We start from the raw sequence: 144,179 nt of genomic DNA, 5'->3' as shown, positions 1-144,179 counted from the left end.
TTTTCTTATAGACTGCATATTTACCCACAAGTACCATAATTAACTTTCTTACCAGTATGTTTTACTTCTCAGATATTCTCTCTAGGATTGTTCTCCTTTCTAAAGTACATTCTTTAAGTTTTTCAAGTGAGATTCCATTGATGGTCACTCTCTATTTGTGTTTATTTGAGAATTACATAATTTATTGCTCATTTATGTAAAGATAGCTCTCTGCTGGTTGCACAATTCTAGATTAACAGTTACTTTCTTTCTTGGAGATGTATCTGTGAGATGTCCTCCTGCCTTCTGACTTCCTTATCACTGTGAAGTCAGGTGTCAGTCTAATTGTTATTTCTCTGTTCTCTTTTACCCTCCCAAGGCTAATTTTTAAAAATGTAATAAACTTTATTTTTAAAGAGGTTTTAGATTACATAAAAGTTACATCAAAAGTATAAGGTATTCCCATATAGTCCACTCCCTCCCTTTTCCAGATCTTCCCCTATTAATAACATCTTAAAATTGTGTGTGCATTTGTTAAAATTGATCAATAAATATTGAAGCCTGGCTACTAACCAAAGTCTATAGTTTGCATTATGGTTTATACTTAATTCCAGTGCCCTAAAAATGTCCTATATTCCACCTATTATTCCCTCCTCCTCCTCCCCTCGGAACCTCTAGTAACCACTATCTTTATATTAATGTTATATACTCTTGAATTACAACAATATTAATAAATTTACTTTGTCCATGGTTGCATTTCTGCCTTATGCTTGTTCATTCCTCAACCTAGAGGATTTGGGGAGGGTGATGCCCCCTCTGCCTCAGATCGAGATGGGACTTAGAGATTATGAAGCAGATGAAAGGAACATTTTTGCTTGCAGTTGTGGATAATTTTTGTGGGAAGAATGGGGGTCTTCCATCATCATCATTGTGTTTTTGTTCCTGAGTGAGTCTAATGAGCTGGAGAGTAGATGTTGGTCACAAATCTTCTGAGATTCGGAGCTCAACTGGCGCATGGACAGACCAAAAATTTCAGTCTCTGAGACATGTTTTAAATGGGTATAGTGCTTATTATAGATTCAAATAAAAGGGACAGAAGAACCATGTGTAGAGAAATTATAAATGAGTGTAACTCTGTTACATTGGGGAAATAGATTGTCATATATTCCAAGGTAAAGCCCACTGAGAGGGTGCTGATTTCAAGGGATTGTGTGCCTTGCCTGTAGTGTCTGGATGGTTCTAGAGCCTCAGAAACACCCCTATTCGAGATTCTGTTCACAGTGGCAGTTAGAGAAATCTGCCTATGTCATACACATATGTAACCTCTGGAATAAACTCCAGACTCATTTTGAAATCTCTTAGCCACAAAAACTCTTGTATTTGATGATTCTCCCCTTTGGTCAAGGTCTTTTTCCAAATGCATTGCTGTTTAGCACTTGGTATTAATCCCTTCATGCCAGGGAGGCTGATCCCCAAGAGTCATGTCCCATACCAGGGAGAAAGTAGTACATTTATTTATTGAGTTTGGCTTAGTGAGAGGCCACATTTGAGTAACAAGTAGGTTTTCAGGAGGAAATTCTTAGGCAATACTTACTATTAGGTTAAGTTTCAATTTGTAAGAATAAGGTTCATAGTTACATGCATTAACATTGAGAGCTTGACACATTGGTCTGTTTTCTTTCATTAGGCACTGCCTAGGTACTCAAGATATTCTTACCACTATATCTGAGACTATAGCAGGGAAAACCTGGACTTTTCTTGTTTGGAAGTTTTTTGATGACTCATTCAATCTCACTACTTATGATTGGTCTGTTGAGTTCTATATCTTCTTTCATCAATGTAGGTTGCTTGTGTGTATCTATATATTTGTCCATTTCATCTAAGGTATCCATCTTGTTGGTATAAAATTTTTCAAAGTATACTCTTAGAATACTCTATTTCTGTGGGACTAGTGGTGATATCCCCTCTCTCACTTTTAGTTTTATTTATTTGTTTCTTTTATGTTTTCTTTCTTTGTCAGTCTAGCTAAGGATTAATAAATTTTATTAATCTTTTCAAAGAAACAGGTTTTGGTTTTGTTCATTTTTTCTAGTGTTTTTTAAATTCTTAGTTTCATTTAGTTCTGCTTTAATTTTTTTTATTTCCCTCCTTCTGCTCACTTTGGGATCCATTGTTGTTTTCCTAGTTTTTCTGGGTGTACAGTTAGGTCTTTGATTTTAGCTCTTTCTTCTTTTTTTAATATAGCCATTTATGGCTATAAATATCCCTCTCAGCACTGCTTTAGCTGCATCCAATAAGTTTTGATATTTTGTTTTCTCATTTTCATTTGTTTTGAGGTAGTTACTGATTTCTTTTGCAATTTTTTCCTTGATCCACTGATTGTCAAAGAGTGTGTTGGTTAACTTCCATATATTTGTGCCTATTCTGGTTTTCTGCCCCTTATTAGTTTCCAGCTTCTTCCACTGTGGTCAGAGAAATTACTTTGTTTAATTTCTTACTTTCTAAATTTGTTGAGACTTATTATGTGACCCATTATGTGGTCTATCTTGGAGAATGTTCCATGTGCACTCAAGAAGAGTATATTTCCTGCTGTATTTGGGTGCGATGTTCTATATATGTCTATTAGGTCTAGTTCCTCTGACATATTATTCAAGATCTCTGTTTCTTTATTAATGCTCTGTCAAGATGTTCTTTCTAATGCTGATAATTGTTTAGTAGAGTCCCCCACTATGATTGTAAAGGCATCTATTTCTCCCCTTAATTTGGTCATTATTTGCTTCATGTACTTTGGGGCACTCTGGTTACATACATACATATTTATGATTATTCATTCTTCTTGATAGATTATCCTTTTTATTAATATATAGTGTTCTACTTTGTCTCTTACAATAGTTTTGCATTTAAAGTCTCTTCTGTCTGTTATTAGTATAGTTACTCCTGCCCTTTTGTGGTCATTGTTTGCATGTAAAATCATTTCCTAAGCTTTCACTTGTAACCTCCTTGCATCCCTGGGTCTAAGGTGAGTTTCTTGTAGACAGGATATAGATCAGTCATAGTTCTTTATTCATTCTGCCATTCTGTGTCTTTTGATTGGAGAGTTTAATCCATTAACATTCAATGTTACTACTGTCAGTGTAGGACTTATATTAACCATTTTTCTTTAGGTTTATATATGTCATATTTTGTTTTTATTTCTCTTTTTTTTCTTTTAGTTATTCTTACTAATACACTCCCTTTCCATACTCTCCTCCAACCCTCTCCTGTTTTTCATCTTTTAACCTGAAGAATTCCCTTTAGTATGTCTTGAAATGCAGGACTTTTGTTAGCAAACTGTCTCAATTTCTATTTCTATGAATATTTTGAACTCTCCCTCAAAATATATATATATATCCAGCAGTATGCTTTGCTGGATATAGAATTCTTGGCAGGCAGTTTTTTTTTTTTTTTCTTTTAGCACCTTAACTATGTCATACCACTGCCTTCTCACCTCCATGATTTCAGATGAAAAGTCAGCATTTAATCTTATTGAGCTTCCCTTATATTTGATGGATCTTCTCTTGCTGCTTTCAGAATTCTCTCTTTGTCTTGAGCTTTTGACAACCAGATAAGTATGTGTCTTAGGGCAAGCCTGTTAGGATTTATACTGTTTAGAATGTGCTGTCCTTCCTAGATATGTACACCTATGTACCTTATAAGAGTTGGGAAATTTTCTGCCATTATATCCTCCAACACTCTTTCTACCCCCTTTCTCTTCTCTTCTCCCTCTGGGATGCCTATATACGTATGTTTATACATTTCATGTTGTCAGCCAATTCCCTGAGTCCCTGCTGAATTTCTTCTACTTTTTTCCTATCTCTTCTATTATCTGTGTGATTTCAGATGTTCAATCTTCAATGTCACTAATTCTTTCCTCTGCCTGTTCTAATATGCTATTATGCACTTCCAGCATATTTTTAATTTCTTGCATTGTGTCTCTCATCACCTTCAGATCTGTTATCTTTTTATGTATTTTTATTATTTTTTCTGAATGTTCCTCCAGTGTCTTCTTAATATCCTTCATCTCTTCCTTCATTTCATTAAGTTGATTCCTAATATATTTTTGGATATCTTTGACTAGTTGTTCCATGTTCTACATCTCTTTCTGCTTTTTAGTTTAGACTGGGTCATGTCTTCCTGTTTCTGAGTATGGCTTGTAAGTTTTTTGTTGGTGTGTAGGCATCCGATTTTCTTCATGGGCTTATTCAGTTGGTTGGCTTCTCTTTCTAGTCTAGGGTTTTACTTCATTTGTGTGTGTGTTTTAAGGGTCCTTTTTGGGACTTGGTTCCACTTATTCTGTATCTTTATATTTGTCCATGTTCCCCCCTCCCAAAAAAATATTAAGTCCATAACAAAGGAAAGAAAGAATAAGAGGGAAAAAAGGGGAGGCGGGGAGGGACATGGAAAAGGTACTTTTAAAAGCCAGGAAAAAATTAGTAATAACAGTGAAAAATCATAAAAGAAGAAGAAGAAGAAAAAAGATTGAAGAAAAAAAAAACAGGAAAAATAAAATACCAGAAAGATGAGAAGAGAATGAGGACCAAACAAGAGAAGGGGGAATGAAAGAAAAGAAAGAAAAGAGGGATAAATGAAATAAAGAAAAGAAAGAAGAAAATAAGGAGAATAAAAAAGAAAAAGAAACAAAAGGGAAAAAAGCAGGCCTCCCTCTCAGGTCAATACATACTATCTCAGGCTCCCAGTGCTCACCAATCACATCACAGCCTGCCCTCCATAGGTAAGGTACCCAGATGTAGAGAAAAAAGAATAAAAAATAAACAAAAAATAATAACAAAAACTCAGTCTAAGTTCCCTTTCTCAAGGCTGCTTGTTCCACAGCCCCGTCGCCCCCCGCTTTCCCAAGAGTACCTGACAACCCTCTGGATCACTCTCTGGCTCCCCTCTCTTCTGGGCTGGTTGGGTACCTGAGAGCTTGCCAGCTGCCTCTCCCATATCCCCTCTCACACGGGCTGTTGGGTGCTGTCAATCCATATCCTCACTGACTCCATTCCTCTCTCTCAGGGCAGGTGGGAGTGACAAGTTGCCTAATCAGCTCCTTTCTCCCCTCTCCATAAAGCCACTTCAGTGCTGATTGGTATTTCTCCTTTTCCTGGAAACCAGCATCTTTCCTTTTCAGGGGAACCAGCCATGACTACTTTTAAGATCTTCTCTTAGTCTTTAATACTTTACCTTTTCTCCATGTTGTATCTGAGTGTACATTTATATTAACTCATAGATTTGGGAAACTTTTGTTTTCTAATGCTGAGGAATTATTTTAATCCATTTTGCAACATTCTCATGTATAAAATAGTACTATACTGCCTTTTCCAAATTCTCCTTATTCTCTTTCCTGGAACTCCTATTAAAAAAATATTATCCCTGCTTTTTCCATTCTCCAAGTATCTTAACATTTTCATGTCTTTGTTTCTCTTTGCTGAATTTTGTGTAACTCCTTCAAGCCTCTCTCCCAGTTCACTAATTCTCTTTTCACCTATGTCTATCCTATTTGTTACACAAATATACAGGGATTTTTGTGTGCATGCATGGTTTCTTTCTTTCCTATTCTTTTTTCTTTTTTAGTGTTTATAGTTTTACTTTCATGAGTTATATTTGATTCCTTTCAAATATTTGACTCATTTTTATTAAAATACTCTACACTCATATTTTTATTCCATATTTTATTCCTTTAAAATTCTTAAATATTCTTATGCCATGCATAATAATTCTAAATTATGAAGTCTGTAGCATTTAATTCCTCTGTTTGTATGTTACTCACTACTTTGGCTTAAATCCTCTAAAGATAATTGCCTATGGCACCATCAAGCTACAAATTTTACATTTAAAGTTTTCCAAACCACATAGTATAGTGTCAAATTCCAAATCTGCTAGAGATATGTTCTATAGTTATACATTCTCACTGAGACATTTTTCTTCCACCCCAGAGATAATGCCAACACACAATCCTCTTTGTGGCTTTCCTTTGCTAACAGACATATTTATTTTTTCCTTCAAATTATCATTTCATATGGATGTAGCTTTTTGAAGTTCTCAACTATTTATAGAATCTTTAGTTCTAACTTCTTATTATTTGAGGGTTGCAACCCTTAAAAGTCAAGTCTCTCAATACTTAGTCTTAGCAAATGCTCTCAAAGCAATCATTCAGCATTTATTTATCATTCTGGTTTACTCCTTCTGTATTTGTGGCCTCTGAAGGTTTCTTTGTGACATATGACAGAAAGCACAGGTGACTGCCAATGAACTTGACTATGGATTAAAAAAATTTGTTATTATTTTTAGCAAGTACATTTTCAGAAAATCTCACCTATCATATTACTGGATATACAGGTTTGTTTATTAATCAGAAGTGTTTGGAAATTTCTGCATGACATCCATTCTGTTATCCAAATAGAATAAGTTTCCAATTTTCACCTAGAAAGGTTAAGTGTGACATTTTAATAGTAAGTCTTATTCAGAATTCAGTTTAAATGTTACTTCCTCAACGAGACATCTTGGTCACTTTTATTATAAGTAGCTCCCCCACACACGTACATCATTGCAATCTATCAGCATTTCTTGTTTTCTCCAGATTTTAATATAATGAAATTATTCATTTGCTTAGTTATGTGTATCTGTCCATCCCTCTAGAGTGTAATAGTGCATAAGCTGTATAAAGTCACTGCTTTATTCACCACTGTTTCACTAATATTGTAGGAAGTTTTGATCCATAGCAAGAATTAAAATACTTGTATGTAAAAAATATATGAGTGGGTGAAAACATGATTTTTATTTTTATCTAGCTACTCAGTCTTTTTTGCAAGCTGTTTCTCCACATGTTTGTTGAACAAATGAATGTATAAAGGGAAGAAGAAAGACTGGATCAAAATCATGAAATATTAAGGCCCTGTTCTTAAACTTGACTCCTAGTTGTGATTTCCAAATGACACATCGTAAACTAACTTAAACAACAATAATCAAAGACTTTTCCTCTGAAACAAGCTAATAAGTTTTTTAAATCCTGTGACCAGCAACCAAAATAATATCCGTGCACCAAAAGCTATACCTCTAGCCAATGTTTTTCTCTAGATAATTAAATTAATAAATTCAAAGTGAGGACATAATGGTATACTTCTAGATAATGGATTTTTTTCTCTCTTTATTTTTTTTAATGTTACATTAAAAAATGTAAGAGGTCCCCTTATAGCCCCCACACCCTTCACCCCACTCCTCCCACATCACCAACCTCTTTCATCATTGTGGGACATTCATTTCATTTGGTGAATACATTTTGGAGCACTGTTGTACCACATGGATAATGGTTTACATTATAGTTTACATTCTCCCCCAGTCCACCCAGTGAGCCATGGCAGGAATGGCATCTGTCCCTGGCTACTGGCTCAATAAACAAAGTTAAACATGATCCATGTTTAACTTTATTTATTGAGCCAGTAGCCTCAGAACTCAATTTCCTTTTTTTTCTACTATAACCACTCAAAACATTGGATGGCTAATAATGGCAATGATGGCAGTAGCAATATGTTATTCTATTTAGTCTTTATAGCAGGTGCTTGGGATTGGTGCAGTTAGTGTCCACACATTATAGATGAGTAAACTGAGGCTTGAAGAAGTTTACTTAATTGTCCATGGTAATTGTAAGCAGTAGGGGTGAAATTGGATCAAAATCTTCTCCCTTTTGGACCATGACTCACTCAATATCTTGAAGCAGGAGAATCAACCAGGTAGTCCCAGATCCTCCACTTTGTTGCACTGTGTACTGCCAGTAGTTCAGAGATAACCTGTAGAGGAACAAGAGGTTGCCAAGTAGCAGACAGTACTCTAAATCCCCTGACATCCATAATCACACAAACTTCCACAAACTAAGGCAAGTGAAAGTAAAGGCTGTACCATTCCTCTTTCCTTTGTCTTTCTCTGGCCTTGTTATCCCTCCAACTCTCTTCAATGATGAAAGCAACTGTTAGCCTATTTCACAGAGTTAAATTCATAGTGAGGGTGGGGATAGAGAGGGGAGACAAAGTGCAATTCACTAAAGGTTCCATATCACATTTCTAGTCTGGAAAACTGAGTGAGTGAACTAGAAAGATCATTCTCTTTGTACCAAGAACTGCTCTGTGCTGAACATACATTGATCGTACTTAATCTGTTTATTAACGTAGGACGTATGAACCCCATTCACAGCTGGGAAATTGAAACCCAGAGCCATGGATAGCAGCTCTGCAATCATGTAATTGGCGATTTGGGATTTGACCCAAATTCTTGTTACCAGATGATACTGTTTGCACCATATTATGGATATCATCTAAAAGTAGAGAGAGGAAAACATGATGGAAGGTTTACTCACTCTTAGTATCCATGAGGGAAGTACAGAAAGCCTTGCCACAGCTTCCATGGTGCCTATCAACAGTGGGTCTACTCTAGCCCCAATGCTGTGCAAGATTCCAATGGGGATGAAGTCACCTTCTCATCTCCCATTTCATTTTGTCTCTACCTCAACGACATCACTGGGAATTGTTGGATAGTGGTTTTTGAGAAAAACTTACCTTTGTGCATCACTCTACACTTCACAAAGAACTTTGTCATCTGATCTAATTTATAAATATGCTTTATCTGTTCTACTACACAGTTACCTCCTGTCAGCTGCATCTGATTGAACTTTGTACCTCCTATATTGATCTTCACTGTCCCAAGACCTGACGAAGCAAAGGACACTGCAAACAACAGGTATCCAATATATCTGGAATCGTTTTTTTTCCTACTTTGTTTATGCTCCACAAACAGCAAGAAAATACATATTGATGCAATTTTACAAACTGCCTGCTCCAGCTGCAGTGATGATTCTGGACACAATGTTTTTTCCATCTAAATGTAAGCTTCATCTAGCCACACACAGTATCCCACCAACCTGTTCAAATCTCCTTGGAGAAAAGCAATTGCCCAAGTCCCAGCCAAACCAGTTTCAGTGTTTGAGGAGTGAATGGTGGATTTCCATTCTGTCCAGATTTTATCATAGGGTTGTCCTGACCCCTGAATCATGATGCAGCTGTGATCGGTGTAAGGCTTTCTGTGGACACTATATATTTTTGTCCTGGTGGTCCTGGCTGCAGTGCATTTAAGTTCCCTGGTGTCAAGGAGCTTAGGCCTTCCATCTAATTGACCATTCCAGGCTTAAGCATTGAGTTGGAAATTAATAACATTCAATGGACAAGCTTAGATGCAATTTTAAAAATCTAAGTCACATTTTATAAAATCCAATTTTAAAAGCTTCAGGTGTGTAATTTGTCTCCAGGCCTTTTCAGTTACCTTAATATAAAACCAAAGAAGGTTAAAAAAAGCAAGTCAGATGACAGAGTATAGAGCAAGTACAACGGAAGTTCATTGATAAAAAAGAGAATAACAAGGACTGGCAGATCTTGACCGATGAAGGGAAGGTGCAGCCAAAAGGGGCAGACTATTTTGAGTAAGGGCAACAAATAAATCTTTACCTTTCAACTCTCAGTGAATGAATAGTAGGCACTAAATGCTTACTACTTGAAACAATAAAAGAGAGTGAATGCCTATGTGAATGGATTCCTTCAAATATTTAAGAACCTACTATGTGCCAAGCACTATGCTAGACCCTGGAGTGTCAAAAATAAAAGAGAAATAATCATTACCCATGAAAGGCCCACACACAAGCAGGGGAGGCGGGCAGGTGAACAAGTAATTATTAGATAATATAATATAATAATGCCAAAACAGGGTACTGGGGAAACAAAAATAGAGAACAAGTGACTTTGGAAAGAAGTGGGGACTGTATCACCCACAAAGTGACACGTGAGCAGGAGCAAGGAGAATAGCCAGGATGAGGAATTTTAGGTAGAAAGAACATGAGAACTGGAGGCCAAAATCAGGATGTGTGCCGAGGAGAGGCAAGGGTATGTGTGTGGGGGTGATGATATAGATCTATTCCAATGTTTTTTCTCCAGATTCCTTGTTTTTCACTTGTTTCTGTTTATTTAGCTGATATTTATTTAATTGGAAATATAGTTTCCCAAAGATTATTCAACCAGAAAATTCATTCAACTCTATTAAACCAACCACACAAATTAATCTTATTGTTCTGCCAAAAGAAAAAAAATGGTTTTGCAGCTTCATCTGTGCATGGTTATTTTTTTTTATGAGTGTGTGTGTGTGCGTGCGTGTGTTTAAAGTACTGGGCAACCTACTTAGAAACACTATATATAATGAACTTTTAATTCTTCTCTTAATCAGTCTTCTCAGATGTGCTATTCTTATCTCTGAACCATCTTGCCTTTCACTTGATTCCCCAGTGTTCCTTGGGAAGATGTGTACTCAGGAGACCCAAGAATTAATGAGACATTCCTTAAGGACATTTGTGGGGCTTTTTTTTTTGGCTACACCATTTTCTCAGTTGATGGAAGCAAAAGCAAGACATATGTGCTGATCTTCAGGGAAATTCTGCAGGGCTTTTAACTGCTCAGGAAGCATTTCTGGAGCCAGGTATGTTCAATTTGTTGCAGGGCAATACGTTGGTTTCTGAGGGAGAGCGGGTGTCCGCAGAGAGGAATGTTTTGACAGACTATTTACTGTCACTTGGGCTATGCCTGCTGGCTGTCTGGGAGCAGCTGGTACAAAGGGCTCACTTATTTCCATCATCTCCATCCACATGGATAATTAGCGAGGCTGGCCCCAGACCAAGTGGCAGAAGCACAGAAGTCTGTGGTGCCTGCATCTTCACCTTACCATGTGCCTCCTCCATATTCTCCTGCCACCTCCAACCCTAGGCTCCAAGAAGTCAGGGGAGAAAGGAAATAAAGAGTTTGTGTGTACCAACCGCAGAGCTGGCCTTAAGGAGCACTCAGTCCCTGCCTGGGGATCCCAGCCTATCTTAGAGGGTTTGTTTGGTTTTGTTTGTTTTTTTTAATTAGAGAAGTTGTAGGCTTACATGAGCTTTTTATTTTAAATATTAGAACGCATGCCCTTATTCTGAGCAGAAATTAATTCATTCAGTTAATATGTATTGAGGCCTGCTGTGTTACAAGCATGGGGGCTACAGAGGCATTCGCGGTATTATTTCGCACAAGAGAAGAGCCCAGGCTCCTCCAGCGCTCCTCTCTCACACCATCAGTGCCCTCATGTTCCTGACAGTCGTAGCCATTGCCGTTTTTGTTCGCCCTTCCTTAGACATCCCTTAGTCATCGGCCTTGAGTGCCTTTCTTTCCTCTCCCAGGTTTCTCCTCTTAACTTCCCAGCTCTTCACACACAAGCGACCCTTCACCCTCTTGCCCTTCAGAGCAGCCAGCGTCACCCTCCCCCACCCCTAAGAGACAGGGATGACTTCATCTCTAGGTACCAGAGAACACCTTTCCCTCTACATTTTACTGCTGAATTTCCCAGTACTTCTTTCATGTTTGTTAATCCCCCTGGGAACACTTTGCCTCTACCACAGGACCACGTTGTGTTCTCCTTTTTCTATGAAAACCTGGCCCCATGCCTGGCTTCTCAGGAAGACTTGATTGACTGAATGGATGTCCTCCTCTCCTCGCGGATCAGGGGAAGATGGTTTGAGAAGCAGGGAAGGGAACCCCCACTAGGGTTCCTATACTAGGGTATAGGATTAAACAGTGCTATCCTCGCGTCCAGTGCACTGGCCTCTGCTACGAATGCCTGGGTGTCACGTGGTTTCTACTGCAGGGTCTTCCCACTTCATAGCCTCCTCCTTCTGATACCCATCCTCCCATCAACCATCCCTCAGTACGTCAGCACCTTCTGCTCTTCCCATCTTGACTTCCCTTTAAGTTTCGGGAACTAGGACCAGCTTTCCCCACCCTACACTGAGCTCACGAGGCTCTGCAAGGCTGCGGCCAAACCCATCTAAGCAACTCCTCCTCAGCCTCTTCATACTACTGCTTAGAAGCTGTGGGACCTGGGGCTTTCCATCCAGACTTCCACTTGGAAGACAATCACTGGAAGCATCCACTCTGGAACTTCCTCCAAACTGATCTGGGATTTGTGCAATGCAGGCCCCTTCTCAGCCTCTCCCAAGCAACTAAGCGGTCATCACTTGCACTCAGTTAGTCCCTGACCACCCTCCTCAGTGGTTCACAGGTGCTCTAAGTCCACTAGGCTTAGGATCTTCTATTTATATAATATATTATATTTAGTTACATTAATTAAATTATATTATATTGTAAAATTTTCACATCTCCTGCCACTTGCAAAAGTCTACTTACAAACTCAAAGCCTAACTGACTCCTTATTCTCTCTGATTGATCTCTATCATCCTGACCCTACTACCTATGGAACACTTATCCCAGTTGCTTCTAGAGTGAGTAAAAGTTGAAAAAACACATCGTTTAATATGAAAACAACATTTCCCTTACAAGAGGAAATGTCCAATAATTACTTGTTTTTCTTGAAAGGAATTCAGTGTTAATATGCCTCTTTGAAGTAATCCTGCCTCCTTATGTCCAGCATAGAAATGAGCTCCTGGAGGACACGTCCTTCTGTGCTAATTCACTATGCGTCATTGCCCATAGGCTTCTGGTCCATACCTGTGTCCTGCCCTACCCTGACATGTCAACCCCCTTTAGTTTTAGCAAGGACACCTTACCACTCTAGCAAAGGAAGAGTCACGCGTGGAGAAGAAACGGCTTTTATTTTTCTTCGCTGAGCCCCGTTCTCCCCATCTCCTCCCTCCCAGCGCCGTTGTACAGATTATATGCGACACTGTGTGTGAAAGTGTGCAGCAAGCTGCAACGTGCTGTACAAATGTTAGATCTGTAGCCTGTAGGTTTATAAAGCCTTCTGTTCTCAGCTTCCACTATTTACCAGGATCTTATGTTTATTCATTATTTTTTGCTGTGTATCTATTTTTCCTTTTAAAAAACAAACATGATATTTTAAAGCTGAAAGCCTAAACAAATCCACTTAAATTTGCATAGCTCCTAGGTTATTAGATGCTTGGTAAACATCCTAAGTCTTGTGTGTCAGTTTTCTATTTCATTCAATCAACCACTATTAAATACTTACTCCATGCCTGTATATAAACACACGTCTTTTCTCAGGAATGTGTAAGCATTTAACTAAGTCCAGACCACAGAGTATTTTGCTATAATGTGGAGCTGATATTGACGTGGGCCATAACTGATGTATACTCAGCATTTAGTGTTTACAAACCATGTTCTATGAAAATACTAAAAGTCAGAAAACCTAGACTGGAGCCTTAGCTCACCTCCCAGTCATTGTGTATCCCTGGGAAAGTTCTGTAAGTTTTTGAGCTTCAGATTCTTCATCTGGATGATGAAGATAGTAATATTAACTCTGTACAGTTGTGGTCAGGAATAAACAAAACCTTGTATGGAAAATACCTCATGAATCTTAAAATCTCCTTTCATATTTTAAAAGTGCTGATAGCCTATACCAATATCCTCTACTAGTTATCTTTTTCAAGCTTTATAGAACACTGTTGTCAGAACCGAATTAGTCTACAAGGTAATTTGCTGAGGCATGGTCACTCTTCGTTTTGTTGGTCCTCTGAGGAGCAGGCCCCTAAACAGAGTTCAACATGCAAAGCTTTGGGGAAATGTTTGTGTAAGAGAAAACAAGGAGGTTACCAGGGACGACAGGGAGAACCAACTGATTGCAGGGATGTCGGAGACCCCAAGTAAAGGTGAATGGGAGAGAAGGCTGGTGGAAGCATTCTGGAGTGCCAGGCAGGTTAAGGGAAGTCCAGCAAAGCCATTCATCAGACGAGTCCCAGCCTCCCAGGAATGATTCTACCTTAGTACCCTTGCCACACTCAGTGCTTGGTCCAGAGAAGCCTGCGGGAGGCGTGGACTTGGCACAAACCAGCAATAACCATCAAAGAGAGGCAGCTGAGGCCTTTGGTGATTTTAAACTCCTGTAGTGGGTGCTCTCGAGGCACATTCTCGTGGTCACTTCAGGTATTGCCTCCCAGTGTTCACAGGAAAACCCAGGCACTGCTTTGCTGTCTCTTTAGCAGCATCTGCTCTTATAGATCCATGTCAATTTTCACATAGTTATTTTCCTTTTCAAACAAGATTTCAATAGCCCAAAGTCTGACAAAACAGGAATCAGTCTGACAATGCTGGTACAGTGAGTCAATTCTGATTTTTGGTAATGGATTTGACCACATAATTTGGTGGCGTGGTCCAGTGGGTTCTGAGGTCTTAGAGCAGTCTAGCCACCACTTCATATGGAGAACAGTCACCCTGGATTTGGCCAGAACCAGCCCTGCCCGGCCTGGCTGCCTGACTTTGGTCAAGCCACTGAATTGTGTTCCTCTTTTATAAAATGTATGTAACAATACTGACCACAGGGAATCCTTCTGAGGACCAAATGCACTAAAACATGGTAGATAAGTAGGAAGGTATCTGGTTCAGATCACTATTTAATGTCTGGATTAATAAATAGCTTTTATTTTTAGTGCTATTATTAGCACTGTCTTATACAACCATCCGCTACATAATTATTAATTAATGGAAGCAATAGGTAGTATTAATAAAATTAATCTTTATATCTGTCATGGTGGTTAGGACATATAGGTACTCAAGAGATGCTAGCTCCCTTTTGTCCAGCCTCTCAAATTGCCTGAAAGTTTTTACTTCCCTCTGGCAGAATTATTTTTCTCTTGGTGCACTTTAAAATATTCTGTCTTTCTGTTGACTGTTTCCTCACATTGCTCCCTTTTGGGCAGCCATAGGCAGTACCATGTTGCTAGGGCCTCCAAACACTCATCAACATTCCTTTTCAGCATTTGTTGAAGGCCTAGATGGTGCCAAGCAGTTCTTGTCCTCAAGAAGCTCACTTGAAGGGGATGGGGTAGGGATGGGGTAGGAGTAGGTAGGTAGACAGACCTGAACATGGCCATGGCCTTCGCTTATGCCGTGGACAGTGGCGACCCTAGAACGTCATAGTCCACTTTGTTGGGGTGAGAGGGAATCTGTCAGGAAAAGCTCCTTTTCCTTTCCTCCCCCAACCTTTTTCATCATCAGGACCTGGCTTATTCCAGATCATGTTTGTTTACCCAAAAACTCTCAGGCACTGTACCAATTTTTATGCATCTGAGCTAATTTAAATCTCACCATAATTTTACAAGGTATGTATCTTCATTACACCGTTGAGGAGTCAGGGTCACGGAGAAGTTAATTGCCAAACTCACCCATCTACTCACTAGCACCAGGATTCGAATCCAGATGGTCTGACTCAACAGCCCATGGACATAGCTGCTCAGACACCCAGATAAACTGCTTCATAGAGGAGAAACTCGGTCTGCATGTTGAGTGATGAGGGATTCAGCAGGTGGACACATGAAGGGAGAACATGCCAGGCAGAAGGAGCAGAATGAACACGGCAGGCATGGCAGCATGAAACAGCCGTCTTAATCGTTATGTATTATGCATAATTCCTAGCACAGTGTTCTGCACACAGTGGGCTTGCAGCAAGAGTTCAGTGAAAGAAGGACAAAGTAAAGCTATGCATATTCTCCAGCCTCCGCTCCACCAATCTTCCCCGCCTCGTGTCTCTCAAGTTCCATATCAAGTCTCACCTTGACTAGGCAGCTTTCTCAGATATTCTCGCACACAGTGACTTCACTATGTGTCCAAAGACCTATAACAATGAATATTTGTAACTCTCAAGTAGCATTTAATCATTGGGCATCGAGTGTGTTTGATAACTTTTGTGCAGATAAGTCATTCTAATTCCCAAAGAACAGGGCCCACAAGAGGCATGAAGATGGAATGGAAGGAACTCCAGGTTGGGAGTAGACAAGCCTCTATCTGCCTACTGTCCACCTCTTCACGCCTGATGTATGCCTTGGGGGCAATGACTTACACTTTCTAAGTGTAGCAACTAAATAAGATGACATGCCTGAGACCATTCAGTCCGAGGCCTGGCCCATAGCCCTGCAAATCTATGTGAATCCATTCCCGCTCACATTTTTGCAGATGAGGCCCTTGGTAAATACACCGTAACAAACGTTTTAACACCTTGAGAATGGCATAAACACATCTGCTCTTCTCAGAGACCACCGAGTACCAAGTCAGGTCAGAGGGGCCTGAGGGTACTGTGCCTCAGGAACCCTCTCGCAGACATTGAGAGCCCAGCCAGGAGCTGTCCCGGGGTCAAGCAGCACCTCCCGGAGCCTCTGAGTGTAAGGGATAGGGAGAGGCTCTGTGCAGCTGCACACCGGGGTGAGCAGCAGTTTTGTGAAATGTAGACTGTTTCTTGTTTTGCCTCAATTATACTTCGAAATGCTATTTATGCATTTGGACTGGGTGTTCCCTCCCATGCTCATTTGTTCAACAAGTATTTTTTTGAGTACTAGGTCTGTACAAGATACTCTGAACACACTGGGGACACAAAATTAAAGAGGCAAGGGCTCTGAGCAGCAGTGGAAAAGCTTTGTTTCCAGAAATACACGGCCTGGGTTCTTACACCGACCAAGCCTTCCCCAGCCTGGCTGACCTGGGCAGTTTACTAAGCCCCTCTGAGGCCCAGTTTCTTCATCTGTAAAGGGGAAATTTTATAGTGTTTACCTAAAATGGGTTATTGTAAAGATTAAAAGGGATAATGCCAATAAAACATTTACTGCTACAACTTTTTCCATAATGAGCATTCGATAAATTCTAGATTACATACATGCTTATATATGCATGTGTGTATGTATGTTATGTAATCTGATTTTTTAAAGGTAATAATCATGCATTTGAAAAATAACTCTAGTTCATCCGGAAAAGATTACTGATGGTCTGGGAAGTGGAAGAGCGTCTTTTAGTCTGGCCCTTGAAGAAATTTGCAATTCATTCCCAGCTATCATTGTGCTAAGAACTCTGCCGTAATGAGAAGCATATAGGAGCCCAGAGGCAAGTGCTTGGTCAGAAGTGTGTGGGTGGAGGGTGGGCAGTGAATGGGAAGCACTTCACAAAGGCCACGGCATTTTACCTGAAAACGAAGGGCATTCATGGCAGAGAAACAGGAAGAGAAAATGAAGCACGAATTTGTAAAAGTTATGGCATGGCTGAGCTATTGCAAACAGTTCAAATGGTCGGAAAATTGCAAGCATCTAAATGTAAGAGCAAGGCAAATGGCTGGAAATGGCTCGAATGTCCTTTCTGAGCCAGTGAGAGAAAAGAATGCACGAACTATTAGTTGCAGCAAGACTGAGTAGACCTTTGGATGCCATAAGTACATGGTACAATAAGCAATCTTGTCCCATACCTCGTCTTCAAGATGGGAAACTGAGGTCCAGAAAGACTGGTTTGAGAGGTGGACTATTTCTGTTCTTTACTACCTCATTTTTAAAGAGAACATTCCAAACAGTGGCTTAAACCAATACAGTATATTACTTTCTACAATTTGGTTGGTTGTCGGTTCTTCTGCTTCTTGTTGGATTACATGGGACACTGGGTAAACAGAAGATCCAAATGGCCTCAGCCACCAGGTGGGAACTCAGCTGGGATATCAGTGACAGCCTCGGTTCTCCTCCTCGTGTGCCTTGGGCTTCCTCACAGCTTGGCAGTCTCAAGGTTGTTGAACTTCTTACTCAGAGGCTATCTTCCCTCAGAGCACCAAGGTATAAGCTGCCAGGCCTTCTTCAGATTTCATTCAACAACTGGCAGTAAGTTCCTCCAAATTCTGTTAGTTAAGGCAGGTCACAGTTAGAGCAGCCCATGGACAAAATAGCTGATGATTAAAATATCCCAGGTCCATGGGGGACTACACAAGAGCCTGTAGAGAAATGGTTTATTGGGAGCCATCAAAGTAACAACCTACCACATTGCATAATTTCTCAAAGCTCGAAATGAAGTAGCAAATGGCACTTCTGGGATTAGAACTCATATTCCTCCCTTTGCTCTTGAAAATGGCATGATGCCTCTGGGCACATAGTCTGACCTCCCCATCACCATAGGGCTGGAGCAAAAACAACTGCTACACAGCAGCTGCCAGAGAGGACTTATCCTACAGGACCAAGAATGCAGCCACAGTTGTCTACAGAAAACATCTCTCTGACCTTCGTGGTTGGATGAGGGCATGAAAAGCCCCTAGATAACTAAGAAAATTACCAGTGACACAGAATCCACTTTTGATGCCAACTGGCGAAAAAAATCATTAAAAACAGTTACCATCTCTGGCCAAAGTTTGAGAGCTATTCAATTCAGGACTAATGAACATGGCACTATTGATCTTCTAAGACCTTGCAGGACTGATCAGTATCATAGCCATAAATTATATTTATGAAGACATTCAAATAGCGCACAATGATTACTTTCTCTCTTGAAAGCAAAGAGTCACTGCATCGGCATCAGTTTTGCACAAGCTGATAGAACTACTTCTTCCACTATTATCTGACCAAGAGAGGAAGACAGATATTTGTCATCAAAAAAAGGCACAATCTCATTTTGTTGACTTGGTGGTTTCTGCTATCTCTGCCTTCTGACGTGCTCGTTCTCTTTAAAGAAGACAATATATGAAGTCATTCTTCATTTTGCCTCCATCATTTTTGTAGCATTTTTATTTAATTTGGTCACTTGGCAAGCCAAAAAGTATCCTTGCAAAGATATATTTGAGAACACAAAATGAGACCTTTAACTGAAGTAGTCACAAATTTGCGAAGAAATAAATGCTGGAAAATGCCTGTGGTAGAATAGAATATCCTAGAAAGCAGGTCATATTCCCATTTTTCCAAGTAGGGAAACTGAGGCTCCCACATGATAAGAAATTTGCTCAAGTTCATATCGAGAACATCTGTCTTACATTGCTTGGCACCTGGGGGTCCTGCCTCTAAAGCCAGATTTCCTTCCTTGGCCCAGTAATTTGTCGTCTTAAGAATTTGAAAGGTAAGATGGGTGGAGGGTGAGAAAAAGCAGGGACCTTGATGTCAGAAAGCAGGGTTTCTGTCTGAATTCTGACACTGAATCACTATGGGGACCTGAACAATCCATTTAGCTTCTCTGGGCCTCAGATTTCAATTATTTGTGAAATAATATTTAAATTAAATGAGTGTGAAGGTCCTGGTCAGAATAAAACTCCCCCTGCCTTTCCCTAACTAGGTTTGAGAAGGCCAGGGTCTATGGAGGCTATATAGAAGGTTACACTTTAGAAGAAATGAAAAAAAACAAAACAAAAAAACCATCAGCTCCAAAATTGCCATTTAGAGGAGACTCATCTGCCCCAAAGGAATGGTTTTGCTGTGGCGACAAAGGTCAGCAGCTGAGGGAGGCTAATGTAGGTTGTCCCTGGCTCATTGGCAACCACGAGGCTTGGTATGCATTTGGAAAGAACTAGACACTCCTCATCACCTCAAGAAAGGGATAACTCATTATAACTGCACTCTAAGGAACTGCAGTGACATTTATTCCACATTTGTGTACAAACAGATTACATTATTTAACTAAATCAGTTTGGGCAGCTGGAAGCTACCCGTGTACTCATGTATCCCTATGGAAGATTGAACAGTGATTAAAAGAGAATACCTCTTTAATTCCAGATGTCATACACATCCCACAGGGAGAAGGTTTTCTAAAACTCCACAATTATAGCTGTATGTTAACCAAGCATCTTTTTTAATGTCACAGTCAAATTTGAAGGTGGGGAGAAGGCACTACAAAAGCCAGAAGAGCCCATTTTTGTCGCCGTCTGGGACAAATCAGTTCTGGGGTTTTTCCACCTTCATTAGGAAACATGCTACTCTGTAGCCCCTCCCCGACATGGTTAAGATTATCGTAGCTGAGAACCAGAACCTTCCATTTGATGGTTTTGTTCCTTAATTTGACCATCTGGAATTCCAGGTAGCACATGGTTACAACATGTGAGCTTTCAAATGAGAATAGAGCCACACGGGATAACCTTCTGTTTGGAGCACATCCCAATTCTTCAAGCCTTAGATGCTTTGAGTTTTGTCTCTCTCTTATTTTTCCTCCATTTGGTCCCCAAAGAGATTGCTAAATGGATTATGTGTGAAGCATCCTTGTCCTATTGTATAGAGAACCCATTTCTGACAGATACAATCAAAATGCATTAGAATTGATGGACCTTAGCTTGAGAGCAACTTGAAAACAGACATGGAGAAACTTTTGTTAAATACCTGCTGTATGTCAGACATGATGTGAGGCATGTTACATAATCTCATCTAACTCTCAATAGCTAGCTGCAGAGGCTATTCTGTGAGTGTTACGAGGTACAGAGTCACACAGGGCCCACACTTAGCAAATCCCAGGACTTGGTTTAATATTCCGCCACCTCAAAACTCTTAATACTTTTCAAACAAGGGGCCACACATCTTCATTTTGCACCAGGGCCCACAAATTATGTGACCAGACCTAACTAGCTGGACAGGTATTACCATGCATGTGTGTTTAAGTGATTAAAAAAGAAGCAGCACGGCTGAACCTCAAACCCAAATCTTCCAGACTCCAAATCTTATACTCTTTCCTCTTTGCTCTTCTGAAAAAAAGGACTTGCAAAATGCATGGTTTTGTCTCAAAAAACCCACTAGATCTCTACCCCAAAGCACAGCACACGTTCACCTCATGCTGTGGAGTGTAAGGTGGAAAGTGATAAAATAATGAATATAAGCAAAAACAAATAAAACAATATTCAAGAAAATATTTCTGCAAGCTTCACATCCAGCATTTAGACTGCATAAGTCATATGACTATACATTAAAAACTGGCTAGTTATGCCTGAGCCTCAGTAAACCATAAGGCAAAGAAAGTAAATTTGTATTATTTCAAATCACGAAGTCATTTCTTTCAAACATTTAAGTGAGCTACTGTTATTTGTGTTACATTACATATTTCTCAAAGTGAAAAAGAAAACATTACAGGGGATAAATAAGTCATGCTTAAAGATTAACTATTAGACTTAAGTCCAGTTTTAAATATTCAGGTTTCTTTTTCTCTCTGAGAAATGTGTCATCCATTGAGATTTGACACACTTCAGGCTATGTTCAAGTCTTTAGTATTGAAACATAAATTTTGGAAAAATACAGAGGTTTTGAGCACTATGTATGTGGTAGGCACTACATGCACATAGTAAATACAGAGATTAATGTATTAATTTATTCACCAAGTATTTATTAAGTGCCAGGAAGGGCCAGACACTTTGCTAGGCATTAGGGAAGAGCAGCCAAGAACGAGATAGTTTGTCCTACTCTCCATACATTTATATTCTAGCAGAAAATACAGCTATTTGAAAAGAGTAAAAATAAAAAAATATGTGAGGTATGATATGAAAGTTAAAGGCAGGGGCTTTGGAGATGATATTTACGTGTGGAATTAGTCCGGGCGATAGGGGGTTTCCTTTGCAGAGGTCACGGCGAGTGGGAAGACAGACTCACAACTAATCGGTATCCAAAGTAACAAAGGAAGTGCTAAATAGGGAGCAAATGAGAGGTGGGAATCCAGAGAGAGGAGTGTTCAGCCCAGAGTAACTGGGTGAGAATCGGGGGCATCACTGTGTCCTAGAAGAAGTCAGGCTCAAAGTCTGGTAGATGGGAGCCCTGCCACCGTGGTGAGCCTGTTTCCTTCTCAATAAAATGTGGATTGTGGAGGAAGGCAGAATGATCTGCCTCATCTCTGAGTCTCCTCTTCACCCGGAGAGCATCATGATTCGGTGATTGTAGGAGGTGATGGGAAGCTTAAGTGCTGAATAAGGTTGAGAGGAGCTGAAACGATATGTCCGCTTAAGGGAAGAAAGTCAGAAACACTTTGGAGCTTGAGAAAGGCATGACCTCTTTCAAGAGTCACACTAACAATAATAGTAACAGCAATTTGCCAAAGAACAGCAAGCACTGAATTCAGTATTTTACATGCATTAGTTCTAAATTTCACCATGACGGCAATGTGGCTTAATCTGATAAAGCCTCCTTTCTGCCAATGAGTAGCCACGCAATGTCTTTCAGTAAGCTGCTTTTTCCTGGCTGCTTCCCCAGCTCTAATCTTCCTCCTCACTCACCAAGGCAGTTGCTGCAACCTTATCATTTTGGATAGCTCAGGGTCCAACCCATTTTCCATGTGGCAGCCAAAATGTCTTTCCTGGGACAAAGACCTAAGCTATTCCCCCTTTAGAATCAAAGGGGGCTGCCACAGCATCCAAGGAGCAGTTTGGACACTTTACCTGCACATTATCCACAACTGGGTGCCAAGCCACCTTCATGACAGGACCCAGAGTGGTGTATGCTGGAAAGGAGACAGGATTTTATATAGGTTCCAAGCTCAAATCCTGAGTCTTATACAGCCAAGCAGTCTTGGGCAAATTGTTTATGTGATTTAAGCTTCGGTTTCCTCGTCTTTAGGATGGGGGATTAAATGAGAGAATAAGAAAGGCAAAAGCTCAGCTCTAAGAATTTCGGCCCATGGTAGGGGAGAGGTAAAGAGGGGAAAAGAAGAAAGAGGGCACAATCCCTTGAAAATGACTGCAACGCCTTGGCAAGGCGGCCAGAGGCTGCATCTGCCAGGGTTGGCCCGGACGCCTGAATTAGCCAACTGCCCTGGGTAAAACTCTTCAGAGAAATCAGAAAAGCCGGGCCCTGCCTCGGGAAGGGTGGGCATCTGGCTGGGCCTCACCCAGGAGGTATCTTGAATTTTAGAGTTTTCTCATTCTGAACTGTAAATTCCGTAAGGGAAGTGAACAAATATTACTCAATCTTCTGAGCATCTCTTTCCTCAGCTATAAAATGGAAATAATGATAGTACTTTCCTTATTGTGTTGCTGTGAGATTAAAAGTATTAACCCACGCAGGTGCTTAGAAAGGGCCTGTGCGGCCCACGGGAAGAGGTCCACCAGTGTCCCTGGAGAACCACCGCTTATGCTGTTAACCGGACGCCATGCCCCATCCCACGTGGTTTCTCAGGCCTGGGGAAACGTGGTGGCAGGGTCCAGGGGCCCGGATTCCTGGGCTAGGGCAATAATAGTAAATCTCTTCATGAAACTGGACTTGGCTTTTCCTTTGTTTCTGTTTACTATTTCAAGAAAAAATGGCAATGTTTACACAACCAAAAAAAAAAAAAATAGAACTGTAACTAATGTTTCATAATTGACTAGACTTGCCTCATGGGCCGTGACAGTCCTATCTATCCCTTTTCTGACAGTTACGTTTATTTCTTCCAGCGGGCTGAGAACTTAATGAGGTGAGGTGACGTATACGGGTCCTAGGTAGTCAAAGAGTTACCATCCCTCCTCTTCGTACCTGGCACTATGCTTAAATGTTCAGCAAATCTCTTTTCACATGAAGGTCACACAGCCAAATTATAGTGCAAAGAGTAGTAGCCACTTAGAACAGGTTCCCAGTCCAGGTTCACTTCTTTTTTTTTTTTCATTAAAATTATTTATTTTTACAAATTACATTCAAAAAATACGAGGTCCCAATCAACCCCACCGCCCCCACCCCCCACTCCCCCACAGCAATACTCTCTCCCATCATCGTGACACATCCATTGCACCCAGTAAGTACATCTCTGAACATCACTGCACCCCGTAGTCAATGGTCCACATCATAGCCCACACTCTCCCACGTTCCATCCAGTGGGCCCTGGGGGGATCTACAATGTCCTGTAATTGTCCGTGAAGCACCACCCAGGACAACTCCACCTCCCGAAAACACCTCCACATCTCATCTCTTCCTCCCATTCCCCAAACCCAGCAGCCACCATGGCTACCCTTCCCACACCCATTCCACATTTTCTCTGTGGACATTGGATTGGTCCTCAGGGCAAGTTATTTAAACTCTCTGAACCTCAGTTTTCTTCATCTTTAAAATAAGAATACCTAATGTGTGACTGTGGACTAGAGTTGAGACAGCAGTGCATATCATGCACTGGGTACTGGATCTGGATGATGCTAAGCTCTCAATCAATGATAGGCGAAAAACTTTTACCGACTTTTAAAACTTTCTTTTGAGCCTAATACGGCCTCCAACCAAATTTACAACTCTTCATCCTTGGTGTTGGACCACTCCTTTGACCTGATTGGGCCTTTTGTTCTAGATCCTGGTGGAATTGCCTTTATCTTGCCAATATACAGAGTTCTTTTGATAGGATACACCATTCTCTTAACAGGTTTATTCCTGCATCCAGAGCTTCATTATAATTCAGTCCTCACTCCAGTTTGGTTCAGCACATGAAACAGCTCTACACTTTGTACATCAGCCCCTTTTTCTGCTATTAGTCTAAATGAGTTCCACTGTACTCGCTATTATCCTTGTTTCTTCCAGAAACTGCCTAATTGAACATTTCCTCAATATGTCACAAGTCTTTGACTTGACAAGGAAAAATGATCCAATTTTTTAATCACACCCAAGGTATTTTTCTTTCTTTAAAAAAATACAACCATACAAAAAGAAAAGCCACATTGCTGGTGTTGTTTTGTACTGTTCACCATCACAGGACAGAGGGCTTTCTGCGGGTGCAGGAATGCCGTGACCTGGTTATGCCCTGGATATAGATGACACTCTACTTAGTTCAGGTCAACAAGCATTTATTAAGCACCCATTTAGTTTCTAGACCTGGGGGAAAGAGATGATGATCAGTCCAGACCATGCTTTTCAAGGGCTTAAAGTCTCTTAGAGCTAAACGTAAAAGCAAATATCAAATTGCCACTAATAGCAGTCCTCTGCAGTAGACTATTCCAAATCTAAACTGTAGTGCTTCCAGGCCATAAAGGGCTGGAATCCATCCTGTGTTCTGCTCTGACTCCCACCTGTTATTTACTAACTAAACAGATATCAGGTGTACTCATAGCAATGAAACTACCAATGGAGTTGTTTTCATAGTATCAAAGATGATAATAGAGCTGAAAACAAATATCATGTACACATTTAGAGGTAACTAGTAGTGATTCAGGGTTACCCATATTTTTTTTCCTGAACATTCTGGGTCTTCAAGAAGCTAGAAAGGAAGACAAAATCTAGAATGCCAAAAAGCTAAAGGCCTATTTGCTAACAAGCTGTGTTCGGTCAACATCTACAGAAAGCTTTTTAGTCAGTAGGACTTACGATTGAGCTTCTTTTCCTCTTACATCCAATTGCCTATCTTGAGTAGAATATAACTCACTAAATTTGGTTTAAATAAACATAAACTATTGGTTGCTTTATGAAACTTTCTTCCATGGTTTCCTTTTGTGTTTTCTTCTAATAATAATAGTTTTTGAGCACTGTTTTAGTTGCTTCATATTTATCAAAATATTTAATTCTCCAATTCTACCTTTTTCTAGATGAGAAAAACCCACACACAGAAAAAGGTTAAATAACTTATCCCAGGTTGTATGCTATTATATGGTTTGAGAATCAAGCCCAGGCAGTCTATCTCCAAACATAACTTTCTGAACCGCTATGGTACTGGTGTTGGCATTTGTGTGCCCGTTGTAAACACACCCTCCTTTTCATGTCTAAACTTGACTTCCAGATAAAACTTTTAATGACTTAACAATTGTTGAAAGAGTGTAACATTCAAAGAGTGAAATTCCTGGGTTAAAATCCCAAGTCTCCATGCAAATGTCACCATCCCTTAACTTTCCTGAGCCTCAACTTCACCTCTTTCCTCAGCTCTCTTCTCTCCACCCCTCTTGGATCCACATCCTATAGAAAGATAAGATTCTTGAGTTGTTACATTCTCCCTATCGACCCTCAATCCCTTGAAAACTGCCTTATACCTCCACGGGATTGGCTTTGCTGCAGAAAATAGAAGAGCGTCTTGTTGCCAAAACCAGTGAACGCTGTGCAGTCCTCATGGTATCTGCAGCCCTGAAGTGCTGACATTCTTAAGGTCTTCCTTCTTGAAGTTTTCTCCTCCCTTCAATTCCATGACATCACTCTCCCAGTTTTCCTTCTAACTCTCTGGTTGATATTTCTTCAATTCCTTTGCATGTTCCTACTCCCTTTCTACTTCTCAAAGGTAGGTATCTTTCGTGACTTCATTCTCTACCCTCAATAACTACTATGTCTTCCTGGGTAATTTTATACATACTATAGTTTCATTACTATTTATAGTTAACTCCCAAATCTCTCACTTTAGTTTGGATTTCACTTCTTAATTCCAGGCATACTTTCCCACCTTTTCGCTTGACATCTCAAATTGGATGCTCAACCTCTTCCCACAAACTGAATTCATCATTTTCCTGTCCCATCAAACCTCGTCCTTCTCCTGTATTCCTTGTTGAATCTACACTGTTCCACAAGCCAGAAACCTGAACACAGTCCTAGAATTCTACCTTTTCCCAAATTTTCTGATCTACATACAGATAAATCCTCTTTCTTCTCTTCTTTTCACACCCACTACTCAGGCCTTCATTGTCCCTCATGTGGATCATTTCACTACTTTTTGGTTCCACATTATCCAGTTTCTCTAACACACTGTTAGCAGAATGGTATCTGTGATGCACACATCTAATCACATCATCACCTTGCTCAAAACACTTCAGTGGTAAGTTATTGTCTATTCATTTCTAAACTTCTTTGCAGATCACCATGGTCACTGACAATCTGGTATTTTTTTTTTTTAATTTTTTTATTTTTTATTGACTTTGTAATAATATTACATTAAAAATATATATGTGAGGTCCCATTCAACCCCACCCCCCCACCCCCCCCTCTCCCCCCCCCCCAACAACACTCGTTCCCATCATCATGACACATCCATTGGATTTGGTAAGTACATCTTTGGGCACCTCTGCACCTCATATACATTGGTTCACATCATGGCCCATACTCTCCTCTATTCCATCATGTAGGCCCTGTGAGGATTTACAATGTCCGGTGATTACCTCTGAAGCACCATCCAGGGCAGCTCCATGTCCCGAAGACGCCTCCACCTCTCATCTCTTCCTGCCTTTCCCCATACCCTTTGTCCATTATGACCACTTTTCCCAATCCAATGCCACCTCTTCTATGTGGACACTGGATTGGTTGTGTCCATTGCACCTTTATGTCAAGAGGAGGCTCAGATTCCACCTGGATGCTGGATGCAATCCTCCCATTTTCAGTTGTAATCACTCTAGGCTCCATGGTGTGGTGGTTGTCCTTCTTCACCTCCATCTTAGCTGAGTGTGGTAAGTCCAATAAATCAGATTGTAGGTGCTGGAGTCTGTTGAGGCTCAGGATCTGGCTATCACATTGTCAGTCCAGAGATTCAAATCCCCTAAATATATCTTAAACCCCAACATTAACTGCACCTCCAGCACATTAGCATGAAAGTCTTATGAAGGGAGATCCCATCTGAGTCCAGATTCATCACACATAAACACCATTTCCAAAGAGGGGCCATCTGCCCTGGTAGTTAACCCCATCGGCCATGACCATAACTCCCATGGGTCTCTTTAGCCCTCAAAGGAACCAATATCTGGGGGTTGTATCTGCTTTATCTGTCTCTCTGACTCTGCTCAGTTGTGCATGAGGGCAAACCTTCTGCCAGCCTCCAGACTCTTTTTTAGAAACTCGTAGCCATATAAACTCATTTCTCCTTTCCATTTCCCCCTTACTTTAGGTCAAACAGCATTTTAAAGTCATGGTATTTTATGTAGACATGGATATTCTGCTGATCCGCGACAATCTGGTATTTTTAAATAGAAATCTTATCCAGTATTAAGCAACATCACCTGTAAATAGCATATGAATAAAAATGAAGTCACTATGTACATTTCTTTATTTAATTTTGTCCTGGCTTTCTTCATCGTATCCCCACACATGAATACCAAGACTCAATAAAAATAGTAATTTTAATGTGTGGATAGCTTTGTAATTTCCATCCAATTTGACCTCAAAACTCTTTGGGGCTCTTCTGAGACTGAGAACATCCTTCTATTGTGGTCAGATGCTTGCTATGCTTTTCAAACTGATTGAAAGGATGTTCTTTACAAGATTCATCATAAATCCATGGCAAACAGTTCACTGATATGAATATCACTAATGATTATGACATAACCTATATTCCTGTTATTGATTTTTTAGGCTAAAACTAGTCCTGTTATGAATTTTAAAACAGAGTGAGATGTATATATGAAAACACTTCTCTGTCGATTTTCTTAGCATGGTTTAAGCATTCAGTTTGTTTAGACATCCAGTTCTGAATCACTCTTGTCAATTGAAGAGTTTGTTATTATGGTGCAATCTTAACAAATTTAATTAACTTACTTTTTTATTTTATTTTTTTAAAGTCTACTCTAATCCTTATTTTATTCCTCAATTTAGTGGTGATGCCCACTCCACCTCTAAATTGAGATAGGGCTTAGATCCCACGTAGCTGATGGATGTGATTCTCCTGCTTGCAGTTGTAGATTTTCTTGGTTCCTTGGTATGGTGGTTGACCATCCTCACCTCCTTGTTAGCTGGCCTGGGTAAATCCAATGGGTCAGAGTGTAGGTGATGCAACTCTGTTGAGGCTCAGAACCCATCTGGTACATGGACAGTCCAGAGATTCCAGTCTCCTGGACATATACCAACCCCAGTGCCAACTACAGGTTCAGTAAAAGTGACAGAAGAGGCATGTGTAGAGAAGTCACATCTGGGTCCAACTCCATCACAGAGAAGCACAAACTCCAAAGTAGAGCCGATTAGCAAGGCACTGAACTCTAGAGCCATCTGCCATGACTGCAGGACCTGGGTGTTTTCATAGCCCTCAGGAGCACCACTACCTAGGATTGTATCTACTTTGACTGTCTCAGATCTTACTGAGACATGTGTAAGCATGACCACTCTGATCACCTCCCGACTCATTTTGAAGTCTCTTAGCCATATAAATTCATTTGTCTTTACCATTTCCCTCTTTTATTCAAGGTATTTTTCTAGTTACATCATCAGCTGGTGCTTGGTAGTAATCCCTTGGCTCCAGGGAGGCTAATCCCCATGAGTCATGTCCCACACTGGGGGGAAGGTAATGCATTTCTACACCAAGTTTGGTTTAAAAAGTGGCCACATTTGAGCAATATGGATGCTCTCAGGAGGTAACTCTTAGGAATCCTGCAGTTCTAAGCCAAGTTGAAATTTCAGGCACACAGTTTCATAGGCATAGTCATCAGCATCAAGGGTCCATCATTGGACCATCCGTCTTCATTGGTCTTTGCCCTTGCATTTGGGCAATTGTTGCTGTTCTATTGGGGAATGTGACAGAGCTCCCCAGGATGGGAACTCAGCACTCCCTCAGTTGTCATGTGAAACTCTACCCACTATGTCAATACCCAATGAACATCCAAGCATATCTATATGCCCTATATGCATCCCCTGGAGAAGTCCCTCCCACCCATGCATCCCCCATCAATGACACCCCACACCAGTGCTCCCCCCACCTTAGTTGAACCTCTCTGTGGTCTAAAACGTCTTCAAAAATAAAGCCTAATATATTGTCAAATTCAATTAATAGGAAAATGAAATAGTAATGATAGGTATGAAGATTAGAACTAAAATACATAATAATTTAGAAAAAATAAAATAAAATAAAAAATAAATTGGAGTATTAAAAAATGAAGACTATAAAAAAATTTTTTTGGTATTTTGCCTTTCATCACTGATAGGTGTTGTCCTGTCTGTACAGGGGTAAGGCAATCTCTTCCATTTTTTCCTCAGTGTCTTACATCTTTTTTTTTTTATGTCTTCAAAAAAGTTTTAGGTCACAGTAAAGTCACATTTAGAATATAGGGGACTCCCATATACCCAACGTCCTCCCCCTTTCCCCTCTTCCCCAGCAATGATCTTTTTACATGTGGATGTTACATTTGCTACAACTGATGTACACATATTGAAACACAGCTATGTTTACATGGTTACATTATGGTTTACATTTTAGACCACACAATTTTATAAATTTTTGGTGAAATTTAACATAGCCTGTATTCATCATTACATGATCATACAGAAAGAACACCTCCATTGCCCCCAGTTACCCCTCTTTCATCTATTCTATTCCTCTCTCCACCTCCCCTCAGGGTCCACAGTGACATTCAAGCGTCACTGTTTGAAGGACAAGATTCATAGATACTTGCAAAAATGCTGAGGGCTTGACACACTAGTCCATCCTCCCTCATTGAGAGCCATCCATGTTCTCGAGAGACACCCTCCCCTCTGTTTGAGAGCATCGGGCCTCCCCAGGATGGGGGTACAACACCTTCCTGCTCATTGTATGGGTCTCCACCACTGTTATAACACACTATGACAAGATGAGCACTCACGGTGTTTGATGGGGGGCATCTGGCACAGGCTGCACCTTGGGCAGGCTTCTAGGGAGTGTGTGAGTGCTCAATTCAATTTATTTTAAATAAATTTCACTGAACTATTACATATGTATAGAAGAGTACACAATTCATAAGTGTACATCAAAACATTTTGTAATGAGCACCATCCGGATCAAAATAGAGAACATATAGCTCTTATAGGCACCTAGACTCTTCCCTGTTGCCTATGCCTGTCATTACCTCTCTGCCAAGGGTAACCGTTTTTCTGACTTCTACCACCATTAAGGAAATGTTTTCGTGGGGGTTTTTTAAAGATTTATTTTATGTATTTTTCTCCACCCACTTGTTTTTTGCACTTGCTGTGTCTGTTCATCTTCTGTGTTTCCTTAGGAGGCACCTGGAACTTACGTGGTGGAAGGGAAGTGCCTAATTGCTTGAGCCACCTCTGCTCCCAACTTTGCTGCATCCTTCATTATGTTTTCCTCATGTCTCTTGTTACATCATCTTGTTGCGTCAGCTCACCAGGCCCACCTGTTGCACCAGCCTTCTTTAGGAGGTACCAGGAATGAAAACCAGGATACCCCCCCCACTCGTGTGATAGGCAGGAGCCCAATCACTTGAGCCACATCCACTTCACAGGGAATTGTTTTTAACCACCCAAAACTTGACTAAGATTCCAAGATAAAGAGTAAGGGGGTTAGGATCAGGTAACCTTTAAGTCCTTTCTGATCTTGAGGTTCTTTTACAAATGGTTTTTCTGTAAGTCACCTCCATACAATCTTGGTGAAACCCTTTGAGTTTTCCTTTTCAAATATTATTTCGTTTCCTTTTAATCTCTGCCTTTCTTCTATGCTTTCCTGCCATTCTCCATTCCAAATATATTACCCCAAAAACTCCATATTACCGTTAATTTTGGGAAAAATGCAACAATGGCACATTGAAAACCCACTTAAAATTTTTAATAATAGGAGTAATGTAGCAGTATCACAAGAAGTTTGGATAGTAAAACCAAAAAATGCCGTCATAAACCAGCCATCCTGACAAAGTAGCAGAGTGACTTTACATCATATTTTCATACACATAATAAAATATATCGTTATTTACATGGAACACTCGTTTTTTTATTTCATATCATGAGCATTTTTCTATGTAATAATAGTCAATATAATAATTAGTGGCTGCAAGATTTTACAGTTAGTGGATATATCACCACTTATTTAAACAGGAATTTAGGTAGCCTCCAGTATTTCATTAGTATAAATAGAACTGTAGCGAACATCTTTTTGCATATATCTGCTCTGCATCTGGACTACTTATGTAGGACAGATTACCAAAAATGTAAGGGTAGAGATGCGGGGTAAATAAAGTAGAGGAGTGATGATTCTCCAAAAGCAGACATTTTTATTTCATGATCTTTTCTGACTTGGAAATCAGAAAGCAAAAAAGTCATTTCTGCCCGGCCTAGATCAATTAGTATGTGCTCAGGCATTTCAGTTAAGAACAGTCTCAGGGCTAAACCCTGGAACAAATGATCTATAACTCCCACTATATGCTCACCTGGTGATATCTTTCTCTCCCTGGTTTATAAAATAGCCAACCAGCTGATTTATGTTGATTATTACTGCAACTCGGGATTTTGGCAAAAATCCATGAGATAGTGTACAAGGCTTGAAAGGAACCCATTTAACTTGTCAAAAATGAGTCTAGGTATGAGGGCATAATAGTGGAAACAAAGAAGTCAGAACGATGTATGGGAAGAAGGGAGGGAGACAAGACACTTCTTCTGGGATTCTAGAACTTTAACGCTGGAACTGATTGCCCTGAGCTCTGAAACAAGGTTAGTTCTAACATTTCTCCCAGAATCTAAGCTAGTGAAAAATAAACAAAGTTTATTAGCTGATTAATTTAATATTATAAAATTAGGAATCAATTTTAATCTCGGTAGTCAGCCTTCACCCAATGAACTTAATAGAAGTAACTTATTTAGGGAAAAGAATTATTATAATGAGAATTTAGAGGGAATGTAATATTTACTGAAAATCTAAGAAACTACCTCTAAGTAGACTTTTATGGGTGAAATGTGTTACTTACCTTATAGACAATCTCTTTCCTTTTATAGTCCATTTCTAGAGGAAAATATGACTATTCCTGGGATGGGCCAATGGGGATGATCAGAGAAGGTCCATACAGAAGGTAACAGTTGAATGAAGTTTTGTAATATGAATAGAATTTCAACAATGAAGTGCAACATCAATTATCTAATTAACTAATTCCATAGTCACTAGATGTAGTAGCTTGCTAGACTGCTGGAAAGCAATTTACCACAATGGGGATTTATTATGCTGCAAGCTTAAAAGTTAGGAGGCATTCATTCCATCATAATATCTCAGAAAGCTTAAATCATTTCAGTAACAATATTAAGTACAAAGTCTCATCAAAATCAGTTGTACATGTGGTCTGTCCTGGGGCACAATTTCCTTCAGCTGTGGACCTGTGAAACTTAGAAAACATCATCTGCTTCCAATATACAAGGAGCAGTCACAGAATAAATGTTCCCATTGTCTTGGGAAAAATTTTAAGGAAAATAGGGATCACAGGTTCCAAATAGTTCTGAAACCCTGAAGGGCATACTCCATTAGACTTATAGGTCTGAGAGTCATCTATGGAATGATGTCTTATCCTTAGGGCTTGATGGAGCGCCAGGGCCTTCTTTTCCAAGGGATTTCCCAGCAGCCATGATCTTGGCTTCACCCTCATCAGGCACTAGGTGATGGCTAAACTCTAGGCCCCACCCTCTGAGAACAAGGGGTGACTGCCAAACTCTCCCCAATCTGTGGGGAAGAGGTTCCATCCTGTAAGAAAACTGAGGTGGAGGTCAGAATCTCCAAATCTCCAGGGCAGAGGCTTGATTCCCTCAGAACAGTGGGGTGGTGACCAGAATCTGCCCAATCTCTGGGGAATGTGCCCCACCTCTCTAAAGCTTGCAGTGACAGCACTCTTCCTGAACAAAGGGGAAGAAGGTAGGGCATACTCACCCTTTCCACAGACATAGGTGGGCTGTTCTCATGGCCCAAAAAGATATTAGTCCAGACCTCAGCTTCCATGATTCTGTCTGTGAAGACATTTTCCCTTCAATCTGTCCCTTTCTCTCCCCTGTAGACCAGGCAGGCAGTGATCCTGTTCATACAGATCTCAGAAAAAACTTGTTGGTTTTGAATGGAGCGCATAGGGATCCCAATCATCAGACAGTAAGACTGTCCACAGATCTTTCCTGGTAACTGTATTTCCAATTCTGACTTACACTGACCTGGCTGACTATTCCCATATTCACTATTACCTGGGGACTCATTTTCTGGAAGCTCAGAATTTTTCAAACCATCAGTTCCTGGTTTCTTTGTACCCAGTAGTTTAGTTCTCAGCTCATCCCTTTCCTTTTGCATTTTACTATAAGCTGCAAGGAGAAACCAGGTTGCACTTGTCACATTTATTTTAGAAATCTCCTCAGCTAAATATCTAAGTCACTTTCAAATTCTGTCCTCCATCTGACATAAAAAATGCAATTTCACCAAGTTCTCTGCAACTTTAAAACAAGGATCACCTTTTTTCCAGGTTGCAATGCCACATTCATCATTTCTGCTAAGGCCTCATCAGAAGTACTTTTAATATCCATATTTTTACCAACAGTCTCTTCAAAGCACTCTAGACCTTTTCTATTAAGCATCTCATAATTCTTCTAGAATCTACCCCTTATCCATTTTTTTAATTTCCACATTTTTGGTATTTGCAATCACAGAACTCCCACTCCTGATACTGAAATCCGCTTTGATTTTCTAGGCTTCCAGAATGCAAAATATAAAAATGAATTCACTTTTTACAATGTGAATTTCTTAGGTTGCAGGCTTACAGTTTCTAGGCTGAAAAAAATGTCCAAATTAAGGCACCATCAGGTGATGCTCTTTTCCCGAAGATCAGCTACCAGTGATCCTGGACTCCTCTGTCAAATGGGAAGAAATATGGTGGCATCTGTTGGTCTCCCACACTTCTCCCAAGTTTCATTATTTTTGGTTCTTGGTTCTGTGGCTTTTTCTCTCTCAGCTTCTGTGGGTTTCTCTCTGTGCATATCTCTCTGTATCCATCCTATTTATAAAGGACTCCAATAAGAAGATTAAGACACACTCTTGACCATGCCTTAATTGAAGTTATCTAATCAAAAGTCACACCCACAATAGGTTCACATGCACGGGAATGAATTAGCTCTAAGGACATGATTTTTCTGGTGTCCCTAAAAGTCAAAGCCTACAAAACTGTGTATCTCTAATAATCCAGCTAAACAGTTTGGAGTTTGGGAGAGGAGAAAATAAAGCATGAGTCCTCAAGAACATTGGTATATATTTATAGTTATAATATATGAGGGTATGTTGTAATAAGGAAAAGAATGTCAAAGAGATGGAAAGAAAATGAAGCACTGTGCTTGGAGTACCCCAAAAGTCTAGAAGAGCAGGGAAAGCTTCCTGGCAGAGGTCTCATTGGAGCTATGTCTTAACGATAAGTAGGCATAAGTCAGATGAATTTCAAAATCGGTAATGGGATGGAGACCAGTCCAAGCAGAAAAGGAGATGAGGAAGAGACTATCTGGTAAATCTGGAATATCAGTGGTAGGCATTGAGTTTGTTAGGCGAGACAGAGGAGCCAATAGGGACTAGAACATAAAGAGCTGTGAATCTTGGTCATTAGGTAATATAGGTGTGGAGTCACTGAGGGACCTTAAACAGGGGATCAACAATGTCACTGCTGAATGTTAGGTAAGTCATTGTTAGTACAGCATGGAGAATGTATCAGAGGTGGAGGGGAGGGCCAGTGTGAAGGCTACAGCAGGTCAGAGAAAGGGTAGTCAAACTTTCTTTGCAAAAAGCCAGATAGTAAATATTTTAGGGTTTGTGGGCCTCAGAGTCTCTGCCTCACAACTCAGTTCTTCCATTGTTAGCACAAAAACAGCCAGAGATGATACATAAATGAGTAAACATGTCTGTGTTCCAATAAAATTGTATTTATATACAGTGAAGTTGGTATTTCATGTAATTATCACATCATGAAATACTACTTTTTTAAAAGATTTATTTATTTATTTATTTATTTATTTATTCACTTCTCTCCCCACCCTCCCGCCCCAGTTGTGTGCTCTCTGTGTCCATTTGCTGTGTGTTCTTCTTTGTCTGCTTGCATTCTTGTCAGCGGCACCTGGAATCAGCGTCTCGTTTTTGCCGCATCATCTTGCCACATCACTTATCCCTGTGCACGGCGCCACTCCTGGGCAGGCTGCACCCCTTTCGCGCTGGGTGGCTCTCCTTACAGGGCACACCCCCTGTGCATGGGGCTCCCCTACGCGAGGGACACCCCTATGTGGCACGGCACTCCGTGTGCACATCAGCACTGCACATGGGCCAACTCATCACATGGGTCAGGAGGCCCTGGGTTTGAACCTTGGACCTCCCGTGTGGTAGGCGGATGTTCTATCCATTGGGCAAAATCCGCTTCCCAAGTACTACTTTTTGTTTGATTTTTCCAACCTTTTTATAGTATAAAAATCACCCTTAGCTCAGGAACCATATACAAACAAATAGGTTGGATTTGGCCTGGAGGCTCTAGTATCCTGACTCCTGGTTCACAAGAAAAGGATGGCACCCCCAGCTGGTATGTAAGAAGTAATCAACGTAGATGGATTTTAGAAGCTTATACTATAGGACATGGTGATTCATTGCCTTTTTTTAATTTTTTATTATAGTAACACTATGCAACTCAGATTTTCCCATTTTAACCACTTTCAAGTGTACAGTTCAGTGGTTTTAATTGCATTCGCAATACTGTGCTACCATCACCAACATCTAATTACGAAACTTTTTCATTACTTCAAACTTGGTACCCAACAAGTATCAACTTCCCATTCTGTTCAACCCCTCACCTCTGGTAAACTATAATCTACTGTCTGACTCTATAAATTTGCTTCTTCTAGAGATTTCATATATGCAAGATCATACAAGATTTGTCTTTTTGTGTCTGGTTTATTTCATTCATGATAGTGTTTTCACAATCCCTGTATGTTATAGCATGTATAAGAATGTCTTGCATTTATATGTCTGAATAATAATCTATTGCATATATATATATATAAATACATTTTGTTTATCCATTTATCTGTTGATGAATATGAGTTGCTTCTACCTTTTGGCTATTGTGAATAACGCTGCTGTGAACGTTTGTGTACTAGGATTGTTTGAGTCCCAGCTTTCACTTCTTTTGGGTACATAGTAAGAAGTGAAAAAATAGGACTGCTGGATCATATGATAATTTGATGTTCAACTTTGTGAGGAACTGCCAAACTGACTTCCACTGTGGTTGCTCCATTTTACAACCCCACCAATAATGTATAAGCATTCCAAATTCTCTGTATCCTTACCAACACTTATTTCCTCTTTTTGTTTTTTTAAAAGTCATCATCTTAGTACATGTGGAGTGGTAAGTCATTGTGGTTTTAATTTGCATTTCCCTGAGGACCAATGGTTTTGAGCATCTTTTCATGTGCTTATAATGGCAATTTCTATATCTTCTTCGGAAAATTCAAGTCCTTTGTCCATTTTTAAATTAGTTATTTTTTTGTTGTTGAGTTGCAACAGTTCTTTACAAATTCTTGATATGAAACCCTGATCAGATATATGGTAGAAATTTGTAGGTGACATGATCTTTTATATACTAAATCCCAAAGAATCCACAAGAAAACACAAGAACTAATAAATGAATTTAGCAAAGTTGCAGGTTTCCATGTTAACACACAAAAATCAGTTGTGCTTCTATACACCAGCAAAGGCATTCTGAAATGGAAATTTTAAAAAAGAATAATTCCGTTCTAAAAGAATCTAAAGAAAAAAATGCCTAGGAATAAAATTGATCAATTAGGTGGAGCACTTGTACAAGGAAAACCACAAAACACTCCTGAAAGAACGTAAAGAAGAATTTAATAAATAACAAGACATCCCAAGTTCATGGACAGGAAAACAATATTGTTAAGATGTCAACACTCCTCCAAGTGACTGACAGAGTCAAAGCAATCCTATCAAATTCCCAGCACTCTTATTTGTAAGGAAATGTAAAAACCAATCCTGAAAACATATAAAATCACAAAGGACCCCAAATAGACAAAACAATATTGCAAAAGAACAAATTTGGAGGTCTCGCACTTCCTGTTTCAAAACTTACTTCAAAGTATCAGTAATCAAAACAGTGTGGGCGGCAGACTTGGCCCAGTGGTTAGGGCGTCCGTCTACCACATGGGAGGTCCACAGTTCAAACCCCGGGCCTCCTTGATCCATGTGGAGCTGGCCCATGTGCAGTGCTGATGCACGCAAGGAGTGCCCTGGCACACAGGGGTGTCCCCGCACTGGGGAACCCCACACGCAAGGAGTGCACCCCATAAGGATAGCCTCCCAACACGAAAGGAAGTGCAGCTTGCCCAGGAATGGCGCGGCACACACGGAGAGCTGACACAGCAAGATGACACAACAAAAAGAAACACAGATTCCCATGCCGCTGACAACAACAGAAGTGGACAAAGAAGATGCAGCAAATAGACAACCAGTGGGGGGAAGGGGAGAGAAATAAATAAATAAAAATAAATCTTAAAAAAAAGTGTGAAACTGGCATAAAGATCAATGAAATAGAATTGAGAGTTCAAAATTAAATCCACACATCTGTGGTCAATTGATATTAAGAAGGGTGGCAAGTTTATTAATTGGGGGAAAGAATAGAGTCTTCAAAAAATGGTGCTAGGAAAACTGAATATCTACACACACAAGAATGAAGTTGGACCTCTACCTCACACCATATACAAAAATTAACTTAAATGGAGCAAGGGCCTAAACATAAGAGCTAAAACCATAAACCTCTTAGAAGAAAGAATAGGGGGAAACTTCATAACTTTGAATTTGGCAGTTATTTAAATGACACCGAAAACATGAACAGCAAAAGAAAAAATAGATCAATTGGATTTCATCAGAATTTAAAACTTTTGTACCTCAAAGGACATTACCAACAAAATCAAAAGATCCATTGTCTTTCGATGGTTAAGGAGGGCTGGTTCAAGGATGACTTTTAGTACCCTGCCTTGAGACACTGCGTTCAGTGCCCTCAACCATATAGAAGATACAGAAGGGGAAAGAGACCTGGGCAGTGGAGGATACTGAGGCTGACGAGTGCCTACTTTTCTCAGTGATTCAGTCTATAGGGATTCTGGTGCTTGCAATTCTCTAGAGGAAAGTATTTTGAACTTTGTGTAACCTAAGCACTTTCTTGCTCTTAGGAAGTACTTGCCTGCCATTTGGAGGCAAAGAAAATATTGTTGCTGTAGTAATTGGCTGAGAGAAATTAATGTTCATTACTAATATTACTCTTTTAAAATATGTCACCTCCTCTGACATTTTCAGAAAACCATCTCAAGCCAGCCCCAAATGCAAATGTGACCCATATGCCAATGCCATATATCTCTGTACACACTGCATTAAAAAGCTTTCTCAAGCTCGAATTTTTTTTATCATTCCTGCACAGAATAACTCTCATGAAATGATTAGGAGGTACACAAACTAATGATAAATGTTAGCTTTTTGAAATGGGTTTTGATGAAATTATCATAATCTGATTATGCCGCATCAAAAAACCTTTCCAAGCTGGGTTTTCCTTCATCTGATCCAATCTACAACTGTCTGTAGCCAAAACAGCCTCTGCATGAGGATTTATGATGATGATTTAGAACTGCCAACAGAGATACTTCTTCCTGAGCCGTAAATATTCATGAAGGAAAGCAGGTACACTGTATGCCTTCCTGCCTCCTGGGCAACTCCAACATTCCAGTCACTATAAAGGAGAAAATAGGGAATTTTCAAGTTGGGAAATAAATAACAATTGCTTTTCATTTATAGCAGGGTAGAGTTGTATAGTAGAGCTTAAGAGTTAATAAACCTGGATTCTAGGTCCAGTTCTTTCTTTTACCTAGTTCTGTATCTTGATAAATCTACTTAACTTTTCTGAGCAGATAAAGATAATACCAACATGGAAAGTACTAAGAAGAGTCCTCACCGTAGAGCAAAATCACCATAAAACCATACTTTAATACTTATTATTTTTGCATTATTAAAATGACAGGGTATGACTTCAGGTAAAATCAAGATAGATAATTTTGTTCTGGAGGTACTGGGGATTGACCCCAGGACCTCGTACATGGGAAGCAGGTGCTCAGTCACTTGAGCTACATCTGCTCCCCAAGATAGATCATTTATTTTTTAGGTATCGGGGGCTGGGGATTGAACCTGGGACCTCAAATGTAGGAAGCTGGCGCTCGACCACTGAGCCACATCATCCTCCCTGAGTGCGTGCTTTTATTTGTTTTATTTGTTGTTTGTTTTTGTTTTTTCAGGAGCCATCAGGAACCAAACCCAGGGCCCCCCATGTGGGAGACAGGCACCCAACCACTCGAGCCACATCCATTCCCAATAATATTTTAATATTAAATCTTAGAAAAATCACCAGAGGAAAAATGAATCAACAATTTTTGAGAATCAGCTATTCTTAAAACTGGATATTTTCTACATTATTTTATTTTATACTTCTGAAATGAATTAATAATTATCCATATTTGACAGAAGAAAACTTAAAATCTCTAAGGGATTAATATCTTAAATGTCACCGTACTTGTCAGTGTAGGTAGGCTCTGCTGCGATAATAAAAGAATCCTCCCTTACCTGAGAGTCAAGTAAAGGCTTTTTTATCATCACATAATTACCAAGAAGCGCAAGAGTATTTCAACTTTGGAGTGTGATAATATGTTCAATGACAGCCTTTGGTACACAGAGCAATTCTCTAGGGTAATTAGAGCCAAAAAGATTATCTCCATTTGAAGCTTGAGTAAATTGAGGAAAAATGTCACACAGCAAATTAGTATCCAAACCAGGACCAAGCTTCAGGGGTCCTGATCCTGGGACTGCATGAACCATTATTTTCTTAAGTGTTTTCATTGAGGGGGGAAAAATGTATAGAACCAAATATATATAGGAAACCAAAAAATATTTTTTTAAGAATAAATTGGTTTTTTCATTAAAGGACCTCCCAAAGGTCTAAAAGCACTAATGCACAATGAATCTTTAGGTAGAATAATACAGTATAATCCATTTCCAAACTTTTATGACCATAATACCCTCTTTTCTTGGAATGTCTCCAAAGACTCAGCACACCCTTAGGGAGATGTTGCCTCTTCATCATGCAGCCAACACTTAACAGAATACAAACTTCTCAACCTCCTGCATCTCCCCTCAAAATCTATAGACAAAGAGCTGTTTGCCTTCCACACATGCAAGGTTTCAAGTGTGGCATTGCCCTTCAGTATTCCCTGGGGAAGAAAGGATCAGCCAAGTAAGATATTCCTTCCCATTTCTCCTCCTCTCTCATCCACAATCACACACACAACAAACAGATCATGTTCATTTTCTAATCAGAATTCTACCCTAGGAGAATCATCACGCTGCTCTTACCACGTTTGTGAAATGCAGGCCTCTTTGTACAAAGATAAAGGAGGTTTCTATTCTCACCACAGATTGCCTGTCTTTTGAAATCCATTTTGTGGTCCACATTCAGTCCATTTCCAGCATATGAAAAGAACAGCACATGGTAATTAACAGCAGTCATCGTGCATGCAGCACTGTAATCATAATGGCCCGGATTACGGGCCCAATTTTCCCCACACGTTTATTTGCAGATGCATTCACTTTGATCCACACATCACACCGCAGTGTGAGTGTTTGATGCTGTTGTAATTTGCTGCCACATGTTTTACATTTCCAGGAGCTTCCTCCTCCTTTGTTGGCTCCAAAGAAAGTCCAATTCAGTGGGAACTAGTTGGGATGGGTTTTTCCCTTGCAATTCCATATGCCCAGTGCATCACTCACCTGACACAAATAGGTTCTCTCCATCCTAAAGCAGCATCATTAACCACAAAACCTTCCAGGATGGGATTTCAGTATTCTTTCAGTTATTGCGTGGATCTCCACCTACTGTGATAATGCCTCAAGAACACTGGAACATATTCATATATCTTGTAGGCATGCCACAGGTGAACCTCCTCCTATGCATCCCCCATCTCTGACCCCACACCAAAATAAATTTTAAAAATTGAAATAATAAAAAAAAATTTTAAATAAAAATTTTTAAAAAGTTGGCATTAGATTTTCATCACTGTAAGATATGTTGTCTTGTATGTAGTGACATTTTCTTCGATTTATACCCCCAGTGTCTTTTCTTTATTTTCATTTTATCTTCAAAGAAGATTTAGGTTACAGAAAAGTCATGTACAGAATATAGGGGATTCCCATATACCCAACATCCTCACCCTTTTCCCCTTTCCCCTATTAATAACATTTTACATGTGGATGATACATTTTTTACAATCGATGTACAAATTTTAAAGCATTGCTACTAGCCATGGTCAATGATTTACATTATGTTTTACATTTTGGACCGTATACTTTTATAAACTTTGATGAAATTTGACATGGCCCTTGTCCCTCATTGCAAGATCATGTAGAACACTTCCATTGCCCCCAGAATGCCCCATGTTCCATCTCTTCTATTCCTCCCTCCACCTCCCCTCAGCACCCATGGCAACCACCATCCTCCACTCCTTGAAGAGCAAGATTCATAGTTACTTGCAGAAACACTGAGGGCTTGACACACTGGCCTGCCCTCCCCTATTAGGCACTGCCTACGCTCTCCAGAGACTCCTGCCCCTCTGTCTGAGATCAAAGCAGAACTCCCCAGGGTGGGAGTCCAACACCTCCCTGTGTGGGTCTCCACCCACCGATGCAACACTATGACCAGACGAACACTACACACTCCCTTAAAGCTTGCCCCAGGTGTGCCCTGCCCCGCATGTCCCCTCATCCAACATCCTAAGCCAGTAGCCCTCCCCTGCCATGTTTGCCAAAAGAACATTCCCAAAGGTGTAGTCTCAACCACTTACCCTCACATCCCCAGAGTCCACCTGCTCCCTCTCCCGACCCTCCCCGTGATTCCATGGACAGTGCAACCCCCGCACACCCTCCCCCTCACAGACCAGTCCCACCCAGCCCAATAGCATCACTGCATCACTGCCACGCCCCTCCACTGTGCAACTCCACCTTTCCACCTTCTCATAGATTTTGCCCATATGCACGTTGGCTGAGAGGCTTTCTGTCATTTATGGACTCCCTGGGGCTGTGCTATGACATGTACTGTGCCATGAGCATCCGAATTCCCAGCCTCTCAGTCATGCTCTCTGTCTTCTTGGACAATCACTCTGCCTTTCAGGACTCAGTTTACTCACAAGTAATGGGTCCCTGAGGCACTGTCAGGCTTGGAGTTCTCTGGGTCAGCATTGGTTTATTTGCAATTGAATGTCTTGCGTATTTCCCCCAATGCATATTTAGTGACAAGGAAAAACACCAAGACAGAGAGAGGGTAGTTAAGGGAGGAATCAGAAACCACACAGAGAAAGGGGAGATAATTGTAGCAAAATCATGGATGAAATAATTACTATAATTGAGCAATAAATAACATTGTAATTTATCTAGACCTTTAATTAATTAGTCTGCAAGTCTGTGCTTCTGTGTTTGTTTACTCCAGTTCTAATCTTGAATATCCATGATAAGGAGGATCTAGGGAAACCAAGCTTGGACGGGAACAGCGGGGAAGCAGGGAGAGAGATGCTTCTTATTATCACCAAATTTCTAAACCTATTCCAAGTGTTAATTGAGTTCACCCATATGAAAAATTCAAAGTCAAATTCTCAGTGTACCTTACAGCTCTCAAACCACTGCCTTCTATGCAAAGAGACCCTTCTCACAGAGGCCATGTGTGAGCCTCCTTTATCCATCAGGTCACTTTCTCTCCTGCACTTTCGTACCTTTCCTTTCTGCCTGCTCACAGCAAGGCATAGTCCTTTGCTGCCTCGTGCACTGCACTGTGAGTTTGGGGACGGGTGTTGCCCGGTTCATCTTTTCAGATATTAAAAAAAGATGATAACTCCTACAGGAATGAATGAGTGAATGAATAATGGCCAGAGTGATATAACACAGGCAACATAAATCTCCTGTTTCAGTCATTCACTCCTGCCCTCATTGATGCCGCAGACATATTATAGGTGCCCTTTACAAGCCCAGCTCTGCTCACAGTAACATGAGAGCCCTTTGAGTGGAGCACGGTTTCTCAACACCAGCCTTATTTTTTTCTTTTTGAAAACGAAGCCTCATAAAAGCTCTTTTCCTCCTTTCTACCTCCAATGCCTGCACTGTCATGGTAGCCCCTGCTTTCCTACTCATCAACCCCCTACATCAGTTTCCATAAATAAAATTTACGCACTCCAGACATCATGTGAATTTAGCAATTTGATACCAGATTTGCAGGCGCCTAGTGTAGCGACCTCAGTCCGCCCCATGATGTGGAGCTCTCACCACCTCCCTGACTTCCCCATTCTCTCCCCCTTTGGCTTCTCCCCTTTCCAAAGGAGCAGATAATTTGTGCTCTTGTTTCATACAGAGTGGCTTCATCAACTTCTCTGAAACCTTGGGAACAGAAGATATCTATCTCCCCAGGACCCTCTACCATAAGCAGACTAATCAAAGCACAGCCCAACATAGTGGGTCTCTCTCTTGGAAAGAAATTTTGTCTGCTGCTGAGAGAATATAAGTTTTCTCTGTCTCATTTTACCTCTCTTCTCAAAGCCTTGGACAGGACCCGACCCAAAATAGATGTTTATAAAATGCCTGAATAAATTGATCTATGTGGCATCATATAAAAGTGATTATAAACTCAAAAGGACTCTCTAAGATTAGTAATCCTTATCAATTTTCCTATTTTTATGACAGCAATTAGTAACCAGTAGGATGCAAGCAGCCCTGCCTTGGGCATCCCTTTGTAACAAGAGGACAGTGGCCCAGAGGGGATATCTCTGATTCTTCTTGTGAGTCCCTGTCCTGCTAATGCAGGCAATTATGTACATGCTCTGACTTCAAAGTGGTCTATGGCAGGGAGGAAAAATGACCTGCTTGGGTCCCCATTGAGTGACAGTCTTAAAGGAAATGGAGCTCCTGGTTCAAGGAAGAAAAGCTATAACCAGATATGTTTCTTCCTTTGCCCTTTGTGAAGAGATGGGAGGATTAGGAAGACAAGCCAGTGAAGGGTAGGAGGCTGTGTGGTGCCACAGAGTGAGCGAAGATTCTGGGGTCAGACAGGAAGTCAAATCTGATTACCACGACCATGTGACTGGACAGGTCAACTCACCTTCCTGACCCAGGTTCATAATGAGTAAAATGATGATGAGATGATATTTTCTGGAGACAGAATCCTGGAAATCCAAAAGGTCTACTTTGCTCAGAGTCTTCGTTGAGATGACAAAATCCAGCAAAGAAACAATTATTAGTTAGACATTTGTGTCCAGCTCTGGAGAGCTAGACTGGATAATGCACATTACGTAGGAACACTTTGGGCCCTCTGGTGTGAGGCTTGGGTGAAAAATGGGAGGAAGCAGCCACAAGGGAGAACAGAAAGCAAAAATCTAAAGGTATGAGTTTCAGAAAGAGCGTGAATCCAAAGATATCCAATGCAAAAAGGGAAAAAATTCCCTCTGAGAGGTCTGAGCTAGTCCCTTTTCCTGGAAAACAAAGGGATCCACACTCACTACCCTATTATTCCACCAATAGAGAGACCTGGTGCACATGCGCTTGCTCTCACTCTTGCTCTTCCTCCCTCTCTCTCTCTCTTTCCCTCCTTCTCTCCCTCTCTCCCTCTCTCTTTCCCAGCCATGGCTGGAATTATAAATTACTTAGAGAGGGAACATGAATGGGTATTCCAGCCACTATCCACTATAAGATGCCACTAATTCCTTGTAGGAGTCTAATTTGTGGCTGCCATTGAATCAGGACATCATCTGTGGACCAATGGGGAAAGAGTCATGGTACAGTACTACTTCCTACAGCAGGACTTCTAGATACAGCATGTATTCATAGGTTATCTATGGTACAACTATCTAACACAGGGGAAAGAATGCACACTGAACCACTCTGCAGGCCATTCTACCATGTCCAGAAAATTGTTGAAAAAATATCTAACTGTAAGGTACCTGGAGCACCCTCAAGTTGTGTTACTCAGTGTCCCTTATTTCATAGGAAATAATGCCTAATGGTACCTACAGTGATGAAACAATATATCAGCCTTGCCCTGTCCCAGCTCATCCCAGTTCATCTGAGCAGTTCCAAGTTATGCTGCCAGAAACACTAGCTCTGTGGTTACAAGCTAAAGCCAAGCAGATCTGGACTTGAATCCTGGCCCAGCCATTTACTAAGTGGGTGACCTCGGTAAATTACTCAAATGTTCTGAATTTCCAATTACTCACCTGTAAAACAGTATTAAAAATAGTACCTACCTCAGAAGGGTTAGTGAGAGGATGACATGAGCTAATGCCTGCAAAGAACTTAGCACACTGATCTGTGCACAGCAAGTGCTCCATAAATGGCACTATTCCCAGTGGTTGTGGTGGGTGGGGGTAGCAGCAGTGTTCTGTTCATCACTGAAATAGTGGCTCTTTGTCTTCCCTTGAAGACTGCAGCCCCAAACACTTTCAGGACAATAAAAGTTGTCCTGTCTGACTGTTCAGTACCTTGGGAAGCCAGATTTTCCAAACAAGTCCAATGTGAGTCCAACCACTCAGTATCTTTATCCTTTCCTTCACTTCACTGTCAGACCTGCTGCCGAGTGTTTTCTTGTTGTTTTCCTGTTCTGTTTGGCCTCATACAGACCAAATCCTGCCCTGTGAATCTATATGGCTTGGTTTTAGCATAGGCTGCCCTTAACTGAGCATTCACATGTGCCAGGTCCTCTCCTTGAATAATTTCCTTTAATCCTCAGAGCAAACTTTCATTAACCTACCCATTTTAGAGAAGAGTATTCTGAGATATAGAGGTGGTAAAAATAACTTCCTAAGTCATTCTGCTAGCAAATAACTGAGCATATATATTCAGTAGTTTCCCAGTCCTTACTGACCAGCGCCCATTTGGCATTTCCGTTATCTTCTAGCTTTGGAAACGATGAAGATGACAATGATGGCAACAGTAATAATAACAACATTGCTTCTTTCTTATCCCCTAATTATGTCGATTTTGCCATTTTTCTGCTCCCCTCCCCCCAAAAAGGGATTTCCATAAAGCAGAACCTGTCATGCACAAAGAGAAACTAATTTTGATGACAAGAGGCTGACATGTATACCTTGGCCAGACAAAGGCAGGAAGGCAGCTTCAGAAAGCCTCCAAGTCACATCATGGCTTGCAGCCCCAGGAACATCTGGCCAGGACTTCTGCTCTGAGTCTCCTCCCACCTCTCATTGCTGAAATGGCTTGGTCCCTTTTAGTCTCACCCTTTTGGTGCCTGTTTTGCAGGGATGAAAACGTTTGCTTCTTCTGGTACTTTCTTATTTTTGCTCTCTAATATAAAATGTTCACATTCTACCTCTCTCCTCATTAACCCCCTTATTGTCCTGAAAGAATGTGTGACTACAGTCTTTATGTGAAGACAAACAATTATCATTCCAGAACCCCAGTGGTGATTGTTTGGGTCTAGACTCTCTCTATTCCCGCTCTCATTTGCACCAGGACTACTGCACACAGTACCCTTTATTAAGTACTTGCTGTGTGTGCCTTCTCCAATTACGATATGATTTTCACAGGCATCCACACGTCACACAGTCTACTGCTGAAGACAGGTTTTTAAATTCCAGCCTAAGGACATCATTTGAAAAGATCTCATCCTTTTCATTCACTACCTCAACCAAAGGGATCTAATTAAAACTTGTATTATATTCCTCACACATTCACTGATTGCTCTGTGCACCACAAACTGTGCTAGGCTCTGGAAATAAGTACACAAATAAGACATGATCCTGACCTCACGGAGGGGACATTCTAGAAAGCTACACAAGTTTAGAGATGAAATGGGCCTTAGAAATAATCTAAAACAAATTCTTTGGTTTTTAAAATTAGGAAGCAAAGCTGCTGAGAAGGAAATCAACTTGTCTCAGGCCACTTGTCTAATTTGATGGTAAAGCCAGGACCAGAAGCTGAGTTTAATATTTCTTTAAATTATTCCACACAGTCTCTAGAGATTTTTTAAAATATATTAATCCTCTCAGCTCTCTGTAATTTCTATTTTAGTGTATGTGTTGCCAAGTAAGCAATGAGCACATGGCCTTCTGCAGACCACACCCTCTGGGCACCATCTCTCTCCCTCCAGGTCAGGTGGGTTCTCTGTCTTGGGGCCCCAGGTCCCTTGGACTCCCCGTCATCACCCATCTAGGAACTATCATCTCCAACCTAGACTGTCAGGTTCCTGAAGACTAAGCCATGTCATCTTCTGGTCTCGTTTTCCAGCATTGAACTTGGCACAAAATAAGTACTTAGGTATTTTTTGCTGAATGAATGAATGAATGAACACATGAATGAATGAAGTCATACCAAGGCTGAAGCTCCTTCTTGGTTGCTATATTTAGCCCTGTTAATAAGACCCCCACTGATAGAGTGACAGCGAGTCTGGATAAGAAAGCTCATCATCTATAACATCTTCAGTTCCAATAAGTACTGTGCCAGCAGATTCAGGGTTGGAATTATTCTTTCCAGAGGGTGGGGGGAAGCAAGCTAAATTTAAAAATGTTATAACCACACCAGGAGGTTTAATTTTAACTCTCTATGTTTATTTATGCCTTGCACTTTCCGCAAATAAAATCGAGAGAAACCTCATGCCACAAGGGATTCCATTTTATTGTGTTCTTTTTTTCCGATGAGAAAGAAAAAAAATAAGGTGGAAACAAAGAGGCCAGATCTGAGCTTCTGAGATTGTGTTTCCAGCAACTTAACCAGCTATAATAAGACAATTTTTTAAAAGTATGTGTTTAGGGATCAGAAAACTTGGGTTCCATTTTTCACTCTGCCACCAACTTGCTGGATAATGAGCAGAGTTCTGAATTTCCTCTGTTAGGGCCTCAGTTTCCGATCTGCAAAGTGAGGGGTATGGACTAGATTAGAAAATTTCTAAACTCCCTGCCAGTCCTAAACCTCTAAGTGTCTTTGCTTCCCTCAGTGTCTTCTTGAGGCTGAAATGACTGGGTGGAGGCAACCCAGGAGCCAAGGCCAGCACCCAGGAATAGTGCTGCTCTCCTTTGTGCTTTGGCCGTTGTGAAGAGTCTAGAGGAAAAGTCTTTGTGGTTCCTTTGCTCTGGTAAAATGAGCAACTTGCTTTATTATGAATAAAAATAGATACCATTTATTGGAGCCTTCCTTCATAGTCAGGCACGGTGCTGCATTATTTCATTTAGTCTTCATAAACACCCCATGCAGTAAATACTCTTTCACCACTACACGGGGGAAGTTACCATAAGCAGAAATTGTTTTGGAGAAGTTAAATAACTTACCCAAGTCACAAAGCAAGGAAGTGGCAGAGCCAGGAATCTAGCTCGTGCCTCCCCAATGGCAGGACCTTGCTCTCGAGCCCGGGGATCTCTCGGCTGCTAAGTCTCCTGGTGCAGGGAACGCTTTCTGTGCATATCCCACCTAGGGCACCAGAAGCCACGGCATGCTCGTTTTAGCACCGCACCGTTGGGAACCAGGACGTGAAGGGCTTGCATGCCAGGTTGAGGAGTTGATTTTCTTCTGCCTTTACTGTGAACGTTGGTCTGCCCAACCTTCTTTCCAAAGCCACAGAACTCCCAGCCTCCCAGCCTCCCCCGCGCCACCCAGAGAAGGACTCTCCTTTCTCCTTGCATTTCCCCACCTCAGCCTGGGCTTCCCTTTTTATCCCCACTCCTTCAAGTCCTATCGAAGAAGCCCTCCAAGCCCTCCTTGGCTCTCTTCTCCCTGAGCTTGCCTCTGCATCACTGAGAAGGACTCACTTCTCTCCTGAGGTCCCCTAGAAAAAAGGAGAGAAAGCAGTTTGGGGGTAGGTAGAATGTTAGCCTCGATTACTGCCTGTTATGTGTCAGGTACTATGATGGGTGCCTGCCTATGCTAGCTTTAATTTTTTTTCAAACACCCTGAAAAGAAAAAGAATTATCCCTCTATATAGGCTATAAGGCTCTAGGAGATTGTGAAACTTGTCTTGGATAATAGAGTCCAACTGACCAGTGGGTTCAAGATTGAAACATAGTTTTTTTCACTCCAGAACTTGCATTTTTTACATTTTATCACTTTACCTCTACACATAAAATTACTTTCCACAAAAACGTTGTAAAGCAAATATTGTATCTCCCTTACTCAGACATGAAAATGTGGACCTAAGTGTTGAGAATCTTTCCCAAAGCACAACTAGTAGGGTCAAGCAAGTTAAATTAGAAAAAAGTTCTACTTCTCTGAGTATTTAGTAGAATCATAGCGTATACACTCACAGACATGTCCTAGTAACTCCACCTAGTCTGTCCACTTCTGTAGGTGTGCCTCATTTTTCTCACCTCATTTATACTAGCCTGAGACCTAATGAGTAAATATGAGGGTGAATTAAGAAATAAGGAATGGAATGCATCATCTACCACCTTATGTCTTTGACCTAATGAGTAAATATGAATTGGGTGAAATAAGAAATAAGGAGAGAAGCGGACTTGGCCCAGTGGTTAGGGCATCCACCTACCACATGGGAGGTCCACAGTTCAAACCCTGGGCCTCCTTGACCCGTGGGGAACTGACCCACTCACAGTGCTGATGAGCACAAGGAGTGCCCTGCCATTCAGGGGTGTTCCTCCCGTAGGGGAGCTCCATGCACAAGGAGTGCGCCCCGTAAGGAGAGCCGCCCAGTGTAAAAAAAGAAAGTGCAGCCTGCCCAGGAGTGGCACCACACACACAGAGAGCTGATGCAGCAAGATAACACAACAAAAAGAGACACAGATTCCAGTGCTGCTGACAAGAATAGAAGCAGACACAGAAGAATACACATTGAATAGACACAGAGAGCAGACAACTGGGGGACAGGGGGTGGGGATGAGGAGAGAAATAAAAATAAATAAATAAGGAATGGAATGCGTCATCTACCACCTTATGTCTTTGTGGCTTTTTACTTTTTATGCAGTTTTTTCAGCCATAGGTTATCCAGTCACCATTTCTGTGCCCCACTTTCCAGATCTGAAAAGTGGGAGCAATCCAGCTACCTCATCTATATCATTGTTGGGTTGTTTGTGCAGCAAAGTAAGTAAGTGCTGATCTGTAGTAAGGGCTCAGTAAACCAAAGTATGAGAATGTGAGGATGAGGATAATTAAACCCTCAGATTCCCAGTAGCTTAGACAGTCTGGAGAGCTCTTGGTCCCAATCTGGAGTGCAGGAAAGGATCAGAGAGGCTATGACTTGCCAAGGTCACTCTCTCTCTCTCTCTCTCTCTCTCTCTCTCTCTCTCTCTCTCTCTCTCTCTCTCTCTCTCTCTCTCTCTCTCTCTCTGACACACACACACACACACATGCACACACCCCTCTGGAAGAGTCACTGGTTCTTCCCCACTGTGCCTGCTGCCTGCAGCCCTCTGGGTGTGGTTATTTGCAGCCACAGGCTGAGGAATTGATGGTAGAAAACTGTTTATGTGAAAAAAGGCTTGCAGGTGTTTGAACAAACCTAAGAAGGCAAACCAGGCAGAACTTCACAAAGACACCTGTGAATGAGGGCTCAGCAGGGAAAGGGAGTAAAAACACCTGCAGTGACAGAACAAAAGAAGAAATAGGGAAAGGGCTAAATCCAGACTTCACCTGGAAAATGAGGGATGCTTCAGAATAGGCACGGAGGTCTCTGTAGGGGTAGATGACAGCTCAGTGTGGAGTTCAAGGAACTCGTTTCAACCTGTGGAATGCCTCCTCATGCCTCTACAATGGACGGAATGGAGAGTTGTGGGTGACATTTGTGGCAGGGGGTTGAAATCAGCATATGTGGTTGAAAGTGCTGCATCCCTGGTTGGTCCTGCAGTTGCACAAACCATGGGTCTTTGAGCAAGTGACAACCATCCTGAAAGTGGTGGACTCCATCAGCGTTTCCTGGGGAAGAGATGAGTGCCACTAGTGGTGTTAGAAGACCTTCACCCACTTTAAAGTCTCCTTTATTCCTTCTAATGCTATCAAGGGGAAAGCTCATTTTGGTGCTAGTATGTCATCAATACCTTTCTAGATTGTGGGTGCCCCTCCTGTTGTTTTATTATGTTTTAAATAAAGAGACACACAGACTTCAGGCTCAGAAACTTTAAGAGACAGAATCTGTTTAGTTGTTATTGTAATTTTTTTATATATTTAGGATGACTGCTTTTCTACTTATTGCAGTGATAAAGCATCTAGTTATGTAAAGATAGTCAGTTTAAAGGCATTATGAGCCAAATATTCCAGGCCATATTTGAATAAGTGAAGTTTGGAGAACCCCATGCCAGTTGTCTTCCAAGGCCTTGCTACTCAGGGTGTCACCTGCAGACTAGTAGTACCTGGAGGTTTGTTGGACCCACAGAATAGGCCCCACCCCAGACCTTCTGAATCAGAACCTGAATTTAACAAGATTCGCAGGTGATTCATACCTGCTCTGAGGTCCTTCTAGCTTTTTTCCCGAGCTTCTAGCTCTGCTTCTAATTGCTTCCTGAAATCATCCTATCACCGTGAAGATTCTAAGGGCGTCCTCTCCCCCAGGTTCTTTATTCTCCCTTAGTTTTGTTCTGTGTTGAGGGGAAATTTTGCAATAAAATAAAAGGTCTAGGGCAAGGGTTCTGGGTCTGGTAGACCTGACTCTAGCCCCTGGCTCTGCTACTTACCAGTCATATTACCTTGAGAAATGTACTTCCTCTGAGTTTCAGTCCCTTCATCTGTAAAATATAGATTTTACTTCTTCCTTTTTACTGTGATTGTGACACACACACTCTGTGATAGTGCTGGAACATAGCAGCTGATCCACGAATAGTAGTCACGGAGTCACTTTCCTTTTCTTCCCATCCATATGGGAAACTCCATGTCCCTTAGCATGGTGGGAAGGAACACATCTCCCCAATGCCAGCCATGTGCCTGGAATCTCTAATTTGGTTGTGAGAGCCAGACAATTCACTTGGCATTAAATCATAATGCTTTTGTGAGTGCGTGTCCCAATTAGCCAATCCGCTATCAAAAGTTCCTGGCAGATGAGGTGTTTCTGTCTTGCCTTCATCTGTTCAGGATGCTATTTCAGTGTAGAGCAATTCTTGGAGGAGTGGGAGCTTTGGATGAGCAGAGAAAAGGGCAGGAAGAACCACTGGTGGTATGCTACTTTTGGACATTTTAGCTGTGCATTTCTTATAATCGTGGAGAGAAATGCCATCTTGCGTTTTGTATAACTAACATAGGAACCCAGAGGGGACTGCATAGTCAAGCCTTTTTTCTTTATTGTCCCCAGCGTGAGGAAAGAGTAGTGAGGGAGAGGGGGACCTGGCAGTCGCAGAGCCAGAATTCCCATCCTGGCTACACCAGCTGTGAGTCTGTAGGCAAATGACTTAAGCTCTTTGCATCTCAAGTTCCTGAATAGGAAACCAGAGACATCATCCTGACTTCATGGGGGGTTGTGGGGACTAAAGTGAGACAAGGTATACAACTGTGGCTAGCACGGTGCCTGAAGCATTATGAAAACTGTCACAATCACTGTTTGCTCCTCTTTTCACTAGTCAAATTCGGCCCAGACAATGGACATGACTTTACACCCTGTTTCCCCTATTTTCCATTGTGTGACCTTGGTCATTTGTGTGACTTAACTTGTTTGTACCCCATTTCCCTCACTGTAATGAGGGCAGCAACCCCTTCTTGCCAGGTTCTTGTGAGGTTGCCAGGTTCTTGGGAGGTTTGGGGAAGAGCTAGCAAAGTACCTGGCCCATGTGTGGCACAGGACAGGTACTCAGGAGAGGACATTGAGTTCAAAACCTTACTTCCTCTATATGGCCTTTGATAATCCCTCTCACTTGCTGGAGCCTCCTCACCTTCCCAAACCTTTATATGCTGTGGTGCGGTGGTCAGGGAGCAAGCCTATCACCTCTTCTTTTTTTTTTTTTCAAGATTTATTTATTTATTTAATCCCCACCCCGGTTGTCTGTTCTCTGTGTCTATTTGCTGCGTCTTGTTTCTTTGTCCGCTTCTGTTGTCGTCAGCAGCACGGGAAGTGTGGGCGGCGCCATTCCTGAGCAGGCTGCACTTTCTTTCGCGCTGGACGGCTCTCCTTACGGGGCGCACTCCTTGTGTGTGGGGCTCCCCTACGCGGGGGGCACCCCTGTGTGGCAGGGTACTCCTTGCGAGCATCAGCACTGCGCATGGGCCACCTCCACACGGGTCAAGGAGGCCCGGGATTTGAACCGCGGACCTCCCATGTGGTAGACGGATGCCCTAACCACTGGGCCAAGTCCATTTCCCCACCTCTTCTTTTTCTACACTCCCTCCTTAGATGAGCTCACCAAATCCCATCTTTTAAATGTTGATGACTTCCAAATTTAAATCTCCAGCTTTGACCTTTCGCCTCAACTCTAAACTCATAATCCAATTGTTTGTGCAACATTTCCACTGGGCAACCATAAAATCATCTCAGCCTTAACATAGCCCAAATTGTTCTCTTGAGTTCCACTCCCATCACCACCGAATCTACTCAGTGCCACGTCTTCCTCTTCTTAGCTCAGGCCAAGATCACTGGAGTCCTGCTTGTCTCACCTCTCTCTTTCACACCCCACATCCAATCATGGGCAAGTTCTATCAGCTCGACCTGCAAAGTTTATACAGAAGCCTACCTCCTCTCACAGCCCTAGTTCAAACCAGAATCATCTGTTTCTGACCTTGGTCTTCTGAACTCTATCTCCAAACCTAGTCAAAGAATCAGAGTGATTCTTTACAAATGCAGCTCACATCTGGCCACTCTGCCACTCAAAACTTTCAACTTCGAGCCAACCCAGGATAAAACCCACAGACTTTAGCATGACCACAGGGTCCTACATGAGCCAGTCTCCCCGACCACTCACTGCCTACCTTGACAGCCCTACCATGCTCCGGCCATTGCTGTTTCTTGAACATGCAAGCTCCCTCTCACTCAGAGATTTTTATCTACCCCCAACTCTGCATAGGATGTTCTCCCAGTTTTCTGCAGAGCTTGCTCCCGTATGTCAATCCAATGTCTACTCAAATCAGCAATTAAGACTTTCCATGCCCACCTTCTATAAAATAGCACTACCCTCCACCTTCACCCTCCCCATACGCAGGAGTTACTCTCCATCCCATAGCATTTCCCTCCAGCTGACGTATTCTAGTCTCTCCATCATAAGCTCCGAGACAGAAGAGGCTTGGTATACAGCATTGAATTCCTAGTAGGCACTCAGTACTTATTTATTAAAATAATGAATAAACAGCTAATTCTCTCTGTTAGGCCCATTGCATGAACACACGTGGCACCTATTTCTCCTGATTCTACATTGGTTGCCTACTACGAGGCCAAAGAAAATATCCACAATTTACATTTGTATAGGATTCATAGTTTACATAGCCCTTTTTAACAGCTAGTACTCCTTCAAGCCTTATAACCACCAAGTGAGAGAAGGCATTATTCTACACCAAATTTAGCTGATGAGACTGAGGTCTGCAGAGGTTAGGTGAACAAAATATAATGAAAAACTTAGGTCATGACCTCAAGTCTTGTTACTCCTGATTTTTTTTTCATGAAACATAGGCGTCTTGCATTTGCTGATTTGCAACCCTGCTGAACTGCTTAATCTTGAGTAGCACTTTTCTTTTCTTGAAGAAAGGATCAATTCTATACATTTATTTTGTATCCTTGCTTAGCCTAACACAGAGTGAAATAATAGAAGCTCTTGAAATCATTGTTGATTGAAGACTAGTCCAATTACGAATTAAGATTAGTGTGAAATATCATAGCAAGCTGGGGGCAGGGGTAAGGAAGTAGACAGAAATAAAATATGGGATTAATTGGGAAAAGGGTCATTTATATTTGTTGGGCACCTACTATATGTTGGGCACTAAACCAAGCACTTTACATAAAATGTCTGATTTCAAAATTAAAACAATCCTCAAGTGTAGCTTTGTTAAAATCATGTTTTTAGATGAGCATAGGCTCAAAGTTAAGTAGCCTACCAAATATTACTTCCAGACCTGGAGCCTGGAAGTAAATGTCAGTAATAATTTCTTGAGGTCTCTTACAAGCCAGGCATTGAACGTGATACTTAGGCTGTGTTATCTCATTTAGCCATCACACAAATTGCAAAATAGGCTTTGTAAAATGTATACCTCATTTTACAGATCAGGACCCTGAAACACAGAGAGATCCAAAGCTTAGCCACACACAGGAAATGTCTGACTTGTGGTTCAAGCACAGGCCTGCTGGACTCCAAAGCTCATGCTCTTTTCTTTCTATCATGCTACTTCTCAATCTTTTATGAAGGACTCCAGTGGCAGGGGGCAGGGGGAAAGGGATATATGCCAGTCAGGAAAGTGCCCTGACTGGCATTTTCCTTTGTCCCTCATTTTAGGATTAGAACAAGTTCAGCGCATTGTATCAGGGAAGGGAAGATCTGGTCTAATTCAGTGTTCTGGTTTGTTCTTTCCTTTCCTATGAGTTAAGTCCTAAACAGGATCCTTACAGCTTTTTAATACGGTCACCCAGGAAAAACTATACCTTCATTGCTGTTGAAGGCTATCTGGAAAGTGCATTATGTCCTTCCTTGCTCTTGGTCATTCTTAACAGTGTCTGGGAAAGTTGAAACACAGCCTGGGTTCCTTATGGAGAGGTGGATGGATTAAGGCTACAGTTCACAGCTATGAATGACCCCTCCAGACTCTCATCAGTCCCTGGGAAAAACTAGAATTCCTTAAAGGGGTGGTTTCTGGAGACTCTTTATATGCAGCCTGTTTTAAATTCATGATGGAATAATTACCTTTAGAGACAAAACCAAAACGAACAAAACTATAGATACAGTATCAAGAAGAGTGAGGCATTTGAAAGTTTGCCTGATCTGCAAGCTTACAAGCTATCCTGCCACAGTTGCACAGGTGCTGGCAGAAGACATGAGTTTCCTGGATGAGAGACAAAGGACTGTATTACTACTCTCTGCACAGCAAACAGCATGAGCATCAGCAGAATTGCATCCCTTCCGCTTGCCCCCAACACTCACGGGGTGACATGAATGAACTCGGATGCCAGCACATGCAGTGGACTGCATTACAGGAGAAAAATATTTTGACTTTAGGGGACCCAAATATTTAATAATAAACAGTAAGCATCCCTGTCCTTTCTACAGAGAGAAAGTACTATCCGTGTTCCAAGGCTGTTTGCTATACCCATATCCTTAAAAAGTCCACAACAGTGCTTCTCGCATAAGAAATGCAGAGGCAAGAGACTTAAGGAGAATTGTTTCCCAACATATAACAGCAACTAAAATTTGTCATTATTGTTATGACTATTATTACTACAATTACTCATAAAATTTACTAATATTACTAAAAATATATATAACCTACATTGAGAGTCCTCAATGGCCCAGGCGATGTGCTCATTATATGTTCTACATTATCTTATTTGCTCTTCATGACCTGCAAGGCAGATATTATTCCTAAACTTAGACTCAAAGGGGTTAAGTAACTTCAGAGCTCATACAGCTAGTAAGTGACAAATTTAGAATTCAAATTTCTTATCACAAATCCAGTCCCTCTCTCTCATAGGATCCTAAATGTTTCTTCCATGGTACTTATCATGGATTGTCGCTATGTATTTATTTGTGTGTGTATTTGTTTAGTGTATCTCTCCCCCTTTGTAAGTTCTGAAACGTCAGGTCCATGTCCATTTTATTCACCACTGTGTACCCACCAATTAGTGAGTTCTTTTGTTGAATGAATGAAAATATCAGAACAGTTCTCAGATAAGACAAGAGATTCTAGAAACTCAATCTCAGAAATTAATTCCTTTCCTATTTCCTTGGTGAGATAGGATAGGAACCTGCATGTTAGAGAGAGGAGGTAGACAGCAGCTCCAGAGTCCTGTGTTCTGGGTGGGATAGCCACTGAGTGGCTCGATGACTTGCTGCAATCCACTGGAATTCTCAGGGCGCCATTTGTTAGCAGACTTGAGGCTCAAAATAATCATTCTTCTTAAAGCAGAATGATTTTGGGCCAGGGGGCATGAGTGTAGAATGTGGGGGGCAGGGTCTTCTGAGAGAAACCTCCAGACAAGAAATTCAGGGCTCAGTCTCATCCCTTAGTTCCAGCAGAGATCTTAATTGCTGAACAGGAAACTGAGGCAGTGTCTTAGTCATAGGAAGGACCAGCATTGCAGAAACTATAGGACTCAGACACTGGTCAGATGTCAACAGACACTGGTCAGATGTAGATAAAGGAAAGAGTCCTCTGATTGGAATGGGTGTGGATGCTAGGCAGGGTTAACTCTGCTGGCAAAATGTACTATGCCTTGTAAAATGACGAGGGCTGGGAATGCACAGCCTAAGAGTATATAGGTGAAAAGTGGAAACAATGGGCACATGTATTATTCACTTTCTTTAATATATTTCATGAACTTCATTTTGTGTGTATTGCATGTTTTTATTTTATTTTATTTTTAAAGATTCTAAGGTTACATAAATGTTACATAAAAAAAATATAGGGGATTCCCATATGCTCCTCTCCCCACACCTCTCACATTTACCCACATTATCAACATCCTTCATTAATGTGGTACATTCATTGCAATTGATGAACACATTTTGAAGCACTGCCACTAAGCATGAATTAAAGTTTATTACATTGTAGTTTATACTCTCTCCCACCCAATTCTGTAGGTTATGGCAAGATATATAATCGCCTGTATCTGTCATTGCAATGTCATTCAGAACAATTCCCAAGTCCCAAAAATGCCCCGTATTTACCTGTTTTTCCCTCTCCCTGCCCTCAGAATCTCCATTGGCCACTGCCTCCACATCATTGATATACTTTCTTCCATTGCTAGAATCACAACATGTCTATTAGAGAATATCAGTCAGTCTACTTTAGTCCACAGTTCATTCCCCAATCCTGAGGATACTGGGATGGTGATGGCATTCCTCCTAAAAGTGAAAGGGGGCTGTGATCCCATAGGGCCTATACATGGGCTCTCTTGCTTGCAGTTGTAGACTCTCTCAGTTCCTTGGTATGGTGGTTGTCCATCCTCACTTCCTTGTTAGTTGTCCTGGGTGAGACCAATGAACTGGAGAGTATGTGTTGCAATTCTGCTGAGGCTCAGGAGCCAGATGGTACATGGACAGCCCAGAGATTCAAGTCTCTTGGACATACACCTATCAACTCCAGCACCAACCACAGGTTCAAATAGAAGGGACAGAAGAGCCACGTGTAGGGAAACCACAACTGAGTCCAACTCTGTCACACTGGGAGCATAAATTCCAAAGTAGGGCCCACTGGCAGGGCATCAAACTCCTGAGCTGTCTGCCCTGACTACAGTGTCTGGATGTCTCCAGAGCCTTCAGGAGCCCCGCTATTTATAGCAGGATCTACTTTGGCACTTGCCTGTTTTAAATCATTCATTTATAAGAAAACATATACATACCCCTTTCAACAAAACACTGGTCAATAAAGTAGATGAATGTGTCCACCATCTCCCATGGGCCTCCAGATTTATGGAGTTAATGACATATAATCATAGCTAATACTGATTTAACATACTGAGTGCCAGCTAGTGTTCTAAGCACTTTGATTTTAACCGACTTAATTTCACAATAATTCCATGACATAGTTTTGCATTATTTCCTCATGTAACAGAAGAGGAAACTGGAGCAGAAAGAAGTTAATGAGGGTCACTTACCATGTCCTTACTGGTAGAACCAAGGTGCAAACACAGGTGGTCTGGGGGCAGGTGGCAGCTTTAACCACTGTGCTATAATGCCCCAGCAACGGCTGCAGGTGTGAAGATACAGTCCTAGGTTCAAAGGTCGCACAAGTGTGTCCTTTTAATATATTTTTTAAAAGATACTTAGATTACATAAATGTTACATTAAAAATGTAGGGGAGGGAAACAGACTTGGCCCAGTGGTTAGGGCGTCCGTCTACTACATGGGAGGTCCGCGTTTCAGGCCCCCCCGGGCCTCCTTGACCCATGTGGAGCTGGCCCATGTGCAGTGCTGATGCACACAAGGAGTGCCCTGCCACGCAGGGGTGTCCCCCGCGTAGGGGAGCCCCACGCGCAAGGAGTGCACCTGTAGGGAGAGCCGCCCAGCGCGAAAGAAAGAGCAGCCTGCCCAGGAATGGCGCCGCCCACACTTCCCGTGCGGCTGACCACAACAGAAGCGGACAAAGAAACAAGACGCAGCAAATAGACACAGAGAACAGACAACCGGGGGAGGGGGGAATTAAATAAATAAATAAATAAATCTTAAAAAAAAAAAAAAATGTAGGGGATTCCCATATGCCCCACTCCCTACCCCTCCCACACTTCCCACATTAACAACATCCTTCATTAGTGTGGTACATTTGTTACAACTGATGACACGTATTGGAGCATTGCCATTAAGTGTGGATTATAGTTTACCTTATAGTTTAACCTCTGTCCCACACACCTTTGTAAGTTTTGACAAGATACATAATGACCTGTATCTGTCGTTGCAACGTCATTCAGGACAATTCCAATGTCCCAAAAATGCATCCATATTACACCTCTTTTTCCCCCTCCCTCCCCTCAGAACCTCCTGGGGTCGCTGCCTCCGTATCAATGATAGAAGTTCTTCCATTGCTAGAACCGCAATAAGGTAGTGTCTGAAAGGCCCTTTCTGGGAGCCTTTGAGCACTCTGTAGGCTCAGCTTCAAGGCCTGCTCACTCCCCTGTCACACAATACGGTGAGAAATGGAGGAAGACAGGATGAGAATGAGAAAATTACAAAAAGATTGACAGACAATTAGCCGTTTAAAACAGTGCCAAAGGGTTGTTGCCAGTTTGGGTTGGATTGAGAAATGGCCCAGTGCAGGAGAGGGGAAGGTATTTGGAGTAAGCAGGAAGCTTGCGGGAGCAGCAGTACCTGTGGCCGGGTGAACGGGGCTCTCTTGACCAAGCTCTGCCTGGCCTGGAGCAGAAGGCTCTTTGGAGACCTGCCACAGGAGAAAATGCCGGACATCCCTGCATTCAGAGCAGGGCTCTGTCCCCAGGGTGCCCACCTGGGAGTTAGGCACTAGGACTGAAGCCCGGCCGGGGTGGCTGTGACTCTGGACTCAGGAGTTCCCTCCTAGGCAGGCGGCACTCAGAGAAACGCCAGGTGCCACCTCTCCACCGCCAGCCCCCCAGGGACGCGGCCCAGATCCACAGGGCCTCCGGAACGGATTGGGTGGGCCTGAGCCTACACTGTTTATTTCTGGAAAATTCAACAGAGAAGGCCAGAGACAGGCAGATAAATGCCAGATTGACCCCGCTAGCAGCCTGTCTGCTTCCGAGCCCTCCTCTCCCCCCCTCCCCATCCACCGTGATGCAGCCCCATCAGTTTCCTTGGAGACAGCAGCCCCAGCGTGGATTCACGAGCTCGGACAGGGCCTTGAGCGTCCGCATCCCGTTCCCAAGTACCCAACAGAAAACTTCCTGCGGGTCTATTTATCTTCCATTTCAGCCTGGTGGGACCAGGGTCTATAAATTGTAGTTGAAATTCAGGTCCATTTTCTAGGTCAGGGCTGCAGTGCATATCAATAGCAGAGCAGGGTAGCCGCGTGTTCTCTTCTGCCCAGAGCCCATTTGCCTACTGTAGTGAAACAGACATGCTCAGCGAGCAACCGGCCCCCACGGTGGAGGGGACACCGCCAACCTCTGCAGAGCACAGGAACTGCAGACAGAGCGGAGACAAATGAACTGTTTCTGAGCAGGCCCAGCGCTTCTCCCACAATAATGCAAGAAGCAGGCTCCCCAAAAGCGTTTGCAAGCAGAGTGGAAGCTGCATTTTGCTAACGGCAAATCTGGTGCTTATCCTCAGCTTGGCATTCTATTACCAGTGTGTTTAAAGATCTGGTGTGAGTATCGAGTATTCTGGGGCTCAGGGGCCCCCCACAAACACAGAGGCAGCACGGGGCAGCCAATTTCAGAAGGCTCTTGCCTTAGACCTGGTTTGAAATTCCAGATCTGTCCCCTTACTTTGGGACTTTAGGCAAATTGTTTAACCCTCTGTTTCCTCATGTGTAAAAGAGGCCAAGAAAACAGATTTTCTTATGTGGATAAAAGAAGATGAACCAAAGTGTCTGTACAAAGGAGATGCTCAATGATGTGGAGCTTGTTTAAAATTATAAATACATGAGAATGGCAACAAGGCTTAGGAGGCTAGCCTAGCATGGGGCTTAAAGGAGAAGTTTTGGAATCAGACCCAAGTGGATGGGAATCTTGCTTCTTCCATTTATTGTTCAGGTAACCTTAGGCTGTTATCCAACTTCCTTTGCCCGGGGAATAACAGTAGTGCCCAACTCTGAAGCTATTGAAAGGATGAAAGGGCACGATGCTTTCAAAGCACAAAGCATAGGATCTTCCACAAAGTAAGAACTTAATAACTGTGAGATATTTTACACCTCAACTTTGCATGACCAAAGATTTAAACTAGTTTAATGAGACATGATTTAATCAGGCTATCCCCATGTGTATGTAATGTATAGGTGCATATTTATTATTGGAGAAAAATATCATTAAAATAGTCTTCAGTTGCTTTGTTAATCCGGTTGAGTGGAACCTGGGTCTCGTGGCTTTTTATTGCAAGTGTGGGTGCTACATGCTGTGATGGATACAAATTAATAAGAAATGAGAGTAAAATTGATATACCAAGCACCGAGCTGAGGAGTCTCAAATGGATTATTTCATTTAATATTTTCATATAGTTTATATTAGTTATGTTAAGAAGAGCAATTCAAGCTCATTGTGGAAGCTTTTAAAACAGAAAAAAAAATTGCTAAAAAAACACACAAAAGTTAAACTGAACCATAACCACTATTAACTACTTGTGTATTTCCCTCCTTTCCTTTTTCTGGGCAAAGTTCCTGCTCTTTTTAAGCCTTAGTTCCCTCATTTGTAAGGTAAGAATAATACCCACCACCATCCTAGGGAAGGAATGGCATCCTTTAAGGAAAGGATCTAGCACAGTACCTGGAATTTGGTAGAGGCTAAGTAAATTGTTGTTCTCTTCAGATTCTATCACATGTGTGCAGTTTCAGGGAGTTTTTTTTTTAACTTTATTTTTAAAGAAGTTATATATTACAAGAAAAGTTACATCAAAAACAGGGGATTCCCATATACCCCACCCACTCTCCATGGTCTATAGTTTACAACATGGTTTACAGTTTGCACCACACTGTTTTATAGGCTTTGACAAAATGTGTAATGGACTGTATCCGTCATTACAGATGAGTGCCCACCTCCCACATGGGAGGTCCAGGGCTTAATTCCCGGTGATTCCTGAAAAAAGCAGAAACAAAGCAACAAGTAAACCAAACGATAGAACCAACTCAGGGAAGCCAATGTGGCTCAGTGAATGAGCACCGGCTTCCCACAAACAAGGTTCCGGGTTCAATCTCCAGCCCCCTGTACCTCAAAAAATATAGGGTACTCACATATATCACATATAGCCTCCCACCCCTTCTCACATTTTCCCCTATTAACAACATCTTACATGAGTATGATACATTTATTACAATCGATGAACAAATATTGACGCATTGCTACTAACCATGGTCAGTAGTTTACATTATGGTTTACACTTTATGCCTTACAATTTCATGGGTTTTGACAAAATGTACAGTGGGCTGTGTCCATCACTCCAAAATCATGCAATTATAGTGCCCTAAAAATGGCCTATTTTCTACCTCTTCCTCCCACCCTCTCCCCTAGGAGCCTACGGTAGCCATTAAGTTTCAGTTTTGCAACAATATTCGTAGTTCCATGCATTAATATTGAGGAATTGACATATTGGTCTGCTTTCTTTTATTGAGCACTGCCTATGTGCTCAAGAGATACTTGCCTCTCTATTTCAGACCATAGCAGGACTTCCCAGATAGGAATTCAATAATTTGTTTTTTTTATTTTGTCAGTCTCCACCCACTGAGATGACAAGATGAACACATTCATATTGCACAGAAGCATGTCCCAGGTGCACTCTTTCCTACACATCCCCCCCCATGACACCCTGCATCAATGACCCTCCCCTGCGACATTTGCCAAAAGAACATTCCTACGATTGTGGTTTCAATCACCAACCTGTTGCTACCACTAGCCTTCCCCACAGTTTCATGGATATTCCACATAACCCCTCCTCCCCCTGCTCACCCTCACATTCCAGCACCATCGACCCCACTCACATCCCTGCACCACCGTCACCCCCATCCACTGCCAAACCACCCCCTTCCACCTTATCATAGGTTCTGCCCAGATTGAGAATTGGCTCACCACACTCTACTCCATGGAGTTTTTTAAAACTAATATATGATTGAGGTGGTCTTTGAAAGGGGCACAAAGCCAAGGAATAGATTTAGAGCATCTCCATGAAGTGCCAATTGAAGATTTGGAAGGGGGGCAGGCTGTAAAAGGCATGATTTTCATATTAAGTCATGCAACCACTGAATGCAAAATCATTGCCAATTTTTAAAACAAAACAGGAGATGGCATAGAAACATTGCACTTGTGGTTGGTTAATTCAGACTAAGGCCCCAGCCTCTGGCATATTCATTTTTTTCCTTAGTCATTATGAGCCCTACCATTAAAAAAAACTCAAGAGGAACTTCTGGGGAATACAGAGGAATAGAAGGGCTTTAAACAGGAAATGAATGTGGTCATATTTCAGTCACTCTGTGGTCATATGCAAGATAGATTGGACGTATAACCAAAATGGAGAAAGCCAGTAGGAAGCAAGCACAGTGGACTGGAGCATAAGTGATGAGAGCAAGAACTTGGGAGAATGGCAGAGATTACAAAGAGGAGACAGATTTCGGTAGATGTAGAGGTTTAATGAAGCTGATATCATCATTGATCAGATATGAAGTGTGTATATGTGGTGAGGGAGATTCCGAGATGACCCCTAGATTCTCACTAGGCAAAATGAGTGGATGACAGGCCCAGACTTCTATCCACTTACAAAAATGGACTCAAAACTGATTGGGGAAGCAGATGTGGCTCAAGCAGTTGAGTGCCTGCTTCTCACATGGGAGTCCCAGATCCATATGATCATAGGCAATATATTGTAAAGATTTGCTTTGCAGTAAAACTCCTCAACTTCTTTGTCACCTGAATTAAAAAGAAACTTACCTATTTTTTAATATATATATATATATATTTGGAATATATATTCCAAATAAATTGATAACCCATCTCCATTTCTTGATATGCCTTCCTGTTTCCCTAGAAATGACGTTAAGAATTTTGCTCTCCTATATATGATAGCTATTAACAGTTTTCTGCTTTAATCACTGGCTTTAACGTAGGAGGGAAGTATGTGGCTTTGGGGAATCCTTACGTGAAGGCAGTGCAGATTCTCAGGGTTTCCGTGAAATTGATTGCTCTTGCTGAGGGAATGAATGTGGAAATACATTTTGGGACCAGAATCTACTGATATCAGGCCTCCTTTAATCTGATAATATCAAGCCAAAAATTAAACATTCATAGTATGGTAATTAAGAGCTGAATAATTTACTCTAACCCAATAGAGTAGATGTTAGTAGTGTGATAGCTTAGAATGAAACATGATAGAAGAAAAATAACAATGTTTGTTCATTAGCTATAAGCCTGGACTGTGCAGTGAAAATGGAACATACCTCCTCAGTTACTACTAGAGTTTGGAGAGAGAATATACTCCCAAAGCCACACTCAGCAGGGCAGATGCTGCAGAAGAAATTGATCTGGGACTAGAATCTAGTGTAGGGCTCCCCAATCTCCCTGTGATGAGGTGTGTGATGAGGGTCAACTCACACAACTAATTTTTGCCTTAGTTTACAAATCTGAAATTGAGCACTAATAATTCTTGCCCTGCTAATAGAATAATTCTATATTTAAAAGACAATTGTGTGGTATTACACTAGGCACAGAGTTGCCTTGCAAAAAGCCCAGTGTAGGATTTCACCAAGATATACACCAAAGTAACTAATCTGCAGTGGAATCCATCTGCCTTTTTGTAACACTTAGGTCTCTGGGATAAGAGAACTGTTAAAGGAACTGTTAAAGGAGGTATACTCAGAACTCTATCAAAAATCAGAAATGCACTTAGCAATCTCTGTCAATCACAGATACCCTCAGAGTTCCATCACAATCAAAGATATGTTCAGACTCCCATCATGAACACAGAGAGATCGTGGGTCAGCATAAACATAAAGACTTCCCACTACTCTGTGAGACTCCCAAGGTTGCTTGGGTGAGTATGGTCCATGTTCTCACGTACCATCCGCTTAGTAGCATGTCTTGCTTTGAAGCTCCCAAATTTATACCTCTTTCTAAGCCCAGCTTCTTTCCATCTTTTGAAAGTACCCAAGGCCCTTCTAAACCTCCATAACACCTTCTTATGAGTTATACTTCAATGAAACTTAGACAGATACAAGAGAAAAGCCCCAGCTCTGTGGATTGTGCTCTTCATGTCCCGTCATTGATGAGGATTTATATTACATCAATATATCATTTGTAAGAAGGAGGGTCAAATTGGATGTATCTCTGTTCCTATGTGAAGCTAGGATAATTATAGTGCCTTCCCAATGGGTTGCCATGGGGGTTAAATACAATTCTGTATGTACTGTGGTTGGTACTAATGTCTGGCAGAGTCAGTATCAACACATGGCCTTAATGGAGGTTGTTGCTTTAGTTTCCTGGGCTGCTCAAGCGAATACCATACAGTGGGTTGACTTAAACTATGAGGATTTATTGGCTTATGGTTTTGAGGCTAAAAGAAAGTCCTTATCAAGGCAATGCTTTCTTCCAGAAGACTGGTCTTCGGGGGCTAGCTGCCGGCAATCCTAGGCAGCTCGGTCTCGTGACAAAGCACTTGGCAGCCTCTTCTGGCCTCTCCCATCCCTTATGGGTTCCGTTGGTTTCAGCTTCTGAATGTTTGCTCTGTGGCTTTTTTCCATCTGTCTGAATTTCACTCTGCATTTAAAGGACTCCAATAATAGGATTGCGACCTATCCTGAACAGGAGAGTTACTCTTTAACAGAAGTAAACTTGTCAAAAGTCCTACATACAATGGGTCCACACCCAAAGGAATGGATTAGATTTTAAAACATATTTTTCTGAGATGCATAGAGCTTCAAACCACCACAGTTGTCAGTGTTCAAGACCGAGATTTGTAGGGGTGGGCAGATGAGTGAGGCTTAGCTCAGCCTCAAGAAGCCTAGACTACTGGGGCAGAGAAGCTCAGAAGTGACCAAAGTATAAGGAGGACGAAAAGAAACTACTTAAAGAAGCAGAGGAAAGATTTTCTCTGAAAATGTGTATGTTTCAGCAGTTAGAGGTGGAGAGTTGAGGGAAGGGAACAAATGAGCAGGGAACAAATGCATGGGTGGTGGTTTGGGAAAAGGTGGCTGAAGCATGAAGAAAATGGTGAAGGGAAGGCTAGATGGGCCTGATCACAGAATGCCTAAACACTAGGCTAAAAGTATTTGCAGTATTTGAATTCTGCCATAAAAGGGGTATCTGTTGCATATTATAGAGGAGGGGAAGCAAGTGTCCTAGGGAGGTTAATCTGGGTAAAAGTTTCCCTTTGAGATTCTTTGGGTTCATCTTCAAACACCTCTCTGAATATCTCCTCTAATAATCTGCCAGTTGCCCAGCTCGAATTCTCTTAGCCCAAATGATACACAGTACGGGTACAAAAAATATTTGTTGAATAAATAATTAAATAATCAGCATTAACTTTTCCTTCCATTATACCAGGAAGAAAGAATATATACATGAACTAAGTGGTTTATTTTTGCCTGCGAGATGGTTCTTGGTAAGGTCACCTACCTTCCCTGGGCCTCATTAGCTCTCAAAATGAGGAAATAAAGACAACTTGCCTCCTAGGGTTTTAGAACAAGGAAACTAATATTCTCTTTGCAAAATCTAAGGAAAAACACTAAAACCCAGTTCTCAGACTCCAAGGTCTAGATAGCCTAAAACCCTCACCTGGTTTTTGTGTGTGTGTGTACGTGTGTGCCTACTTTCTCGCTAAAAGATAGAAGGGAAAGATTCCCTGTTAACATGTTTCTTTAACAGAGACTATGCTTTAAAAGATTTTATTTATCAAATAACTTGCTTTTAGCAGTTACTAATTTGCTCATTTTTTATTAATCAAAGATATAATACAGCCAATTAGAACTTGTGATATGCCAGCAATGTTACCACTATTCATTTGATATAATTCCTGCCAAAAGCAAGGCAATTTGTAGTCTTAATTAATCTTAATGTGAATCAATATATTGTTTGTTAGTCTTTTTGGAATATAGAAAATAACTTTGATTTTCCATTACTATCTTTAAAGATTCTTTTATATCCAGGAATTCTAGGTTGATTGTCAAAGATGAAGGGCTCATCGATTCTATTTAAATACAATAAAAAGGAAAGAAGCAACCAATCCAGCATGACCAAACATAGTTGAATATGTTAGCAAAAAATTATATTTATTCATTCATTTATTTATTATTCAATAAATATGTATTAAATACCAACTCAGAACATGATACTCTTGACAAAAGACAGAGTCTTCATTGAGTTAATAGTCTGCTCATTTTTTAAAAATAAATAACTACTGTGCACCTACTCTATATCAGGTTCCATGCTAGACAATAGAACTCAGAGATAGAGGAGGAAATTTCAAGAAGTTCATGGTTTGGTTCCAAACCTCATTTTCACACAAACACCCCCAAAGAACATGGAGAACCCCATCACAATACAGGCTTCTTACAAGAGTAATTCTTGCTGTGGAAGTGGGGGAAAGGGACTCTCAGGGGGTTGAAGGAAGAGTGGCCCAGTTAGGTTGTGAAAGACCCTTGCCACTCCCTCCCCTAACACAGCTCCAGTGATTCTGACATACCCCAGCATACAGACAATCACCAGTCCTGTGGAAAAGATCAATTCAGGAGCCCTTTACACTGACAGGGAATGTCTGAAATTAATGGAGAGACTCTAAGGACAGGATCACTATTGCCCAAAAGAAAGGTGCTGTGGCTCTGGATTGTGAGAGTGGGAATGAGAAGGAAAGGAGGGAAGCGGCTGTGGCTCAATGGATTGGGACTCCATCTACCACGTGCAGGGCCTCTCTGTGAAGGCAGGCTTGCCTGCACTGTGGAAAGCCCGTGCCCACAGAAAGCTGTCTCAGCAAGATGATGCAACAAAGGGACACAAGCATACACAGAAGAATGCACAATGAATGGACACAGAGAGCAGACAGCAAGCAAGTGGCAAGGGGGGAGAAATAAATTTTAAAAAAATAATTTTTAAAAAAAGGAAAGGAAATATATGAAAGGTGTGACTGATGTTGAATAGAAAGACTGGGGACATGAATGGGGAGAAAAAAGAGGAGGCTTAGAGACTTGCTGACTGGGAGTTTTCTCAGGATTGGGAGCTTCCTTAATCAAGATCAGGATCAGGATGTGGAGCTTGGCAATAAGAAAGAGGATACGGTGATGAGTCAATATTCACAAACATTCTGTGATGAACTTATAACACTGAGCCTGGCCTTCAAATTCAGAATGAAATTGTAATTCTGACTCTGCTCTCTGGGAGTCCTTGAGCAAGGTACTCTGCCTCTGAGTTACCATTCTTTATATATAAATGGGGCTAGCAGAGCTGTAGTGTTATTGTGACACACAATTCCATACAGGAGCTGCTCAGTGAATATTTTTTCCTCCTCCTGTTATTGTCATCCTATTAATAGTTAAGCATGCTTGGAGATATAGCCAAGATGTACAGGCAGGTACTTCACTAATACCTCCTGAACCTCGGTAATTGCCAACCAAACCTTCAGAAAAGATCATAGCATTTTCACACCTTTCTCTACAGTCTCCATCCAGCTTCTTTCATGGGAATTTGATGACCTGTTGCCTGGCAGGGACTATGTTATAATATAACCCCAAAGCCATTTTTATTATTCCTTTCAGTGTTATTTATATACCTGCTAGAGACAAATGCACCTTATGAAGTCTACTAGGAAAGTATCTGAATTTTGGATGGAATATCCTTTAAGTTGCCTGCTATGCCCAAAAAGACTTTTGACTTCTCTGACTGAAGCCTTATTTATGTGGCTGTTGAATTAAAGAATTTCAAGCACCAAACATAATCCAGGTGGGCTGCAAAGAAAATGGAGAAAAGGGTCTTAAGAGAGTGTGTTGGTAGGTGACTATGTCTGAGGACTTGATGATGAATAAATGTTAAGACCTTTTGGCAATGAAATTCAGACGGTTATGGAAGGGAGTTGAAGTAAGGCAGATCTTCTCTTTTCTTCCACCAATCTTGTAACCTTTCTCTTGCTCCACATTAACTGGGATATTACCAATAGTAATTTTATGATCTTCCTATTAACGTCTTTCAGTTACAACATTTATGTTTTGGCTGGATAGTTTGAATACAGGGGTTGGTTGGTATTTATGAAGAAAAGTCCAGGAATTTGAAACTTGGGCTGGGGACTTGACTCTTCAACTTATTATTTGCTTGCCTTTGAGAACATCACAAAGTCATTAAGAGGAGTGGTGTACGTTTAGTCTTAGTTTTCATATCTGCAAAATAGTAATAATAACCAAGTCCATCTCCCTGAGAGGATTAGCTAAAGTAACAGATGCGGAAGTGCTTTGCCAATTGTAACAGGAAGTACAAATGTTTAGAATGATACTCCTAATTATCGCCACAGTGCTTTAAGCTTCAATCCCAGCTTTCCAAAATATTATAATAGAATACTCAGGAATCTGACAATTTGGTCCACATTTTCTAAGTTACAGGCATAAAATATTCATATTGATTTGCTATTTTATCTATAACTATGTCTTGGTGTTTTAGTTTGTTCAATGCTACCAGAAATGCATTGACTTTTACAATGGGAATGCATTAAGTTAAAAGCTTACAGTTCATAGGCCATGAAAATATCCAAATCAAGGCATCATCAGGAGATCCCTTCTCCCCAAGCTACAGCTAGAGGGTTGCAGGCACATGGCAGCATCCACTTGTCTCTCCCCTCTGCTTGGGGCCTCGTTGCTTTCAGCTTCTAGCTAAAGCTTCCTCCTCTCAGCTTCTGTGTTCCATTGACTTTGACTTCTGGTTCCCGGGGCCTTGTCTCTCAGTTTTGAGGTTCTTCTCTGTCTCTGGAGCTTTTTTATTCCTCCATTTATAAAGGACTCCAGAAAGAGGATTAAGACCCACGCTGGGTCATGTGATTTCTTCAAAGGCCCTTCACTGAAGAAATTTAATCAGAAGATCCCACCTGCAATAGGTCTACATGCACAGGAGTGGATTAGCTTTAAGAACAGGATTTTCTGGGGTCCACAAATGCTTCAAACTGCCACACTTGGTTTTCATTTTTAGTACTTCAAGGGGTGCTGTCTATCTAATTTTCTTAATCAAATCTGATCGTTTTAACTATTTTATCAGTCTTTTAAAGAATTAATTTTGCTATCATATTTTTTTCTTGTATATCTTTAACTTTATTTAATATTAGGTCTTATTTTTCTTACAGGAAGATTACACTGAAAGTATGGGGAATTCTCATATAAACCCCAACCACCATACATATAGTTTCCCCTATTACTAATCTATTACTATCAGTGTGATACACTTGTGACATTTAATGAACCAATATGGAAGCATTATAAATAACCAGTTCTATAGTTTACATTATGGTTTACACTGTGTGCTGTACAGATTTATAGATTTTGAAAAATGGTTCTTCTATTCCTTTTATCTGAACCTATCATTTTCAATATATCCATTAAATATATCTCTCAGAGACTTAAATCTTCAGACCGTTTATATGCCATTTGAGCCCTGAATCCCAGCAAAGTTATGGCCAACTCCTACTCTCCAGTTCCTCAAGCTTGCCCTGGACAGTCAACAAAATGATGATTATGGACAAGTCCCAGCCAAAAAACAAGGAGTAACTATAACTGCAGGTAAAACATTCCCTCCATCTGCCCCAAAATATCAATGCTTTTTTAATGCAGTGAGATTTGCTTTTATTTCATTCATGACAGGGTTCACTGTGTTATAGAGTCCCCTGCCTTATGTACATTCAGTGCTTCTCAACTTCATCACAGAATTGTGCAACTATCAGCAAGATCCATTTCAGACTATTTTCATTACTGCAAAAGGAAATTTCCCATATCCCCTTATAACCCCCCCATTATTGACCCTTAGCATTGATACAGCATCTTCTTTGCAATTGCTGTAAAAATATTACAATATTACTATAACTATAGTCTGTATGTTATATGTTATATTTTTCCAGTGAATCTCCGTATTCTTAACACTTTGTAATAGAGGAACAGACTTGTATTTCTACTATTAACCACAATCACCATCCACCACCCAAATCATTATGTTATACAGTCACTAGATTATCCTTTAGCTTTCTTTCAATTGATATTAACCTCCCTAAACTATCCCTTTTAGCCACAATCACATTTATGAATCAGCAGTGCTGATTATACTCAACTATAATGTATTACCATCAACTCTATAACCATTTCCCCACGTTTACAATCCCCCTTATAAACATTCTACATATATTCAGCCTCATCTCCCACTTCTAAACTTATATTCTATCTCCTAGTAACCTATACTCTATAGTTTAATTCTATGAGTTTACTCATCATATTTATTTCATATTAATGAGACCAGAAAATATTTGTTCTTTCGTGTCTAGCTTATTTCACTCAACGTAATGTCCTCAAGGTTCATCCATGCTGTCATATGCATCCCAACTTCATCTTCATTTCTTCTTAAACCTGAATGGTATTCCATCATATGTATATATCACATTTTGTTTATCTGTTCATCAGTTGTTGGACACATGGGTTGTTTCCATATTTTAGCAATTGTAAAGAGTGTTGCTATGAACGTCAGTGTGAAAACGTCTGTTTGCGTCCTTGCCTTCAGTTCTTCCGCATATATTCTCAACAGTGGGATTGCCAGGTCATATGGCATTTTTATATTTAGCTTCTTGAGGAACTACCAGACTGTCCTCCACAGAAGCTATACCATATTATATCTTTACCAATAGTGAAGGAATGTTCCCACTTTGCCACATTCTCTCCAGCACTTGTAATTTTCTGCCTTTTTAGTAATAGCCATTCTGTAAGGTATGAAATGATATCTAATTTCCCTAATAGCTAGTGATGTTGAGCATCTTTTCATGTGCTTTTTGGCCATTTGTGTTTCTTCCTTGGAAAAACGTCTTTTCAAGACTTGCCCATTTTTTAATTGGTTGCTTGTCTTTTTATCATTGAGTTGTGTGATCTTTTTATTTAACCCTTATGGAATATGGTGTTTCCAAAATATTTTCTTGCAATGAGTATGCTGTCTTTTTACTGTCTTAAAAAAATATTTGAAACACAAAAATATTTAATTTTGAGGGCGTCCCATGTATCTATTTTTATTTCATTCCTCACATTTGGGGTCTAATGTTTAAGAAACGACAAACTACTACACGATCTTGAAGATGTTTCCCTACATTTTCTTCCAGGAATTTTATAGTTCTAGCTTTTATACTTATGTCCATCATCAATTTTGAAGTAATTTTTATACAAGGTTTTATGTAGGGGGAAGCAGATGTGGCTCAAGTGATAGAGCATCCACCATATAGGCGGTCCAGGGTTCAATACCCAGGGCTTCCTGGCCCATATGGTGAGCTGGCCCATGCTCAGTGCTGCTGCATGCAAGGAGTGCTGTGCCACACAGGGTTGCCCCCTGCATGGGGTGTCTCATGCACAAGGAGTGTGCCCCGCAAGGAGAGCTGCTCCATGCGACAAAAGTGCAGCCCGCCCAGGAGTGGCACCACACACATGGAGAGCTGATGCAGCAAGATGACGCAACAAAAAGAGATACAGATTCCTGGTGCCACCTGATAAGAATGCAAGCAGACACAGAAGAATGCACAGCAAATGGACACAGAGAGCAGATAATGGTGGGGATGGGGGGAGGGGAGAGAAATAAATAAAATTAAATCTTAAAAAAAAAAGGCATAATGTAGGGGTCCCCCTTCTTTCTTTTAGGTACAGCTATCCAATTTCCCAGCACCATTTGTTAAATAAACTGTTGAGACCCAACTGAGTGGGTTTGATAGTCTTGTCAAAAATCACTTGACCATAGATGTGAGGGTCTATTCCTGAATTCTCTAATTAGTTCCATTGGTCAAAATGTCTATCTTTATGCCAGTACCATCTGTTTTTATCATTGTAGCTACATCATAAGCTTTAAAGTTGGGAAGTGAGAGTCTTCCAACTTCATGTTTTTAAGACATGTTTGGCTATTTGGGGCCCCTTACCCTTCCAAAGAAGTATAATAACTGGCTCTTCCATTTCTATGAAAAAGGCTGCTGGGATTTTTATTGGGATTGAATTGAATCTGTAAACTGGTTTAGATAGAATTTACATCTTAAGGATATTTAGTCTTCCAATCCATGAACACTGAATGTCTTTCCATTTATTTAGGTCTTCTTTATTTCTGTTAGCAATGTTTTATAGTTTTCTGAATACAGGTCCTTTATGTCCTTGGTTACTTTATTCCTAGATATTTGATTCTTTTAATAGCTATTGTAGATGGAATTTTTTTCTGACTTCCTCCTGAGATTGCTCATTGGTAGTGTATAAAAACGCTATTGATTTTTGTGTATTAATCTTGTATACTGTCACTTTGCTCTACTTGAACTTGGTTCAAGTAACTTTGCTGTGGATTTGGGGGGATTTTCTTGGTATAGGATCATATCATCAATGAATAGTGAAATTTTCAATACTTCCTTTCCTCTTTGGATGGCTTTTATTTCTTTTTCTTGCCTAATTGCTCTAGTCAGAACTTCTAACACAATACTGAACAACAGTGGGGAGAGTGGACATCTTTGTCCTGTCCCGATCTCAGCTTGAAAGCTTTCAGTTTTTCACCGTTGAGCAAAATGTTACCTGTGGGTTTTTAATATAGGCACTTTACCATGTTGAGAAGGTTTCTTTCTTTTCTTATTGTTTAGAGTGTTTTTTTTTTCAAGAAAAGATGCTGTATTTTGTCAAACACCTTTTCTGCATCAATTAAGATGATCATGTGATTTTTCTTCTATTTATTAATGTGATGTATCACACTAATTGATGTTCTTGTGTTGAACCCCCTTTGCATACCTGGGATAAAACTCACTTGAACATGGTGTATAATTCTTTTACTGTGCTTTTGGATTCTTGTTGCAAGTATTTCTTGAGGCTTTTTGCATCTATAGTCACTAGAGAAATTGGTCTATTATTTTCTTTTCCATAGTGTGTTTATCTGACTTTGGTATTTGGGTGATGCTTGGCTTCATGGAATGAGTTTGGTAATATTCTTTTTTATTCAATTTTTTGGAAGAGTTTAAGTTAGATCTTCTTTGAATGATTGGTAGAATGTACCTGTGAAGCCATCTGGTCCTGTGCTTTTCATTCTTGGGAGATTTTTGATGACTAATGAAATCTTATTACTTGTGATTGGTTTGTTGAGGTCTTCTATTTATTCTGGGGTCAGTATACATTGTTTGTATGTTTCTAGAAGTTTGTCCATTTCATCTATGTTATCTGTTTGTTGGCGTACAGTTCATAATATTCATAATATCTTCCAGTGATCCTCCTTATTTCTGTGAGGTCAGTGGTAATGTCATCGTTCTTTCTTTTTTTTTGAGATACCACAGCCAGGGACTGAACCCTAGACCTCATATGTGGGAAGCCGGTGCTCAACCTCTGAGACACATCAGCTCCCCTGAGTTAATTTTTTTTATTTGTTTGCTTGTTATTTTTTGTCTGTTTGTTTGTTTGTTTTTAGGAGGCACCAGGGACTGAACCTTGAAACTCCCATGTGGAAAGCAGGTGCTCAACTGCTTGAGCCACATCTGCTCCCTCATTTCTGATTTTATTTATTTGCATGCACTTTCTTTTTTTCTTTGTTAGTCTAGCTAAGGTTTTATCAATTTTGTTGATATTCTCAAAGAACCAACTTTTGATTTTGTTGATTCTCTCTTATTTTTTGTTGTTGCTGTTGTTATTCTAAGGGTATTTATATCTGCTCTGATCTCTGTTATTTCTTTCCTTGGACATGGTTTGGGATTACTTTGCAGTTTTTTTCCTAGTTCCTCCAGGTGTGCATTTAGGCCTTTGATATTGGGTCTTTCTTCTTTTTTTAATGTAAGTATTTGAAAGCTATAAATTTCCTCTCAGCACTGCCTTTGCATATCCTGCAGGTTTTGATATGTTAAGTTCTCATTTTTGAATTTTTGATCTTCTCAAAGAACCAATATTTGGTTTTAGTGAGATCTATTGTTTTTTGTTCTCAATTTCATGTATTTATGCTCTAATCTTTGTTATTTCTTTCTCTCTGCTTGCTTTGGGATTAGTTTGCTGTTCTTTTCTAGTTACTCTAAATATGCAGTTAGGTCATCAATTTTAGTTCCTTCTTTTTTAATGTAAGGACTGAGGGCTATAAATTTCCCTCTTAGTACTGCCTTTGCTGTATCCCATAGATTTTGATATATTGCTTTCTCATTTTCATTTGCCTTGACATATTTATTTATCTTGCTATTTCTTCTTTGACTCACTGATTATTTAAGAGAGTGTTGTTTAATCTCCATATATTTGTGAATTTTCCCTTTTTCTGCCTGCTATTGATTTCCAGCTACATTCCATTATGATCAGAGAAAGTGCTTTGCATAATTTCAATCTTTTTAAATTTATTGAGACTTCTCATATGACCCAACATATAGACTATGGAGAAGAATCTATGAGCATGTAAGAAGAATATATATCCTGATATTTTGGGGTATAATGCCTTATAAATATCAGTTAGATCCAGTTGGTTTATCTTATTATTCAATCTCTTTGTTTCCTTATTTATCCTCTGTCCAGATATTCTATCCAAAACTGAGAGTGATGTATTGAAATCTCCAACTACTGTTGTAGAGATGTCTATATCTCCTTTTGGTTTTGCCAGTGTGTGTCTCATGTATTTTGTGGCACCCATGTTAGTTGCATATATATTTATGATTGTTATTTCTTCTTGGGGAATTGTCCCTTTTATTAATATATAATGACCTTCTTCATCTCTATAAAAGTTTTGCATTTAAATATTATTTTGTCAAATATTAGTTGCTACTTCAGATCCTTTTGGTCACTGTTTGTGTGAAATATCTTTTTCTAACTTTTCACGTTCAACCTGATTGTGCCCTTGTATCTAAGGTCAGTCTCTTGTAGACAGCATATAGATTGCTCATATTTTTTTATTCATTCTTTCAGTCTATGTCTTTTGGGAAGTTCAATCCATTAATGTTCAATGTTATTTCTGTAAAGTCATCATTTACTTCATTCATTTTATCCCCTGGCTTTCCACTGTCACATCTTACTAGTTGTCATATCTTAATATTATCTGTCTTTTTATCCTTTTAGTTAACCTTACTAATAATCTTCATTTCTATACTCTTCTCCAAGTCACTTGCCCTTGTCTTATCTTTTCAGGCTGCAGAAATCCCTTTAGTATCTCTTGTAAATCTGGTCTTTTTATAACAAACTCTCTGAATTTTTGTCTGTGAAGACTTTAAACTCACCCTCATTTTTTAATTATATTTTTTATTTATTTTTTAAAATGCTTGGATTACATAAAATGCTACATAAAAAAATATAAGGGATTCCCCTATGCCCCACTCCCCATACCTCCCACTTTTCCCCACATTAACAACTTCTTTCATTAATGTGTCATGTTCATTGCAACTGATAAGCACATTTTGGAGCATTGCCACTAAGCATGGATTATAGTTTACATTGTAGTTTATACTCTCTCCAACTCAATTCTATAGGTTATGGCCGGATATATAATGGCCTGTATCTGTCATTGCAATGTCATTCAGGACAATTCCACATCCCAAAATGCCCCCATATTACACCTCTTTTTCCCTCTCCCTGACTTCAGCACCTCCAGTGGCCACTGTCTCCACATCAATGATATAATTTCTTCCATTGCTAGAATCACAATAGGTGTATAGTAGAGTATTAGTAAGTTCACTCTAGTCCATATTTCATTCCCCAATCCTGAGGATTCTGGGATGGTGATACCCACTCCACCTCTATTGGAGAGGGGACTTTGATCCTATATGGCTAATGGATGGGACTTTCCTGCTTGCAGCTGTAGACTCTCTCAGTTCCTTGGTGTGGTGGTTGTCCATCCTCATCTCCTTGCTAGTTGTCCTGGTTGAGCCCAGTGAACTGGAGAGTAGATGTTGCAGCTCCACTGAGGCTCAGGGCCCAGCTGACACATGGACAGCCCAGAGATTCAAGTCTCCTGGACATACACCTACCCATTCCAGCACCAACAATGGATTTGAATAAAAGGGACAGAATAGGCATATGTAGAGAAGTGACATCTGAGTACAACTCTGTCACACTCAATCACCCTCACTTTTGAAAGAGAATTTTTCCAGATAAAGAATTCTTGGCTGATAATTTTTTGTTTCAGAACCTTAAATATGTCATACCACTTCTTTTTTGCTTCCATGTTTTCTAATGAGAGTTCAACACTTAGGTCACAGAGCTTCCCTCATGTGTGACTCATTGCTTTTCTCTTGCTACTTGCAGAACCGTCTATCTCTGGTATTTGACATTCAGAATAGTAAGTGTCTCAGAGTAGGTCTATTCAGATTTTTTCTATTTGGGGTGTGTCATCCTTCTTGAATACTGATATTTATGTCTTTCATAAGGGTTGGGAAGTTTTCAGTCATTATTTCCTCAAATATTTTTTCTGTTCCTTTTCCTTCTGTTCTACTTCTGGTACACAGATAATGTGGATGCTTGTACGTTTTGCATTGTCATTCAATTCCCTGAGATCCTCTTCCACTTTTCCATTCTTATCTTATTCTGTTCTCCTGTCTTTTCAAGTTCAGGTGCTCATTCTTCCCATTCACTATCCTGGCCTCCACCAATTTAAATCTGCTGTCATATGCCTCTCATGTATTTTTAATTTCACCCATTTTGTCTTTCATTCCCATAAGCTCTGCTATTTTTCTTTACAGGTTTTCAAATTGTTCTTTATTCTCACCAGTGTCCTCTTAACATCCATTTTCTCTTTAGCCATATATTCCTTTAACTCCTTGAATTGATTTAGGAAATTTGTGAGATCATTGGTTAGTTGTCTTAAATTCTGGATCTCATCAGGATTTTATATTTATCCTTTGGTTCAGCCATATCTTCCTGTTTCTCAGCGGGGCTTGTAATTGTTTGCTGATTGTCTAGGCATCTGATTATTTTGGTGATTTTACTCTGATGGTCAACTTCTCTCCCTGGCCTAGTGGTTTTGTTTTATGGCTTTTTTTTTTATTTTGGGTCAACTTATTTTAAATTTTTAAGATTACTCATCTTAAGTTATCAAAAACAGGGCTAGGGACTCGCTAATGGAGCACAGACCAGATTCAAGAGAGCCTTGGCATGAGAGACTCTAAAAAGTTCTTTTACTTATTGCAGTTTCCAGGCCTTCCTGTAGATGGGGCTTTTTGGTGATGCTTTTCATAAAAGTGTCTCTTTCAACCTCCACTAACTGGTGATTATGGTCTGACCAGAACTGAGATTCAAAGCAGGCTCCTCTGACCAAACTCACCAAAGAGAAACCACTCTGCCCTCCACAGTACCCTACCTCCTTCCAGGAAGAAAAATATCCATTCTGTTCTCGATTGACCACAGTGAGTCACAGGTTTTACCCAGTCTGTTCACCTTGAGGGTGGGGAGTGGGTGCCATTCCCAGCCATGGAGCCTAGTAACTCATTGTTTTTCACTTCAACCTCTTCGTCTCTCTGTCCCTCTCCCTCCTGGACAACACATAGCACTCTCCTGGTCTGCAGACCCCCAAAGCAGCTCTCTCAGATGGGTTTTTGCCATTCCTCTACTGTTTTCTTAAAAGAGTTGAGCCTTGCCACTTACTCTGATACCATCTTCAAGATTTTATCTTAATAGTTCAGTACCAGGTCAAGCTTTGTAAATGTTTCATGGGTTTCTGAGAATATATGTTTGCTAATTTGCTAGATTTAAGAGTTTATATATGTGCCTTAGTTTTCCAAGGCTGCCATAATAAACAACATTGGATGGTTGGCTTAAATAAGTGAATTTACTGTCTGAGTTCTGGAAGCTAAAGTCCAACATTAAGCTATTGCCAGGCCATGCTTTCTCTTAGAATCTGTAGTATTCTGTAGCTGGCCTGATCTGGACTGATCTCTCTCTCCATCACATGGTGGTATCTATCTCCTTCTCTGGTATCCACTCTGATTTCTACTTTCTTGTCTAATTTCTTTTGCCTATAAAGACTTCAGCCATATTGGATTAAGACCCATTTTTATTCAGGTTGATCTCACCATAATGACAAACTTCTTCAAAGGTACTGTTTATAAATGAGTTCATATCCACATCTGATGCACCTTAATTAATAATATATTCAAAGATCCCATTTAAAATGGTTCAATCCCCAGGACTAGGCGTTAGGACTTAGATATGTCTTTCATGGAGGGGTATGGGTCAGCCACCAACAATACGTCTTTTAAATCAAGTTTTTTAATTGTTGTCTATGTCTTCTAAATTTTGCTATTTTGGGTAGGGTTTCTGGTTCTTCTATCAATAATTGACAGAGGTTTTATTTTTTATTCTTTCACTATGATGGTGGAATTGTCAATTTTTCAATATAGTGCCATGAAATTCCACCTTATATACTAAAAATTATTTATATATATAATGCATTTATTTCATGCATATAAGCTTAGGATTATTATATATTCCTGATGTATACAGTTGTATCATTATCTAATACTCTATTCTAAACAATATTTTCTCTCTTAAATTATATACCAATCTCATATATCTCAGATATACTTTCTATCCTTTTAATTTCAGCTTTTCTACATCCTAATGTTTTATGTTTGTTTCCTACAAACAACAGATATCTGAAAGTCTGATAACCACTATCTTTCACTTTGTACAGGTTCATTCGGGGTTGGACTTGTATTGCCACCTTAATTTGTTTTCTGTTTGCCCTGATTTCAAATCTCCTTTTTTATTTTTATTACTTTTTGCTTTCTTGATTTAAGGATTTTCTGCATTTGTTTATTTTCTTATTCCATCACCACCCCCACCCTTGTCCCTAATACTGGTTTAAAACATATATTTTCTTTATTCTTAAGTAGTTGCCGTTCACCATGCAAATTTAATGCAATGTAACATAAATACTTTAATATTAATGAGCAACACAAGAACTGCACACTTTTTAACTTTGATCACCTCTACGCAACTTACATGTTATTTCTACTATTTTGTTTTCGTCCTTTTTAAAACCCCTTAAATGGTATTTTACTATTATATTATGCAGGCAATATTTCTATTGATTTACCTATGTATTTCCCAATTTATTGCTCCCCACTCCTTCTTAAAGGACACATCTTCCCTCTAAGAACATTTTCTTTCTTACTGAATCACAACATTTGGAAATTCCTTTAGTGAGAGGACTGTTTTTGTTTCTATAAAAGTGTCTTTAATTTTTTTCCTCATTCTAAGACAGTTTTCCTGGGCACATATGTCTAGATTGAAAATCATTTCCTCTCAGCATTTAAAAATTTTTCAACATATTCTAGATTTCATCATTTTATCATAAATTTATGTGTTGTTCCTTCATTAATAATATTTTTCCCCTTTTTTGCTTTAAGATCTTCTCTTGATCTTTGGTGTTGTACATTTTCATAGCATTATGGCTAGGTATAGGCTTCTTTTTACTTAGCCTGCTTGATACGTTTTATTCTTCCTGAATCTGTGAATTCATTGCTTTCATAGCCATTTTCTCTTCAAATGTTTCTTCTCCTCTCTTCTCTTTATTCTTTCCTTCCAGGACTCCAATTGTGCATGTTATATCTACTCATTATATTTTCCATATCTCTTTACCTCTCTTTATATTTTCTCCTCTATTTCTGTGCAACATTCTGGGTAATTTCCTCAGCAGAGAAAGAACGCACAGTGGACTATTTCTTATGAGTCTGATGATCTTTGATTGAGAGTACAAATTTGTTTGATCTTAATCTGTGGGAATCCTGGAAGCCACTGGGGAGATCATTTCCTCCTGAGGAAATTTATACTTGCTTCTGCTTGGGACCACCCTGATGCCCGCTCATGGTCACAGACAGTTCCCCTATCTGCCACTGGCCCTAAACAGCATCTGATTTCACTGAAGATAAAATCAAAACAACCTCCCCTTTTGGTTTCCTGGGTTTCTGGAAGTGGTAGTAGGGTCTTGGAGATTACTCTTTAAACCCTGAGAATCCAGAAATAACTTTAAACAGAATATTTGATCTAGTATCTAGTAATTTCGATGGTGATCCATGCAGAGCATCTGGTCCACCATACCGCCAGTAGTAGATATCCAAGCCTAACGTTCCTCACATGCCCCATATCAGGCAGCATTTGTATGAAGAAACCCTAGCATTGCTAAGACATATTTTTGTGTTTATTAGATCCTTTCCATCTTTGGAGCCTATATATCTCCAAAAAATGTTAATGAGAACCATGGGAAAATGGAATCCATAACTTAAGTAGGAAGGAAATTTAAAGCCCTGCAAATCAAACCACAACTTGCTCATTGAATCTTTCACATGTTTCAGTGGTCCTCTAGCCTCCCCTTATATCCCTCAGTGGCAGGGATCTCACTATGTCCTGAGACAGCCCATTCATTCACTCATTCATTCATTCAAGAAATGTTTATTGAGTCCTACCTTGTGACAAACATGGATCCAGGCTCTGGGAATGCAATAGAATAATATGGACAATGTCTTGGCACTCTTGGAGCCAAGTTCTTCTAATTTGGAGAGCCCTGACAGTGAAAAAGTTCCAAATATAACAAGATAATCTCAGGTAATGATTACATTTATTAGTTTGCATGTTGTATCAATCAGAATTCCACCAGAAAAACAGAACAATGAGAGAAAAAGAAAGGGATTTGTTTATTGCAAGGAATTGGCTATGCAATATGGGTGCAGAGCCATCAGGAAGGTCAGGCTGGAACTCTCTAACATTAGCTGGAGCTTCTGTCCAAAGGTAGAATTTCTGCTTTTTCAGGGAAACCTCAGTTTTCTCAGAAAGACCTTTCAACTGATGGAATCTGGTCCACCCAGATAAGGATAATCTTCCTTACTGTATAAAGTAAACTAATTATAGACTTTAGTCACATCTACAAAGTATCTTCACAGTGACACCTAAATTAGTGTTTGATTAAATAACTGGGAACAATAGCCTAGACAAGTTGATGCATAAAACTGGCTATTACAGGTGCCTTCTGTGTTCTAGGAACTGTGTTAGGCATTTTGCATTTCTTTTAATGGCCCTTTAGTTAAATGTTATTATTTGCATTTTAAAGATGAGAAAATTGTAATTCAGAAAAGTTAAGCAATTTATTATTGCCTTGTTATTTTTATTACACATGGGGAAATTGAGGCAGCATGGAAAGATAAAATAATGTCTTTATTACATATGCAAAGCCCCTAGCACAATGCATGCTCCATTAGGAGGCTTAGTAAATATCAGTTCCCTTACCAAATTGTCCTTGCATCCATCTTCATTTTAAGGTGGCTTTGCCATCCATTAAGGTGCTTTGCCTTCCATTGTGGGTAGAAATGATGCTCATTCACGTGTGTGTGTGTGTGTGTGTGTGTGTGATGGAGGAGGGAGGCTTGCAGGATAGTGCTGTTGTGATTGCACAGCTAGAATGGAAGGTCATGTTTCTGCCCTCACTGAGATGTCGTTCTGTTTTGGGAACTGCTTTGAGCCCAATACATGTTATTGTATTTACTGAATCTTTTTTTTTTTTATGAGAGAAAATTCTTCAGTGACCCCTTTCCTGCTAGTAACAAGTCATTTTCCACATGCATGAGCTAGAATAGTTGGAATACTAAATGCTTATCAGAAGTGAAGGTCTATTGTATTTTAGTGCACTTTCTATGAAAGCAGAGAACAGCAAGGATGAGATCAGGATAAGTTCTGTGTTGGTTTTGGGTTTAAAGGAAGATAGTGGCCACAGGGAGAGTGGAGGGGACCTCACTGCTTTGGCTGGTTTCTTTGGACCAGATAACTTAGGCAGTTGTGACTGGCCACAACTTTCATAATAAAGATGACTGTCACAAAATACCTTGGGGTACTTTTGGAAAGTCATAAATGGGTCTTTTTGAAATTAGGGTCCAGATGAGACCTGTGACTTAGTCATCTTCCTAATGGAAGTGTCCTTTTATGCCAACAAGACATAAACAATCTTTGAAGGTTAAACGCAAATCAGAAACATATGATTCCATAAATGTGTAAACAATGATATGAATAAGCCCTTTTGTCCAGCACTCTAACATTTACAAAACACGTACACAATATGGCAGAATAGGGGGAAATGCTGTATTTGGAGTTACACTCAGTGTGGTAGGCTGCATTGCTGTCCCCAGTGGTCATGGCTTCCCCGGGAGGAGTAAAGCCTCCTCCCCAACTCTGCCCCGTGCCTGCACCCCTGACCTGCTTTGGCAATGAACCGCTTGTGGAAATAGAGAGGTAGAATGGTTACATCTTGTGTCGTGCCCTTGTGCCACGAAACCAGCACATTCCAAGTAAGGGCCGCCCATTCATCCTGGGGCACAGAACAGCGTGGGTGTCGTGCTGAGCATGCCTTGAAAGTGAGTAAGAAAGGTCCATGTCGGTATAAACACCAACATTTTAGGTCCCTCTTTTACCACAGCATTTTTTAGCCTAAAGGGATGGACACATCTGGATTTGATTTCTGGCCCAATCACTTGTTGCTGTAAATCTGGAGCAATATATTGAAAATTTCTAAAAATCAATTCCCCTGTCTGTTTTATAGACAAGTAGCTAATACCTCCCTCACTGCGTTAATTGAAAAGTAAATGAGAAAATTATGAAAATGGCCTAAATAATTCCTGGCACTTAATCAGTTGCTAATATAAATTAACTTGCTCTTGCCAATGCCATGTGGCACTTAGTCGGTACCCCATAAATGCTAATATCTTTCTGTCTAAAATCTCTAGTCATCCAGTATATGGATAAACATCACAAAAGACAAAGGATTCCCTTTTAAATTTTTTTTCCCATTCTTTCTCTTTTGAGTAAAACAGAACCTTCTTTAGGAAAAAGACTAACCCCAAATTGAGGTTTTTTAAAAATAGACATTTGATCTGAGGCCAGAATTTTATGAAGGGCAATATTTTTTATTTTTATGTAAAAAGTAGTGTTTTTTAAATATGAAATAATTAGTTCCAATCTACAAACTAATGATAGAAACTATGGTACAGCAGGTTTAAAATAAACCACAGTTTCAAGTTTAAATTGAATGCTCAAAACCTTCCTAATATTAAGTATGCGATTTTCAGGCTGAACAAGTAAACTTCCTGGCAGAAGGATAAACTCAATCAGGTCCAGTGCATTTTACACATTTCCTTGAATATGAAATATTCAACCTGGGAATAAGGTAATGCCAAATTCATGTCTGTAATTACATTGATATTGTTGTTGAGCCTGTTTTGGGAAAACACAGAGTACCTTGAAAACAGCCCATGCGAGCTCACCATACAAAAGAGAAGGAGCCAGATTCTTCCTGCTCTGGGAAATACAAGGGTGGAGTTTCCTGGAGACCCCACTCTTCACTCTTCCCTGAAATGAACTCTCCTTCCATAGCGCTTCCTCAGCCTCAAGTCAAACGCTTCTGCTTGTCACCGGCTGGAACCTCCTATCCCAAACCCAATCAGGGAGATAGGAGAAGGAAATGGAAAGGAATAACCATTTTCTAAAGGATAGCCATGTGTCTTTCCTTCTCTAAATGTAAAACATTCAACATCTTTGCAAGCAAAACTCCTATTTCCCAGAAGGACCTGAGTCTAGGAAAGCAGAGGAAACTTTCAGCCACCTCAAAGCCGCTGTTTGATCTCTAATGTCTTTGACACATGGGATCAATTAATTAAAGACAACCCAAGGGAGTGGATGTGGCTCAAGCTGTTGATCGCCTGTTTCCCACATGGGAGGTCCCGGGTTTGGTTCCTGGTGCCTCCTTAAAAATGAAAAAACAAACAACAAGCAAACAAATGAAAAAACGAACTCAAGAGAGCTGATGTGGCTCAGTGGTTGAGCACCAACTTCCCTAGGCGCAATCGCCAGCCCTGGTACCTCATAAAAAACCAAAGACCCAAAACGGGTCAAGAAGCAAGCACACTTTAAACATAAATACTACTGATTAAACCCTTGACATGAGCTTGGTGTTTGGGATATGTTCTCTTTAATCCACACACAAGCCCATTTTATAGATTACTCATCAGAGGTTTCAAAATGACTTACCCAAAGTCTTACGGTGAATAGGGACAGGAGCCACAATTCATACCCACATCAGCTTTGACCTAAAAGATGAGGCTTATTCCTGAGCATCCTACAGAGCTGTTTCACTGATTAGACTCTTCTCTGATTAGACTCTTCAGGAAGCCCTTTTGGAAGCAGTGAAAGATGATCTTCATGTGTTTTTCCCGAGGTCTGCCAGAGGCAGCAGGTTAAACAAGGATATAAAAACTTTCTCTGGAGAATGGTTATGCACTTCTTTTTAAATAAAGAATTGGCTTAGTTCTGTGACTAGCATAAAGAATATTTTATTTTTATTATTACTCATTAGAATATTCACAAAAGGGAGGTTAGAATACTGAACCTCTTCTCTGGCAAAAAAAGTTGATGCAGTTCACCAAATGAACTGTCTTTCAGCCAAATTTAATGTACTGTCTTTCAGCCAAATTTTCTCGTTCTGCCCGAACACAGCCTATCCCCATAACTCCTCTGGTTGCTCTCCATGGAAAAGTTCTGCCTGCGTCTATGAAACATCCATTTAAGGGAGCTATCAAGTATTCAATCTGGCTTCATTCAAACAAGGCTATTTTTCAGTAAGCACATTAGATTCCAATCTTGTTGTCTTAAAATTTCTAAAATTAGAAATTAAGCAAAATCTTAACTTCTCTTCTTGCAGACACTTGATCCTACATCTTGGGGGAATTCTGAGGGATGGCAGGGCATTCTCTTATCTGAACAATGGGGTATCAAGGAAAATGACTTTCCCTATCAGCTCTACCGTAAAAGTTTATGGGGAACTACTGGGGACCTGGGGTCCATGGTGGCGGAGCTGCGTCACTGACGTCCTCCTGCCTACATCAGTATCACCTGCTGAACAGATCCACACAGTCTTCACTTAAACACCCTGTCTTTCATTCAGGAGTAATGGGGAAGGCAAGGGCTGGCTCACTTTTGTTAGCACTTTACTGCTCAAAGTAAATCCACGGGCTGGCAGCATCGGTATCACCTCTGACCTGTACAGAAATGCAGAGTCTCAGGTCCACCTTAAAAGAACTGAATCAAAATCTGCATTCTAACAAGGTGTCCATATGCAAATTCAAGTTTAAGAAATAACAAAATGAACAATAGCTGTCAATTCTGGATACACATCGGTTACCATAAAGTTTTAAGAATTACTAATACCTGGTTTCCACTACCATAAATTTTTATTTAATTGGTCTGGAGTATGACCAAGGCATTGTGATTTTCAGAAGCTCTCTGGAAGATGGTTATGCGCAGACGTGACTAAAAGCCACTTGCAACTCCCAAAAAATCCAAGCATTATTACTGATGATTTTGAAAGAGGTAATGAAGTGATTTGTAGGGCGATTGATGGGTGAAGATGTAAGCTATTATCTGTTACCGACTTAGTGCCTGGTCTTTCTTTCTATTGACTAAAGGGACTCAACATATGATAATTGAAAGGAGAGGAAAACTGAACTTCTCTTAGGGAGATCAGTCAAATAATTGGGTACTAATGCTCCAGTATCTCTAATCAATGAAAACCAAGAATCAAGTAATTAAGTAATTGAAGATTAGGAAATAGTTTGGTGGTTGAAACCTATTAATGAGCTTCCATTCAATCTTACCCCATTCTGTGACAAAAGAAAGCCAGATATTTCTTTTTTTAAGAGCAGTTTTATTGAGATATACTCACATACCATACAATCTATCCAAAGTGTATAATCAATGGCTTTTTGTATAATCACAATGTTGTGCATTCATCACCCCCCCCAAGAAAAAATTAGAACAATTTCATTACTCCATAAAGAAAAATTCCATATCCCTTAGCAGTCACCTCTCAATCCCTCTATCCTTCCACAGCCCTACATAACCACTAATCTTATTTCTTCTTTATAAATTGATTTATATTTACCTATTAAATAAATGGAATCATACAATATGTGGTGCTTTGTGTCTGGTTTCTTTCACTTAGCATAAAGGGGTATGGTTTTTTTGGTCTGATATCCACACCTGATAACATTAACATACATTTGGTCAGTTTCAAAAAAACAGTCATATATGCAAAATTATGCATATTCATATTTCACATGAGATTTTACTATGCTATACAGTCCCATGTTAGATATTTTAGCTTCCTTTTAGTAACTCATATGACCTTAGACTTTTCCCTTCAGGCACTAACATACCCATATAATAGCCCTGCTAGTTATCTAAACTATGATATGCTTCTGCCTTTTCATTATCAAAGATGAACACACATGCTTTTTACCAATTGTGCACATTAACCCTCAGCTTTCTATTCTCTAAACTCATTCTGTTTTCTAGTGACCCATATTCACGTTATTAACTCCATAAGATTACACAATACATTTAGTTCACATTAGTGCAATCATACAGTATTTGTCCTTTCGTGCTTGGCTTGCTTCACTCAACATAATGTCCTCCAGGTTCATCCATGTTGTCATATGTTTTATAACTTCATTGCTTCTTACACCTGCATAAGATTCCATCATGTATGTATTCCACAGTTTGTTTATCCATTCATGAGTTGATGGACACCGGGGTTGTTTATTTTTTAGCAATCATGAAAAACACTAAATTGGTGTGCAGATGTCTGTTCACGTCACTGCTCTCAGTTCTGCTGGGTGTATATCCAGGAGTGGCACTGCCAGGTCACGTGGCAAACCTATATTCAACTGCTTTAGGAACTGCCAAACAGTCTTCACGGTGACTATACTATTCTACATTTCCACCAACAGTGAATGAGTGTTCTCTCTCCACATCGTCTCCAGCACTTGTAGTTCTTGGTCTTTTTACTAGTGGCCATTCTAATAGGTGTGGAATATATCTCAGTGTAGCTTTGATTTGATTTCCCTAATTGCTAATGATGTTGGACATTTTTTCACCATTTTTATTTCTTTTTTGGATGTCTGTTCAAGTCTTTTGCCTGTTCTTTAATTTTTAATTGGGTCATTTATCTCTTTATTGTCGAGCATCTCTTTGTATATCCTGAATATTAAACCATCATTGGATATGTGATTGTCAAATGTTTTCTCCCATTGAGTTGGCTGCCTTTTCATCCTTTTGACAAAGCCCTTTGAGATACAAAAGCGTTTAATTTTGAGGAAGTCCCATTTATCTATTTTTTTTCTGTTGCTCATGCTTGGGCTATAAGGTCCAAGAAACCACGACCTACCACAAGATCTTTAAGATGTTTCCCTACATTTTCTTGTAGTACTTTTATGTTCCTGGCTTTTATATTTAGATCTTTGATCCATTTTGAGTTGATTCTTGAGTAGGGAGTTAGATAAGGGTCCTCTCTCATTTTATGGATTATAGATATCCAGTTCTTCCAGCACCATTTGTTAAAGATAAAGTTTTGTCCTATTAACATGGACTTGGTAGTTTTGTCAAAAACCAGTTGGCCATAGAGGTAAAGGTTTATTTCTGGACTCTCAATTCTATTCCACTGATCAATGTGTCTATCTTTATGCCAGTATCATGCTGTTTTAACCACTGTAGCTTGTAATAGGTTTCAAGGTCAGGCATTGAGATTCTTCTCACATAACTCTTTGTTTTTTAGGATGTTTTTGGCTAAACAGGTTTACTTTGCCTTCCAAATAAAATTAGTAATTGCCTTTCCTATTTCTGTAAAATAGGCCGCCTTTTGGAATTTTGATTGTTATTTAATTTAATCTATAAATCAGTTTGGGTAGGACTGACAACTTCACGATATTTAGTCTTCCAACCCATGAACACAGAATGTCTTTCCATTTATTTTATTTATTTAATTTTTTTAAAATTTTCCATTTATTTAGGTCTTCTTTTATTTCTTTTGACAATGTTTTGTAGTTTTCTGCATATAGGTCCTATACTTCCTTGGTTAAATTGATTTCTAGGTTTTTGAGTCTTTTTGTTGTTATCATAAGTGGAATTTTTTCCTGATTTCCTCCTGCTATTGTTAAATACTAGTGTACAGAAACATTATTTATTTTTGCATTTGGTCTTATATCCTGCAATTTTGCTGACCTTGTTCATTAGTATAGTTTTGTTGGAGACATTTTAGAATTTTCTAAATATAAGATCATGTCATTTGTGAATAGTGAGAGTTTTACTTCCTCTTTTCCTATTTGGATGCCTTTTTTCTTGTCTAATTACTCTAGCTAGAACTTCTAGCAAAATGTTGACTATGAATGGTGACAGTGGGCATCCTTGTCATGTTCCTGATCTTAGAAAGAAAGCTTTCAATCTTTCCACATTGAGCATCATGCTGGCTGGACATTTTTCATATATACCCACTATCATATTGAGGAATTTTCCTCGTATTGCTGTCTTTCTATGTGTTTTTATCAAAAAAATATGCTGGATTTTGTTGAATGCCTTTTCTACACTGATTGAGATGATCATGTATTTTTCCTTCCTTCAATGTTTTAATATGGTGTAGTATATAATTGATTTTCTTTTGTTGAACCACCCTTGCATACCAGGAATAAATCCCGCTTGGTTGTGATATATAATTCTTTTGATATGCTGTTGGATTCTCTTTGCAAGTACTTCATTGAGAATTTTTGCATCTGTGTTCATTGGAGAGAATGGTCTGTAATTTTCTTTTCTTTTAGTATCTTTATTTGGCTTTGATATTAGAATAATGTTAGCTTCATAAAATGTGCTGGGTAATTTTCCCTCATCTTCAGTACTTTGGAAGAGTTTAAACTGGATTGGTGTTAATTCTCCTTAAAACGCTTCGTAGAATTCACCTATGATGCCATCTAGTCCTGGACTTTTCTTTTTTCAGGGATTTTTGATGACTAATTCAGTCTTTTTAAATGTGGGGAGGGTTATTGCTGTCTGGTGTTGGATGTGTGTGTGTGGGATTACATGGGACAGGCTTCTATAGACTATGTAGAATATGTAAGTGTTCATTTTGTCATAGCATATTATATCAATGGGTGGAGACCCACACAACAATCAAGAAAATATCAAACTCCCATCCTAGGGAGTCCTCTATGTTCTCAATTAGAGGGATAAGAATCCCTTGAAAACATAGGCAATGACTAATAAAATAAAACAGACCAATATGTCAAGCCTTCAATACTATAGCAAGTAGTATAAATCTTATTTTTCAAAAATTGAAACTTAGTGATTTTCATAGGTTCCAAGGGGAGGGGGAGGGAAGAATAGAATAGATGGAACACTGGGCATTTTTAGGGCATTAGAATTGTTCAGCATTATCTTGCAATAACAGCTACAGACCACTTCAGATTTTGTCAAAACCTATAAAATTACAATCCAAAATGTAAACCATAATGTAAACTATTGACCATGGTGAGTAGCAATGCTTCAATATTTGTACATCAATTGTAACAAATGTAAATTCCACATGTATAATGATATTAATAAGGGCAAGGGGGAAGGGGGGAATACGTTGAGTATATGGGAATCACCTGTATTCTCTGTGACTTTTCTGTATCCTAAAACTTCATGGAAGATAAAATGAAAAAAAAAATAAGACACTGGGGTATATATGGAAGAAAATATCACTGCACATACAAGACAACAGATCTTACACTGATGAAAGGCAATGTCTAAAACATTTTTTTAAATTTTTATTCTTTCAAAAAAATGTTTTTTAATTTTGTGTTTTATTGGTTATTTTTAAAATTATTGTTTCATTTTCTTATTAACTTTATTTGGTTACTTTGTTGGCATCATTTTTGCAGAGGTTTTGGATAATAGAAGATTCACATCAATGGCAGAGGAAGATCTCTGTTACAGTGTGTCAGTGATGGGTGGATACATGGGAAGAGGTCCACCTGGGGCATGCCTCTAAGGAAATGAATATATCCAGGTGCTCATGGAGCATTGTCTCAGTGGGTGGAGATCCACACAATAACCAAAAGAATATTGAATTCCCATCCTGGGGAGTTCTGCTACATTTTCTAATAAGAAAGCAAGAATCCCCTGACTGCAAGGGCAGTGCCTAGTGAAGGAAGACAGGCCTTTACACCAGGCTCTTGATATTGATGATTGTACTTATGAATCTTTTCTTGTGAAACTGAAACTTAGCCTAGTATTGTATATTGTCTAAGAGTTGCCTCCTGAAAGGCTCCTTGTTGCTCAAACGTGGCCTCTATCTAAGCCAAACTCAGCATATTAACGCACTGTTAATATGTCCCCCAGTATAGGATGTGACTCCCAGGGATGAGCCTCCCTGGTACTGAGGGATTATTACCAAGTGCCAACTAACAATGCATCTGGAAAAAGACCAAAAGGGGGAAATGGTAAATGCAAATGAGTTTTTATGGTTAAGAGATTCAAGGTGAGTTGGCAAGTCATTTCACAGGTTATGCTTACACAAGTCTTAACAGGATCCCATTGATTGCCACAGTAAACTGTGCTTCAAATAGCAGGGATCCTGGGGGCTCTAAAGATATCCAGAAACTAAAGCAGGGCAGGCAGCTCAGGAATTCAGCATCCTGTCAGTGGGCCTTTCTTTGGAACTTAGCTCTCCACTGTAACAGAGTTAGACTCATTTATAGGTTCTCTACACATGGCTCTTCTGCCTCTTTTATTTGAACCCATAATTAGCACTATACTTGATATAGTACCAGTTGAGACTGACTTCACTGGACTCACCCAGGGCAACTAACAGGGAGATGATGATGGACAACATTCATCCCAAGGAACAGAGAGTGTCTGTAACTGCAAGCAAGGTAGTATCTGCCCCCAAGGGATCTAAGGCCCCTTTCAATTAGAAGCAGAGTGGACATCACCATCCCCAAATCCTCAAGATTAGGGAATGAACAGTGGACTGTTATACTATTCTACTATAGATGTATTATTTTTCTAGCAATGGAAGATTTTTTATCATTGATGTAAAGGCAGTGGCCACCAGAGGTTCTGAGGGATGGAAGAGGGAAGAATAGATATAATATGGGGGCATTTTTGAGACATTGGATTTGTCCTGCATTACATTGCAGTGATAGATACACACAATTGTATATTTTGTCTTAACTTACAAAATTGTGTGTGACAGAGTATAAACTATAATGTAAACTGTAGTCCATGGTTAGTAGCAATACTTCAATATGACTTCATCAATTTTAACTAATGTATCACACTAGTGAAGAATGTTGTTAATGTGGGAAAGTGTTGGTGGGGGAGGGAGTGGGGCATATGGGAATCCCTTATATTTTTCATGAAACATTTACGTAATCTAAAAATCTTTAAAATTAAAAAATAATTTTTAAAATGTGGTTGGTCTGTTGAGTTCTTGTATTTCTCGTAGTGTCAGTGTAGATTGTGTGTTTTTAGGAATTTGTCCATTTCATCTATGTTGTACAGTTTGTTGGTGTAGAGTTTCTCATAATATCCTCTTTTGATCCTTTTTGTTACTGTGAGGTCAGTCATAACTTCCCCCCTTTCATTTCTGATTTTATTTATTTGCATCTTCTCTCTTTTTTTCTTTGTTAGTCTAGCTAAGAGTTTGTCAAAGAAACAACTTTTGGTTTTGTTGATTTTCTCTATTTCTTTTTGCTGTTTTATTGTTCTCAAATGCATTTATTTCTACTCAAATTTCTATTATTTATTTTCTTCTGCTTGCTTTGGGAATACTTTGCTGATCTTTTTCTAGTTTCTCCAGTTGTTCAGTTGAATATCTTTCATTTTAGCACTTTCTTCTTTTTAAATATAGGCATTTAGGGCTATAAATTTCCCTCTCAGCATTGCCTTTGCTGTATTCCATAAGTTTTGACATGTTGTGCTCTCATTTTTATTCATCTCAACATATTTACTAATTTCACTTACAATTTCTTCTTCATCAAACTGATCGTTCAAGAGTGTGTTGTTCAGCCTCCACACATTCGCAAATTTTCTCCTTTATCTTCTATTATCAATTTCCAGTTTCATTCCATTATGATCCTAGAAGGTGCTTTGTATAATTTCAATCTTTTTATATTTATTGAGACTGTCACATTGACCTCACATGTCTATCCTAGAGAAATATCCATGACGATGAGCTCTTGAGAAAAATATATAACCCACTGATGTGGGATGTAGTGTTCTCTATTTGTCTGTTAGGTCTAGCTCATTTACCATATTGTTTAAGTTCTCAGTTTCCTTGTTGATCTTGTCTAGTTTTTCTATCTAATGGTGTGAGTGGTGTCTTAAAGTCTCCAACTATTATTGTAGAGATGTATCTTTCTTCCTTCTGTTTTGCCAGAGTTTGTCTCATGTATTTTAGGACATGCTAGTTAGGTACATAGACATTTACATAGTTACTTCTTCCTGGTGAATTGTCCCTTTTATTAATTCATAATGGCCTTCTGTATCTCTCATAAGCTTTTTGCATTTAAAGTCTCTTTTGTCTGATTGTATAGCTACTCATGCTTTTTTTGGTGTGTAGTGTCTTTTTCCAACCTTTCACTTTCAACCAGTTTTTATCCCTGGGTGTAAGGGAAGTGTCTTGGAGGCAACATGTGGATGGCTCCTGGTTTTTCAGGCTATATCTTTTGATTGGGGAGTTTAATCCATTCACATTCAATGATATTACTATAAGTGCATTATTTACTTCCTCTATTTTATTCTTTTGTTTTCATGTCACATCTTATTTTCATGTGTTTTTTATTTTTTGTTTATCCTTCCTGCTGTTCTTGCCTTCTAAACTCTCCTACAAGTCTCTCTTTCCTATCTTTTTCTTTTGGGCTGTAAGGCTCCCTTTAATATTTCTTGCAAAGGTTGAGTCTTTTTTATTAACTCTCCTAGTTTCTCTTTGTGAATATTTTAAACTCACCTTCATATTTGAAGGGCAATTTTGCCAGATAAAGAATTATCAACTGGCAATTTTTCTCTTTCAGTGTCCTAATTGTATCATACCACTGTCTTCTTGCCTCCATGGTTTCTGATGAGAAATCCACACTAAGTCTTTCTGGGCATCCCTTGAATGTGATGGTTTGCTTCTCCCTTGCTGCTCTCAGAATTTTCTCTTTATCTTTGATGTCTGACATTCTGAATAGTATGTTTCTTAGAGTACATCTATTCATATTTATTCTGATTGACATGTAAGTTAATTTCTCTTATGAGAATTGGAAAATTTTCATCCATTATTTCCTCAGAACTCTTTCTGCCCCCTTTTTCCTTCTCTTCTCCTTCTGTAACTCCCATGCCATGTATGTTGTGGCATTTCATGTTATCATCCAACTCTCTGAGCCCCTGCTCCATTTTTTTCATTCTTTTCTCCTTGTGTCCTTTTCTCTTTTCAATTTCAACTCTTCTGTCTTTAGTATCACTTATTCTTTCTTCTTTCATTTCAAGTCTGCTATTGTATGCCTCTTATGTGTTTTTTTTATCTAACCTGTTGTGCTTTTCGTTCCCATGAGCTCAATTGCTTTTCTTTGTAGGGTATCAAATTCTTTGTGCTCACTCAGTGTCTTCTTTTTTTTATTTTTAAGATTTTTTTTTATTTCTCTCCTCCCCCTCCCCCCCCCCAGTTGTCTGCTCTCTGTGTCCATTTGCTGTGTGTTCTTCTGTGACTGCTTCTATCCTTATCAGTGGCACCTGGAATCTCTGTTTCCTTTTGTTGTGTCATCTTGTTGTGTCAGCTCTCCGTGTGTGCAGCACCATTCTTGGGCAGGCCGCACTACCTTTTGCACTGGGTGGCTCTCCTTACAGGGCTCACTCCTTGCACATGGGGCTCCCCTATGCGGGGGACACCCCTGCATGGCACAGCACTCCTTGTGTGCATCAGCACTGTGCATGGGCCAGCTCCACACGGGTCAAGGAGGCCCGGGGTTTGAACCGCAGACCTCCCATGTGGTAGGCGGATGCCCTAACCACTGGGCCAAGTCCACTTCCCACTCAGTGTCTTCTTGATGCCTTTTATCTCTTTAGCCATATTGTCTTTCAACTCATTAATTTTATTTTGGAAGTTTGTTTGAATCTTATTGATTAGTTGTACCAAATCCTGTGTCTCATCTGGGTCTTTGATACATTCCTTTCCTTGGGCCATTTCTTCATTTTCTTAGAATGGCTTGCAATTGTGTGCTAGACATCTGATTATAATGATGAGTTTACCTTGTTGCTCAATTTCTCTCTCTTTTGGAGAAATTAATTGGCAGGAGACTGTATATTATTGTCATTCTTTGATTCTTGGTTCAACCTGCTATAAGTCTTTAGCATTGTCCCTGTTAGCTGCTCAAATCTAGGCCCTGGACCCAGTAATGGGTTACAGACCCCCACCCCCTTACTAAGAGTCTTGGGGAGGGAGGCCATAAAGGTCAGTAAAAGCTCTTATTTACTTTTAATTCACTCACATGCACTTTATTACTTGGCCAGCAGATGGCACTCTTCAACAGACCTCTCCATTCATAGCCTGGTTGGAGTGTGTTTGCTGCCCTGTAGACGAGATCAGTGTGACAGAGACTCCTGCCTGAAGGCTCAGAGCCTTCTATATTAAACTTTCTCAAAGACAGTTCTCCAACCTGTACAGGCAGCCCCCACTCTTTTCCCAGGTAGGAAATAATCCCACTCCCTCTGCATCTTCAACAAACAGTCTCTGTCAGTAGGGGTGTTTGAGAGGGTCTTATCTCTTTAGTCCTGTGCTGGCTCCCAAGGCAAAAAACTGCATGGCCCCACCTGGCCAGGAAGGGCTAGTGGGACACAGCAGACCAAATTTATGGGTTAAAAGCTGAAGAAGCCTTAGGCTGCATCCCTCTCTCCTTTTTCCTGAGGAAAGGATCTCTGCCAACCCTTTTTTCTATAGCCACAGGCCCAAGGCCAGAGATCTCAATGTTTTCCACCCCCATAAGGTGGGGGACAGGCGCCCACAGCCACAGCTGCCGTCCACGCACGGTCTTAATGTCAAGTCTCCTTTCTCATGCCTCTCTCTCTTATGTATGGGCAGCGCCCCGCCTTCCCCTAGTATCCTACAGCCTAGGACTTTTTTCCCCCAGGTTTTTTCTACCTATCCTCTAGCTACTTTTCTGTGAGAGGAGAGAGTCCTGTGTCTTTCTAATCTGTCATCTTCCCAGAAGTTGCCAAATACTTTTTAATTCCAATATTTTCTTTTTTCTGGCATCGAAACTTTTCTCAAGCCTGAGTCATAAAGTAATCCTCATGGAGGATGCTCTACCATCAACAATAACAAGCTAAAAAATAATTATATACAAAAAAAATTATTTCTTTTTAAATAATAAGACCTGGAATGCCTGCAATGAGGAAAAATATGGGAGAAACCTATTTCAAGGCCCCAGATAGTCCCACAATGGGGAGAACATGTGGTAGCATGCTGATTCAGGCTGTACCAAGGTTGGCTGCTTGGAACAGCTTCTTTAATAAATAGTCCCCTTGAATTTATTTTTCCTAGAGGGGAATCAAACTAATGATTGACCCGTTGGGAAAGGTGAAAAAAAAAACAGCTATGCAATAAGAGAAATGCCATTTCCCATTTATTTGTGTGTGGCCCTAAATTTAAGGGTCCTTCAAAACCAATGAGACACTTTAGAAACTCCCAGATACATCCTAGCCTAAGAAAGTTTTCAAATCAGCAGAAGCTGTATAGCGAGGGCCAAGGAAGTATAAAACCAGAAGACAGCATGGGGCAATAAAGTGCTCTTTCCTCACATTAAGTCTCCCTTCTTTTTTGCCCTGGTGAAAACACATCTGGAGACACATTTTCAGAAGGCTTACCTTCATTGTAATTTCCTCTCTTTGATCTACTCTCCCTCTCCTCACATATATGATTGGTTACAATCCTCCAAACTGATTGGTTAGTGTTTTAGCTATCTAGCTGCTGAAGCCAATACCATACAATGGGTTGGCGTAAACAATGGGAATTTATTGGCTCATGCTTTTAAGGTAAGGAGAGGTATAAATCAAGTTGGCATCAAGGAGATGCTTTCTTCCCAAAGACTGATATTTTAGGGATGGCTACTGGAGATCCTTGGTCCTGGGCTGCTCTGTCATATGGCAATGCCCATGGCGGCCTCCCCTGGCCTCTCCCTTCTCTTCCAAGACCTCTTGACTTCCAGCTCCTCGCTGCTTCCTCTGACTTTCTCTCTTTCTCTGCGGCTCTCCATGTAAGGCCTTCAGTAATAGAATTGAGGCCCACCCTAAGTCAGATGGGCCACACCTTCGCTGAAGTAACTTCATTGAAAGGTCCTATTTATAAGACTTAATGTGCACAGGAATGGATTAAGCTAAAAACATGTTTTTTCCTGGGGTACAAAGCTCCAAAACATCAGAATTGGGATATAAGGTAATCCTTTCAGGAATCCTTTGTTCTATTCTTGCAACTTTTCTATATGTTTGAAATTATTTCAAATAAAAGTCTAACCTCTTAACCAAGTAAATAAATAGCAAAGGAATTAAAAATGACTCCTTTGCTTCCAACACAATGTTCCATTTGGAAGACCAATGCCTAAGTGCATTCATCGCATGTCATTCAATTCCTCATATTATGGGTGAGTTTATCTAATGCTCTTTTAGACTGTGAGCTACTCCACAGCAGGAACAATGTCTGGTTTATTTTTCAGTCTGCCACAGAAAGAACAGTGTTAAAACATTTAGGTGAAAAAATAATCAGGAATGTGTCAAAGCAAAGCAATTAGGATGGTAGAATTCCTGATTCTATACATATGATGAACATGTGCAAGGACTGAGGCAATTTAGGCCAGAGAAGAAAACCTGCATATTATATACTAGTTACTTGATTTATTTAATGATTAATAGTCCAGTCAGGTTTTTAAAAATTATAATTTTTCTAGGAAATTGTCCATGTTATCTGAGTGCATATTATATATTTATTATCATAAAGTGTCTAAAAATAGTATTTTCTTATTATGTTAAATTTCTGTCTATAGTTCTATCTTCCTTTTAATCATAATCTTTTTCTTTGTGCCTTTTGTTTATTTATTTCTTTTGTTTTCTTGATCATTCTTGCAAACGTTTATTTTCTTATTCTTTTCAATAATAAACTTTGAGCATTTTTAATCATCTGGTTAATTTTCTCTTTCATTTATGTTGATTTTTTCTTTATATTTTACATGTTTATTCTGTTGTGGTGTTCTTTTTTCTTTATCTCTGAGTTGGGAAGCTTCGCTAATTTTCACCTTTTTATTTCTAATATAATCATGCAAATGTCATAATTTCCTTCTGAGAACAGTAATAACTGTGTGCAATGATTTGAAATGTGTTATTTTCATTATCGTCTATTCATAAATATATTCTAATTTCCTCTATATTTTCTTTCTTTGAATCATGAGTCAATTAGAAGTATGTTTTTTAGTTCCTAGCATGGGAGGAAATTTCTAGTTGTTCTTTGTTATTGATCCTCCCGCTTTTTTGCATTGCAGTAAAAGAATATGCTTTGTATGATATTGATCCTTTGGTACTTATAGAGATTTACTTTGTTTCCTAGTACATGATCAACTTTTTGAAATATGACATGTATGCTCAAAAACAATGTATGCTCTCTTGACTTATTCTATTCTTCATCTCTTAACTGCTTTCATATTTTCCACCTGTTTTCTTTCTATGCTTTATTCTGGATAATTTTCTTAGATATACTTCAGTTCAGTAATTTTCTCTTTATCTGCATCTAATCAATTACTTAACCCATCTATTAGTTATTTTTCTTTTTTTAATTCCTGGAGTCCTACTTAGTTTTTTAATCAAATCTGCCTATTCCTTTTATTATTGACATAATTTAAATTCATTCTTTCATATTTTAATTAGTTTAACATACTTTAGCACTTTCTAAGATTCTTCTATTAGTCAAAATTCTTAGAGTATTCATTATTGTGTATTGAGCATATCTCAATGAACAACTGATTAAGCTTGTTAAAGCTCATCTCTAATATAATTTCATTACTTTTTATCTCTTTTGTTCTATTAATTTACCAAGGTCTTCACATTAAAATCATTTAACTATGACTATGGGTTTATCAATTTCCCTTTTTAGTTCTCTCAATTTTTGCTTTACAGATTTATTATATCATACAAATTCAGGGTTGATATAGCTCCCTGAGAAATTTTTCCTTTACTAATTATATGATAATACTTATTAATCTTAGTAATGCTTTTTGCCCAATAGTACACCTTATCTGATATTATTAGATCTATACCACTTTACTCTGGTGCTTATCTTTATCATAATATGTATTTCCCACCCCTTTATTTTAAACCTTCCCTGTGTGTAAATGCATCTTTTGTTAATAAAACATATTTAAATTTTTATCCAGTGATAATATCTATCTTTTAAAAGGCAGCTTTAGATTATTTGCATTTATTGTGATAATTTTTGGTTTATTTTTATTTATGTCTGTCATCTTATTGCTTTATACTTAACATGCTTTATCTTCATATCTACTTTTTTCCTTTTTTGCATAACTTCTTTAAAATTGATCAAGTGTCCTTTTTTATTCTGCAGTGAGTTTGGAGGTTATCCACGCTATTCTCTACTCCTTTGTTCACTACTTTTGCATTTAAAGCCATTCAATATCTTCACCTACATTTTAAGCAACTCAAGGACCTTAGACCACATGAACTATAGCCAGCCCTGACTGCACTATATATTATTGTTCCTAGTGTTTTGGTTTCTTCTTGTTTTGACCCTCCATAAATTATTATTATTGTAATTTATATATTCAGTGTTTCTTTTTTTAGATTTATCCATGGGATAACTGTATTCACCATTTCTTCATTTACCCCACATCTTCATTTCATGTTCAATTTTCGTCTTTCTAAAGTCTATCCAATTGATCTAAAAATCTTTCTCTTGTCCTTATTCTTCAATAATAATTTAGTTAAGAATAAAATTATAGGATGATAGTTTTGTTTTTTCAAACCTTTGAGGACAATGTCCTATTATTCTCAGATTCTTTGCTGTTAATGAGAAGTCTGATGTCAGACAAGTGGTCATTTCTTTCTAGGTATTCTGCCCTTTCTTCATTGATATTTTTATGATTTTTTTCTGCATTTTGGTATTCTGTGATTTCACTATGTTGGGTATAGGTCTATGTTTACCACTTTTTATTCTGTACTTGATTCATTGTGATTTTATATCTGAGATTTCAGGTGATTTTTGTCCATCCTAAGAAGTTCTCAGTAACAACTTCTTTAAATAGTGCATACCCCACACTCCCATTCCATTTTCTCTATCTAAACTATTATATTAGACATATTTTAGATCATCTTATTCTATTCTCAATCTCTAACCTCTTTCATATTTTTTATCTTTTCCTCTCCATGCTGTATTCTGGATATTTTCCTTAGATATATTTCAGTTCAGTAATTTTCTCTTTATCTGTATGTAATCTATTATTTAACCCATTAATTAGCTATTTTTCTTTTCTTATTTCTTGAAGTTCTACTTGTTGTTGATCAAATCTGCCTATTTATTTTAATATTGACTTATAGTTTAAATTCATTCTTTCCTATTTTTTAATTATTTAAACATCTTTCTCGAATTCTTCTGTTAGTCAAAGTGCTTAAAGTATTCATCACTGTGTCTTAGAAGTCTCTCCTTCCATAAGTATATTTGCATTTGCTCCAACCAGGCATTCAAAGAGTGTCCCTGACCTATAGCCAATCTTACATTAATTTCTCAGCCTGGAGTTTTCTAATACAAGGCTGACCCTGTAGTTTAAACTTGAACCTTAAATCCATGTGAATCACAAATACGAGGTTAAAATTATTCTCTTCCTCAACCAGAGCTCAGATACTAGCTACAACAAAAACTCTCACACAACCTCTCTCCATCTCCTTCTGCCAGAGGGCAGATTCTTTCTTTTTCCTCTTCCATACTTTGATAATCCTGGATTTATACAAAATTCTTGGTCACAGCAGCCTGTCTATGTAGGACCAAGATATCAACTCACACCTACTAGTTGTTATAACTACAACAGAAACTGACTTTCCATTCCCACCCCTGCCCTGGCTCCAGGCAGTTATGGTATCAGCTCTTAGACTACATGTTCAATTCCCACTTTATTTCTTGAACCTAAAGATCTATCCTTCTTTCAAACTCAGCTTATGAATTTAAAGACTATTTTGTTATATTCAAAGGGTTCCATAGATTCCATAATAAGGAGTAATAATAGCAGGGATTCTTCAAGTTATAAAGTCTGCTATATGTACTGCAAGTACCAGAATGCCCTTTGAATGAATTTTCCATTGTCCTCCATCTGCTGGTATTTCTTCTATCATGGGGAGGTGGAGGATGTGGATGGGGAGAATAGGAATGAAAAAGAAGACCAGGGAAACAGAGGAATACCAATCTGAGAATCAGTAAATTAGTAGTCATATATACACAGTGCTGGCCTTATCTCTACTTTGCCATGTTGCCTTTGGCAAATTGTGTTTCCTCTTTTAGCCTTTTCTTTTTCATCCATGTAATGATGGGATTAGATAATAATGGTTAACCCTTCCTGGCACTGTGCCCCGTACATTATATTATATACATTATGTTATGTAACTTACACTGAAATCCTTTTAGGAAAGTATTATTATCCTTCTCCTTCAGATTAAAAAAATTGCAAATAATGGGAAGGTTAAATAATTTAGCCAAGATCTCAGAATTACATGTGGCAAAGCCATGATTTAAACTCAGGTCCTTTTGATTCTGAAGTCTATCTCTTCAGTCTTATGTGGTTCTCTCCTGTATTGCCAGTGAGGTAACCGTGAAGCTTTCAGTCATCTCTAGCCTTCTGTAGGACTCCAATCGCTCTTCAATCCCATATGGATGTGTAACTTTCATTTTTCACCCCATCTTCTTCAGGGTCTCAATGTTCTCAGCCATATAAATCTAAATCTAATCCACTTCTTGCCCATGTATAAGTATTGGTTGAATTAGTATTTTATGACTGTTTTAATACAGGGTTCTTGAAAGATGGTTTTTGGGGAGGTGGGGAATGATTGTACATATACTCATACACACATCTAACAAGACCAGGCATGACATACAGGGCTTCTTGCCCTATGTGCCTTTGCAGGCAAGGATTGGGGGTGTTTTTTCTCAGGAACCTTCACTGAGCGAGATCAAAGAGGCATTTAACTCCTCAGAATGGAAATGGCCTTCCTTCTGTATTTAGATGGCTTGTCATATTTCTCCTTGAGCAGTCCAGTCATGTTGGGGAGAAAAAAGGAAAAAAAGCAAAGCATATCAAAACCCAAGTGCTAGTTAAAGAGGTTTCTCATATATTTTATCTCATTCATTTCTCCCTTTAACTTAAAGATTTATAAAATAAATAGTTATTGGGAATGCATTTGTTTTCTAATTATTTATTGAGCACCAGAAAGCAGCCCAGCGTGGATGATAAGTGATGAATAAAACAGATGTAGTACCTGTCCTCTTAGAACTTACTAAGTGGGTGGAGTGATGAACGGTGAACAAATAAGCATGCAAATAAATATATGCCTACTAATTGTACTGGCTGATATGAAGGGAGAGTTGGGTGCTGTGAGAGAGTATAATAGAAAGGCTTCATTGAGAACAAAGTAGTGGGAGTAGCCTTCTCTGCAGAAGTGACTTCATTTTGTACTTAAAAATTATTGTGCTAACTTACATATAGAAAACAAATGTTGCCATTTTAACCATCTTTAAGTATACAGTCCATTGGCATCAATGACATTCACAATGCTATGCAACCATCAACACCATCCATTACCAAAACGGTTTTCTCACCTCGATCAGGAACTGTGTACCTATTAAGCAACCCCTCCCCACCAATGTCCACAGCAGCAGCATTTTACACAATAACCAAAAGGTGGAAACAACCCACGTGTCCATCAACAGCTGAGTGGATAATTAAATGTGATATATCGTATGACAGAATATTATTCATCCATAAAAGGAATAAAGTTCTGTTGCCTGTTATAATAAGGCCTTGAAGATACTATGCTGAGTAAAATAGCCAGACAAAGAAGTGACTTTTAATGTGAGCCCTGAAAGATGTGAAAAGTAGAAGGAAGAGAATTCTAGGAAAATGAAAAGCAAATGGAAGGCCCTGGGAGGTGGGAGAGATTGGCACTTTCAAGGAACTTTAAGCAGACTGAGGTGTTATCCCCAATGAGGCTGAGTCACCAGGGACAGACAAGATCATTGGTTCCTTCATGACATAAAGACGTTGGGTATCACTCTAAAAGGAACCCACTAAATGTTTTATGCCAGAGAGTGCTCTGACATGGTGTATGTTTTCAAGAACCTTTCAGATGATCACTTGAAAATAGATGAGATAGCAATAAAGTAGAAGGGAGGGAGCACGATTTGGAGAGTCCTGCAGTGTCCTGGCGTGCAGTGGAAATTACTTGAACTAGAGTGGGGGTGGTAAGGATGAAGAGAAGCGAATATGTCAAGGCACACCGTGGAGTTCGAATGGAGAAGAAGGACGCTGAACTGGACGTCAGCGGTGAGGGAGAGGAAGGCTTTAAGGAGGCCTGCCTAGTGTCTCTCTTGGAAAACTGGGTGAATGAAAACAGCATCTACGCAGAGTAAAACATCTCCTCTCATCAGGGCGTGTCCTAGTTTTCCAGGCTCTGTTAGAACTGCCACACGCTGCTGGCTTAACAACAGGAATGCATCGTCTCACAGTCTCAGAGGCCAGAAGGTTGCCTTCTCGCAAGCCCGCCATGTTTGAGGGTCCTTGGCTTTCTCATCACACAGTGAAATGCCCTCCTTTCTCCTCTGGGTTTCCACAGACTTCTTCTCTCTGTGGCCTTTGCTGGCTTTGTGTCTCCTCTTTCTAAGGCCTCCAGTCACCCAGATGACGACACACCCTCATTCACACGGGCCACACCTTAACTAAAACCAAAGCATCACCAAGAGACCCTGTTTACGATGGGCTCACCTCACAGAACTGCAGATGAAGACCAAGAGCGTGGCTGAGGTGGGGTGGGTAATTCAGTCCACCACTGGTCCTAAGCAGGTGCTGGCGGTTTAGACTGTGGTTATTGTTAGACCTTGGGTTAAAGACGGTGGGAGACAGACCAAGATTGTGACAGGAGTTTCTTAGGTCGCCAGCATGGCAGGGGTAGAAGACAAACTCCAGCCGGTCCGAAGGAGCTGGGGGGTATCTTCTGAACTGGTGGAGTTGGGCAGGGTTGGAGGGAGCCACAAAGAAATGGGGTGGAAAAGTCCCATGCTTGCTGTTCTCGGGGTGGGGAGTCACTCTGAGGACTGCCTTAGCGTTGGGGGAGAGAATGTTCTGTGGTTCAGCGGGGGTGCAAAAAGAGCAGGAGCCAGAATGGACATCTGGCATCCGAGCACACAGGAACTCAGGAGGAAAGATGTTATGTTCTAACAAGTATGACACAGGATCTGAGTATTTGGATTCTGTGTGTACATAAACATTTTATTTGCCAAGCACTATTCCAAGCATCTATATCCTTTATTCTCATCACAGTCCTGTGAGGCAGGTAATATTATTATCCCCATTTGCACGTGAGCAAACTGAGACACGGGGAGGTTAAGTACCTTGCCTAAGGTCCCTCAGCTCATGACTGCAGCTATGGGATTTGAACCCAAGTAGTCCTCAGGCAGGGTGTGCATGCCTAAGCACTTCACCACAGCATCTTTTTTCCCCAAGAGTCTCCTAATCTAGTCTAGAGAAATACACAAAAGCCAACAATATCGAATAGGGAGAGAAATGGGATAAGCATAATAATTGCTAACATTTAAGATGCTGAATACAGAGATGTACAGAGTGCCGAGGCAACACAGAGAAGAAGCTTGCACACTTACATAGAGAAAATTGCCTTTAAAGGATGCTTTTTAATATAGTAGAAAGTTATACAGAACACAGGCACTTAGTGAATGTAAATGTCTTTGAGGCAGTGTCGTGCTCTCCTTTGGAACTCCAGGACCTTGCTGCAGCAGGTGGTAGGTACACAATCTATGTTTCAGGAAGCCACCTGCGATGAGACACACCGCATTATCTCCTGACACTGCTCTCCCCTTGTCTTTATCAGGTCATTTCATTTCCCCCCACTTGTAATAAATACAATAAAGGCAATGGCACATATAGAGGCAGAATAACTTTCCTAGATTGGCTCTAAAGATGTAGTCTCCAGGAATGAACTTGATCTAAAAGCAAGTGCTGTCTGCAATTTCTGTGCATTTGCCTCCAGAAACCTTTAATGAGTTTACCTAGAGAGTAGCATTGCCAGTTATCTCCATTATTAGCCAGATTTTACGATACTACTTTGTAATTTAAACTGCAAACACACATCGACACAAACAAAGCCTGCACCTTCCATACCCGCTGCATTTGAATTATGCTTTCCAGGAATTTTCACCCGAAAGATTTCACATCATCTCCCCTGTGTGGGTGGTCCAATTACAATCCTGCCAAAATCGAAATGGAAACTTTGGGGGATTGCAAGATGTTTGTGTTTTCTGAGTTGACTGTGCCCTCTCCCTCTCCGGAAGCTCTGGGAGGCCCCGTTGTGAAATTAACATGTTTTATTACATCCTGGCAGACCTTGGCTGGCATTCTTTCCTCCCCTGGGTTCCCTCCACTCAATCAAAGCAATCCTCCTGCCTCATTCCCAATTGTGCATTACTTAAGAGAAGCCTATGACACCATCTTATTTTCAAGTGTTGGGGATGTGTATTTGCAAGTGTGGAGAAAGGAGATTTGGGACAAAGTAGAGTGAAATTAGTGCTGAATTTTTTTTCATTCAAAACACAACACAAACAAAAATATATGTCGAATGTTTCTTTGTGCCCTGTAGTATTCGGGTCTAAAGTTATGTGTTTTTCCCTTAGATACAAGTTACATACCTCAAGATAATTCTACCTAGTTGGCCAAACACCAATACCTTTGCATGATTTTTTCTTTTTAACGATTTTAGCAGAGCACTTTTAATGACTTTCTCAGACATCCAATGAAAACTGTCATCATTTATTTGGAATCACATCATCCTTTGTCACACTCCACAATCTCAGATGATCTTCCCACACCAATGATTTAGCTCTCTGATTAATTTATTTTCCCATTTAATTCTGTTTATTCTCCATAATATTCTTTTTGACTATATTCTCATTGGCCCATTGCAATAACTGACCATGTTTGATTAGTGAGAGAGTAAATGTTCATTTGTGTATGTCTCATTCCCTGCTAGAAGTCAAAAGTTAGCCTTGCCCTTTTGCAAGCTGTTTGGCCAATGTCATCTAAATGTGTATATGTTTAAAAAGTAAAGGACAGGGAAGTGGTTGTGGCTCAACTGATAGAGCATCCACCTACCATATGGAGGGTCCAGGGTTCGATACCCAGGGCCTCCTGACCTGTATGGTGAGCTGGCCCACACGCAGTGCTGCCACGTGCAAGGGGTGCCGTGCCACACAGGGGTGTCCCCCACATAGGGCTGCCACACACACAAGGAGTGTGCCCCACAAGGAGAGCCACCCTACACCAAAAAAAAGCACAGCCCACCCACATGGAGAGCTGACACAACAAGATGACGCAGCAAAGAAAAAGCAACACAGTTTCCCAGTGCTGCATGACCAAGATGCAAGCAGACACAGAACACACAGCAAATGGACACAGAAAGCAGCCGGGGGGGTGGGGAGGGCGGGGGAAGGGGAGAGAAATAAATAAAATAAATCTTAAAAAAAAAAAGTAAAGGACAATACCCTGAAGATGCAAACCTCATGGATATGTTTTTTGTTGTTGTTCGTTTGTTTCCATTTAGGTACTCTTTTATTTCTCATAGCAATACTTGGTAGTTTCTAATGGTGTTGTGTTTTTTTTACATTTTCATTAAAGAAGTTGTGGGTTTACAGAACAATCATGAATAAAATACAGGAGTCCCATACACCACTCTACCACCAACACCTTGTTACTGGTATTTGTTAAAATTGATGATAACCTTTTTTGGTAATTGCACTGTTTTTCACAGTTGTTACCTTTGTTACAATTGATGAAAGATTATTAGAAGAGTACTATTCACTACAGTCCATAGCTTACATCAGGTGTATTTTCCCCACATACCCCCGTATTATTAACACTTTGTATTAGTATTGTACATTTGTTATAATTCTTGAAATTGTGATAGTCTTATACTTGTACTATTAACTATAGTCTATCATCTACAATAAGTTTCACTGTGTTATACAGTCCTATGTCTTATCCTTTCATTTTTATTCTAGTAATATTTAGGACCTGAGGTATCCCCTTTTAACCACATTCAACTATATAATTCAGTGTTGTTAATTACACTCACAGTAATGTGCTAACTCTATCACTGTCCATTTCCAGACCTTTACAATTAACCTAAATAAAAATTCTGTATAAAAAACATCAACTCCTTATTTTCTATCCCCAATCTATCACCTGGGAACCCATATTCTAGATCCTAACTCTATGAGTTTGCTTGTTATAATTAGACCATATCGGTGAGATCAGACAATAGTTGTCCTTTGATATCTGGCTTATTTCACTGAACATAATGTCCTCAAGGTTCATCCATGTTGCCACATGAATCAGGACTTCATTCCTTTTAAGGCTGAATTATCATTATTATCATTTTTATTATTATTCCAATAATCCATGTATGACTCATCTCAAGAAATAAGCCTTTCTATTGTTCAATTATATTCTCTTATAGGAATTAAAGAGTGGAGTTGCATATTGATATAGTACTACTAGGTTTTGCATTTACCCTTGTAGTCACCCTTACTCATGTTTTAATCTTTTACTTTCAGCTCCACGCACAGCCACATTCCTAGAACTGTGATTGCAGTATATGGAGGCCAGGGGTACAGGATGAAACATTTACTGTTATTTTAAGTAATTATTGCATTTTTTTTTTCAGTATAGGACTATCTTTCTAAAAACATCTTCATGCAAACATGTGATGGGGACATACTCTGGGTGTTGGGAGAAAAAGGAAAGTAGCATTCCCTAAATCCTTCTGAAAATCTGCTTCACGAAATCTTGAGAAAAAGCAAACCAAGAAATTGCTTCATGCATCTTCACATCTTCAGATGTGATAATGACAGACAGGTATACCAAAGCTATTAGCTTTGGAAGTCAGAGCTCTTCTCTTCTTTGTTCAGGTAATAAAAGCATATTGCCTTGGGGCATATATATATACATATATATACACATTACGCTAAAGGTGGAAATACTATCTTCAGCTAATTTTTTAATTACTAATTACAACTGCACATAAGTATGAATATGGGAATTTGGGAAATTGGATTTCTCACACCAGTGATTAAAGACTGAGGCAACTTTATGGGGAAAGAAAGATACCGTACTCACTGAAAATATCTTTACACTAGATGTTTGACTCAATTTTAATGTTACTTAAAGTATGTATATGCGATCCTTTGAATTTCCCACTGTGTAAATTTGAGTCTTTCATGTGGATCCCGGAAATGTATGTTCTTAAATTGAGCAAATTGTGAATCTTGGATTGGATTAGATCAATTAAGCGCCATTTAATTAGATTGCTCCAGTAGGGAGTAGTAGGGTGGGTCTTTTGAATGTTTGTTTGTTTTAATATTTTTTTATTTTTATTTTTAAAGATACTTAGATTACATAAAATGTTATATATGTATAAGCTTAATAATTAGAAAAAAAGAAAAAGATAGGACATAGACACTGAGGAAAAGACGGAAGTAGTTGCCTTGCCAATTTGCATACAGGGCAATACTTATTGTGATGATGGAAGGCAAAATATCAAAAAAAAGTTTTTGCATTTTTAAAGTTTTTGATACCCCAATTTATTTTTACCTTAATTTTTCTAAATTAATATGTATTCTATATCTAACCTTTAAACTCATCACTATATTCCATTTTACTATTAATGGAACCTGGCAATATATTGGGCTTCACTTTTGAAGAGGTTTTGGATCACAGAGAGGTTCAACAATGACAGAGGAGGAATACTGGTGTGGGATGTTATTGACAGGGGACACATGGTTGGCAGGGAGTTCTACAGGGCATATCCAGGGTACATAAAAATGTTTGGATATTTTCATAGTGCATACAATTAAAAACAACAACTGGGGGAGTGCTGAGTTCCTAGCCAGGGGAGCTCTATCACAGTCGCTAAAGAAACAGCAACAATCCCCCAAGTGCAACAGCAAAGACCAAAAAAGAAGGAAGGTCCAACAATGAGCCCTTGATATTAATGACTATGCTTGTGAGCCTGTGCACCTGAAATAAGAACAAGGCCTAGAGCTGCAGGGTGCCTAAGGGTTACCTCCTGAGAGCCTCCATGTTGCTCAAATGTGGCCAGTCTCGAAGCCAAACTCAGCATGTAAATGCATTGCCTTCCCTGCAGCGTGGAACATGACTCTGGGGGATAAGCCTCCCTGGTGCTGAGGGATTACTACCAAGTACCAGCTGATGATGTAACTAGAAAATGACCTTGAATTAAAGGGTCAACTCAGACCAGCAGAATATCTCAGTCTACATATAATACCAGGAGTTAAAAATGCTTTTTGACCTGAATCAAGGGGGAAATGGAAAGGACAAATGAGTTTACATGGCTATGAGTCTCCAAAAAGAGCTGGGAGGTTATCAGAGTGGTTGCCCTTATGCACACCTCAGCAGAGTCCCAGAGACAGATAAAGTAGATACAACCCCAGATATTGGTTCTTCTGAGGGCCACAGGTTCTATGGTCATGGCAGCTGGAGTTCAGTGCCATATCAGTTGGCCCTTCTTTGGAGTTTGTGTTTCTGTGTGGTGGAGCTGGTCTCAGATGTGCTCTTTGTTCACAAGCCTCTCCTGTTACTTTTACTGGAACTGTAGTTGGTGCTGGGGTTTAATGTATACCCAGGGGACCTGAATCTCTGGACTGACCATGTGATAGCCAAGCCCTGGGCCTCAACAGACTTGCTGCTCCTACACTCTGGCTTATTAGACTTACCCCACTCAGCTAACATGGAGGTGAAGAAGGCCAACCACCACACCATGGAGCCAAGAGTGCCTACAACTGAAAGCAGGAGAATTGCATCCAGCATCCATGTGGAATCTAAGCCCCCTCTTGATATAGATGTGGAGTGGACACAACCATTCCAAGGTCCACAGGATGGAGGAATAGAGTATGGATTAGAGTGGACTTACTGATATTCTATTCGTGAACTACTGTGATTAGTAATCGAAGAAAATGTGACATTGGTGTGGAGAAAGTGGCCATGGTGGCTGCTGGAGGTAGGGAGTGGGAGGAAGACATGTGATGTGGGGGCATTTTTGGGACTTGGAGTTGTCCTGGGTGGTGCTGCAGGGACAGTTACTGGACATCGTATGTCCTCTCATGGCCCACTGGATGGACTGTGGGAGAGTGTGGGCTATGATGTGGACCACTGACCATGAGGTGCAGTGGTGCTCAGATGTATTCACCAAATGCAATTAATGTCTCATGATGATGGAGGAGATTGTTGTTATGGGGGAAGGAGTGGGGTGAGGGGGGTGGGGGTTGTATAGGGACCTCATTTTTTTTATGTAATATTAAAAAATAAAGACAAAAAAAAATTTCAAAGGGATTCCCCTATGCCCCACTCCCCATGCCTCCCACTTTTCCCCACATTAACAACTTCTTTCATTAGTGAGGTACATTCATTGTGATTGATGAACACATTTTGGAGCACTGCCACTAAGCATGGATTATAGTTTACATTGGAGTTTACACTCTCTCTCACTCAATTTTGTAGGTTATGGCAGGATATGTAATGGCTTGTATTTATTATCGCGATGTCATTCAGGACAATCCCAAGTCCCAAAATTGCCCCATATTAGTTTTTCCCTTTCCCTGACTTCAGCAACTCCAGTGGCCACTATCTCCATATCAAAGATATCATTTCTTTCATTGCTATAATCACAGTAGGTTGTAGTAGAGTATCAGTAAGTCCACTCTAGTCTGTATTTCATTTCCCAGGCCTGAGGATTCTGGGATGGTGATGCCCACTCCTCCTCTAATTGAAAGGGAGCTCGATCCCATATAGTTGATGGATGGGACTATCTTGCTTGGAGTTGTAGTCTCTCTCAGTTCCTTGGTATGGTGGTTGTCCATCCTCACCTCCTGGCTAATTGTCCTGGTTGAGTCCAATGAGCTGGAGAGTAGATGTTGCAACTCTGCTGAGGCTCAGGGCCCAGCTGATACATGGACAGTCCAGAGATTCAAGGCTTTTGGACGTACGCCTACCAACTCCAGCACCATCGATAGGTTCACAAAGAAGGGACAGAAGAGGCATGTGTACAGAAGTCATATCTGAGTTTAGCTTTATCACACTTGGGAGCACAAACTCCAAAGTAGGGCCACTGGTAAGACACCAAACTCCAGAGCTCTCTGCCATGGCTGTAAGACCTGGGTGTCTCTAGAGCCTTCAGGAGCCCCACTTTTTGGGGTAGTATCTAGTTTGGCAATCTATGAGATGTTGCTGAGACATGCATAAGCGTAACCTCTGGGATGACCTCCTGACTCATTTTGAAGTCCTTTAGCCATATAAACTCATTTGTCTTCACCTTTCCCCCTTTTATTCAAGGTCTTTTTCTAGTTGCATTGAGAGTTGGTGCTTGGGAATAATAGTAGGGTGGTTCTGGATCCTCCTACTGGCGTCCTTTAGAAAAGGAATATAAAGCTGCAGATGCAGAAAAGAAGCAGCAGAGACAGAGAGAAGCTTCCAGAAGTTGAAACCAATGAACCCAGGAGAAAGAGATGCCACAGGCAGAGCAGCCTGAAGCTGAAGCAGTGAGGCCCGGAGGAGAGGGGCAAGATGAGCAGACACTGCCCTGTGCCTGATCACCCACAGCTGAGATCAGCAAGAAGGTGAGCCTGGAGGAGGAGGCAGAGACCAGCAGAGGCGCCATTGGGCCTGGCCATGTGGCAGGAGGCCAGGATCGCCAGTAGCCGACCTTCAGTGAGACAGCCCCTCTGATGGTGCCTTGATGTGGACATTTTCACAGCCTCAAAACTGTGACCTTTTAACCTAATACATTCCCGTTATAAAAGCCAACTCATTTCTAGTATGTTGCTCCCAGCAGCTTTTAGCAAACTAAAACACCCACTTATTTCATTCTGCATTCAGGTGCACAATATACCTACCAGTAAATGACAAGAATGTAACTAAAGAGAGGCAAGCTGTGGTCATTTTACAAATAATTTTTCACAAGTCCACTTGAATATCTAACAGACATTTCAAATATAAGTTGTCTAAAACTTAATTCTTGCTGTCTCAGCCAACCCTCCCTTCCAGCCTGTTCCTCCCCAGTCTTCCCTATCACAGTAAATGGTACCACTCTTCCCCCAGTTGCTCAGGCTGGAAACCCTCCCTCTGGTCAACTGACTCCTCCCTCTTCCTCCAACCAAACCTAGGCGAGCTTTGACAGTTTTTGTTTTTTTTTTGTTTTTTTTTTATTGACTTTGTAATAATATTACATTAAAAATATATATGTGAGGTCCCATTCAACCCCACCCCCCCACCCCACCTCTCCCCCCCCAGCAACATTCGTTTACCTTCAAATGAATTTTGACTCCATCCTATTTTTTTTTTCTCTCCATGCTCTTTACTTACGTATAATTTTTCAGTGCCCGCCCACTTCAATTGGACTGAAAACCGAAGTCCACCCTTGGACCCTATGTAAATCTCACCCACCACTCTTCCTGCTCATCTCCTAACTCTGAGCATGTCTGGCTCTTTCGTATTACTTCTTCACTCATTCTTTTCCATCCTCTTAATATGTTTGTCCCTTGAACTTGACTCTTTTGCATCCTTCAAGTCTTAGGTTAGGTAGAAAATTCCACAGTGAGACTCCCCTCATCCATGTTCCTTCTACCTATCCTATGCCATTATTTGTTCCAGCGCTTACATTACTTTATAATTATTTATTTTTTAGTTTGTGAATGTTCTGTCCCTCTGAGAACCTGTCGGCACCATGGGGTAAGGATGGTGTCTGCTGTGCTTACCTGAGTATGCCAAGAACTGCATGATTGCCGGGCAAATGGCAGAATTCAAGAAAAATTGGATGGAATAAATGAAATATGCTAAGAGATAAAGAAACATAGACAAGGCAGGCACAGTTCCTGTCCTCATGAAGCTCACAGTCTATTAGGGGAGATAGATGGGAAAATAGAGAATAACAATATCCAGACACAAGATTTAAATAGTAGCTAAGTACAAGGCACAGTGATGACAGCAAAAGACCATATTGATGGTGGTAAAGATATTTACACTGGAGAAAGACAAACTTGGATTTGAATCCTGGCTTTAACACCCGTTAGCTCTGATGCCTTAGCTAGGCTACTTTATATCTCTGAGTCTTAGTTTATTTATCTATAGAAAGGAGATAATAATATTTACTACCATGAACAGATATTGTGAAGATTAAAGGAAGTAAGCCATGGAAAATGGTAGCACCCTGAATAGCACCTAGCAATTACCCATCTTATATAAGTAGATTCCTACCAGCACTATTACTATCAAGAAACATATCCATTTAATTAGTCGGTATAAGCCTGAAGATGAATGTGCAGTTTGGCTCCAGTCTTTAACTCTCAAACAAGTGCACTTTTTGCTGCATAGAAATTGGTATGCAAACCTCAGCTCAGAACCCGTACTGTCCATAAAGCCTTTTCCAACCATTTCAAGACAGTCCATCACTCCTTTCTCTGAGGTCTCTGTACCTTATAATTGGGATCATGTTAGTGTTTCAAGGGACCCACATATCTATTACCACTCTACCCTGATGTATCCCAGGGTTCTCTAGGGAAAAAGAGCCAACAGGATATATATCTGTAAATATAATGAGATTTTATAAAAATTGTCTCACTCAATCATGGGATGCACAAGTCCAAATTCTGTAGGGCAGGCTGCAAACTGAGAACTCCTTTGAAGGGTTTTGATGAATTTCCAGGAGAATCCGACTGGCTGAACTAGAGATGGAAATTCTGTCTTCTGTCTGCTGAAATCATCACTTCTTCTTCTCCTTTTAAAGACTTTGACTGATTGGATGAGACATCTGTCATTGTTGAAGACCATCTCCTCAGTTGATTGCCAATGTAACCAACCATAGATGCAAATCCACTTACTGATGATTTAAGTCCAAAAAATGTCCTTACAATAACAGTCAGGCCAGTGCTTGCTGGACCAAACAACTGGGCACCATTACCTGGCCAAGTTGACACATGAACCAAACCCTCACATCTGTCCAAGCATAGAAACAAATGAGAGAAAGGTTGAAATGTTAGCTTTATAATGAGCAATGTGTTAAAGAAATGGCTTGGTGTGTCAGCTTCATGGATCACAAAAGAGACATTCAAAAGTGGTGCTGAAGAACCACAGGTCTTCCGAACTTCTGTAATGGTGAGCAGCAGAGCAGAGTACGTGTTTTCTGCAGACAGGTAGACCCCAAAGAAAGAGGAGGAAGAGAAGAGTGGCTGGCATCATAGTCCTTCCTCTACCTGGAGGCAGTTAGGGAATGGAAAAAATCTAATTGTGTTACATACGTGGCATCGCTTCACTTGGAAACATGAAGACATTGAAGAGCTTTCCTCCCCACCACTTGACCAAGAACAGAACTAACCCCAAGCTCCAGAGCCAACAAGTCTGGCTAACACAGCCACTTATAAACAGTGACACTTCAATCTCTATTCTCAAATGTAAAATGAGAATGTTAATAATAGTGTCTCTCCCATACTGTGAGGTTAACGATTAAGGGTAAAACACTTACCACTGTATTTGGCACGTAATAAATTTTCTTATTTCTTGGCTAGGATTATTTCACTCTCTGCTTGAGATTTCCTTTCTCAGAGCTTTCTCTTTAGTCATTGAAAGAGATAAGTAGACACAATAGTGAATAAATACATGAATTTATTAAGATGATAGTGAGGACCTGTGAGGAAAGCCTTCATGGAAGGTGATGCTTGGGCAAGACTTTTATCATGAGCAGGACTTCTCCACATGAGTCTTGGCCAAAAGGCCTTCCCAGAAGAGACAGACCCAGAGCTGCATTAGCACTTCCAACGTCCGTGGGCACTTTTGCCTTCAGGGGTCCCTGCGTTCATAAAAATATGTAAACTATTATATTTTATGACTCATTACTGTAAAGACAATTTTAAAAGAGATTAAAGTATTTTTTTGTTGGCCCCTGTGGTAGATTGACAACATACCTCAGGAAATCTATATATATTCCTAATCTTCATCCGTTCCTGTGTTGCATTGTAAATAGGACATTTTGAAGATGTTATCTTTAGTTCCAGTGTGGCTAAGTCAATCAGGTTGGGCTTTACTCTAAATCGCTGAAGTCCTTCACAAGAACAATGAAATTCAGACGAGAGAGAGAGGAAAAGTCAGAAGCTGTAATTCCACACAACCCAGAAGAGAAAGGAGAAAATGCGGCCATGTGCATTGCCTTGTGACGGAAAAGTCAAGGACCAAGGGCCACCAGCAGCCGGCCGCAGGCCACCACAGTCCTGTGGGAGAGAGCACTGCCCTGCTGAGGCAACCGTTTGGTGTTTCTCTTAGCTCAAAATGGCAAGCCAATAAATGCCTGTTGTTTAAGTCAACACATTTTGTGGTATTTGTGACAGCAGCTGGGAAATTAAGTCAGCCCCTACAAGTAGCACTGTAGCTGTTGTGCTTAATCGATGTCAGGCAATAGAAGCAAAGAGCAAAGACATAAGGGGAGACACAGTTTAGAATGTTTCAAAAAGTGAAGGAAGTGTGATGTGAGAGAAACCTCAGCAGCTTTTTAAAAACAATCTATGTAAGAAATAAATTTTGCAGTCAAACTCAGTATTTGTGTATAAAAATATATAAAAATGACACATTTGTATGAATGACTATTTTTGCATGAAATTTAAAATACCTTTTTTTTTCACTTTTTATTTGCTGGCTATTTTTCTAGCTGTGATGGACTATGATCATTTCTATTCTTTTTTTTACAATGGTAAAAACTCACTAAATTTATTTTGTGAAAGAGTTGTGACTTGCCATTGAGAAACCCTGGTGTAAGAAACAGTAGAAGGGATGTGGAATCAGCCAGTGCTGGATAAGCTGGTACTCTACATACTCTACATGCTATGCTAGAACTGTGGGGATTTTCCTGGACAAAAGGGGACTGCTACCGCAGTACTTCACACAGAGGTGTGAGGCGATCACATTGTGTCCACTGAGGAGCAACCGAAGGAAAGTAGAGACCCATCAGTAAGGACGCTGATAGAATCATCTAGATGAGTTCCAAATGGAGAAGATGGTACTGGGGTAATGAGAAGGAGACATGAGACAAAAAATATTCAGAAGTTCAAGTGGGTTTTACTCAGTACCCTTTGCTTGAGTTTTATGTCAAGGATAAGGGCCAGAAAAAAAAAAAAAAACACAGAAAAATTACTGCTCCCCCCCTACTCCCTCAGGTAGCTTGTTTGTTTGTATGCGCATATACTGGCAACATCGCCTAGAGGACATAATGGGGTAGAAAAATGATCCTGGAGTAAGCCAGGCTTCTACTCCAGGCATTACCATTTAGCAGCTGTACAATCTGAGACAATTCCTTTAACCTCCCTGATCCTCAGTTTCCCCATCTGGAACATGGGAGTGATAATTACCTCATAGAGTTGTTATAAGAACTAAATGCAGGGTAAGTGCATATAAAGTGCCTGCATATAGTAAGCACATAATAAATGGACATTGTTATAGAAAAATATTTTGAAAACTATCTCTTTACCCTATAAATTTTGGGGAGAGGGTGCAAAAGTATTAGTTTCAAACACCTGTGTGACTAAATTTGAAGGTTTCTATCTGTTAGGAAGCCAAAGTATATAGTTCCTTCTGGCTGTGTGTATGTGTATGTGTGTGGGCGTGCATGTGTGTAAGGCATATTTTATTACTTTGGATTCTTACTGCTTACACATTCTGTCTTGTCATTATCCCCCCACACGATGCTGTGTTTATCACCCCATGTCTTGAAGTTGTCTTCCAGGGCAAGGGTGTTAAGGCTTCAAAATTGTCCATCACGGTTAAGTAGCAATTGCCAGTTACCATTAGAGTCTTGGGTTGTTTCTAATTAAATAATACGGACTTATTATTTTCAGGTTATGTAAAAATCCCTCATCATGTTCCCTTAAATTCTCCTTGGTTCCTTTTTCCTTCTGGTTTACTTTCTTTTTTTTTTTTTTGCAAAATGAGTGATAGCCCCTGAAATACCTAACATCTTCCTAGAGCTGTGAGTGGGGCAGTAATGAATTGCTCTGAGGTTAAGTTATCTGACTATCTTGTTATGAGAGATCAAACCTGAAGGTGTATATTTGCTTCCAATTAGCACCAACTGTTGGGGCTTGAAAATCATGTATTTCATTCACTAACCTTCAGAATGGCATTCAGAAGGGAAAATGTTTGAATTTACAATCTACGGATTATAAATTTATAAAAAGCAATAACATGAATCCTCAGGTTGAGGACAATCAGTGTCCTCAGCTTCCACTATACACCATGAAGAGGCCATGTCTGCCCTGAGGATATCTTCTCTAATAAGAAGAATCTTTTATCCTATGCAGCACAGAGAGATTTCCACATGCCTTTTCTCTTGTCGTCTTCAGCATAACCCTGGAAGGAAATAGGCCAGAGGTTATTATTCTCATTTTATGGATGAAAAAACTGAGTCTCAGAAAGATCAAGGGATTTGTCCTAAGTGACACTCTTACAAAATGGTGAAGCTAAAACTTGAAATCAGAGATTTTTACCTCCAGGGTCCTGTGCTATTTTCCCTCACCAACTTGCTTTTCCCAGTGTTGAGATGCACAAAATGAAGAGGGCCATTGCCAGGCCAAAGCATGAATTAGGCCATTTTCACACTTGGGCATTGCTCTCCCTCCCCTGGAAACTCCAGTGCTCGCTTTGTCCCAGGGACACACAGATCTGGCTCTTCTTTCTCCTCCAGTTACGCAGACTGATGGGAAGTAGTGGGGGGGGGGGGGGGGGGAGGGGAGTACGGAGGGAAGGCAGTACTCTAGCATGTTTTAAGAGATCACGGGCTTCAAAGTCAGACCCATGGAAATTCAAATCTGTAATCTGCAGCTTCCTAAATATGTAACCTTGGATAATTTGAACTCTTTGCTCCTCAGTTTGGTCAAATGTGAAAGTTATATCAATATATATTTGTGAGGGTGTATCATCTAGGATAGTAGAATATTGACTAAAATTGGCTGAAAGAAAAAAGATATTTAATTACTTCACTTAACAAGAAACACAAAGATATATGAAAAAAACAGAAGAATACAAGTGCTGGAGAGGATGTGAAGGAAGGGGAACACTCATCCACTGCTGGTGGGAATGCAGAAGGATCCAACCATTCTGGAGAACAGTATGGCGGTTTCTCAAAAAACTAGCCATAGATTTGCCATATGACCCAGCAATACCACTGCTGGGAATATACCCAGCAGAACTGAAAACAAGAACACAAACCAATATATGTACACCAATGTTCATAGCAGCATTGTTCACTATTGCCAAAAGTTGGAATCAACCCAAATGCCCATCAGCAGACGAGTGGATCAATAAAATGTGGTATATACACACAATGGAATACTACTCGGCTGTAAGAACAAACACACTACAAACACATGTGATAACATGGATGAATCTTGAGAACCTTATGTTGAGTGAAGCAACCCAGACATTGAAGGACAAATACTACATGACCTCAATGATATGAAATAAACAAGCTGCCCTAGATAGCAAGAGACTGAACGATAGGCTTGCAGGAAATCGGAGGGTGGAGGAAGGATATGAGCCGATGTCTGCAGGGGTGGAATTTAAGATGAGATGGTGGTAAGTATGAACACAAAGAAGAGATAAAAGGGGGGCAAGGGGTTGCCTTTGCTTGGGGCTTTGCGGGTTTGAGGGTGGCTGGGGAGGGACGGGTGGGTAACGTTGCCCAAAAGTGGGGGGAGGGAGGGGTAGCATACGAACCAGGAGAGGGTCAGGTGTTGGTGGAGAGTAAAATGCCGAGAAAATCATATCAAAATATAATAAAGAGGGTTACCTGTTTAGAATGCTCGGAGGGGAGGGTCTGATGCAAGACGGGCTCCTGGGGAATGTCTAAATGCTCATTCTGCCAGAGTGGGTGACACCATGGGGTAGAAACCCAAGTAGTGAGAGTGGGGGTGGACCCACATCCTGGGGAGGACTAATGCCATCCAATAGAGGGTACTGTATCCCTCGAGAGAAAGGGTGGCTCCCAGGGCATTGGGGCAGTTGAGCAAGTTAGGCCCTGAACACTATTCCATCTATCTCTGGAAGTGGCTCCTCAGGAAACGGAGGTTGGCTATCACTGAGGGCACTAAGGTGGAAGGGAAAATGGACGTTAAATGTGTGGAACCAAAGTAAATGGGGGGTAAGAGAGGAGTTTCTTGAGAGTACACAAGGATGGATATAAAACATGTAATATTACACCATAACATATAGGAGATGACAGACTGATAATGTAAACCATAATGTAAAACATAGGATAACTAAAAATGTAAAGAACTGTGTATCCTAAAGTATGCACCATAATGTAAATACAGATGTCACCTTGTTAGAAAGCTAATGTCTCAGACTCTGTACATCACTTTAAGTAAATATGATATGAATAGGGCGTAAGAGTATCACTGTGGAAGGGAAAAGGTTTTCTGGTGGATGTGTGGGAGTGCTGTATATTATATATATACATTGCTGTGGTCTAGGACTCCTGTGAAGAAAAGCTGAATAATTAGGGGGGGGGGGGGGGGGGGAAAAATAGGATGTGGAATTTTTTCAAGTCAACATTCTTTATCTAAGTTCTTTATCTAACTTTATCCAAGTTCTTTATCTATCCTTTAAACTCATCGCTATATGCCATTCCCTAGTAAGGGACCATGACATTATATTGGGCTTCAAATTTCGGGGAGTTCTGGATCACAGAGTGTTTCAACAATGGCAATGGAGGGATACTGGTATGGGATACCAATGACAGATGATATATGACTGACAGGGAGCTGTACAGAACATATGTCCAGGGTGCATGGTAATGTTTGGATATACTCATAGTGGCAACAATTAAAAACCACAGTAGGGGGGGTACTGGGTTCCCGGCCAGTGGTGCTCTGTCGTGGTCCCTAGGGGAGCAGCGACAGTCTCCCAGGTACAGTGGTGGGGACCGGGAGGGAGTGAGGGTTCAACAGTGAGCCCCTGATACTAATGACTATGCTTGTGAGCTGATAAACCCAAAATAATAACAAGGCCTAGAGCAACTTTGTGCCTGGGAATTTCCTTCTGTCAGCCTTCATGTTACTCAAATGTGGCCAGTCTCGAAGCCAAACTCAGCATGTAAATGCAATGCCTTCCCCCCAGCGTGGGACATGACACCCGGGGATGAGCCTCCCTGGCAACGAGGGACCACTATCAACTACCAACTGATGATGCAACTGGAAAATGACCTTATACGGAAGGTTCAATGCGGATCAGCAGAATATCCATGTCTACATAAAATACCATGACTTTAAAATGCTGTTTGACCTAAAGTAAGGGGGAAATGGAAAGGAGAAATGAGTTTATATGGCTACGAGTTTCTAAAAAAGAGTCTGGAGGCTGGCAGAAGGTTTGCCCTCATGCACAACTGAGCAGAGTCAGAGAGACAGATAAAGCAGATACAACCCCCAGATATTGGTTCCTTTGAGGGCTAAAGAGACCCATGGGAGTTATGGTCATGGCCGATGGGGTTAACTACCAGGGCAGATGGCCCCTCTTTGGAAATGGAGTTTATGTGTGATGAATCTGGACTCAGATGGGATCTCCCTTCATAAGACTTTCATGCTAATGTGCTGGAGGTGCAGTTAATGTTGGGGTTTAAGATATATTTAGGGGATTTGAATCTCTGGACTGACAATGTGATAGCCAGATCCTGAGCCTCAACAGACTCCAGCACCTACAATCTGATTTATTGGACTTACCACACTCAGCTAAGATGGAGGTGAAGGACAACCACCACACCATGGAGCCTAGAGTGATTACAACTGATAATGGGAGGATTGCATCCAGCATCCAGGTGGAATCTGAGCCTCCTCTTGACATAAAGGTGCAATGGACACAACCAATCCAGTGTCCACATAGAAGAGGTGGCATTGGATTGGGAAAAGTGGACATAATGGACAAAGGGTATGGGGAAAGGCAGGAAGAGATGAGAGGTGGAGGCGTCTTCGGGACATGGAGCTGCCCTGGATGGTGCTTCAGAGGTAATCACCGGACATTGTAAATCCTCACAGGGCCTACATGATGGAATAGAGGAGAGTATGGGCCATGATGTGAACCAATGTATATGAGGTGCAGAGGTGCCCAAAGATGTACTTACCAAATCCAATGGATGTGTCATGATGATGGGAACGAGTGTTGTTGGGGGGGGGGAGAGGGGGGGTGGGGGGGTGGGGTTGAATGGGACCTCACATATATATTTTTAATGTAATATTATTACAAAGTCAATAAAAAATAAAAAAATTAAAAAAAAAAAAAAAAAAAAAAAAGAAACACAAAGATAGACTTTTTCAGGTTGATTAATCAGTCAGTTCAGAGATATCCAAGGCTCTTGCAGCTTCTCTATTGTGTCTTGCTTTGCTTTCTTCTCATGCATGAAAGATGGTGACCATGGCTCCAAACATCAGACTATCTAATAATAACATGCAAAGCAAGAAAGAATGGGATGGGTGGTATCCTTGTGCATCTTTCTCTTGCTTTTTATCAAAGCAGAGAAGGTTTTTCCCAGAAACCTTCAGCAGACTTGCATTCATCTCCTGGCCAAAATGGGCCATATTGCCTTCTCTACGCTAGTCACTGACCATGGCCAGTTTAGGCTACCCACAAGTCAGCCTCTTGGGCTAGGATTGGAGTCCTCCTTTTTAAGGATATCACAACTGGCATATGGACAAAATGCAGGTCCCCTGAGGAAGACAGGAGGCTGAGAGCATGACTACTGGTCTGCCACTGAAGGGTTTTATGTTTGGTGTTGATAAGAGGTAAGGAGCCTAGTGGAGCACCATGGAAAAGGTCTCAATAAATGGCTCACATGATTGCCCATCTTGCAAGTTAGAAGTCTAGCATACACTACTTTGTGACTTTGGACATACCTTTTAACCCCTCAAAACCTATTTTCTCATCTTCAAACCCTACTTCGTAGGGTTGTTAAGAAGGTCAAATATTTAATAATACCTGGGAAAGAGTATCAGAAGTTATTGAGTGCTGTGAAAATGTAAAGTATTACACCCAAAATTCAAAATCAAAGCTGCAAAGTCTCTTAAGGCAGGATGGAACTGCAGCATCACAACAGACATATATGAAAAACAGATAATTCATAGTAAGATCGTTACGTGCTTGGCAAAATGGTGCCAATATGCAAACCACCAGTCATCTCATTGTTCTGCAGACTTAAAAATAAATCCCAGCTTTTATTCTGGGCCACCTTGTACCTGAATATAGTGCAAGGCTGTGCAAAAGAAAAAAATTCCTATGCATTAAAACTGACACCAAAAAAAGGCTAATTTCTTTGCTGCTTTCCTTATCCAAATATCCCCTCACAGCTCAGCACCTGAAATTGCTAATAATGCCAGTTGGTTTGCTGTTGCCCAAGTCTTAGTACTCCAAGTCCAAATAAAACGGGAAAGGATTCTGACATCCAGTTGGGAGAGCATCCACTCTGTCCCAGATGCCTTAAATGCACTGTTTCCTTTAAGCTTCTCAACAATTCTACAAGATGCTTATTTTTATTCCCATTTATAGAGCAGAAAACTGAGGCTTACTGAGATAAGGTAACTTGCTGATGTCCCATAACTAGGAAATGAAGGGACCCCAGATTTTACCTCAATTTTTCCTACCTCTATAGCCTATACAATTTCTACTATTCCTCTACTTTGCCACATTTTCCCTAAAGCCCTTTCCAACTGAACATCACAAATATGATATCCCCCCTCTGGGCACTTTTACCTTACCCATCCATAAGGCCAATTCCACAAACACTCAGTTTGCTCCAGCTCTGAAACCAGGATTGCTTTGTAAGGTAGCCCACTTCAAATCACCTACAGGAAGCTTGCGAGTCAGAAATATTTATTGGAAAATATCTTGGAACATGATCCCTAGAGCAGATATACAGATGCCTGTCCTATAATGGGATCTTAAAATTCACATATTCAATCTTTGGTATTTCAGGGCACTAATATCTTCCATGCTGAGTCATCGTGTTTAACACTCAAAACTCCCTGGTGTGGTAGGCCTTGTTATGCCTGTTTTATAGATTAAAAAGTGGAAACTGAGACTCAGAAAGATATTCCCAGCATCCCTCATTTTAAAGGATGTATTTGGTTATCTGTTGGCAAGCGTCCCGCATAACCAATTACTTCTGAATCTCAGTGGAGTGTAAAAATAAATGTTTGTCTTTCATGCGCCTGGGGTGATCTGGGATCGAGGAGATGATTCTGCTCTTCTTGGCTGAGCTTATTCAGTGCCTGGGGGTCAGTGGGCTGGTGGATAATCTAAAGTGAGGGCAGCGCAAAATTATGTGGGTGAAGGGCATGTTTGCAGGGAGGCATAAAAGATCCAGACCCTCGTCGTAGCCCGCCATGAGAATTTTTTTTGATGGCATTAATATTTTCTAAATGCTTTTGTAATGGATATACCCTGGGTATATCAAAATCATTAAGACTCTAGTAGTATGGTTGCTAGACCTCAATCTCCCCTGAGAAGCATCCCCACCACCCTACTCCCCCATCCCCATTGTTTCTGGGAGCCCATAAGTCTCACATAGTTTGTGCTAAAAAATATCGGACTTTCTGCCAGTGACCAGTGGCATCCATTGGGTTCTTCCTCTCCTTGAAGCCAGCTGAAGGAGCCCTCTCTGCTGCCATGAGCATGGCCCTCGTCATTTCACCTGAGTGCTCCCTCCTGATACTCCTAACACTGCCGCCCCAGTTGCATCAAAGAGGTGCCAGGTCGCTTCTCAGAGGTCTAGTGAAGTATGGCTGCTCTTTGATACCAGGACCTGAAACCTCTCTGTGTCTGCCCAGGTCTTTCTGCTTCTCCTCTCTATGCCTCACATCCAAAGAATTCCAAAAGAGAAGGGGAAAAAAAAAGTAAGCAGCTACTAAATAGAGCTCCAGCTCAAGGACGCAATTTATTATCCCAAATGGAGCACCTGTGTTCAGGTTTATGGTGGCTTGTTGTTGCCCGGAGACAAGGACAATGGATGGGCATCATCTGCCTCACATTTGCATTACTAAAGAGCCTCTTCTTATTTAACTCCTGTTTTTATGGCATGCCTACACTGGAGAGTCACGGGGTTAATTAACCCTAGTCCATTCTGATCGTTTAAGCTAAAGCAAAATGAAAAAAAAAAATTGTCATATAAGTAAATATACGTCTCCATTTCTAGAGACTCAAAATTTCAAATTTTATTTATCAGTTCTCTATTCTGCTTATATCCGTTCATACCCCAACTATATCCATGTTAAATTTTCAATATTCTTACTGTCCACTCTTGACTAAAATACCTATTTACAAGTCACAAAAATGTAGATCATCTTGGGAGATATGATTCCAAGATAGTTTTCATTCCCATTAAATCATTTTGCTTGGAATCACCTACCAATGAATCAGTGTTATCCATTGCTTCAGCAAGGGGACTGTTAGGAATTCAGTCACCACACTTCTAATTTTCTTATACAAGAAGTTGGAGGTAGATGTTGTTGATACTGATTCATTAGTTCAATAATGTCACATTAGCCTCTTGATGTCCCAAGAAGATTGCTCCGGTATCCAGCATTCTATCCATATTTAATCTAGGATGGGAGTTGGAGTGCCAGTCACATCCAAAGCTTTCGCTGAAATACCCCAGCAAACTCCCACCTTCATGCCTGTGACCAAACTGCATCCCATGGCTACCTATGGCTGCAAACAGTCAGGAAAGGTGAGAAGCTGGCTTATGAGGCACATGAATTGGATTGAACAAAGGGGAAGTTGGCTGGAACTGGACGCCAAGGTAGCCATACCAGTGTCTTCCTCAAGGACTGATACTGCCAAAATCAAAGGGATCACAGCTCTGAATTTCAAAATCTTAAATTCATGATGTTTTAAATTCATCTTAATACAATTATCTTAATATCGAGGTTTGTTGGGAGAGGAAAAAGGGAGGTATTCTCTAAATTATCAAAGATTTCCTTTATATTGCAATAGCAAATCTTGAATAAGTAAGGGAGGATGTTTTCTAACAACTGAAAAGGGAATTAAAAGTTCAAGCACCAGTTATAAAATTCAGATGGTTAACCTAAAACTCCCCAACCCTGAGGTTTGGTTTAAGTTTGGGGAAAGTGGGGTGATAAAGACCTTGAGAGAAAGCCTGATTGACTGAGGAGGTTTGGGGCATGATAACATCTAAACGCATGCCTGTAGGAGGCTCTGCTGAGGCTGCTGAACTCCAGCCCTTCTGTACCATGAAGATAAATGCTTGTGTGGGTCCCAGACAGGTCACAAGTACACAGCTGCATCATGCATGTGCACATGATGCATGTGCTGGCAACACACATATGCATGTGACTCATGCTGGCACTGATGGTGTAGGAGGAGACTGTAGCCAGAGCCACGTGTTAGATCTAGATCATAGGGCTTATTAAAAGTAATTGTCACGATCTCATAATGTAATACTGAAGTTTCAGCATGGCATTGGGAGGGGTTAAGGGACTTGGTAACTTCCTACTCAACTCAGAACCTCCTACAATTTTTTAGTACCTTCCTTTAGACAGGATGGATATCACAAATGCTGCCTTGAGGGTGTCTCTTTCTGCAACCCTCGAAGCGCACCCAACAGAGGGCTTGTTTCCCCCAAGCCTTCAACCCAGTCCCCTGGGGGACCACTCAGTCTTCCCCTTGCCCACAGTATCCTGGTGGAGGGAAGCAGAGGTGAAGGAGCATTGGCGGGTGGCTATACTATGTCCAATTGACTCTTCTATATTCCATGAGGATTACTCAATAACAAACCTCCTCCAGAGAGTTCCTCAAGACTAGGAATGTGGCACTGCTTAACAGTTTAGATGCCCCTGTCATCCTTTATTCTCTCTCTCCATTAGAGTTGACAACCAATGGATCATTAAGCCCTATTGTTTCCAACACTTTATTTCTCTCTTCTAACCCCTTTTTTTCCATGCCCTCTGCCATTACTCCACTTCAAATCCTATTTTATCCTCAGTCATAATTGGTCCCTCCACCTCAAGACTCACTCTTTCTAAATCCATCCTCCCCACCATAGCCACAATACTCTTTCTGTAACAAAGGTTTTGTTCTTTAATGTTCCTGTTCAAAACTCTTCAATGGCATCTCATTGCCTTCCTCTCAAAATCTAGACATCTTCCTGAGTTTGTGTCAGTTCATGTTCTCTGGGAAACAGACAACAAGGCAGAATTATAAGTTCAAGAGATTTATGGAGGGAAATGCTTGTGAGGAATAAAGGTAAGAGAAAGTAGATGAGGGGAGGAAGAACGTCAGATGATGGTGTGGGTCTGACAACTGTGAAGGTGAAGAAGGAAGGAAGGAGAATTGAATGGTAAGTACCTAAAACTGTAATGCAGGTCTGAAAAAAAGTCATAGCCAAGCCAGTTGGGGAGCCCCAGAGCAAAGATTTCTCTTTTGAGGAGTCCCTGTGTTGAACAGAATTGGACCAGCTCTAGCATCCCCACTGTGTTCAGACATTGACTCAGGGCCTCAGAGAGAGCATGGCCTCTGTGAAACTGAAAGTGCAGCAGCTGAGGCTGCCAATCAGCTAGTATTCCTTGTAGCTAATATCCATGGATGGTTGGATGGATGGATGGATGGATGGATGGATGGATGGATGGATGGATGGATGGATGGACAGACAGATGCAAGGATACCCTCTAGAATACTGTGAAGTCCCAGTGCCAGGGGAGGATGTACAGAAGCAGGATAGTCCAGCCTTTAGCAGGAAATTCCCTAATCTATCTCAGATAGGTGAGAATTTCTGAAAAGTTTTATTATTGACAGAAATAGAGATTTCTGCAACACTGCCAACGAGCATGTTTAATGTCTAACCTCAATCTCCCCTGATGTTGTTGTTAAGCCTAAGACCCAAATTAAGAATAATACCAGCAATTCTCAGGCAACAACTTATTGCACTCATTCTAAGGCAAGAAATAGATACATCATCCTGAAATACAAGTAAATAGCTGACCAGCATAATTGTACCTGTCTACACAGGTGACAACATTAAAATTAATGCATACATCATAGAAGGAAAATTAGTTTAGTGTGAGTAATCTGGGTTACTCTTATATTTCCATTGTCAGGACCAATCATCCTTTGTTTCCACAACTGTCTTTTGCCTACTTTGAAGTCACCAGTGTCATAAGTAGCTGATAATGTGTTTGAAGTCCCACAAGTAGGCTTGGTTTTTATAACATCAGCCATGTTTCTACACTGGCATCAGCAGCCAAGACAAAAGCTTAACAAATGATGATCTTCCTCAATAAAAACGTAAACAAAATCATGATGACTAATTTTGTTCATTCTTCTTTCTGTAGACATTAGGAGCTATTTCTGTGAAATATTTCTTATTATGTAGATTTGACTCATGGGTATGGGCATAGATGAGCTGAAGTCAGAAGAGAAAGAATCAAGATGCTTGGTGTTGTGACAGCATCTGGAAGAGATTCTTTGGGGACTTCCAGAAGTCACTGGGGGACTGCTGGGGAGGAGGCCATAAAACTAACAAGATTTTATAATACCTAAATTTGGGATCAAACAAAAGAAACAAACAACAACAGCAACCATGAAGAGAACAGCATAAATTATGCCCATATTTTATGCTGTGGAGATTGATGAGATCAAAGCTATGCTAAAAAACCATCTGGCTTTTCAGATTGCCTCAAAACATGAGGGCATATTCCCACTTAGCTCCTTTTACTGGTGGCACTGGCCACCAAGGCCACTGCCAGTGGCCAGAGAAATAGGACACCTCACAGCTACATAACTGGGCAAGATAACATTATCAGGAGGATTTCATAAGGAATTACTTTTGAAATTTTGGGATAAATGAAAATTAATTTCATGGCATTAGTGGGAAATAAGGAACATGTGAACTAAATAAGAATGCATCTTTTCTAGGGGTTTGCTTTATGATCAAATGATGAGTATCTCATTCCCTCTTTACAAGGATTTCTTCTTGCACTTCCATAGATGATAATAGCTGAAGGAAGCAGTGGAGATGAGCCTGGAGATGACTTGAGACCTACCAGGACTGATGAACAATAGGAATTGAGGCTGAGAGAGAATGGGAATTCTAGTTTGAGGATTGCTTACTGCAACGGGAAATATGGGAGTAGAAGAAAGTCTGAATTTGTCAGAGGGAGAGAAAGCGGATGGATTTAAGTTTGGCTGTGCCAAGTATGAGATGCCAGTGGCAAGGCCAAAGGGAAAAGCTCAATAGACAGTTGTTATTTATCAGCAGCTAAAAAGAGAACTAATCAGGACATAGAGATTGGGGGCTGACCAGGATCTACATGGCCTTGAAGCATTGAGAATGGATGAGTCACTGTACATGGAAATCATTGCCATCTCTCATCTTGGGTTAAGCACAACCAATTCCTTTTTTCCTTTGCAATAATCACTAACATGTGTAGCGTCCTTGACAGTTCACGAAGCACTTACACAACCCTTCCTTGATTTGATCCTTGTTCCTTATATAACTCTCACTTGTGCCTATTATCATCCCCATTTTGCATACCAGGGAAATGAGGTAGAGAAGTCAAGGGATTTTCTGTAGGTCACCCAGCTAATAAGTGGAGGCAGCAAGTCAGGTTCTCTGGCTCTAAATCCTTGCTGGATGTAGGTTTCATTTCTTGTCTGGTTCCATCCTAGCACCATGAATTGGGAGAAGTGTTTTGTGTACCACAGTGTTATACCTGGTACAGTGTCTAGCTCAGAGCAGACCCTCAATAAACAGTCACATCAGGAATTAATGTATTTTCTTATCATAATCTTTAGTTATATTCTTGTAGTTAATTTCCCCAAGGTTCATATTGAATCAAAGCATTTCACAGCTCAAAAGTATATTTGAATCAAATGAGTTGCTTCTTCCTCTGAGTGTGGATGACATTGTATGTTCTTCTATTACAATGTCCGTTATACAAATGGCGGTTTTTTGTTGACTGTTTGACTGTTTCCTGCATTAGGCTGAAAGCTTCTAGAGGGCAAGGGCAACATGAATTAATGCTTAAGTAAACCTCTCATTTGCTCAGTTTAGTGATTGCTAATGGCCATGCCCCTCCCAGACTTTATCTCTGATCGTGACCGATCAGATATTCTCTTCTGAAATCTTGACAAACCTTCATTACAATAAGTAGATCACTGGAGTGTAATTGTTTGCACCTCCCCTACAAGATAGTGAGCTCCTCAAGAGAGAGACCAGACTATGTCATTTTATATCTATGACCCCAGGGCAGAAATGCAAACAAACAATTACACGGCCATAAGTTAATTACTGTAATAGATGCCTGTCCATAGGATGAAATCAATATATATTCATTTAAAAAATGAACAAGCAAATGAATGATAAAATTAGGTATAAATGTCAGAATCGGCACCTTAGAAACTATTAGTTCCTCCTGTTCATTTGCTGAATAGGAAAATAGGACTAGGGATGAGCAGGAGAGACCATCACAAGGTTTCACACATCCAGCTAGTAGTTCCAAGACCCTTGCCACTACATTTTGCAAAGATCAAATCAAGGCATGGGGAACAGAGGTGGGAAAAGTGCATATGAAAAATATTCCAAGTCTGCAACAACTAACAGGGGATATAGCGAAGATAAAGAAGATAAAAAGAGCAAATATAAGAGAAAAGTAGGGCCATAATTATCAGTTAGACCAAGGTGAATAAATAGAGGAATTCATCCTTTCAAGATGAGGCAACCTTTGGCTGTAAACAGAGGGTTGAGTGTTTAAAAGCTTCTCAAAGATGGATATCCCTTTATTATAGTAAGACAAAAACATCAAGAAACGCAAACGGCTTTCAATGTTTACATTTCTGCACAGCATTAGAGACCGTGTTTAAATAATACAAATTCGAGCATACCCGCAGCAATTACAGGGTGATTTCCCTGGCTCTTCCCAGAAGCTCTTGAGAGATGGGGCACCCAGAACTAACATAACTGACAACAGTAGCCACCATGCGTTGAGTGTTGTGTACACACCAGGCACTGTCAGGCTCCTTGAGGCATCCCAGCTGCTTCCTTTCCACAGAGGAAACAATGATAAATGTTCCAAGTTTCTAGGAAAGATGTTAGGAAGTTGGGGCATTGAAAGCTTTTGCAGGAATTGAGAAGGGGAAGAAAAAGCATGAAAAAAGCTCTACATGTCCTGTGTGTGTGTGAGTGTATGTGTGTGTCTGGTGATTAAGACCATGGTAATAATTAAATAATTCGCTTTTAGTGGAGCATCTCACAGCCTCTGAAGGAAGGGCTATGTAAATTAGAACCCCATTTCATCATTACAGCAGACTGGGAAGAAGGCTAGCAGGTCTTCTTTTCCAATTCTATAAAAGAAGAAGCTGAAGTTATTGAGATTAAAATTTTTCCTAAAATTATGTATCAAATATGGGACTTAACCTCCAGGTTTCTGACCCCAGAGCCTATGCTCAATAATTCCTACCACCTAGAATATTCTGTTCCTGGTGTGCAGGAAAGAGGAAAGGACATTAGCATTTTTTGAATATCTATTGTTTCCCAAGTCTTGGCTGACGCACATTCCAAAGTTTCATTTTACTGAATAATCTCAGCTCCAGAGACCTGTATTATTATAATCCCTGTTTCACAGATGAGGAAACTGAGGCTTAGAGAAGTTCCCCAGTTACCTGGCTAGTAAGAGACCTAAAGGCTCCAAAGTCTGACCTCAGAGGAACTGCACTCTACTGCCTTCAGCAATCAGCCTTCTGCCTGGTGTAGAAATCGAAATTTATCCACCATCCAAGCGGGAAGGTGAAGAGACTGCACCACAGGCTGGCTTTCACATCCCAGAGGCAATGCCCTGGATTCTAGAGTTGGGCAGAATAAATGGGCCCACTGGTGTTTTCTCTTAGAGTTGAAGATTTCTCCTCCTACTCTCCTTTTTTGTGGTCAGTATTTTTATTCCCATTTCATAGAAGAGGGAACTCAGGTTCTGAGAGGTGAACTAACTGAAATCTAAGAACACTCCACAGGTGTGCTGCAAACTCAGGGTTCATGCTCCAAAGTCCATAGTTTTCCTACCATATTCTGAAAGTCAAGCAATTATCAGAAGGATGCCTGATAACCACAGCACTGAAGCAAGGGATTTCAAAGTTATGGAAGAATGTTTCACTTAAGCTTTGAAAGTAGGAGAATAATCTTAGTGTCTTCTAATATCTACCTTTTCAGAATTCAGAATACTTGCTTCCATCCCTAGTTTACTGTGTGATTTATCCGTAAGGGCTTCTAATTTTTCAAACCCCTCTCCACACACTTAAAAAAAAAAGTCAGTGAGTGTATTGGTTGAGTCAATGCCAGCTGCTCTAACAGACACCCTCAAATTTTAAGAATTTAACATAACACAAGTTTATTTCTTACTCAAGCAAAGTTCAAAGTATGCGCTGGATTGGTGAGCAGCTATTCTCCAGGTATGGCTCTACCATGTTCAACATGTGGTTTCTAAGGTACCATGCTCATCTGCCTGAAGCTATCTGAGAAGGAAAGAGCATGCGATCCACATGTAAAAGTGGTAGACATCCCTTCCAGACACATTCCACTGGCTAGGATTCAGTCACATGGCCACATCCAACTGCAAGGAAGCCTGGGAAATGTAGTCCAGCTGTCCTCAGGAATAAAAGTGTGCCCTAGTGACCACGGCCTACATTAGGCATGTTGAATTTAAATTAGTTTGCTACAGTTTCCTTTCTCTAGTCATGACTCCATCTTATTTTCTTGAGGATATATCCAATTCTTGTGATGGAAACTTCTAAAGCATTTCCTGAGTCATCTCCTAATGCCTCCCTTTCCTTTCTGAGAATACCTAAATCCATCACCACATTTTCTCCTCCCTAATATTAGGTTCCTGAAACACTCTGGTCAGAGAGTTCATGGTAAGGAAATTTATGAGCATGAGAAGAAAAAAATGACTTCTAAAAGGTTAAATGAATAATTTTTATTTTTACTATTATAAAATCGCCAGAAGGAAATGGGTGTATTTATTCCACAAACTTTCATTTGCAAGAAATGTCACATTATTTTTTCTAACATCAGAGGAAATGTGACTTTAGTGTCTTCCCACCAAACAGGAAATTCAATTCTAGTCATTTTGAGAGCTCCTTCCCCTCTCCCCTGCTCCCACTGAATCTCTTTTCTGGACCATTACGCATACCTTCTAATAGGCTTCTTGCTACAGTCTTGCCATACTTAAGTCCTCCTTCCAGAACTGCACCCAGAGGAATACCTCTTCTTAAAATCTGTCTATCACATGCTACTCCTTACCTCTACCACATATCTCCTGTCTCTCCCTTACTTGCACCTCTATTTTAGTAATACTTGTCCTTACCTCCTACTTTCCACACCTTTGATCATGCTGATCCTTCTGAGAGACTTCCCATAAATGTCACAAATGACCTTTCCATTTTATCTTCATTTGACTAAACTAAAGGCAGCATACCACGGGGACTATAAATTCTGGTGTCAGATTGCTGGATTTCAGATTCTGGTTCAAACACATGCTGGTTGTTTTGACCCCAGCTAAGCTAGTTAATCTTTCTGTGCTTCAACTTCATCATCTATAAAATAAGAATGATAATAATGATAATACCGTGTGTATCATAGTGTTTATATGGAGATTTCATGAGCCAAGACACATATGAGCTTGGTATATGTCAATGGATGGTGGCTGTCATTATTAAAACTTACTCATCCTGCAAGATTCATATGGACCATCATCTGAACAAAGAAATTTAATGAACCCAGATCTCTGTTCTTATGGGCTTGGCACATGTTTCTCAATCATAGCACTTACCATGCTATTTTAAAATTATTAGTTTAGGTGTCTTGACATAAAGCCTGAAGCAGACTACATTTTATTCATGTTTTATTCCCAGAGGTAAAAACAGTACTTGGTATGCAGAAGGTACCCAATAAATGTTGATAAAGCTTAATCTATAAGCCCAAATGCCATATGCCAAAGTTTTGGCCATATTATGCCAATAAATTCATGATAATTTATTTAAATATTATATTTGTAAGTGGCTGTTTTAGTTGTCTTGTGGTAAAGCAAATACCATATAATGGGTTGGTTTAAACAACACGAAGGAGTTGGCTCACAGTTTTGAGGCTAGGAGAAGTCCAAAGTCAAGGCTTCGTCAACGTATGCTTTCTCCCAGAAGACTGTGGCATCCTAGGATTGGCTGCTGGTCATCCTGGGTCCTGGGCTCCTTCGTCACATGGCAATGCACGTGACAGCCCCTCTGGCTTCTCCCTTCTCTTCTGGGTTCTGTTAACGGGCAGTGTCTGGCTGCTCCCTCTGTGGCTTTCTCTCTCTCTGTTGCCTTCCGTATAAGGCCTTCAGTAAGAGGATTAAGACCCATCTCCACCCAGCTGGGCCACACCTTATCCAAAGTAACCCCATCAAAAGATTATAAGAGTTCACACCCACAGAAATGGACCAAAGCTAAGAACATGTTCTTCTTGGCCTCATAACACCAAACCACCAGAGCGACCCACAGCTTTAGCACAGGAAAGGTAAGAACCAACCGAAAGGCCCTCCACGGAAACAGCAAGCATTTGCTTCTATTACCGAAAAGGGGCCTCAGCCATACTGTTACACCTGGTGACAAACATATAGCTATGTGGTTGGTACTTCACACCTTATATTAAGAATTTATATTGTGGTTCTGCATTAGAACATAAACAATCGATGAAATTTCATTAGAAAATCCTTGGTGGACGTCATTCTATGTGTTGTATAAGGAAGATTTTTCTTATGCATATTAACTTTATAGTCACAGTGCAAATTATATACACATAATTTGCAATACCCTGCTTGACCAGAAATATAACACTTCAATAGCTTGGAGAAAAGTTGTTTATGTTGATGTTTATTAAGGTCTATTTAAAAGAGTGAATTTCAAACACCTCTACCTATAGTCCACTATACACTTTCTTTATGCACATTCTAATTTACTCCAGAAAAGAGAGAGAATTGGGGCCTATGATTACAATTGGTAAGAAGGTTGACTTTAGTTGAGCACCACAAAGAATGTTTTAATAAACAAAGCTGTCCAACCAATAACTGATTCCGTCCTAGTTAAGGAGTGCCCCATCTCTGGAATGATTCGAATAGGGCAAGGATGACCCTGTAAGGGGCCTTACAGGAAGGATTCTGGGCATGAAGTTTGAACAAGATATATATTAAAGCCTCTACCAATCCTAAGAATGGAGAAAAATATTGTTCTACACTTCTTAATTTAACCAGTGACTAGAATCATCAGTTGAGAATAATCAGAAAGAACAGTATAATCCATATCTAACAGAGAGTGCTGAGTATGGGAACTCGAGAAGCAAAACTGCCTTTGAGCCAAAGGACATGTGCAGAGACTGGCCTGGCTTAATTGTGCAGGTATAGGGCAAAGCCTACAGGTTTGGAAAGCCTGGCCGTAGGTGGTTCATGCTCACCCATGGGCATCTGAAAAAATGAGTGGCCACTTACTTATGGCCAACTTTCTGCCAAGGATAATTTTGTTTGACTTATGTGCCATTATTAATCATACAATGTCACCCAAGATGTTAGATCTCTAGCATCTCTTGAGAGGTATCTGGCAACACTAAGCCCTCCATCAGCTGGACGGGAGAAGCAGCCGCCCACGTCGACCTGGGTGTGGGCTTCATTTCACTGCTGTCCCCCCTCCCCCCTCGTCTCCCTGACCCAGCCCTGCTGCAGTCACTCACCACTCCCTGCCTGACCCACTTGTGCATTTTGTCGAAGACCCACCGAACAGACCAGTAAAACACAGCAGCACTCCTCCAGGTGTTTCTGCTCCTTAATAACATGATAGTTATGCTATTTTTACCATTACGCTTTAAAAAACGCTGCATGCGAATATAAAATACATGCTAAGTAAAATGCCAGGAGTTTTGGGGCTTTAAAAAAAGTGATACATTTGAGCCCAGTTCTTTAAAAAATGTAATCCGCTCTTTCAAGGTTCACACACAGTAAAACAGCCTATCCCACACAAGCCACTCATCTTACAATCAGTCCTCTCTGCTCCTCTGACCTCATTTGCTGATAGTATAATCTGTCTTGCAAGACTACATAAATTCACTACATAAGTAATTTCCCCCCAAGGCTGTTTTTCCATGAACCATGTGCAAGTAAATTGCTTATTTTTTTTCTTCCCCAGTGTAGAACAGAGGTCACCCTACCTTCTTGTACAATTTCAATGCCAAGCAAGTGGCTCCTTCTTTGACTTCCTAACGTGAGAATGCAAGTGCTCTCTTCATCTGCACTTGAATGTCACCTTTGCCTGACATTCCCAACCAGTTTACAATGGGACAGACATTAATCTGTGAACATGTGCAGAGACCTGTGTTCTCAGGTGACCTGTGCCACTAGAGTAGGGCAGGAGCTTCATGGAGAGGCAAGGAAGAGACCAGGAATATTCTGCTTTTAAGTCACACAACGGGAGGAAACATAATGTAGAGAGTCCTTGGGCTGGGTCATCTCAATGGAAGTGTCAATCTGACAAAGATTGTGTGCTCTTCTTTTCGTTCATTTATTCCTCAATGCCCTTGTTGAATGTCTACTGTATATCAAGACAGAGATTTTTCCTGTACTGTGCCAAGCCTTTGATATGCCTTCACATATTTAATTTTGTGGAAATCATATGTTATGTATCCTTTTATGGTTCCAATTTGATAGAGGAGAAATAGAAGTTAAGTAGCCTACCCAAAGTTACATAGCTATTAATGGTAGGAAAGGGATTTGCGTGCTGGTCCCAATTTTAACCACTCCACTGTTATGCCCTGAGACTTTTTGATAAGTGTTGTTGATACAAAGATGGTCGGTGCGATTACTAATAATAGATGAGGATTCCTCACCCCTCCCCTTTCCTCAGGAGAACTACAAACTTTCCCTTCGGATGCCTACTTGACTTTTTACCCCAGGTCCTTTCTCTCCAACCAACACTTGTCTCTGAGTGCTCTGGAAACATCCGGTGAATTACTGTTGTTGGTAAGATCCCTATTGCCAGCTCATCAGAATATCACAGGTAATATATTAATTCGGTCAGGCACAGTGCTTTCTGATCTGCCATGGTTTACATTTGTGATCCTCAGCACCTCTTTGTGAGGTGGGCATTGTAATTATCAATATTTTATGGGTAAAGATTTTACAGAGAAGTGAAGTGTCTTGCAAGGACTATGACAACTGGGGAAGCTGCCGACTCATAGCTTCACGGAAAAATATTGATTCTCATTCAGAAACCATCTCAGTGAAGAAAGGCTCTTTTGTCACCTTTAATCATTAGTCATTTTCATGACATTTTACTTCAAAAGTGTGATGGCCTTTCAATCGTGAGCTCCATTGCGTCTGTGCCATGGCATGGGGCAAGTCAGGGGCATCGGGGGAAGCCCCCAGGCTCCTCCTGACTGAACACGCCCAGTGTTTTCCCTGCCTGCTTGCTTCTCTCCTTCTTCCTTCTCTCCTTTCATTCATTCCCCTGATGGAATTCACGTTCCAGCCTTTGCTGTAAAGGAATACGTGTCATATTGCAGGAAAGGGCATGGCTTTGCATTAAGCTGGATCTAGGTTTGACTCCCAGTTCTGTTGAGTATTAGCCTCTGAACTTCTAAAACAATGGTGCTCAGGGTAGAGTCCCTGGAGCTGCATCACCCTCACCTGGGGACTTGTTAGAAAAGCAAATTCACAGGCCGCACCTCAGACCTACGGAATGAGAACCTACGAGGGTGGAGTCCAGCTATGCATGTTTTAGCAAGCACTCCAACGTTTCTCATGAACACTGAAGTTTAAGAACCACTGCCCGATACGGGTATAATACTATTTTCTTCATGGTGTTCTCTGAGGATTAAAGAAGATCTTGCGAGCAAAGCACATAGCAAAGTGCCTAGGCCAGAAGAGATGTAAACACACAGTAGTTTTCAGTAGTGATTGGGGTATCCTGGTAGTAAACAGAATAAATGCACAGTCCAGAGGACTGTTGGAGCTTGAGTACATCATATGTGTAAGTAAATGTTAGCACATTTTCTTTTGTCCCAAACCCTCCTCGTGCCTCTACTGCCCCAACACAGAAGCTCAGAGGCCAATGAAAAGCTAGAGTTTTGACCTAGAGAGCCCCAAATGCCCATTCCTTCCTTGTTCTGCAACCCTGTAAAGCTATTGGTTCTGAGTGGGTAGGTCAAGGCCTAAAGTTATCTCCATATAGATCTGGTTATTTTGATTTTACAAAACATAATCATTAAACAAGGAAAAGCTGGCTAGAATCAGGTGCAAAGAGCTCTGAAAGCAACACCGTATCAGAGAAGAAATCTTCTGAAGGAGGCCCCTTATTTCCATGGCATTTCCAGCAGAATGCAGGGTAAACAATGAAACAAAGGAACCTATCAGATTTGAGGGGCACCTAGATGAGAAAAATCGTAAGTCTGCACAAAGTTGCCAATAAAACATGCACAATCTAAATGTTAAAAACACCTCTCAAGTCCCCTTAGGGCTTGATAATCTTCAAAAGATTTTCATAAGCTATATCTCATTGAACCCTCACAAGGATCCAGAGGAAGAAAGATTCTGTATTGCTTTACTGAAAATCAATTGGAGAGAAGTTGTATAATCCAAACAGATCCACACAGCTGGTGATAGGACCAAGACTCAAAACTCAGATGCATCTATTTATTCTATTTGGAATACCTTCCCCAGTCATCTCCTGACCAATCAGGATCAAACTCATAAAATTCCACCCCTTCCTCAATTCCCTACCTTCTTTCTTCGGCACAAAGGTCTTTCCTTTCTCTGTGTAGATTTGCCATTCCCTCTACTAATATACTAACTCTGTCATTCCTGTAGCAAATATTGATGGATTGTCAAGCATGACCCAAGCTCTGTCGCCGCCACTGAGGCTTCGTGGTGTCGGCATTCTGGTATAAGACATGGGCATTAAACATGTAGCAGCAATGAATTACATGGCAGCATGAACAGGTGCAGTGCATTGTACGTGCTAAGAAAGAGAGGAGCAATATGCCACAAAGGGGGACTAGGAGCTGCCGCCTTCTGACTTGGGAGTCGGGGAGCTCTCCAGGGGAAGAACAGTCAAGCTGATTTCTGAAGTACAGGTGGAAAGCAGGGGAAACAGCACTTGGAAGGCCCTGAGCGCCATGGAAGGAACCAAAAGACAGTCAGGGGGCTGCAGAATTCTGAAATGATTAAGGGGATCACATAGGTGAGAGGATTGTCGGGTATGTTAAGAGTAGAAGACGTGTCACTGGAGGTTACTAAGCAGAGGGGAGAGAAAAATCACTGGCTTGATCGTGCAGAACAGATTGGAGGGGGCAAGGATGGTGCTGTGGATACCAGTTGAGTCATTATTGCAGAATTGCTGGCACAAAATTCTGGTGGCTTCAGTTGGGAAAGTGGAGATGAGAGGAAGAAAGAGAGGAGTGGATGACGTTGAGGTATATCTTAGAAGTTGATTGGGCAGGACTTGGTGATGGACTTGCTACGAGAGGAAAGCAGAGGAAGAAATCAAGGATGGCCACAGCATCTGTGCCTTGAGCAAATGGATGGACAGAGGTGCCTTGCAGTGAGATGGGGAGGAGCTAGACTGGGTGGAAATAAACAACCTGTTCCTCCTCTTTGGCGTTCATCAGAGCACATTTTCCATCTCAGTGTGTAAACATGTGTCTTACGTTTTTATATTGTCCTAGAGGACTGAGTCTGGACAGGTTGTAGTCATCAGTTATCTGTCCACCCAAATGCCTAACAAAGCCTCTGGACCATAGTAGAAGATCAAGGAACATGCATCCTTTGTTTGAGTGGTTGATTATACAAATCCAAATAATGTCCATCCCAATGTCTGGAAAGCAGTACACACTTAGTGAATGTTAACTATTGTTATTCCATAACAACAAAATGCCTTCCGTGAACTGACCCTGTATCTCCCAAAAGCTTCCGTAAAGAATTAAATGCAATAGTGTTCAGTGTATTGGCAAATCCCCTGGTCCTGACACATTTACAGTTTAACAAAACACTGAAGCTCCCAATTAAAAAATAATAAGCCTGCCTATTATGGCGACACAAGCGTGACGGGGCAGGGGGTGTGTTGCAGCTGTTACCTTGCTCTGCTAGCTTTGCCCTCAGAGCTCTCAATTAAAAGTGGCACGGAACTCACTCCTCACACCATATGCAGATTCTAAAAGCCTTTTCTTCTTTCTTTGTAAAATGTTTAAATGAAAGACTGGCACACACCACACGTTCAGCAGTCACGAGTTTATAACCTCTCACTCCCCCCTGCCAAGCCATGGCAGCCCCAGATTTGCTGTGTGACCTTAACAACTTACCCAATATTACTGTACTTCTGTACATAGTCAAAAATAAAAAGAACAAAAGTTAAGTCAAGGACTATAGTTGGTAGTAGAATTTTTAAAACATGCTTTCATCTATCGTATCAAGTGTTCCACACCACTCGTTGATCCTTAACTTCATGGTTCTTATACTCTAGTTAGATAAATAAGTCATAAGCACAAGTGATGCCCATAGAACCAAGGGAGAGAGGACTGTGGCCTGGACTCTGCACTTCAGAGGGTCCACTCTGACCCTCCTCTGGGTATGCCCTGCCTCTCAGGGATGGGAGCCTGTGAGCCAAGGGGCTGTGTGTACCCAGAAACTATCCCCACTTCTGGTCCATGCTCCATGTGGACAGGATGCTGAACTTTGTTGCCCATACAGACCCAAGCCTTCTTCTTTTTTTTTTTCTCTTTATTTTTTTAATGTTACATTCAGAAAATATGAGGTTCCCATATACCCCCCACCCCCTCACCCCACTCCTCCCCCCATAACAACAACCTCCTCCATCATCATGAGACATTCATTGCATTTGGTGAATACATCTCTGAGCACCACTGCACCTCATGGTCAATGGTCCACATCATAGCCCACAGTCTCCCACAGTCCACCCAAAGGGCCATGGGAGGACATACAGTGTCTGGTAACTGTCCCTGCAGCACCACCCAGGACAACCCCAAGTCCCAAAAATGCCCCCACATCTTCTCTTCCTCCCACTCCCTATCCCCAGCAGGCACCATGGCCACTTTCTCCACACCAATGCCACATTTTCTTCAATTACTAATCACAATAGTTCATGAATAGAATATCAGTAAGTCCACTATTTTTCTAAGAACTGCCTGAGCCTCTTCTCCTGTCCTGTGTCCTTCAGGGTAGAATGCACTTGAGGTACGTGGACCCTTCAGACATGAAAGATGATCAGAGGGCAGGGATTTGCAGAGGATCTGGAGGTAGCTCAGGTATGTTGGCTAGGGTGTTCACAGATAGGCATACCCATGCAAGGGCCCTTCCTTGGGGGGATCATGGGAAATAACAAAGTGCCACATTGTGAGCATTCTGTAGTGGTGGCAGAGGGTAAAAGATGAGCCAACCAACTTAACACAAGCCAAATCCAACTAAGTAAAAAGAATCAGATTTCAAAAAGAGAGAGAATTTGAAGGCTGTGAAAAATTTGGGACCCATGGAGATGGGGAAATGGACGATCCAAGCAGACGCTCAAGCAAAGATTGAAAATCAGGAAATGACATGGCATTGTAAAGGAATGAGGAGTCTATTCTCAGTGACACAATGAAAGTATGGAGGCACAACACTGTGAACGTAATTATTAGTACTGAATTATAGATTTGAGGGTGGTTAAAAGAGGAAATTTCAGGTTGTACATATGTTGCTAAAATAAAACTTAGAAAAAAATAAATATAGTATGGCACAACACAAACAGGAAACATTAATGTAAACCATGAATTGTGGTTAATAGTATAATCATAATATTCTTTCAGATAATTGTATCACACTAATGAAGGTATTAATGAGAGAGGGAGGGGACAAACAGTAATTCTGTATTTTCTGTGTGATTTTTCTTTAAACCGACAACTTCTCTAATTAACAAAAAGGTAAGAGGGACACCCCGGAAAATAAAGTTGAAAAAGAAGTTGAGGTGAAGTTGCTGTATTAGTTTTCTATTATGTCTATAATCAATTACCACAAAATTAGTGGCATGAAATAGCACACATTTATTCTCTTACAGTTCTTGAGGAGATAATTCTGAAATTAGTCAGTCTTACTGCGCTAACATCAGGCATCGGCAGGGTTGATTACTTCTGGAGGCCCCATGGTGAATCTGTTCCTTGCCTCTTCTAACTGCTAGAGGCTGCCAATACTTCTTGGCTTGTGGCCACACCACTCTAATATTTCTGCCTTCTGTTGCCACCTTGCCTCCTCCTCTCTGACTCTGATCACACCTTCCCCTTCATATAAGGTCCTTGTGATTACACTGGACCCACCCAGCTAATCCAGGAAAACCTCCTCCTCTAAGATGCTTAACTTAATCGCATATACAAAGTCCCTCTTGCCATGTGAGGTAACATTCCCATATTCTGGCATTAGGATGGAGAAGTCGCTGGGAGGCCCTTATTCAGTGCACCAATGTTGTCAGGTCCTCCAACTCCAGATTAAGAATTCTGGATTTCATTGAGATAGAGATCGCAATCTCACTTAATAGGAGTCAGCCAGTGGACTCAAGGAGCCACTGGGTGAGAAGTTCACCTGTGAAAGTTGTGCTTTCATTCGTTTTATCAAATGTCCCACTTATCCAATAAAGCAGGGCTTCTTAATCTTTTTTGTTAAACAGACCCTTTTGCCAGTCAGGTGAAAACCATGGACCCCTTACGAAGTCCACACTATACTGTGTATTATTTAATAAATAGATCACACTCGCACCGATGGCCCCACAAGTTTAATGTTTTTTGAAATTCAGTTCAAGCTCACGGACCCCTGGTTAAGAACTCCTGCTGTAAAGGAGAGCCCAAACTCAGCTCCAGCAGGCGCCTACCACTGAGGAGGGCCGGCCCAGGGTGCCCAGTCTCCTAAACGTCAAATAAAACTGGGATGTGGGTTTTTACAAGCACTACCCACTTGGTCATTCAGCTTCACAACTCTCTCTGCCTCGAAGCACCCACTAGGATCCCCAAGGGCTTGCCAGGGAGTTCACGGGGAAGCATGCAGCAAAGTAGTTAGGAATATAGCCTAGAGTCCCAGCTCTGCTTCTGTAGCTGTTTAACCTCGGGCAAGTTACTTACACTTTCAGTATCGCACTCTTATCATCTTTAAAATGCAGGTAATAACAGTATCTACAGGTTTACTATGGGTCTGTGGAGAGACCAGATGAGGCAATACATATTAATACAAAATTAACACTTATGTAGGAGAAACAACAGGATTTCCTTTCAGTTCTTAGTCTAATTAGCTGTAAAATTGGATAATAATGCAACCCTTAGGATTTTTTGAGGATTAAATGAGATAATATGTGTAAGCAATTTAGTACAATACAATTGGAACTGGATACATAGTCACAATCGTAATTGTGACTAAACAAAGAATTGCATTAAAGAGTGTAAAGTTATAATGGAGTTGCATACCAAGTGCCATGTCCCTAGATTTGGTTCAGATGCAAAGGTTTAATGTTCTCCTTATAAAACTATGATTTTAGCCAGGGGTTCTTAATCTTTTTAGTTCCACAGACCCCTTTGCCAGTCAGGTGAAAACCACAGACCCCTTCCTAAGTCCACACTGCACTGTGTGTTATTTAATAAATAGATCACACTCGCACCAACATGTCCCCACAAGAACAACATTTTTCTGAATTTCATTTTAAGCTCATTAAGAATCCGTGATGTTAACCTAGGTTATTTTTTAGATACCATCTATTAGCTTGATGAAGTTTTTGGCTCCACATTCCTGTTCCATCGTGCTATTCTCTTACTGATTCCAACTACTGAACACTTCCCTTCCTTTGGATGGCACCAAATTCTAAACATGCACAAGCCACTGGCAGGAATGTACAGATATTTTCAGCGGGTCCATCTTCACCAGGGAAATGAATGCAAGTGAAAAGCCATGTTGGAACTACACCTTAGAGTCACAGTTCACAACCCTGAGTCCTCAAGATCCACAACTCCAAAGAAATTCAGACCTCTAGATCTTTCCTCCTGATATTCTGATCACACCCTCAAAGGATCCTTCTGCCTCTTCCACAGTAGTGCCTCCCCTCACAAGCACCCATATCAAATCAATCACCAGGTCCTGGTGATCTA

This window comes from Dasypus novemcinctus, chromosome 10, assembly GCF_030445035.2.
Source record: "Dasypus novemcinctus isolate mDasNov1 chromosome 10, mDasNov1.1.hap2, whole genome shotgun sequence".
NCBI classification, from domain to species: domain Eukaryota; kingdom Metazoa; phylum Chordata; class Mammalia; order Cingulata; family Dasypodidae; genus Dasypus; species Dasypus novemcinctus.
Note: the sequence above shows the minus strand (reverse complement) of the source record.